The sequence below is a fragment of the Pan troglodytes genome, chromosome 15, assembly GCF_028858775.2.
Source record: "Pan troglodytes isolate AG18354 chromosome 15, NHGRI_mPanTro3-v2.0_pri, whole genome shotgun sequence".
NCBI lineage: Eukaryota > Metazoa > Chordata > Mammalia > Primates > Hominidae > Pan > Pan troglodytes.
Genome location: NC_072413.2, coordinates 39,140,963 through 39,285,141, shown reverse-complemented (window position 1 = coordinate 39,285,141; position 144,179 = coordinate 39,140,963). Strand labels below are relative to the sequence as shown.

Here is a 144,179-nt window from a genome sequence, read left to right as displayed (position 1 = left end):
AATAAATGAGAAATTAGTAATTTAAAAAATACATTCAAAAAATTAAAATTGCTCATCCATGAACCAACAGAGTATTCCTCTATAACTACTGGGAAGATTTTATACTTTACCTATCTTTTGGCATGTATATTTTAAAATGAATTTGCATTCAGCAAAAGCTAGGGATTTTACAGATGACTGATGCCTGTGAAAATGAGATTTCTCCCTTGAACTTGCTTTAATTAAAATGCTGTAAGTAAAGGAACATTTTAATGTGCCAATCTCCATATTTGGTTAGGGTTGGCTTTCTAGAAAAAAGAAACATTGCTTTAGTTTGCATATCAAAGAGCTCTGGTGCACAGGTTCTGCACTGTTTATACATGGTCTGTTTGACACTCCAGGTAGTTTTTTATTGAATAGTGTTGCATAAATGATGGCCAAAGTAAAGAAAAAGACTTTAGTATTACACTCCTTTTCCTGTTTTTGTTTTTGCTTTCTGGATTTTAATAAAGCATTTACTTCCATTGGTAATGATACATTTATTTACAGCAGAGCTTCAAATTGAATGTAATCTAGGTTTGTACACAAGAAAAACTGCACTTGAAATGACAATCCTTTTTTTCAAAGGAATGAGAACTCTGATAAGCAGCATGATCTCTTACATGGTGACATAGAATTTTTTTTCTCCATAGGAAATTTGTCCTATAGTTTCAGGTCACAGGACTGTTCATAGGCAGTTTGATCAAGAATGTCTAATCAAATCATAAATTTCATTGATAAGCTGTATTCATGTTTAATCCTCTTAATATATTATCAGTATATATTTAACAATATGTAAAGTTTTTTGGCTAAAATCTATGTTCACTCTCTCCCCATCACAATTAGATTAGATAGTTCATCCACTAATCCTAACACTATGAGCAACAGTTTCTTTTTTTAATCATTTATGTGATTAGAAAGACATTTCCATGAAATATCCTTTTTGGAAAAGGAAAGTCCTTTTAGTTCTTTGGAAACTAAAGAACCTATGAATTGGATACTTTAATTGTTCTCATTATAAAATTTTAAAAATGAGGCACTTAAAAGTTATATGACTTTGTTAGACATGATTAATCACTAGCTAAACTAAGGTCTGAATCCACACAAGCTGGTGGCTCTATAGCCTATGCTCTTACTTTCTTATTTCTAAGTTTTATTAATTGATTATTTATTTATCTATTTTTTCTCTCCCCCTACCACCAATAAAAATACAAGTCATAGACAGAATGTCATTCAAAACTTCATGCACTTAGTTACCCTTCTCTACCACATTTGACAATGAAATGGGACTATATGAAAAAGGTCACAATTAATATCAGAGTATATTGAATAGAATGAGATATCCTAAATTAGGTAATTTCTCAATTATTTATTGATTTATTTTGTATTTTTAGATTGCCTTGCAATAACACTTTACACTTTTTATTTTAATATTGATTAATCTAAATTTTGATATTTATTAAATATTCTTTGTATATTTTCAACATGTTCTTTTAAAAGTTTGTATGGTTGAAAGCAAAAATATTATAATTAAACAGTGTTTAAAGTGATTTTATGTTACCTTAAAGCAGAATTGTCTAATTTTCATGGAATTTTACTGTTAATATTACCAATGTATTTAACTGAATCACTAAGGTTTTATGAATTTGTGGAATACATTTCAAAAAATTGCAACATAACATTAAAATTATTTTTTCTCAATTTTTAAACAGATTTAGGGAGTACAAATGTAGTCTTGTTACTTGGATATATTGCATAGTGGTGAAGTCTGGACATTTAGAGTACCCATCAATCAAATAGTGAACATTGTACCCAGTAAGGTATTTTTTCAACCCTATCCCTCCTCCAGCCCCCCCAGCTTTTGGCATCTCCAATGTCTACTACTCTACACTGTCCATGGGTACCCATTGTTTAGCTAACACTTATAAGTGAAAACATGCAGTATTTGATGTTGTGTTTCTGAGCTATTTCACTTAGTATAATGGCACCCAGTTCCATTTATGTCTCTGCAAAAGATATAATTTTCTTCTTTGTGGCTGAGTAGTATTGCATCATATGTGTATACACATATGATGTATACCATATATGTATACATATATGTATACCAGAGTTTATTTAATCATCCATTGCAGGAAACATAGGTTGATTTCATGACTGCTATTATGAATAGTGCTCCCATAAACATATGAGTGCAGATTTCTATTTTATATAATTATTTTCTTCTGAACAGATACCCAGTTGTGAGATTGCTAGATACAAAGCTAGTTTTATATTTAGTTCTTTGAGAAATCTTCATATTGTTTTACATAGAGGTTTGCATTTGCATTTCCCCCAAAAGTGTATAAGCTTTCCCTTTTCTCCTCATCCTCAACAACATCTGTTGTTTTTTGACTTTTTAACAGTAGCCATTTTGACTGGTATAATATGGTGTCTCACTGGGGTTTTCATTTTAATTTTTCTGATAATTACTGTTGTCAAGTATTTTTATATGTTTATTGGCTGCAAAGTGAAATATATTCATTTGAATGCTTTATTTTGATATAAAATTACTCTATAACATTTTTACCAAATAATTTTCTTTCCTCTTTCTACTGAAGACTAGAAGGAAACAGGATAACTGATAGTTTCCTACTTGCTTTCTGTATTATCTTACCACCAAAATTACCTCTTTTCAGCATTATTATTTATTTTAAACATATCTGTTAATCTTAGAGAAGAAGCTAACTTTGAAGGCATTTTTAAAATAAGTGAAAAAGGTAAACATTTGTCTTAAAAAACATATCAAATACCACTTAAAATACTCTTCATTCAGCTGACTAATATTAGAGAATATAAATTTTCCCTGTAGGTTAATAATAGGACATCAGGTAGAGTCAGAAATACAACTCAAAACTATGTTTCATAATACAAATTCCAGCACACTTTATTATAACGAAATGCAAAAAAAAAAACCCACTTCATTTTCTTCACAGGATTTAAGTGATACAACAGAAAGATTTACTTTCACTCTGGGCACATTTGGAGAACATGTCACTGAGTCAAAAACCCTATGATATGAAGAATATCTTTTAAGAGATGTATTATTGCTATTGTTATTATTCTTACTATTATATGAATTCCATTTGTCATTAAATAAATTAGCATTCATTTATTGAGCAAGTGTTTTTAATACTAGATATGGGGCTGACCCTAAGCCAGGAGAGGGAGATTTTTTAGAAGTCTATATATTTGGAAAATTAAATTTAATAAAGAAGAATTATTAAAATATATAACGATGACATTTGGGATACTAGTGAAACCATCTTCTCACAAAGAAATATAAAAGCATTGAGAAAGCAAATGCCTCACATGCTTTGCATCTTAACCTTCTACAGAAAGTGAAATATTCATATATAATAGTAATAGATAATAGACATAATTTTCTACAAATTAGCAATGATTATTTTTAAAAATTTATACAGGTCTTATTTTTTAGCATTTCTTTTTTGTTTAATAAAATTTAATGTTTTAATCATTTTTAAAAAACAAAACGTGCTACTTTTATTGTAAACATTTTTGGAAACATGAGTGTAAAGGAGAAAAATGTACATCACACAACATAACTCTAATAGATGACTCCAGTTAATATGCTAGAATGTACACTTCTAGATTATTGTGTTTGAGTGTTTGTAGGTAAAAGAAAGAGAGAGAGAGGGAGGGGATTTTCACTTTATCAATTTATAACTAGGAATATGCAATATTAGTGAGAACATTACACTATTAACTGGAAACTAGGGAAGGAAAGGATTAAATTGTGAGAACATTAACAGGTTTCTTATCCATATAAGCATATGGGATAAGATTAATAAAGCACTTTCAAAAATGATTTAAAATCTCTACTGACCAAGGAAAAACCAAACCTTGACAGACTAAGGGTGTGGATAATCCCATATTGAAATAATTCTGTGTTGAAACGACGAGGGTGAGAAGACCTTCCAATTTGAAGGTATTTTAGTTGCCATTATAAGAAAGAAAAATTCGAAAGCCTTACTAGATATCTTAATTACTAGGTATCTTAATTTCTTGGGTATCTGATTCTACAAGGGCTTTGCACCTTTTATTATATTTGAGATATTTTACAACTCTACATATTGTAGACAACTTGAAATAGTGTAAGTTATTTTCTCCATCAACGTGTAAATTTTGTGTTAGAATGTAATTAATTATTGTCTTGTGGTTATTGAACAGTTTTTTTAGTTTTTACTTCTATTTTAAAATTCACTTGTATTTTTATGAAAGTCATAGCATTACCTTCTTTCAAAATTATTTATTAAAGGTACTATTCAGGCATAAAAAAGAATGAGATCCAGCCATTTACAACAACATGGATGGAACTGGAGGACATTATGTTAAGTGAAATAAGTCAGGCACAGAAAGACAAGCATTGCATGTTCTCACTTATTTGCAGGATCTAAAAAGCAAAACAGTTGAACTCATGGACATAGAGGGTAGAAGGATGGTCACCAGAATGTGGGAAGGGTAGTAGGGGCCTAGGGGGAAGGTGAAAATGGTTAATGGCTACAAAAATAGTAGTTAAAAATAGTGACTAAGACCTACTATTTGACAGCAAAATAGGATGACTATATTCAGTAAAAATTGTACTTTTCTTTATCTTATAAGTGTTCTTTCAGCAGAATCAGATAATTGTATATTTTAAAATAATTTAAATAATGTAATTAGATTGTTTGTAGCTCAAAGCATAGATGCATGAGGGGAAGGGTACTCCATTTTCCATAGTGATTATATCACACTGCATGCCTGTATCAAAACATATCATGCACCCCATAAATATATACACCTACTATGTACTCACAAAAATTAAAAATAAATAAAATAATTATATTTTAATAAATAAAATATTAAATACTCGATTTTATAAATAATATATAAGTAAAATATTACTATTATTTACTAATAATAACTTTTAAAAGATTATGTAACAATTTTGAGTGATATTAACTGAGATGCCCAGTGGATTTGCCTGAAAGGCCGAGGAAACTGGCTTCCTGGAGAAGTATACCACATGGGCAGTTCGTCAGTCCTAATTTTTCTGGGCTTCCACAAATGAGTTCAAGTACCAATAGAACTTCACCTTTGCTGCTTCTTGGTTTCTCTAGTTCTTTTTCCTTCTGCAGATTTTGTTTTTGTTTCTGTTCTGCTCATATATGATAAGCCATTCTCCAGTGCTGACAGCATTGATTATGAATTTGATTTTATGGTCTGACCATTTGGCAATCTATACATGGACTAATGAATTATAGAGTTTTATTCTCTGTTGGGTGAGAGATGACAGAGAATTTGGATTGTTTGTTTTGTCGTTAGTAATTGATTACTTGTATATTTGTCTATTTTGAGCACATATTAAGAAGTGAAACTGCTCTACGATATCAGGACAAATGAGTTTTTATACCTTGCATCTTTTGATCTGTGACTAAAATTGTAGCATTGAAATTGTCTGTGTGTGTGTCTGTAATTCAGAATGGCTTCCCCTAATTATGTGATTATAGAATGTTGTCCTCTGGTCAAAGGATATTCATAAATACAATCATAAAGAAATTATTGTTCTGGTTGGCTTCTACATAATTTTAATAAACCCAAATTGAGATTATTTATGAAAACCTCCAGACAGAAGTTAGTTTTGTGGTCCTGTTAATTGTTTAATACTCTAAGACTAGATCTGAAAAACAGCCTAAAGAGCTGTATAAGATTAATCAATGTTCTTGCGGCACTTATGCAAATAATCAGTCCAAATCACATGAAACTAGCCTGATGTGCAAAACTGCCGTCTCAAATATCCATGGGGTTGTGGGTTTTACAATAGCTGGGATTCTGGAGATACATAGAGAGAGAGTGAATGGGCCATTCTACAGTTATTTCACTCACCCCTGATGATTTTAAAATCTGATGATTTTAAAAATGGGAGTTTTTCTGCAGAAGCTCTCTTTTTGCCTGCTGCCATTCACATAGGATGTGACTTGTTCCTCCTCGACTTCTGCCATGATTGTGAGGCTACACAGCCACGTGGAACTGTAAGTCCAATTAACCATCTTTCTACTGTAAATTATGCAGTCTCAGGTAAATTATCAGCAGTGTGAAAATGGACTAATACAGTAAATTGGTACCAGTAGAGTGGGGTGCTGCTGAAAAGTTACCTGAAAATGTGGAAGCGACTTTGGAACTGGCTAACAGGCAGAGGTTGGAACAGTTTGGAGGGCTCAGAAGAAGAAAAAAAAATGTAGGAAAGTTTGGAACTTCTTAGAGACTTGTTGAATGGCTTTGACCAAAAGCATGATAGCAATATGGACAATAAGGTCCAGGCTGAGGTGGTCTCAGATGGAGATGAAGAACTGTTGGGAACTGGAGCAAAGGTGACTCTTGTTATGTTTTAGCAAAGAGACTGGTGGCATTTTGCCCCTTCCCTAGAGATTTGTGGAACTTTGAACTTGAGAGAGATCATTTAGGGTATCTGGGTGAAGAAATTTGTAAGCAGTAAAGCATTCAAGAAGTGACCTATGTGCTGTTAAAGGCATTCAGTTTTATAAAGGAAGCAGACCATAAAATTTCAGAAAATAAGCAGCCTGACAATGTGATAGAAAAGAAAAACCCATTTTCTGAGGAGAAATTGAAGTCCACTGCAAAAATTTGCAAAATTAACAAGAAGCCAAACATAAATCCCTAAGACAATGGGGAAAATGTCTCCGGGGCATGTCAGAGGTCTTCACGGCAGCCCCTCAAATCACAGGCCCAGAGGCCTAGGAGAAAATTATTTTGTGGGCCAGAGTCAGGGTCCCCATGCTGTGTGCAGTCAAGGGACTTGATGCCCTGCATCCCACCCAGTCTGGCTGTGACTAAAATGGACCAAGGTACAGCTCAGACATTTGCTTCAGAAAGTGAAAGTCCCAAGCCTTGGCAGCCTCCATGTGATGTTGAGCCTGTGGGTGTACAGAAGCCAAGAATTGAGGTTTGGGAACCTCTGCCTAGATTTCAGAGGATTGATGGAAATGCCTGGATGTCCAGGCAAAAATTTGCTGTGAGGGTGGGGCCTTCCCGGAGAACCTCTGTTGTGGCAGTGCAGAAGGGAAATATGAGGTCAAGACCCCTAACAGAGTCCCTACTGGGGCACTGCCTAGTGGAACTGTGAGAAGAGGACCACTGTTCTCTAGTCCCCAGAATGGTAGATCCACCGACAGCTTGCACCGATCACCTGGAAAAACCACAGACACTCAACACCAGCCCATGAAAACATCCAGGAGGGAGGCTGTACCCTGCAAAGTCACTGGGGAAGAGCTGCCCTAGGCCATGGGAACCCACCTCTTTCATCAGCCTAACCTGGATGTGAGACCCGGATTCAAAGGAGATAATTTTGGAGCTTTAATATTTGACTGCCCTGCTGGATTTTGGACTTGCATGGATCCTGTAACCCCTTTCTTTTGGCCGATTTCTCCCATTTGGAACAGCTATATTTATCAAATGCCTGTACCCCCATTGTATCTAGGAAGTAAGTAACTTGCTTTCGATTTTACAGCTCACAGGTGGAAGGGACTTGCCTTGTCTTGGAGGAGACATTGGCCTGTGGACTTTTAAGTTAATGCTGAAATGAGTTAAGACTTTGGGGAACAGTTGGGAAGGCACGATTGGTTTTGAAATGTGAGGACATGAGATTTGGTAGGGGCCAGGGGTGGAATGATGTGGTTTGGCTGTGTCCCCACCCAAATCTCATCTTGAATTGTAACTCTCACAATTACCACATGTTGTGGGAGGAACATGTTGGGAGGTGATTGAATTAAGGGGGTAGGTCTTTCCTGGACTGTTCCTTTTTGCCTCCTGCCATTCACATAAGAAGTAACTTGCTCCTTCTTGCCTTCCACCATGATTGTGAGGCTTCCCCAGCCATGTGGAACTGTAAGTCCAATTAAACCTCTTTCTTTTGTAAACTGTGCAGTCTCAGGTATGTCTTTATCAGTAGCATGAAAATGGACTATTACACATATTTTCATCTTTTAAGCCAAGGTTGGCATCTTCAGTCCCTAAATAGCCAGACAGCAAATGTATTGGCTTGGTGTCCATGCTGCCTATCTCACAGTCACACAACTCTACCAATTTAGTGAAAAATAGCCTTAGCCAATACGTGAAATATGAGAAAGTCTTTATTTCAATACAAATTTATTTTTTGGCATTCATACTGGAATTTTAAATAAATTTCACATCATAAAAAGTTATTTCTGTTTAAAATTTTTTCAACCATTTAGAAATATAAAATGAATTTAGCCTGGTGCTACATAAAATAGGTTGTAGGCCAGATTTGACTCCAGGGGAATGGTTTGCTGACCTCAGCTCTAAGTCATAGTACTCAACCCTTATGTCATATTATAATCAGATAAGAAGTTTTAAAACATATAGCTGCTTGGCTCCAACCAAGTACATCATTAACTTTTTAGGAGTGTGGTCAAGGTACTAACATGATTTTAAAATTTCCCAGGACAGCCATGATGTTGACAGTTGCCCGGGAGGAGTGATGCATAAGCTAAGGTAATCTTATTGCTGTTTTCCAAACAATGACCCTATTACTCCTTTGGAGTCATTGTCTGTTCTTGTCCCTCATCTTTGGATTTCTCTAAATCAAGAAACTTCTGCATGATTTCCATTTGTATGACTTTTCTTGTATTTCATATTCTTTAATTATTTTTCTTTGTAAATTTCATCATAATACTTTCTATTTTTGAATAATTGTTCAAAGTTTTGGGTCCATTGGTGCTTTCTTGTTTTCCTTCATTATTTTTGATTTATTATTTTCTCTCATAAATATCTTGTCTGTTATTTCTTGAGATCTTAGGAGTAGGTGCTATAAACATTTGTGTTCAGTCTTCCTGTTTGAACCCATTTTCATTGCTTTATGTAATATAAAAGGCAATAGTAAAAAAAGTAAATTAAATTGTAAAAGAAATGACTTTTACATTTTTAGTGACCTACTTAGCTACTTATTGTTTTGCCTTTTGAAACTTAGTCAAAAATAATTCTTCTAATAAATATTTCATGTATACAACACAATAGAGATCAGGAAACGTTACAGGGAATATTTTTAGATACATATAATTATTAAAGAATACCCTAGAATTTTGAAAATGAAGTAATTTGAGAAGACAAGAATAGCTGCTCTCTGAAGTTTACTTTGGTCTCCTGTGGTAAATTACTTTGGAAGTGGAATTTTCTTGGACAACTCCCCTATTTTTCTCATGCTGCAACATATTTTTTAAGAGCATATGTAGATGAGAAGACTTTTATCGTGGGATTTGTCAGTGGAGAGTAAAGAGGATTCCCTCTCCTGATTTACAATATACATTTGGGTGCAGTTAGAATCTTGCATCTTAATCAGGCATCACCCCTAGGAAAGTCTTTTAAAAATGTATCTTGTAAATCATTTTTAATGGAGGTGAGGTTTTATTTTTTATTTTTCTTGCATTTCTGGAACTCAATAAGTGGATGGGGATGTTTTCTTAGAAGAAGTGCTCAGTTACATTTTCTTAGAAAAAGTGCTCAGTTTTATTTATAATAAAATGGGTACATGAAAACAAAGCCAAAATCAAACAACAGTAATGACAAAAACAAAAATGTAAAACATTGCCTCATTAGGTCTTCTTTTATCTTCCCTGTGATAGTGTACACAGTATCCTAAAATATTCCTGTGTGTTTGTTTCACTCCCTTTTCTCTTTCCCAAATATACACAATTAGAGCTACACATTTGGTTTGTGCATTAGATATGGCTTTTTGCTTAACAATTTTTCTGGAATATATAAATGCAGGGCATGATATGCAAGGGTAGATGACAGCATGACTATCAACCTATTTTCTACTTTAGCCCTGCTGTTTGGTTTTATGAATCCATTCAATCTTTGATTAGTAGTAATGTCTCCATGGTTTTGGAAATTGTTGATTGATACCTGCTTTATCTTATGTACTCATTTAGTATTACTTTGCATGATTTTATGAGTATTTCAAAGAGGAGATGGAAACAGAGAGGAAGTAAATAGTTGTTAGCTTTTTAGTGTTTCAACATGGCACAAGAATTGTTTTATTTCTTAATGTCAAAGATGAGTCTTTCTAAGATCACCAACCACATAGAAAAAACTGCAGGCTTAATAATAAATGATTTCACAAATAATGCAAAGGGTTAGAAATTGTCCACACTTAAGATATATTGTATTTTAACAAAACAATATGATTCAATGGAACAGCCTATTACAGTAAAATTAGGCATAAACAGAGTTCTAAGTTTTCACCTGCAGTTTCCACAGAATGATCTATCATCATCTAAAACATTTTTTCAAATAAATGCTGTGGAATTCTAATATTGATAAGTTAGGTTGTTTTGAGTCACACTATAAAATCTTCAAAGCAGCTACCGGTCTTATTCTGCGAATGGCAATGACCAATTCACTTAACCTTTCTAACACTTTCCTTATCTAAAAAATGAGGTTATTAACTTCTAGTAATCTTGCGATAAAATAGGCTGGAAGAATGAAAAATAAACATTATGGCATACAATTCTTCTTATATTTAGGGGTTACTGTAATGAACATAAATAATTTATTCTTAGCAGATGTTGACAGAATATATCAAGATGAAGGATATCTGGGGAATTGGCTTCCTATGTTCCTGCAGTTCTCAGTGGAAAATATTTGCTGGTTAGTAACTTTCAGTCTGACATCCTAGCAACAAGGAACTTTCCAGGGCTTTATTTATTTATTTATTTATTTATTCATTTATTTATTTTTTGAGGCTGAGTGCAGTGGCCCCATCATGGGTCACTGAACCTCCACCTCCTGAGCTCAAGAGATCCTCCCACATCAGCCTCCTGAGTAGCTAGGATGACAGGCATACACTACCAGCCCCACTAATTATTTACTTTTTGTAGATGCGGTGTTTTGTCATATTGCCCAAGCTGGTCTCGAACTCCTGAGTTCAAGCTGTCCACCTGCCTCAACCTCCCAAAATGCTGGGACAGGTGTGAGCCATCATGCCCGGACTCAAAGGCTCTTATATTCCAAGGAAATCACTCAAAGTTTCCAGAAAGTCAAAAATTTTTTGAGCATGTGTTTTCTTCTTAATATAAAATCTGACTTACAGCTCCAATGTGCTCCTCTGCCACCAATGCTTTCCATTATTCTACATTGTGCACATTTTATATTGACTATGGATAAAATATTATTCTGTAGTCATGCCAAATCTTAAGACCTTGAAAATTCTAACGCTGGTTTTCCTGCCTATTCATAGCATGTAATAGTACTGATATTAATGGAAAATTTCAATATAATGTGTACAAATAGCTGAGCAAACTTCCTAGTATATCAGGAATACTTAATTATTAGTAGTAATTATTAGTGGTTTGATTTTCTTTTAAGTTCTCTTTTTGAATTTTTTTTCTGACTTTTCCTTCTCATTTGTTTCTACTTTTATCCATTCTTCAAAATAGTCTTTCCCATGGAATTTTTTTTTAAAATTATACAAATAAATAAATTTATATGAATATTTCCTGGCACTATGTTAAAGGTCAAATTTATTTATTGTTATCAGTGTAACCCTAGCTTAATTTACCAATATAAAATTATGGAAGATTGCTTTTAAGTGGGGAATGATTTCGTTTTTCCTGGAGGTATTTCTTCCTTAAATAAAACTAATGTTATTTTATTAAGGAGTACATTGACAATACGTGTTTGAATATACAACTATATTCTCTGCTATAGTCTGCTTCTTCAATTACCCAAACATCTGTACATACCCTTCTTATTATTATTAAAATAATGTACTCAGCCAGCCCTCAAATAATGCAAGCCAAAAATATCATCTAGTTTCTCTATCCAGTTCTATATTTCTGTGTGATGTATAGGCCCCTACATCAGCAACTATTTGGAGTTTTGAGACCTATAAATACTCTGGAAGGAACTGTCATGCTGTTCTCTCTGGACTCTGGCTCTGCTCTTTGAGAGCCTTTTCTTTGTCACCTTCCCTATGAAGTGGACAATATTTCCTCCTCATCACTCTGGGGGTTTTCACAAATTTCTTCTTGTGGTTCAGTTTTAGAGGCATATATTTACTTTATAGGAAAACAATAATGAGCTTTAATCCATATTTTAGTATGAATATATTCATTCCTTTCTTTGAGAAAAATAGGTATAGGTCTTTTCATTATATTGACTGTAATAAACCCTGTTTTTAAAATAGCCTGCCTCAATTGTTTTCTCTCTGAAACTCTTGGTGTTGTTTGCTAGTGTATACTAAACTGGTTATGTGCTCAAGTCTCTTAATGAATTTTGTGTGTGTATTTTATATTTTATATACATGTGTATATCTTATATGAACCTGTATACTGTATGTATATACATGTGTGTGTGTGTATGTGTATATGTTTGTGCATGTGTGTATTCAGTTGGCCCTTCATATCGGTAGAGGATTGGTTCTAGAACCCCTGTGGATACCAAACTATGTAGATGCCCAAGACCCATATGTGAAATGGCATGGTACAGTTGGCCATCTATATCCACAGGTTTCAATCCACGGCTGGTTGAATACATAGGTGTGAAAACTGTGAATACAGAGAGTTGACTGCACAGTTTGTGTGTGTGTGTGTGTGTGTGTGTGTGTGTGTGTGTGTGTGGTATGTATAGACTGGTGCAATTTTTAAATAATATTGATGTCTACCTATGATTAAAATGTCTTATTTTGTTTCTTTGATATTAAATGAATACTAGCACAGTGCTAAAGTATCTATGGAATGAAAAGGTATTAAATTATTCACCAAGAGACTAAAGCTATTAGTCCTTAAGTAACTTTTACAACACAAAAACAAGAGAGAAACATGATAAACTTCCTATAAGTAAAAGTAAGCAAGTGTCACATTACAACATTCTGAGTATATTTCAGAAAAACAGTTGGAAATAATTTTGCATTTTGAATTGTGAAGAGTTTTCCCCATCTAATTAAGGTGCTCAAATAAAGCAGAATAATGGAAAATGGAATTAATGGAGTACTTAAATAATAATTAACACTTTCATTCTAATTTATAGAATAATTAATCATGTTCATATGTCCCATCTTACACAAATTACAGGGTATTTAAAAAATTATAATTTCTTGCTAAAATGTGGAGACAATCAGTGTGAAAATATTTTGAAGAAATTCAGAAGTGAAAGACTATATTACTTCTATACATTATTAAAACAAATAATGTATAACAACACAGACACTAACTAACTTGGTGTAGCTGAGACAACTAGCTACACCCCACTGTGTTCATTCTGCATTGTTCATGTGTTCATCTGGTAAAAGGGAATTTCACAGCATTTCCTGTAACTAAGTGATGGCAAAAAAAATATTGGCCAGAGGTGATATGTGCAATTGTAGCACATATTTTTAAATAAAAGAAGTATGTCTTCTCCCTACTTTGATCCCCTTCTTGTTGAATGGAATATGGATCCAGTGTGAGCCATTCTGACCATGCAGATAAGAAAAGAACAAAAAGCCAAAAGGAAATTTATCCCTTCAATATTCACCTTATTTAATTTCAATTAATGCATATTTAATAAAAATAATAATTAAAATGTTGTATAAAATAAGTTATTTACTTAATTTTCCCAACGAATGTATAGCAGAATTTTGATTAAGCTGGATAAGTTAAAGAACAATAGCCGACATATTTACCCAGTTATAAGAAAGGTAAAGAAAAAAACTTTATATTTACCAGCAATTTACAAAACTTCTTTTTAGAGAATTTATTAATGCAGAAGGATGGCTACCAGAGACTAGGAAGGGTAGTAGAGGAGTGAGGAGGGAATGGAAAATATTTTCAAACATTTTTATTCCACTATTTCCATAATTTGGCTAATGTGACAATATGATCATGCAATAGATTACGGATATGAAAAATAAGAAAAATGGAAATAAATATATACTGCTGGTTATGGACTCAAGAAGAAAAGTAAAATTTCATGAAACAAAAGCACTTTTGATGAGATACTCTTCATACCTATTTTAAAGTGCCATCCTTGAAATTACTGGAATGATTTAATTCAGAGCTTGTTAATTTTGTTTTGGGTACAAGTGGAGTCATCAGACAGAAAATAATAAGACAACTTAGTTTTATTTAAAAAAATAGGTGGGAGGAGCCAAGATGGCCGAATAGGAACAGCTCCGGTCTACAGCTCCCAGCGTGAGCGACGCAGAAGGCAGGTGATTTCTGCGTTTCCATCTGAGGTACCGGGTTCATCTCACTAGGGAGTGCCAGACAGTGGGCGCAGGCCAGTGCGTGCGCGCACCGTGCACGAGCCAAAGCAGGGCGAGGCACTGCCTCACCTGGGAAGCGCAAGGGGTCAGGGAGTTCCCTTTCCGAGTCAAAGAAAGGGGTGACGGACGCAACTGGAAAATCGGGTCACTCCACCCGAATATTGCGCTTTTCAGACCGGCTTAAAAAACGGCGCACCACGAGACTATATCCCACACCTGGCTCGGAGGGTCCTACGCCCACAGAGTCTCGCTGATTGCTAGCACAGCAGTCTGAGATCAAACTGCAAGGCGGCAGCGAGGCTGGGGGAGGGGCGCCCACCATTGCCCAGGCTTGCTTAGGTAAACAAAGCAGCCAGGAAGCTCGAACTGGGGGGAGCCCACCACAGTTCAAGGAGGCCTGCCTGCCTCTGTAGGCTCCACCTCTGGGGGCAGGGCACAGACAAACAAAAAGACAGCAGTAACCTCTGCAGACTTAAATGTCCCTGTCTGACAGCTTTGAAGAGAGCAGTGGTTCTCCCAGCACGCAGCTGGAGATCTGAGAACTGGCAGACTGCCTCCTCAAGTGGGTCCCTGACCCCTGACCCCCGAGCAGCCTAACTGGGAGGCACCCCCCAGCAGGGGCACACTGACACCTCACACGGCAGGGTATTCCAACAGACCTGCAGCTGAGGGTCCTGTCTGTTAGAAGGAAAACTAACAAACAGAAAGGACAACCACACCGAAAACCCATCTGTACATCACCATCATCAAAGACCAAAAGTAGATAAAACCACAAAGATGGGGAAAAAACAGAACAGAAAAACTGGAAACTCTAAAACGCAGAGCACCTCTCCTCCTCCAAAGGAACGCAGTTCCTCACCAGCAACGGAACAAAGCTGGATGGAGAATGACTTTGACGAGCTGAGAGAAGAAGGCTTCAGACGATCAAATTACTCTGAGCTACGGGAGGACATTCAAACCAAAGGCAAAGAAGTTGAAAACTTTGAAAAAAATTTCGACGAATGTATAACTAGAATAACCAATACAGAGAAGTGCTTAAAGGAGCTGATGGAGCTGAAAACCAAGGCTCGAGAACTACGTGAAGAATGCAGAAGCCTCAGGAGCCGATGCGATCAACTGGAAGAAAGGGTATCAGCAATGGAAGATGAAATGAATGAAATGAAGCGAGAAGGGAAGTTTAGAGAAAAAAGAATAAAAAGAAATGGGCAAAACCTCCAAGAAATATGGGACTATGTGAAAAGACCAAATCTACGTCTGATTGGTGTACCTGAAAGTGATGGGGAGAATGGAACCAAGTTGGAAAACACTCTGCAGGATATTATCCAAGAGAACTTCCCCAATCTAGCAAGGCAGGCCAACGTTCAGATTCAGGAAATACAGAGAACGCCACAAAGATACTCCTTGAGAAGAGCAACTCCAAGACACATAATTGTCAGATTCACCAAAGTTGAAATGAAGGAAAAAATGTTAAGGGCAGCCAGAGAGAAAGGTCGGGTTACCCTCAAAGGGAAGCCCATCAGACTAACAGCGGATCTCTCGGCAGAAACCCTACAAGCCAGAAGAGAGTGGGGGCCAATATTCCACATTCTTAAAGAAAAGAATTTTCAACCCAGAATTTCATATCCAGCCAAACTAAGCTTCATAAGTGAAGGAGAAATAAAATACTTTACAGACAAGCAAATGCTGACCGATTTTGTCACCACCAGGCCTGCCCTAAAAGAGCTCCTAAAGGAAGCGCTAAACATGGAAAGGAACAACCGGTACCAGCCGCTGCAAAATCATGCCAAAATGTAAAGACCATCGAGACTAGGAAGAAACTGCATCAACTAACGAGCAAAATCACCAGCTAACATCATAATGACAGGATCAAATTCACACATAACAATATTAACTTTAAATGTAAGTGGACTAAATTCTCCAATTAAAAGACACAGACTGGCAAGTTGGATAAAGAGTCGAGACCCATCAGTGTGCTGTATTCAGGAAACCCATCTCACGTGCAGAGACACACATAGGCTCAAAATAAAAGGATGGAGGAAGATCTACCAAGCAAATGGAAAACAAAAAAAGGCAGGGGTTGCAATCCTAGTCTCTGATAAAACAGACTTTAAACCAACAAAGATCAAAAGAGACAAAGAAGGCCATTACATAATGGTAAAGGGATCAATTCAACAAGAGGAGCTATCCTAAATATATATGCACCCAATACAGGAGCACCCAGATTCATAAAGCAAGTCCTGAGTGACCTACAAAGAGACTTAGACTGCCACACATTAATAATGGGAGACTTTAACACCCCACTCTCAACATTAGACAGATCAACGAGACAGAAAGTCAACAAGGATACCCAGGAATTGAACTCAGCTCTGCACCAAGCGGACCTAATAGACATCTACAGAACTCTCCACCCCAAATCAACAGAATATACATTTTTTTTCAGCACCACACCACACCTATTCCAAAATTGACCACATAGTTGGAAGTAAAGCTCTCCTCAGCAAATGTAAAAGAACAGAAATTATAACAAACTATCTCTCAGACCACAGTGCAATCAAACTAGAACTCAGGATTAAGAATCTCACTCAAAGCCGCTCAACTACATGGAAACTGAACAACCTGCTCCTGAATGACTACTGGGTACATAACGAAATGAAGGCAGAAATAAAGATGTTCTTTGAAACCAACGAGAACAAAGACACAACATACCAGAATCTCTGGGACACATTCAAAGCAGTGTGTAGAGGGAAATTTATAGCACTAAATGCCCACAAAAGAAAGCAGGAAAGATCCAAAATTGACACCCTAACATCACAATTAAAAGAACTAGAAAAGCAAGAGCAAACACATTCAAAAGCTAGCAGAAGGCAAGAAATAACTAAAATCAGAGCAGAACTGAAGGAAATAGAGACACAGAAACCCTTCAAAAAATCAATGAATCCAGGAGCTGGTTTTTTGAAAGGATCAACAAAATTGATAGACCGCTAGCAAGACTAATAAAGAAAAAAAGAGAGAAGAATCAAATAGACGCAATAAAAAAGGATAAAGGGGATATCACCACCGATCCCACAGAAATACAAACTACCATCAGAGAATACTACAAACACCTCTACGCAAATAAACTAGAAAATCTAGAAGAAATGGATACATTCCTCGACACATACACTCTCCCAAGACTAAACCAGGAAGAAGTTGAATCTCTGAATAGACCAACAACAGGAGCTGAAATTGTGGCAATAATCAATAGTTTACCAACCAAAAAGAGTCCAGGACCAGATGGATTCACAGCCGAATTCTACCAGAGGTACAAGGAGGAACTGGTACCATTCCTTCTGAAACTATTCCTATCAATAGAAAAAGAGGGAATCCTCCCTAACTCATTTTATGAGGCCAGCATCATTCTGATACCAAAGCCAGGCAGAGATACAATGAAAAAAGAGAATTTTAGACCAATATCCTTGATGAACATTGATGCAAAAATCCTCAATAAAATTCTGGCAAAACGAATCCAGCAGCACATCAAAAAGCTTATCCACCATGATCAAGTGGGCTTCATCCCTGGGGTGCAATGCTGGTTCAATATACGCAAATCAATCAATGTAATCCAGCATATAAACAGAACCAAAGACAAAAACCACATGATTATCTCAATAGATGCAGAAAAAGCCTTTGACAAAATTCAACAACCCTTCATGCTAAAAACTCTCAATAAATTAGGTATTGATGGGACGTATTTCAAAAGAATAAGAGCTATCTATGACAAACCCACAGCCAATATCATACTGAATGGGCAAAAACTGGAAGCATTCCCTTTGAAAACTGGCACAAGACAGGGATGCCCTCTCTCACCACTCCTATTCAACATAGTGTTGGAAGTTCTGGCCAGGGCAATTAGGCAGGAGAAGGAAATAAAGGGTATTCAATTAGGAAAAGAGGAAGTCAAATTGTCCCTGTTTGCAGATGACATGATTGTATATCTGGAAAACCCCATTGTCTCAGCCCCAAATCTCCTTAAGCTGATAAGCAACTTCAGCAAAGTCTCAGGATACAAAATCAATGTGCAAAAATCACAAGCATTCCTATACACCAACAACAGACAGAGAGCCAAATCATGAGTGAACTCCCATTCACAATTGCTTCAAAGAGCATAAAATACCTAGGAATCCAACTTACAAGGGATGTGAAGGACCTCTTCAAGGAGAACTACAAACCACTGCTCAAGGAAATAAAAGAGGATACAAACAAATGGAAGAACATTCCATGCTCATGGGTAGGAAGAATCAATATCGTGAAAATGGCCATACTGCCCAAGGTAATTTACAGATTCAATGCCATCCCCATCAAGCTACCAATGACTTTCTTCACAGAATTGGAAAAAACGACTTTAAAGTTCATATGGAACCAAAAAAGAGCCCGCATCGCCAAGTCAATCCTAAGCGAAAAGAACAAAGCTGGAGGCATCACACTACCTGACTTCAAACTATACTACAAGGCTACAGTAACCAAAACAGCATGGTACTGGTACCAAAACAGAGATATAGATCAATGGAACAGAACAGAGCCCTCAGAAATAATGCCTCATATCTACAATTATCTGGTCTTTGACAAACCTGAGAAAAACAAGCAATGGGGAAAGGATTCCCTATTTAATAAATGGTGCTGGGAAAACTGGCTAGCCATATGTAGAAAGTTGAAACTGGATCCCTTCCTTACACCTTATACAAAAATCAATTCAAGATGGATTAAAGACTTAAATGTTAGACCTAAAACCATAAAAACTCTAGAAGAAAACCTAGGCATTACCATTCAGGACATAGGCATGGGCAAGGACTTCATGTCCAAAACACCAAAAGCAATGGCAACAAAAGACAAAATTGACAAATGGGATCTAATTAAACTAAAGAACTTCTGCACAGCAAAAGAAACTACCATCAGAGTGAACAGGCAACCTACAGAATGGGAGAAAATTTTCGCAACCTACTCATCTGACAAAGGGCTAATATCCAGAATCTACAATGAACTCAAACAAATTTACAAGAAAAATACAAACAACCCCATCAAAAAGTGGGCAAAGGACATGAACAGACACTTCTCAAAAGAAGACATTTATGCAGCCAAAAAACACATGAAAAAATGCTCATCACCACTGGCCATCAGAGAAATGCAAATCAAAACCACAATGAGATACCATCTCACACCAGTTAGAATGGCGATCATTAAAAAGTCAGGAAACAACAGGTGCTGGAGAGGATGTGGAGAAATAGGAACACTTTTACACTGTTGGTGGGACTGTAAACTAGTTCAACCATTGTGGAAGTCAGTGTGGCGATTCCTCAGGGATCTAGAACTAGAAATACCATTTGACCCAGCCATCCCATTACTGGGTATATACCCAAAGGACTATAAATCATGCTGCTATAAAGACACATGCACACGTATGTTTATTGCAGCATTATTCACAATAGCAAAGACTTGGAACCAACCCAAATGTCCAACAATGATAGACTGGATTAAGAAAATGTGGCACATATACACCATGGAATACTATGCAGCCATAAAAAATGATGAGTTCATGTCCTTTGTAGGGACATGGATGAAATTGGAAATCATCATTCTCAGTAAACTGTCGCAAGAACAAAAAACCAAACACCGCATATTCTCACTCATAGGTGGGAATTGAACAATGAGATCACATGGACACAGGAAGGGGAATATCACACTCTGGGGACTGTGGTGGGATGGGGGGAGGGGGGAGGGATAGCATTGGGAGATATACCTAATGCTAGATGACGAGTTAGTAGGTGCAGCACACCAGCATGGCACATGTATACATATGTAACAAACCTGCACAATGTGCACATGTACCCTAAAACTTAAAGTATAAAAAAAAAAAAAAGAAATACCTGAAACTGGGTAATTTTTTTTTAAAAAAAGAGGTTTTTTAAAATTTTTATTATTATTATACTTTAAGTTTTAGGGTACATGTGCACAACGTGCAGGTTTGTTACATATGTATACATGTGCCATGTTGGTGTGCTGCATCGTTAACTTTAATGGGTAAAAAGGAGGTTTAATTGGCTCATCTTTCTGCAGGTTGTACAGAAAGCATAGTAGCTCTTGCTTCTGGGGAGGCCTTAGAAACTTACAATCATGGCAAAGGTGAAGGGGAAGCACACACATCTTACATGGCCCAACAGGAGCAAAAGATGGGGAGAGAGGTGCTAAGCCCTTTGAAACAACCAGATCTCAGGAGAACTCCCTCACTATCAAAAAACCACGGTACCAAGGGGGATGGTGTTAAATCATTCATGAGTAATACGCCCCCATAATCCAATCACCTCCCACCAGGCCCCACCTCCAACACTGGGGATTACAATTTGACACAAGATTTGGTGGGGACACAGATCCAAAACTTATCATATAGTAAATGGAGTCTAATAATTTCTTCATATCAAAAATTATAGAGGCAAATGGTAAAACTGTATTTAAAAGAAACTTAAATACATGAATATATGACAGAGCTAAAAATAACAGTCAGGCTGGTAATATACTTTAGGTTTGACAGCAGGTAGGATAGACATTATTCACTACTTACCTTCAGAGATAATAAAATACTTAATTAAACTGAGCTGATAATGTCCTTCTTGGTGTCCCTAGTGCGCCATGTTCTCTACAGATAGTAAAAATCCTAAAACATTAAATGGGATTTATTATTTTATCTGACTGAATGGGCTACCCACCAAATTGTAAGTTTCTTGAGAATTGAATTTATGTTTCATTTATTTTTTCTAGTGCTTCCTTTGATGCCTGCAACACAGTAAGTAATGGAAGTTGAGTTAACATGGTTGTTGATTTTACAGTAATGGTCTATTAAGGAAAGCCTGAAGGACTAGTCTGAATCACTGTCTCCCTTCTTAGTCACCCATTCTCTTACTCATTCTAGTTGTCTTTTATCCCTAATGACTTCACTAAATAGGTCACTGAATAATATTTTCATGTCATAATTTAATTGTTTCTATGTTCACATCTAAGTTAGCCTCTCAGTAGTATTTGCCATAATTTATTATCCTCATTTGGGAGGAGTTTTCTAGAATTTTTTAACTGTGTCTCTGCTTTGTTTTTTCATCAACTTTCATATATCTCTTTTACTGTTTGTTGTTGTTGTTTTTGGCTTCTGCTCTTCACTTTCATTCCATGTTTTGGAGCATACCAGGACTTTATCCTTTGATTCGTTCATAGGGGATCTCATTATTTTACAAGCAATAATAAAAAAAAAATCCAAATCAGATCCCTCTCTGATGCTGGTCTAAACCTTGTTTTTTTCCTTTACCTTATTTATTATACTCACTCTCACCACCTTAAGCCATGCTGGCAAAATCATAGCCCATGACATATGTCATGAGAGTGACTACTGATTCTCACCAATATATATATAATGTGTTTCTTTCCTTGATATGGCTAGAGCATAGCTATCAGCTCTACTGGATCTAGATGATGCCATGTAATTAGAGGGAGCCACTGGGATATGTAAGAAGGTGATGCATACTATTTTCAGACATGACTCTTAAAAGCTTTTTTGTAGTCTTCTACTCATGCTCTCTTCCCATGTCCACTGGCCAGATAAACAGATTATAGAGAAAACATTTAATCCATCACAAACTGCTACATTATATATCACTTCTACTTTGCCACTGGTTGGGTGGTATCTGCTGAATTATTGGGATTATCATTTCCTGTTTTTTAAAAAATTTATATATACGTGAAAACAGTCTATATTTTTTTCATTTCCGTGGGTAGACCTGACCTTTTATTTGTTACCAGATTTCTAGTTCAAGAGCAAACTTTTCTTTTAGTAAAGCAAAATATGGTTTCTTTAGTGGATGAATATTTGTTAGTTTTGAGGAAAATTTGGGGATGTTTTGTTTCTTTCCATGTTTAATTTTCTTATGTCCTTTCCCATTCTGAGTTTCTTTTTCTCCTTGTTAACAGTCGCCTTCCTCTTCAGTGCTCATTTCCCTTAGGGTATGTATCAGTTCATTCTCACATTGCTATAAAGAAATAACACACTGGGTCTTTTTTTATATAAAAACCAGAGTTCTAATTGGCTCATAGTTCTGCAGGCTACAGAGGAAGCATGTCAGCATCTGCTTCTGGGGAAGGCTCAGAAAGCTTCCAGTCATGGCAGAAGGCAAACGGGGAACAGACACATCAGATGGCCAGAGCAGGAGCAAGAGAGAGAGTGTGAGTGGGGAGATGCTACACACTTTTAAACAACCAGATGCCACAAGAACTCACTCACTGTCATGAGAACAGCAGCAAATGGATGGTACTAAACCATTCATTAGAAATCCATCGCCATGAGCCAGTCACCTCCCACCAGGCCACCCTCCAACGGTGGGGATTAAAATTCAACATGAGATTTTTCGGGGACACAGTTCCAAACCACACGAGGATACTTCACACTTGCTTTATTTCTATCCTTAGAGCATTATAATTCCAAGACTGCATTCTCATGTACCCTGTACACTTTTAAGTCTCTTCTCTGGAGTAAGTGCTCTGATGTGCCAATGAATTTTTTCATTATTTTACTACATAGGGTAGACTTTCTGGGGATTGTTTTGATCAATCTTTGTCTACTTCTCTTTTCTTTGTAGTTTTTCTCTAGATTTCTACCTCTTTCTTATAAGATGTGCAGACAGCTAACATGGATTTGATGATGCTGTGAATGGAAGTGTTTGACAAGATTCAGTTTTCCAATTTAATCCTTGAAAGCATCCTATAAGCTGCATATATTAATAGCTTTGCAAATATTAATCTTATAATTCTTAAAACAGGTTCATGAGGTAAGAAGCATTATATTCATTTTGCTTTTAAAGATTAGATGATTTCACACCATTGTTGAGAAATAAAAGTAAGCTTGGTCTTCAAAATTTCTAACCATTACTTATTTCTTTGTTCTGTACTCGCTCCCAGATATCAGATTACATGATGACTTGCTTAAATTTTTAACCTTCTCACTTGCCTTCATCTCAGATAACATTCAGTGTTTTATCGTATTCTGCTAAGAACAGAGACTTTGGGCACTTAAGGTGCAAATTGAAAAATTTATTTCTACCAGTGTTATGTTGATTTGGGATCTCAAAATGCACTTAAAATTCTATTTGATATTTGAATAATCTTGGGCAAATGCTATTTAATCTCAGTCTCCAAGTGACTATGAGTTTAAATCAAAGTGACATTCTTATTTACTTTTATAAATAATGGAATCCTGAAAAAGAAAAGTTGTCATAATACTATCTCCTATAATGAGGGATGCAAAAGGTATAGGGTGTATAGGAAGTTTTCATTACACTTTTTATGCAAATTTGGGTGTGTGTATGTGTGTACATGCACTTACATATGATAATCACATAGTCTCATACAGAGGAAAAAATCATATGAATAATTTCTCAGGATGAGATTGAATCTTTCTATTATAAGTTGAGAATTGGATTTAAACATGTCTTGCATTTGTGAATTCCTTGAAATTTTTATTGCCATATTTCAAGTTCTTATTTCCTACTATTTCTTTATTGCAGAATTATGAGTACTTTCTCTGAAAATACCGAATCCTCTAACAATAATTGTTGTCTGCAAACAAAAATTTGTGTATCCCATGATTCCTGACCACTTACAGAAATAAACCAAAATATCCTAGTTTAATATTCACCACAATTTGACACTATGGGAATAACTTACCTTCCGAGTGTCATATTCTCAATACCCTGATATGTCTGTACTGTAACCACAGACTTCTATTTGCCTTTTCCTTTGCATGCCCTCAACTGACTTTCCTATTTATGTTCAAGCTGAGTCTTCATTCTGCTTAAGTACTTTGATAAAGAAGAATTTGTTAATACTGTCAGAATTAAACTCTAGTATTCTTTATAGTACCTAGACACTTAAGGTACAGTGTGATCTGTTCTGTTGTGGTGGTAAGGTTCAAATACTATAGTTGTTCTCACAGTTGGTCTCATATTCAAAATATATGTGTAAGCTTTTTGGTAGTGTCCATGACTAAGCTACATACATGAACAATTACTGAATATCTTATAATACTAGGCATTATGCTAAGCACTTCTCATACAATGCCCTAGTTAACAATCAAAAGACATCAACTCAGAGATGAAGAAAGTGGCATGCAAGGAAGTTACAAAAATTGCTCTTCATTTTCACTTCAATTTAACATATCCTTCAATTATAAATAGAAACCATATGTCTTAGCAATTTAACACTTATAGTGATTTTCTCCCCAATAGAAATTGCATATATTTTATACAATTATTACAATTTTTACAATTTTATACAATTATTACAGAAGTTGTATAGATTTAAACATATTGTTATCTTTATCATCTTGAAAATTGTGTTAGTTAATAGGCTTACTGATATATCTTGTTATTTAACATGTAAACAAAGAAGCACCCATAGTACTCTCTTCCAAATTAAATTTTATAAAATATTTGGTATTTCAATGTTGTTGGTTTCTTTGGTAATTATATTTAATTTTAAAAAATGTAAGACATTATTCTGAAAATGCATCTATTATGATTCACGAGGCTGTAAATATCATGGAAAAAAATAACAACTGTATCTATTCTCTGCTCATGCAATAGCGTACCTAATGCAGCGATAGTTACAAGTTCAGTGACTTACAAAACAAAAAAATGGTTATCACACTGGTTTCCAGATTGACTGCAGTTTAACTGAGTCAGGCTAAGCTTGGCTCTGCAGCAAGATAGGCTTCGCTCAAGGCAGTGGATTAGGATCAGGTCAGCGACAAGTGAACCTCAATACCTGTGGATCAGCAGATACCTTTGGTATACTGTTCTCACAATAAATTAATCACAAGATCTAAGCCAAACTGGGCAATCACATTAAGGCCTGCTTGAAATAAGTCCACTAACATTTCATTGGCCAAATCATCTTACATGTCTAAGCCCAACACCAGGAATGTAGTATACCCAACCCCAGGTAGGTATACTCCACCCAAAGAAGAAGAAAGCATTTTATATTTACTGAAAAGTAATCAAGCTACCCCAATAACCCTTGGTTTAGACCATATGATGTCAGCATTTTTTGTTTTTTTATTTTTAGATGAAGAAATTGAGATTGGGATGTTTATATAGTTGTCCTCATTCATTAAATTTAGGAAGCAGAGGCATATGTCAAGATGTTTCTGTTTGATCCCAAAATGTCTGATTTTTCCAGTATACATTTATCTAGCTAATAATTATCAGGAAAACCTTTGGAATTTTCACAACATATTTCCTGTAATGCAAAAAGTAAATGACATCTTTAAAGAAATAACATTCATTTATGTAGAAAATGATTTAGACTGAATATTTAAGTCTGAAAGTACTAGATAATGATGTTACTGTAATTTAATGCTATATTAAACGCTGAATACCAAATGCATAATAATTATTCAGTTAAAATTGGTCATGACACTAAACATTGGGAGTGTAAATCAAAACCATAAGAAGATACCAATTCACACCCATTAGGATGTCTATTATAAAAAAAATAAAATAAGTGTTGGCAAGAATGTGGAGAAATTGAAATGCTTGTGTATTGCTGGTGAGAATGTAAAATGGCACAGCTACCAAGGAAGACTGTATGGTATTTCTTCAAAAAATGAAGCACATAATTATCATGTGATCTAACAATTCCACTTTTAGGTATATACACACGTAATTGAAAGGAAGAACTTGAAGAGATATTTGTAAGCCAATGTTCATATCAGCATTACTCACAATAGAAAAAGGTGAAAACAAACCAAATGTCCATTAACAGACAGAATAAATATGTGGAATAATGTGGTATATAATGTAATATGATTCAGCCTTAAAAAGAAATGAAATTCTGACATATGCTACAACATGGATGAACCTTATAAACATGCTAAGTAAAATAAGCCAGTCACAAAAGTACAACTACTGCTTCATTCTATTTATATAAATTACCTAGAAAAGTCAACTGTAGAGACAAAAAGAGAAATAGGGCTTCTGAGGGCCTAAAAAGAGAAGGAAATAAGGAATTATTTTTTAATAAGCATAGATTTTTGTTTGGGATGATGAAAAAGTTCTGGAGATGGATGGTGATGATGATTTCACAACAATATGAATGTACTTAATGCCACTGAATTGTACACTTAAAAATGGTTCAAATGGTAAATTTTACATTTATTTTGCCACTGCCTAAAAAACAGAAATAAAAAAGATACTCTATTAAAGAATTCTAAGTGGCTAATTTAAATCTATCAGGATTAAGTAAATAGATACACAATAAAGAAACAGGGGATAAGACAAAATCCTGAATAAGAGAGAACTTGAGTTGAGAGCATACAATGAAATTCTTTTAGTAAAATTGACAAAACAGGAGGGAGTTTGTCTAGATGTTTGTGATGTTAAGTAAGAAGATGGTGGTGAAATCTCCAGAGTAAAAAAAGTAAAAACTCTACTGTGAGAAGTGATCACAGGCTACTAACAAATCTGAAACACAGTATCAGGTAACTGGACTAAACAGCATTGAATTCTTCTTGCCTTGCATAAAGATTTATAGTTTAAGGTGGAGGGAGGCAGAGTTCTGGTTGGCACCAAGTAACCCAGCTGTGGTGAAAATGGGACTAAAGGAAAGTAAACAAGGAAAGACTGACAAATGCACACTGTATTTTATAGAAAGCCTATGTCTGTGACTCTAGTGGTTTTAGTGAATCTGGAATACTTTATAATTCAATAGAATTCTCCTGCAGCAGAGCAGAAGTTGATAAATGTGACTTCAGCTAGCCTATCAACAATTGATGTTTGTCAAGAGGAAAAATGGAAGTATTTTCCCTCTGGTACTTTCCCGCAATAAATCAAAACACTTTGGTCTTTGACCAAATAAGACAATGAATCAGCAAAGGTTATCAATAATTGTCTTACTTTTCTATAGCCCAGGAATTTGCTACGTTAAAACTGTTTTTGCATTCTAAATTTTACAAATCAATAACATATCTTCCTGATAATTCAAAAAAGTCAATCCCATAACTAATATCTGATTATTAAAGCTGTGTTGCAAAGAATCAGCCAGATGTTATGTGGCAGCTTTTTACCCAGGTAATAAATTATGAAATAATGATAACTTGACTTTACAAATTTGTCTTCCACATGAGCATAAAATTTATATTTGTCTTAGTTTTTGTCAGCATTAATAATGTGCATCATTAAAGGACATTAGGAGCAGACCTGATGAAAAGGAAAGGTGAAATAGAATAAATCAAGAGTACTGTCTTTAAATCAATGAAGGCAGTCTACATGAAAAGAGAAAAAAATGATTAAAGAAAAATATTTTAATGTGTTATAAAATAAGGTAAAACATTTAATGGAAGCCATGCTACTAGAAAAATATTTGTTTTATGCTAAAATCAATCAATTTTGTTTACTTTTGGTAAAATACAAATGTTTATACCTATAGTTTATAAATATTGATTGCATAATTAATATTTTGATTGTTATGTATAAATGGCAAGGATAAATGTGCTTCAGTATAATTGTTTAATAATTATTTTATAAATATTAATTTAAAGCAGGTACTACAATTCAATATTCACTCTACTCCAAAATTGAATATCAAATATTTTAGTTTTGCATAATACCAAGTATAATTGACCTTTCTGGAAGGTATGCTATATTAATCTTGCGGCATTTTGAATCTCCTAACTCAACCATCCACTTATCCTGGAATGTTCTAAAATGTTCTAGAATCTACTTTGAAAAAAAAATCTTGCAGAAAGATTGGTATTCTATATTCATTTCTCAGTGTTAATTTTGTGGAAAGTGGGATATCAGAATAAATTTTTTTAAATCTCGCTTTGTAAGGCCTAGACACTCAGCTTTTGTTTCTGCCACTTCCTTGCTTTCAGATACATCAGAGAAGGCTGATCTCCAATTCAGAATGAAGAGCAAAAGCTTGACTTGGTATGGCCTATCTTGGCAGTCATTTGTCAAGTTGATTGATTGATTTGTAGATGAGCACACAATACCTTCTTGCAAATGAAACCCTAGGAAGTCTGCAAGAAATATCACACAAACAAAATTTCAAGTTCCACTAGGAAAGTTATGTTATATGTTCCAGCTGAAAAAAATTAGTTTGCAGCACTGGAGAGTGACTAAAGCAGGCAGAAATTGAAGAGATATAACCTATCAAAGAAAGAAATTACAATATGTAATATTCACATTTATATATCTTTTTACCTGAGGACACTCTCCAATCTATGAAGCCTGGTGTAGTAATAATTCAAAGAAAAAAATTGGTGTGGCTAAAATTCAAACAAACTTTTATTGGATTCAGGAGTTGGAGGATTCATTCTGGGGGTATCATAGCTTGTGGAAATTTAGAGAAAGGAACCTAGGAAGGAAGAAGTACAGGGATTTTTATAATGCTCATATAAACTGTACTGAAATCCTTGAATAACGTGGACTACACATATGCAGGAGGTTTTCCTAAAGTTCTGTCAGAAAACAATAGTTTAAGGCATTAAGAAGGCTGAGTAGGAGGTTTTACCCCACCCCTCAAGAGAGATTGAGTTTGTAACTTAAGTGTCATTAAAGTAAAAACCTTCTAAGAAGATAATCAAAATTCTTATGAGAAAGATAAAATAATTAGGTACCCTACAGTGTATCATCCACAATTTATATTATGCAATTTAAAATGCTATATATATACATATATATATATATATGAAGAAACAAATTCATGAACCCACAGAGAGAAAAATAAGTCAGCAGAAATTGACTGCAATGTAACAGTGTTAAAATTAGCAGAAAGTGACTTTTAAACAATATTATAAATAGGCTCAATGACCTAAAGTAAAATACAGTCCTAATGAGTAACAAATGCAGAAGCATCACAAATTTTTAAAAAACTATAAAAATATTTATCATAAAAACTACATATAAAGAAGAAAAATCACTACATGAGCTTAACTGCATGTTGAAAAAATAAAAGAAAGTGTTGATAACCCAGAAGATAAATTAATAGAAATTATCAGCTATGACAAATAGAAAAAAAACTACAATGAAATGATCAGGTCTTTTATGACCTGTGGAAAAATATCAGGTGCTATAACAAATGGAGCTTCAGTAGAAAAGGAGAGAGAGAATGAGACCAAGGCAATGAAATACGGATGGTGTAAAATTGCTGAGCATTGATGATAAGTCTAAAATTTATAATTTCAAGAAGCTCAACAAACTCATAATAGTTATAAAAACAACTTTTTCAATATACTAGATAGTTGGAGTGGAATTAATAAGTTTGAAATACCTAGTGCTGTCTAGAATATGGAACAATGGGAATTTTTATATACTGTTTGTAAGAGTGTTAAGTATTAAGTCACCTTGGAAAATAGTTTGATACTTCCTTATAAAGGCAAATAATTAGCTATCCCAGGTTAAGCATTTTTTGCTACTAGGTATTTTCCTAGGATAAATTAAAACCTATGCCTCAGGATGATAGGCCCATTTTTTCCCCGTAATAGTCTAACACTAGAAATAAACAAGATGTGTATCAATCAGTGAATGGATAAAAAGTCATATATTGATACAACAGAATATTGCTTAGCAATACAAATGAAATGTGGATACATGCAACCACATGGAAGAATTACCCTGATACCGTGTTGTGCAAAATAAGTGAGACAGAAAAGAATGCATGTTGTATTGTCTCCTTTGTGTAAACTTTCACATTAATCAAAATAATCTATGGTGACATACATCATTTCAGTGATTTACTGAGACAAAAGGGATGTCCCAGTGAAAGAGCTGTTAGGATAATTTTAAAGGTGTTGAAAATCATCAGGATAATAGTTATCCTGATATCCCAATTGTATCCTGGTTTTGCATATTTACATTTACAAAAATTGTCTAATTGTACACTTAAGGTCTGTACATCTTTGTACATTTTACCAAAAAAATAAAATACTAAAATCAAAACGGTATGTGTATTAGTTTCTTATTGCTACTGTAACAAATCATTACAAGCTTAGTGTTTTAAAACAACAAAAAGTTATTTTCTTACAATTCTGGAGGTCAGAAGTATAAAATCAGTCTCACTGGCTAAAGTCATAAAGTGTTCAGGCCTGGTTCATTCTGGAGGATCTTGAGAATAATCTGTTTCCTTGATTTTTAGCTTCAAATTACATATATGCACATGCACAAACCTCTATTTGTGTGCATATACATACATATGTATATAAACATAAACATACACATATGTGTATATATGCCCAAATACATTCATATGAACATATATAGCATATAAACAACTATATATGTGTGTATCTACCTATTTATATGTATGTAATGTTCTTATATTGTCTCCTGAAAATAGTTCCTCAGTAGCAATGAGCACACCCAGCACTCGGATCTCAGCCTTTGGCTTCTAAATATCATTCCTTACAAACACACAAAACGTTAACTCTTTAGAGAAATTATAGATTTCAGATCTACGGCAGGGATGTTAAGAGATAAGCAAGAAAAACCTCGTTAAGCCAGAATAAAAGAAGTGCTAAAAAATGACCGAAATGTGTTGAAAGGGTACAATTACATCTACAGTGCTCTCATTAGCCAATTCAGAGACAACTTTACAATCAAAATTACCAAATATTGTAATGAGTTACATACTATAACCAGCGTGTCCATAAGTAAGTAAATAAATAACACAAAATTAAAATTCTTCTTTTGAACAGAGTATCAACTAATTAATGTGGATGAGTAATATATTTAGAAAATGATTAATATTTACTAAAACTAGTGGGTGAAAACTGTATATGAAACTTATCCAGACAGCTTCGAAATATCCGCTAATATCTATTTAGTTAATACAAAAGTAAAACTAGGAAATTCACAGGAGAGAAATCTGACAGAAACCACATTAACCATTAACTAAGCATTAAACAATTAAGCATTAATGTGCTTAAATGTCAGGAAAAAGAAACATGCCTCTTTATGTGTACTTGTTTACTTTTGCTACTTTTGGAAATTTTTTGAGTTTGAAATTATATCAAAGTAAAATGATTTTAAAAATCAGACATACCACATCATCTTCGCTCTTCCCCTCCCCTCCTTGATTTGTGTAGTTGTAATCCCTATGTATCCGACATTATCATATCAACATGAAAGTCATGGCAAGCATGCTGAAGGTGCAGAGTGAAAGTGGGGGGAAAATTTTAGCCTTAATTACACATTTGAGTCAATGACTTAGCAAATTTTGTAGCCATGAAGCTCTAGAGTTCCTATGTGACATAACACATACCATGTATATTTAAGCCTCTTTTAATTGTGTTTTCATTTATTGCTGCCGAACCCATCAATACAAACAAACAAAAATCCCACATCTTACAGGAGCCAAACCCTGTTACCACCATAACAAACTAATTTAATAATATATATGGAAAAATCATTTGGAAGAAAATTATTTACCAGTGAAACTGTTTCAACACTCTTCTGATTGATGGATTTCAATCTTGTTAAATAATTTACCCTTAACACTTGCCTCAGTGGCATGAGTATGTTATTTAATTCTTATGTGGCAAGTTTTGCATCTAATTAATTATCTGAATAGTCAATATGCAAGCAATGCTATTTCCTTACTCAAAATTAATGTCTGGGCCGCACATAGTGGCTTAGGCCTGTAATTCTTGGAGAGGCCAAGGGGTGCATTGAGACCTGCCTGGCCAACGTGGGGAAACACCGTCTCTACTAAAAATACAAAAAACTTAGCCAGGCTTAGTGGCAGGTGCCTGTAATCACACCTACTTGGCAGGCTGAGGCAGGAGAATCACTTCAACCATGGAGGCGGGGGTTGCAGTGAGCCGAGACTGTGCCACTGCACTCCAGCCTGGGCAACAGAGCGAAACTCTGTCTCAAAATAATAATAATAATAATGATGATGATGATGATGTCTGAGTTTATTAATCTAATATCTTGTGAAGAAAAAGCAAGATTCAGATATTATTACAATACTATTGGATATTGCTGATGACAAAGAGTGACAGAAAGAGAGAGAGAGAGAATGGACGAGGGGGAAGGAGAGAAGGAACAACTTTTAGAGTCTTTGTTGGTAAGTCATGAATTTTTAATTCATGGAAAATCTACATAGATTGTATGTTAAGCTAATAAAATTTTTATAAAACCTGCATCATATCATAATTGTGACATTATTTTGAATTTAATGTTTTAGTCTTTCGTATTAAATATCTCCCTGTTTCTTCATTTTCATTTCAAAATACACATTGAAAAAACATGTATTTTTCATTTTTATTTCAAATACACAAACAAAATATCACTGCAGTCACACGAAATTTGGGGCTGCTAATATAGTAATGTGTTTGTAATTAACTGCCACCAAACAAGGCAAGCAGTCACTGGTAGTTATACTTACTATTCAACATTTCTTTCATTTGAAATTAGAAACGTATACAATATCTGATCAATTCACTTCAAGATTTCCACTATTTCTTTTTTGGATAATGCGTCCCTTGTGTGTGATAATTAAAACCAAGTAATAACTTTGGTGTTTCAAACTTGCAAGTCTGAGCAATGATAATGTAAGCCAAGTGAAAGAAACACTTTATTAAATGACCTGATTTTAGCGTAACTATGTACCAAAGTCAAGGTTTACTTTTTTCTAATATACTTTTTAATGTTAATTTTGTTCTTCTGTAACATTCTCTTCCAAAGTGAGCTATTTAAGTACACTTCTTTTATCATTTAAATCCAACAATTTTTTATTATTTTAAAAAATTATAGATATATATGTACTAGTTGGACCTATAATTTCTTTGCTTTTTTGCTTATAAACTCTCTCAATTATGTCAACATTTCTACAATTATATTTTGGTTTGTTAAAATTTCAAGTTCTATTTTTGCCCATCATCTATACGGCAATTTTGTCACCAATTTTTTTTTTTTACTTTCCATTAAAGAAAATACCTATTTTCTTCCTTTCTATAATCTATATCAGACCGATTGTCTCTCTTTCTTTAAGTCATTTATACTCTGTTGTTCTTTATATTTTCATCTAGGTATTTCTCATACTTTACCTGAGATTAAGTTTCAGATTAATTGAATTGAAATTCTATAGTTAAACCTATTATCCCTAGGCTTGATGATAAGTCACGTGTCAAAAAAGTTAATTTGCTTGCGACATTAGCTGTAGTCTAGAAAATGAAATATTGTTTATCCATGAGTCACTATTCCCTCTTGATATGGACTTTTCTTCTTCAAAGTCTTAACTCTCAAATAAAAAGAAGTAACATTTGTAGCCATGAAAATAAGCATTTTATTTTTCAAATCAGAATTTGCCTTTTGTTTTAAACATGCAAATTATAACGAAGGTTTTGGGAGTAAAGTTGTGGTGGTAGTATGATAACTTCATTGATTTTCAAACAAGACAATTTAGTAGTGGTTTAGAGTTTAAGCTTTTTTTTTTTCTTTTTTTTCTTTTTTAGTTTTGGCACATTTTAGTCATGTTTCAAGCAACCACTTCCCAAAAGAAATAATAACCCTATTCTTTATCACTTTTTCTCAGGAAAGTAGTTTCTAGTCTTAAATTCCATGCCCTACTAAGCAAGAAGCCATCAACTAGGGGGGAAATGATACTTGAATGAGAAACAACTGTGTTCATTCATGATTTCCCATTAAATATAATTTTTCAAGTTCAGCAACCATTCTGACTTGATAGGTGATAATTTTAAATACAGGTGAAATGACTATATTAGAGCAGACGACATTTATTTTACATAAGCTTGAATATTTAAAATCTTAGATATGGTCCATAGAACAATATTGGTATATTGTTCCCAGGAAAACAATTACTCTAGTAAATAATTGCATATTCAACAACATGGTTCTATAAACTACGCTCAAACCTTTAAATATAGAAGATATATTACTTTTTACGAAGTTTTGAAATTAATTGGAAAGTAATAAGTGCATTTAAAACACAGTAAACCTAACATCATTCCTACCTGGTAAAAAGAGAAATAATCCCCATTTAAAGAAGAAGGAGAAAAGAAGAAATTTATTTGTAATTACATTGTAATTTTTAAAATATAAGGTCTGGGCGCGGTGGCTCACGCCTGTAATCCCAGCACTTTGGGAGGCGGAGGCAGGCGGATCACGAGGTCAGGAGATCGAGACCATCCTGGCTAACACGGTGAAACCCCGTCTCTACTAAAAATACACAAAATTAGCAGGGCGTGGTGGCGGGCGCCTGTAGTCCCAGCTACTCGGGAGGCTGAGGCGGGATAATGGCGTGAATCCGGCAGGCGGAGCTTGCAGTGAGCGGAGATCGCACCACTGCACTGTAGCCTGGGCAACAGAGTGAGACTGTATCTCAAAATAAATAAATAAATAAATAAACAAATAAGTAAGTAAATTATAAGGTCTAGAAATATCTACATGACATTAAAATCTTGCTTTTTGTACTATCCTAATAAAGCATGCAAGAAAAATACATTCATGATTTACAACTAATCCATTTAATGTAGACTTCAAATGTTTTCCTCAGATATCGTAAAGTGTTGTCAGCTCAGTTTGCCACAGACTAACGTTAACCAAGTTACATCCTTGGACAGCTGTTATGCACAAAAGAGCTTTGACTAAGGATTTTTAGAGTTTTTAAAATAATTCTTGTTTGTAATTTTTATGTGTATATAAAATGTTCCCATAGACCAATGCAAAATAAAATGATGCCTAAGTTTGAACGTGGTTCATTACCTAATAATATGAATATAATAAACTTAGTTTTTCAATTTTATACAGTAATTATTCAATAAATTTCTTTTCAGTACTTTTTTTTAAAAAAATAAACATCTTATTTGTTATGACTTGCAAAATACACTGTCATTATATTGACTTATTTATTTATTTATTTATTTATTGAGACTCTTGTCAAGTTTCACTAGTCGCCAAGGCTGGAGTTCAATGGTGCTGTCTCGGCTCACTGCCACCTCCGCTTACCGGGTTCAAGAGATTCTCCTGTCTCAGCCTCCTAAGTAGCTGGGATTACAGACACTTGCCACCAAGCCCAGCTAATTTTTGCATTCTTAGTAGAGACAGGGTTTCACAATGTTGGGCAGGCTGGTTTTGAACTCCTGACCTCAGGTGATCTGCCTGCCTTGGCCTCCCAAATTGCTGGGAATACAGGAGTGAACCACCACGGCTGGCCCTATATTGACTCATTGATCTTTGAACGTTAGTCCATATCTTTCCCAACACTTGAATTTAGAATTCACTCACCTAGGCAGACAATGACTTTTATCATTTCAACTACATCTTGATGTTGGAATGCCATTTACTATCTCTCAGCAATATGTCTAGACACAACTGAGCTCAAGGCTTTATTTGAACTTGCTAGTATCATCTCCTGAGAGGTGAAATACTAATGTACTGTTAGTATATTGACAAAATACAGAATACTAGAACATATTCTTTAGATAAGAAAATTCTGAGAATAAACTAAAACAATCTTCATTATTCATTTACAATCCATCATTCCCCATATTGTTTCTGTATATAAAAGTTGCTCTAATATAGATTGATCACATATGTGACATACATTATACTAAAAGTACAGTGAAATAAATACATTTCTGAGAAGATGAAGTAGAGTAAGGAAAATTATAAATATGGAAGAAATCTGCAAGATGATGAGAAATCTGGGATAATGGAATACATATGTACATAATAATGTCATGGCTGTGAAACAGATCAAATGCACATATGATAGAACATATTTCCCCAACACTGACAAGGCCTCATACAAAAAGCACACATATCAGTGAAACAGGACATTTATCTAGCAAAGTGATGATTGAAAGATGAATGACAGTATAGGCAGATAAAAAGCCAAGGAAAGAAACTATTACAGCAAGCCTCTAGCCTGAAGTCTGAGTGACTATAAACAAACAAAGGCATGAAAGCTACCAGGATATGTTTACAAATACAGTGATGACGACAACACAATTAACAATAGTGATTCTACTTCTCTTCCAATACTTGACGAGTTCTGTACTCCTGAGCTGGTTATATAAGGCTAAGTTAAAATGAAAACATTGTCATTTTTTACAGGTAGCTAAAGCATTCAGATAGAGGGGCACAATTAACCAAGAAGCCCTGACTTTAGAAACCCAAATTATTTTTGTTTGTTTGTTTGTTTTAATAAAGGATATATTTATAAGAATCACTTATTTATTTGCTTCTGTCTTCACTTGTCAAGTTTTGACCCATGGGTAATAACTTTCTTGCATTTCAGGACTATGTATGTGTGCATACAAAGCAGATTTTCACAGTATGTGTTCCATACCATGGCATCATGAAGTCCCAGAGCAGAAAGCATGAGAAACAGGGATAATTGTCAGTTTGTCCCCACAGGTTCTACTCTGTGCTTATAGGTTTCAGTTTCCCCTTACTTTCCTTCATTCCTTCACTTTTCCCTTATCCCTTACATCCAGATTTTTTCCAGAATGCCTGCAAGGCTGAACTATATCAACTCTGGGCCCACCACCAGACAAAAGAGTAAAAGCCTTCCATAGACTTCTTCAGCAGCACACTTTTATGTTCCATCGTAAATGATATTGATACTTCAACGATCATCTTTCAGATCTTCATTTCTCATTTTCTCCTACAATTGTAAGGTTTAGTTCTCATAATAAGTCCCATTTCACATCACTCATAACTGTTGAATTGACCTGACCAACCTCCAAATGACATATGACTTATTTATAACACAGAGTAGAACATAAATCTAGATGGTTTCTTAGTCAATCTGTAATACAGAATTTTGGTAAATGCCAGATAGTGAATAGCAGAAAAATCAATGTATATACTTGATTATAAATAAGCAATATGATGTCTGTACCCTCAGGAGCCCATGGAGTGGAGCACAAAGCAAATAAAATCTGTATTGAAGCAGAATATTATTAAGAATGCCATCACCGTATTAGCAATTTAGCCATTCCTGTTACATTTAATCTAGGAATGAATGAAATGAAAAAGGCAAAAGGCCAGGTTGCTATTCTCTCTTCTCTGAAAGATAGTATCCCTGGGTAAGAAGGGAGACCATAAACACACACACACACACACACACACACACACACACACACACACACACACAAACAGAAGCAAATAATCTACTGCTCTACCTTATCTACGTGAAAAAACAAAAACAAAACAACACACAACTGGCTTGTCCAGACATAAAGATCAGAAAGACAACATGAGCACTTACATGAGAACAGGAGAAATTCAATTTAGTGATGGCTTCCATGAGTGGCAGACACTGGTAAGATGAATATATGCATAAAGTCTAATCAAAGTTTTATTCTGGAGGTTCTATATTCTCAGACTTCCATTGGTATATGAATCACCTTGGGGTCTTGTTAAAATACCTATCATAACAAATCTGTGATATGACCTGGTTTTTTGAATTCTTACAAGCTATTGTAGGTCAGGTCACTGCTATTGGTCTTCGGACAATATATTGCTTAACAAAGGTTTCATAGACAATATGTTGCTTAACAAAGATTTCATAGACAATAATTGAAAACAACAAACAAAAGCATACTGTTGGAAAAAAGACATGTAGATAATCAAATATAATCAAATGAGTCAACAAAGTTCATGAAAATAAACATTTCCTGTCTGTAGGTATATTTAATTTCTTTTTAAATTACTTATAATCAGAGAAACATTTTAATAAAATATATTATGAAGAATAAAACATTAAATATATGAACATGCTGAAGATAAAATAAGAAAAGGCCAGGGGTAAACACTCTTTCATCAGAAAATGTTACCTAAAAGAATTCATGATGGAAAAACTGTAAGAAGGTCCTCCTTTTAAATTATTCTCATTTAATTTGTAATATTAATTATAATCAATTTTAATAGACTTGGTCAAGAAGCTCTAAATATCATTTAGAATAAAAAATACTTGAGTTTTTTAAATAAATACTAATAAAGACAGTTTATCATGCATTAAAATCCATATAATATAAAATAAACTATTTTTACAGGCACGTGGTTAGATAGATATATCAAACATAAGAAATAATGCACAAAGAGATTCAAACGTATATTAGAAAATAAAAAAGGACTGGTTGCGGTGGCTTGCACCTGTAATCTCAACAGTTTGGGAGGCAGAAACAGGAGGAACGCTGGAGCCCAAGAATTCAAGACCACCTTGGGCAACAGAGTGAGACCTCATCTATATAAAAAATAAATTTAAAAGATTAGCCAGATGTGGTGACATGCACCTGAAGTCCCAGCTACTCAAGAGTCAGAGGTGGGAAAATTGCATTAGCCAGAGAGATGGAAGCAGCAGTGAGCCATGATTGTGCCACTGCATTCCAGCCTGGGGGACAGAGCGAGACCTTGTCACAAAACAACATCAAAATAAAAATGACATTGAAATCTATAAATAAAAATGTTATTTAACAAATATTACTGTCTAAAATATTTTATCAATATGCTACATATGCCGACCTAAATTATGTTTTAAATATTTTAGGGTAAAAGTAAATTGTAATATTTTAATAATATTATGTTGAAAAAATACAATATAATAAGGGTATAAAATCTTTAAAAACATGACACTTAAGAGCAACTGTAAAACAAATTATTATATCTACCTCTGTTAACAGTAATACTGACAAGAATACATTTTTATGGCATAATATTAACTATAAAAAGGTAAATGAATAATTTGAAAAAATATGTTGCAAAGGAATTATATTCTTAAAGATAAAATGTTTTTTAAATTATAATGAGAAATAAGCACTGAGAGTAAAGGTACATGCAACTGAAAAAACTATGTCCATTGTAGAGAATAGAAATTTGAAAATTTAAAAAAAATTCTTCAAAAAAATAACAATAAAATAACATGTCCCACATTTCTCCTTAATTAATTTCACAGAGTTAAAAATTATTTAAAAGCTCATATTGATGAGTATGCAGATGGGTAGGTAAACTCATAAACTACTTAGAGAGTATAAATTGGCACAACCATTCTGGAAGGAGACCAAATTAACATACTTAGCATTTAAAATGTATATACAGCACTTGACACAGCTAATATACACCCAGAAACTGTCTGCAATATTTGAGGCAAGAATATTTACTTATAAATATTTATAATTGCAGGAACATGTTAAAACATATACCCACTAATAATCCAATGGTAAAAATTACAGAACACATTGTTACAATGAAATTTTTTCAGTGTTAAAAAATTTTCTATAGAGTATATTTGCATGACAAAGAAAAGTTTTCAGACAAATATCTAGATTGTGACTATATACTTGGGTCAGTTTATGTATTGATTCACATTCACTTATTTTGACCAATATTTCTTTCTTTTCTTTTCTTTTTTTTTTTTTTTTCCTGAGACAGAGTCTTGCTCTGCCGCCCAGGCTGGCGTGCAGTGGCTCGGCTCACTGCAACCTCTGGCTCCTGGGTTCAAGCGATTCTCCTGCCTCAGCCTCCCAAGCTTCTGGATTACAGGCACACGCCACCACGCCTGGCAATTTTTTATACTTTTAGTAGAGACAGGGCTTCTCCATTTTGGCCAGGCTGGTCTCGAACTCCTGACCTCAATGTTCTGGGATCACAGGTGTGAGCCACCGCACCCAACCTGGCCAATATTTCTTTCCCCAAGCCCTGAGAACTCCAGAACTCAGCTTGTTTTCCAGCTGGAGCTGCCCTGCAGATAAATCACATTTTTGCTTTGATCACAGAGACCAGATAGCTGCACTGGTTGAAAGGTAACTGGAATGACTGGACATCATACTAGCTAGACAGTCCATGTAGCCCAACCAGGATTTCTGGAGGAGTAACTCTGGTCACTGGAAGATGGGAAAAAGGATGAACACCATGGGTAAATCGCTGCCTTTATCTATATCCCGTCACCCTGAGACTGTTCTGAGAAACTTTAGATTTCACAGAGGCTCTCTGAATACATTACATAAGACAAAGTAATTGACCATAATTTTTTTGTGAAGCATTGGACGGTTTGGCAATACAATCCCATATACTGTACATATATTAAATTTATTGTGCTTCACTTTATTGCACTCTGCAGGTACTGCACTTTTTTTTTTTTATTTTAACAAATGGACAGCTCTGGGCAACCCTGCATCCATCAAGTTTCTTGGCACCATGTGCTCACTTCGTGTCTCTGTGCCACATTTGGTAATTCTTACAATATTTCAAACTTTTTTAACATTAAAACTGTTACGGTGATCTGTGGTTGGTGAGCTTTAAATGTGACTGTTGTAATTGTTTTGAGGTGCCACAAGTCACTCCCATATAAGATGGCAAAGTTAGTCAATAAATGCGTGTGTTCTGACTGCTCCACAAAACAGCCATTCCCTGTCTCTCTCCCCTCCACTGGCCTTCCTATTCCCTGAGACACAACAATATTGAAATTAGATCAGTTAATTACCTTAAAATGGCCTGTAAGTGTTCCAGTGAAAGAAAGAGTTGCACATCTCTCATTTTAAATCAGAAGCTAATCTCAGTGAGAAAGACACATCAAAAACTGAAATACGCTGCAAGTGAGACCTCTTGTGTCAACTAGTTAGCCAACTTGTGAATGCAAAGAAAAAGTTATTGGAGGAAATTAAAAATGCTACTACAGTGAACACAGAAATGATAAGAAAGCAAAACAACCTTAGTGCTTTTATGAAGAAAGTTTCAGTTTTCTGGATAGATAAACAAGCCACTAAATTATATTAAAACAAGGCCTAATTGAGAACAAGGCCCTAACTCTCCCTTTATTCTGTGTGGACTGAAATGGTGAGAAAGCTGCAGAAGAAAAGTTTGGTTTATGAAGAGGTTGTTTATGAAGTTCACAAAAAAGAAACTGTCTAAAAATGCAAGGTGAAGCAGCAGTTGCTGATGTAGAAGCTGCACAGGTTCTCTAGATGTTTTAGCTAAGATAATAGATAAAGCGGGCTACACACACACAAAATATAGATTTTTAATGTAGGCAGACTTAAGCTGGAATACAATGCCATCTAATACTTTTATAGCTTGAGAGAAGTCAATGCCTGGCTTCAGAGCTTCAAAGGACAGGCTGACTTGCTTCTTAGGAGCTAATGTAGCTGGTGACATTATGTTTAAGTTAATGCTCTTTGACCATTTCAAAAGTCCTAGGGCCCATAAGAATTATGATAAATTTACTCTGCTTGTGCTCTCTAAATGGAACTACAAGCCCTGGATGTTTAGTGTACACAATTTAGTGTAACTTTTATATGCACTGGGAAGCAAAATGTCCTGTGACTTGCTTTATTGAGATTTTTTCAATAGAGTAGTTGGGCTAAGATTTTATTTAGACAGACAGACAGACAGATAGATGATAGATAATTTTATGTAGGCATAATGACTATACACATTTCATTTATTGATCAGTTACTACTAGGTCATCTTTCTCCTTCCTTCTTTCCTTCCTTCCTTTTTATTTTTTTTTCAAGATTTCACTCTGTATCCCAGGCTGGAGTGTGGTGGCACAATTACGGCTCCCTTCCCTGTGGCTCTGGCCTCCTGGGCACAGACAATCCTTCTGCCTCAGCCTCCTGAGTAACTGGGACCACAGGCACAAGCCACGGTGCCTGGCTAATCCATTATTATTATTATTATTTGTGGAGACGGGTGTCTCGCTATGTTGCCCAGGCTGGTATCAAACTCCTGGGCTCAAATGATCCTCCTGCTTCTGCCTCCCAAAATGCTGAGATTACAGGCATGAGCCACTGTGCCCAGCCCACTAGGTAAGTGTCTTTTGGGCACATTTAATCCTCTGAACCATTATATGAGTTTAATGGTATTATTACCTCAAATTACAGATGGGAAAACCGAGGCAAAGAGTGATTATATGCTTTAAAGTCAGTTAGGTGGTAAATAGTGGAGTTGTAAAGTTTGTTTTCAAGATGGATTTTTAAACTCTGTGACACATTGTCTAACCATCTGAGGAGAAACACCTACCCTTCCAACTTTTCTACAATACTCATAATTGGGTAACTAAAAAGCAAACAGAATAAGCTAGTTTACTCAACAATAGATTCAGAGGTAGTTTAATAATAAAAAACTCATTGTATGAATGTAGCCCTACTATATTATTTTGCAGAAAGTCATCGAAAATCTGAAAACTCAGAATATTTCTGGCTTTTTAAATCTGGATCCAAGAGGTCTTTTTTAAGCCATAGGTGATGTGCTAACCCAAAAGTAACAGAGGGTAATTGGAAAATTTTCATTGCCTATCACATCTTTGTGGAAATGGAGTTTATGAATAAACTTCTTTTCTACTTTGAATAAATCTAAAATGGTTGCATGTACTTCCAAAGTTTCTAATGGTGATACATAATACAAACAATGTAATCTAGGTAACAAATTCACAAATCTATTTAAATCTGCAAAATGTACTTATCTTTAAAATATGCTATCATCATATCAAATCTGCAAAATCTATTTGTCTTTAAAATATGCTATCATTTGCTGTATGACATATTTCAAATATAGAGTACAGAAACGGCCAGGGATAGTAGCTCATGCCTATAATCTCAGCATTTTGGGAGGCCAAGGTGGGCGGACCATTTGATGGCAGGAGTTCGAGACTAACCTGGCCAACATGGTGAAATCCCATCTCTCCAAAAATACAAAAATTAGCCAGGTGTGGTGGTGTGCTTTTGTAGTTCCAGCTACACGGGAGGCTGAGGAGGGAGAATTGCTGGAACCCAGGAGGCGGAGGTTGCTGTGAGCTGAGAACATGCCACTGCAGTCCAGCTTGAGTGACACAGCGTGACCTTGTCTCAAAAAAAAAAAAAAAAGTACTTGCACATACTCATTTGTACCCAGACTAAGCTACATCATCTTAACATGTTGACACATTAGATCTTTTTGTCCATAAAGTAAAACATTATGGGTACATTGAAATTTCCAGTGAAACCCTCTGCTCTCTACCTGTTTTCCCTAGATTTAGTTTAATTATAATTAGTATTACTACATTCCTACATTCTTGAGTGATAGGAGCATTATGTAAAATGATCTGGATGTCTTGTTAATAGTGGATAAAGTTTTAACAGTTAGATCCATTACTTGAATTTCCATTATACTATTAAGATTTCCAGTTTGTTTCACAGTAAATTTTGGTAAGAACTAATTTTTTTCTAGGAAATTGGATATCCCATTGATGTTTTCAAAGTGCATGGCTTAGAGTTTTATTTAATATATTTAATGTTGTTTTATGATAGGTGTTCAGAGCAATTAATTACCTCAAAGTGAAAACATCTATGCATCTTCTAACCAAGTCAAGAAATATAACATTATTGGACACTTACTATGTTCTGTTCCCTATGACCCACCATTCCTCCTCCTTCTCCAAACCTGATCTGACTTCTATTCCACAAATTAAGTGGAATTTACTTTTTAATGTGAATAACAGAACCACAGAGTACATGTTTTGTGATTGACTTCCTTTATTCAGCATATGCTTGTGAAATGTATCCGTATTGCTTCTCATATAGCAGTTCTCATATTACATTTGGTTAGGTAGGGAAATGATCATTGCCACATAGCATTCAAATGTATTAACATATTATAATATATTCTATTATATAATTATATGAATATGTTATTTAGTACCTTGGTACTCAAATTAGCAGCAATAAAGTTGACAGACTGAAAGTCCTGTGTTAGTGCTCATGTGCACGTGTCATTTGGGAGTGGAATTGTCAAGTAGCAGCACTTAGAAATGCGTTTTGCTTTATCTAATTCCACTGAGTAATTGTCTTAAATGTTTATAGTAATTTATATACATACTTGTACAATATAAAACTTCTTTCTTCACATTCCAGCCAATACTTGGTTTTTCCAGGATTTTTTATTTTAGTTATTCCTGTAGGTGTGTTTTTGTATGTTATTGTGATTTTAATTTACATTTCCCTTATTATTAATGAGGTTGAGCAGTTATCACCTCACCAGAGGGTCACACTTAGCCTTATTAGTAGCAAGAAAAATGGCACTGCACGGCCATGATGATATTCATTACAAAATACAGAGAATTTATCTATTTTTTTTTTGCTCAAACTACTTAACCTGTATCTATTCATGCTTTAAAAGCTGCCAGTTTACATAAAATAGTCATTAGTAGAATAAGGTAAACAACATATAAAGATATAATTAGAAAAATTTATAATGTGAGACATGCTTGCTCTAAAGTTCCATTGGCATACTGTCCTCAAAATCAAGTTACTTGGTAGGAGAGATGAAGATGACAGAATTGTTCTAGATCAACAGAAACTAAAGAGCCATGAAATAACAGGAAAATCCTTGAAACTTGGTATGGTCTTTTAATGAAAAAGTAGTAATTGAAGGTGTTTCCTTGGGGTAGGCTCTGAAGAAATTTAAATATGGAATGGATTTTAAATATTATGCAATTACTTTTAATTTTTAAATTAATGATAAATAACTTTGGGAGATGAATGCTGAATTGAAGGATAGAGGGATTGTTTATTATTTCATCTTCTTATTTTTTTCAATGTGAAGTAGTAAAATTTTTATCATACATATCTATTAGTCTTAATATCTTAAACTCTCAGTGCTCAAGTCCCAGAATATAAAGGGCTTAGAGTTCAAAGTGAAAAAGAGTTAAGTGTATGCATCTTCAGATTATATTATTTTGTACATAGAATTTCCTGAGGAATTAATAAATAAAAATTAATAAATTAATGGAGTAGGGTCACAGGATACAAAATATGACTATATACAAACATAAATTGTCTTCTTATATACCAGCAACAAGCAACTGGAAACAGAGAAAAAACTATTTATAAGATAATAAGGACCTAAAATATCTAAAATATCTAAGACTATATTTATGTATATAGTTATGGTTCACAGGCAATGGTTTGATCAATGATAGATCACATATATGACATGTTCTGCTAAAGAAAGCAATAAAAAAAGACAAGACACAGTAGAGCAAGACAGTGGAAATGGGAATGTGACAATGAGAATGTTATATATCATGATTTGGGTGTTAATTACATGGAATTCATATATTCGTCAAAGTTCATCTATAGCTGGGGGGAGGGATAGCATTAGGAGATATACCTAATGTTAAATGACGAGTTAATGGGTGCAGCACAGCAACATGGCACATGTATACATATGTAACAAACCTGCACGTTGTGCACATGTACCCTAAAACTTAAAGTATAATAATAATAAAATTAAAAAAAAGAAAAAAAGTTCGTCTATAGCTTTTACTGCATACCACACTATACCTAATTTTTTTGACCTGTCACTATTTATTATTTCAGCACTATAACTGAGGAGACTGAACTACTGGCTCTTATTCCCTTTGTATTTGTGTAAGGATCACTGCACTAGCATAAAATGTTTTAAAATACAAAATGTACAAGAAAACACAATCCCAAGGCTATAAACATAACCGAGAACCAGTTCCTTTACTAAACATCCATTTTATAAAATAGGAGGCTTCAACTTGAGCCCATCTGAGCCTTAAAGTGGCTTAATGCAGAAACTATTTATCATTTCTCATGATTCTGTGAGCAGCAGCAGCTACATTATTTGGAGGGCCTTGTGCAAAATGAAATGCCTTTGGGGAAAATTATCATTAAAGGCCCTAAATGCAAAACTTTTTTCCAGTCTTCCCATGGGCTCTCTTTCTCTCTCTCATGAGCTATGATAGTACTATTTTAATTTGTTATTTCACGGACAGTGAACACTCACTGGCAAGTATGAACCTGACAGGCATTGGGAGTCCCATCCATGGCCTGGCACATGCCTGTGGCTCGGTTGCTATTAAATTCCTTCCCCCGCCAGCTGCCAGAAAAATGTGCTATGATCCTACAAAGGGCAAGGAAGTCACTCAGCCCATTCCGTGGTCTCAATACCCCAACCAGTGACAGACAGGTGACCCCCAAAGGATCACAATCTCTATTCACGGATGTGTTTATCCTGGATCAAGGGAGGGCCAGGGGCTTGTTCCAGCTCAAATAACTATAGAAAATGTCTTGGCAATTCACCCTAGGGCAAGGACAGCTGCCACCATTCCCCAGGCTGAGATGCCAAGGAGTGGATACTAAATATGGCCCTGACAAAGCTCGCACTCAGGCGCTTGAGGGCAGTAGGGTAAGGAGGGAAGGCCAAGTAGAGTCCTGGGCACCTGGGGAAAGTGGAGTAACTGCTGAGAATATGTTTCAGGGAGACAGGGAGGATATGGGTTGCAGGATTCCATGTGAACAAAAATTCCAAGTACTTCCTGTATGCTCCATTGCCCCATGAGACTTCATTTGGAAAATATAATTTAAAAAATAAATTTATTAGAAATTTCAAGACAGAGATCACAGTATATTTAACCCCAGGAGCTTTTACAGTATTGATCTCAGAGTCCTGTGTAGTTACAAACTCATGAAGCCACATCTGTCTGTTTACCCTTGGAGGTTCTTCGGCTATGGGCTAACTCAGACAATCTCCAGTGTCAGAGTCCTAGTTTGAACTAAATTTCTAAGATGGTCACATTCACATTTGTGGTGTTTGGTTAGATTTCAGCTGGAGCAAGAGATGGTTTGATCACGTGTTGATCATCATTCAATAGACTTGTTTTGCCTTTTTCAAACAGTTGTGGTTTCAGGGTTTCCAAGAGATGTAAGCAAGCACATCCCATGTGAAAGTATTTTCAAAGGCTCTGCTTTAGTCTCATGTTCCAATATCCCACTGGGCAAATCAAGTCTCAAGGCCAGCACAGAGTCAGCATAGAACTATATTTGCAAAAGGCTTGTTTAGAAGGAGAGGGACAAGTTGCAGCCTTTTATTTTTTTTCAATCTACTAAGCTCATAAAACTGTATACTCCAGATCTATGTTTTTCCTTTATGTAAATTATGCAAGAATAAAATCAGTTAATTTTAAAAATCAATGTACAATCTTGGAGAACACCAAGCCCAGCAACTTCTCCTGGAGCTGTTACTACATTAGCTCAGGTGGGTTGATTTGCTTTCCAATTCATTCTTTATTCTGCTCCAGGAATTTTTATATTTTATTTTGTTGTTCTTGTAAGCACAGTTATGAATTTAAAATTGTTTTCTTAAGCATTTTCTAAGGTTTCTAGCAGATGGATTTTCAAGGTATCTAGTTCATCATTTTGCTCAAATAAGCAGCTTGCAATGTGATTTTAGAATGACTCAAACATTAAAAGAATGAGAGAGCTATTATATTTGTGAAAAAGAAAAATAATGCTATTAAAAGAGAGTTAAAATCATATGAATACATTGTAAATACAGATTGCTATAGAAAGAATATGGCTAAGATGGTGGTTGAAATAAAAAGTCCTGTAAAATCCACCTTTTTGCCATACATCTAGGATATTTCTTTAGCTGCTCTTTTTCTATAATTCGATTATTTAGCAGAAAATGACAAACAGTCTATGTCTCATTCTTACAGTGATGGATCATCTATGGAAAGAATGTATGTCTACAAAAATGAAATGTGAATTTCAATATGAAAAGTTCATATGTGTAATCACAGTATCATTTAATTTTTAATGCATTATAGCATTTTATGAATGACTGAATTTTATTTGCCCCAATGTACAAGGCTGGTATAGAATACATGTCCTACCTTTTTTTGTGTGCGATATATCGTATAGATCATTATTCAATTAAAAAGTGGAATTTTTAAGTCTCCAAATACTGTATTCAATTCCAAGCCATTTCTATTAGTAACATTTTTCTTTGATAGTGAAAGCATCTTTTCATAGATTCAATGGCTTTTCTTCAATGGCATACTTTTTTTCCATTATATTATAGTCCTTTATTTAAAAAGAGTAGTGAAAGCCTTTATAAACGTCAGAAAATTATATCAAGGGCCATCCTATGTGAATTTTGTATCACTATTCCTAAAAGAAATTCAATCTTACTGCAATCCTCCTTTTGTGAATTCCTGCTGACCAAAATGAATTACATTCCTAATATTTAGATCACAATGGCAGATAGTTTTGTGTTCAGTTGCTCTGAAATCTTGACATTTACAACCTGAAAGCTGCTAGAATTTAACCTAGTGCACATTATAGTTGTCTTTCAATGAAATTTTCCTCGTTTTCCTTGTAATTTTGTATTCTTTTTATTTTTACTCTTTAAGCTTTCAAGTTGTAATGCAGAAGCTGTTTATTTATTTCGTCTCAATTTCAGTGTACTTCCAAATATATATATTTTTTCATACGTGTTTTATCTCTTTTTTTTATCATTGCCTTTTGAATTTTCACACAGCCAAATAATTAGCTAGAGGACATAAAAATGCTTCTCTCTCCTAAAATAAACCATGTTTTCATATTATGAATTTTGAAAGTATTTCTTCTCTATTATTTATATCTTTCTTTTTGAAATTTTTGTTAGATTATGCCTATCTATATTTGACTGCATTTCATAAATCCTAAGAGGCATGATTTCCATATCTGAATGCCTCTGAAGTTGAGTTTGTCTTAGAGTGATGTCATCTTACAATTACTTCTGCTTGAATAGCTATCATGACATAGTTACCTTTATTTGTGAGTATGCAAAAAGTGATCATATTTGTCATAATTTTGTCACATCAATTAATCTACATGTAGCGCTGATACTAAATTTTAGGTTTCATTGTCGTATTTAAACATTACTTTAGATTCAGCATTGCAACAGAAATTCATTGTGTACATACACATGCGTAGTATCAAACCATGGAGGTATAAATGTGATCATACCAAAGCCAATAGTCATCATTGGAGGAGTGATGGAAATTATCTATTTTCTCGCAAAACAGCAACCAAGTGCTTCATATCATCTAAGAAAGGAAGGTATCTATGAGTAGTTTATTTATATTTCAAAGCTACAACCAAAATATTATCACACATCAGAATGGAACTGATTTAAGATAATTATATTTTGAAATAATACATTTTAGAATATGTGTGCATGCAAATGGAAAGAACTTAATAGAGAATAAATTGACATACAAAAAAATAATTTTTAAGGAGAGAATTCTTGAGAAAGTTAAAGGGGTTAAAATATGGCTAGAAGTTGAAGCATGGGCCTTAGAATAAAATTCTAGAGAGATTTTCCAAGGCTGGTAAGAAGTAAAAATAAAGCCTTGTCATAGGTTCTGACTCTTATATTCATGTTTTCAACAATGTGTATTGAGGATTTATTATGTGTCAGACCTTGTGCTAGGCATGGGAGATGGAAAGAGAACAGAATAAATATTCCTCCTATTAAAGGAACTGGGTGTTAGAATAATTGTCACTCCTAAAAGTTTTAATTATACACTGAGGTGGGTTAAATTGTGTCCTACACAAAAGATATGCTGAAGTTCTGAATGTTGGCCCTCACAAAAGATATGTTGAAGTTCTCATTCAGTACCTGTAAGTGTGACACTATTTAAAAGTAGGAACATTGAAGATGTAATCGAGATAAGATAAAGTAATACTGAATTTGAGTGGGCTCTAATCCTTATGGCTTGTGCCCATATAAGAGGAGACAAAGACATACACAAAAAGATGGATATATGACAATAGAGGTAAAGATTAGAGTGATTCCTTTGCAAGCCAAGGAATACCAAAGTTTTGAGGAGTGGATCTTCTCCTATTCTTACTGGCAGTTTTTCTGACTATGTTTGTGAGTCAGATTTAGCGTATAAATAGGTATATGTGGGAAGGCGTGTATATGCATGCCAACATAGTAAGCTCCCTAATAACAATGCATTTAGGATTTTTTCTTTTTGTTTCAATATATAAAATGCTATACATGATATAAATAAATTAATTTTTAGGGAAAAAGTACCATTTTCAATAATCTTAGTATACTGCAATTTTACAGTGAGTGTTGCTTTCACCAAATACAATGTAAAATACAGGACATAAATGAGGAGATATGTTAGAATCCTGGGAAATTATTCTGACATTATTCAGTTTTAAAAAGTATTCTTTTTTTAAAGACAGTGGATTCAGTGAAACTGCCATAGTTATTAAAACATAACTGGCAGTAGCAAGGTAAAGTATTTTAATATCCATTTGGGTTGCCCATAGTAGCAAAGAGATATGAAGTAAAAGTAAAAATTGGGAGGCCTAGGCAGGCGGATCACAAGGTCAGGAGTTCAAGACCAGCCTGGCCAGCATGGCGAAACCCCATCTCTACTAAAATACAAAAAAGTTACCCAGGTGCAGTGGTGCATGCCTGTAGTCCCAGCTACTCAGGAGGCTGAGGCAGGTGAAATGCTTGAACCCTGCAGGTGGAGGCTGCAGTGAGCTGAGATCGCACCTTGTTGACAGAACGAGGCTCCGTCTCAAAAAAAAAAAGAAAAGAAAAAAAAATCTAAAATCCTTCATGATTAACCCCCGCCCCCCAACAAACTGGTCATAGGGAGAATATACTCAAAATAGTAAAAGCCACAGCCAACATTATACTGAATAACCAAAAGCTGAAAGTATATTCCTTAAGAACTGGAGCAAGATAAGGATATCCACTCTCACCAATGCTATTAAACAGAGTACTGGAATTCCTAGACAGAGCAATAGGAAAATAATGATAGATGAATTCACGAAAGCATCGGGATACAAAATTAAGGCACAAATCAGTTGCATTTTTGTATACCACCAATGCTCAAGCTAAGAATTAAATCAAGAACTCAATTCCATTTACAACTGCCACACACATGCAAAAAACTAGGAATATATTTGACCAAGGGGATAAAATACTTTTATCAAGAGAACTACAAACCCCTGATGTCAAAAAGGATAAGTGACACAAACAAATCTAAACATTCCATGCTTATGGATAGGGAGAATCAATACCATTAAAATAAGTATATTTTCCCAAGCATCTAGAGATTCAATGCAATTCTTATCAAATTACCAATGTCATTATTTTTGTGGAATTAGAGAAAAATTCTAAAATTTATATAGAACCTAAAAAGAGGCCAAATAATCAAAGCAATCCTAAACAAAAAGAACAAAGCCAGAGGCATTATATTATTTGATATCAAACTATACTATAAAACTTCAGTAATCAAAACAGCATGGAACGGGTACAAAAATGGACACATATATCAATGGAATAGAATAGAGAACTCAGAAATAAATCCATACACTTTCAACCAACTCATCTTCAATGTAGTCAATAAAGGTAAACAAAGGGGAAACAACACTGTTTTCAATAAATGATACTTGGGAAATTGATTAACCATATGCAGAGGAATTAAACTTGACCCCAATCTCTCACTATATACAAAAATTCACTCAAGGTAGATTAAAAACTTAAATGTAAGACCTCAAACTAAAAAATAAAATAAAATAAATAGAAGAAATTTTAAGAAAAACTTTTCTAGATATCGGGCTAACCTAAGAATTTATGACTAGGACCTCAAAAGCAAATGGAACAACAATAAAAAATAGACAAATGGTACTTAAATAAACTAAAGTGATTCTGCAGAGCAAAAGAAACAATCAACAGAGTAAACACACAACTTCCAGAATGGGAGAAAATTTATGCCTCTGACAAAGGAATAACATCTGGAATCTATAAGGAGATTAAACAAATTAACAAGAAACAGTAAATAACCCCAATAAAAGTGGACATGAGACATGAAAAGATACTTTTCAAAAGAAAACTTAACAAGTTGCCAATAACATGAAAAAAATTCTCAACAAAACTAGTCATCAGAGAAATACAAATCAAAACACAATGAGATGCTATCTCACACTAGTCAGAATGGCTACTGTTAAAAAGTCAAAAAATAACAGATGTTGAAGATGAGGAGAAAAGAGAATGCTTATAAACTGTTGATGTATTGAATAGTCCAACTTCTATGGAAAACAGTATGGAGATTTTTCGAAGTACTAAAAATAGAACTACCATTCAACCTAGAAATCCCACTACTGGGTATCTACCCAAAAGAAAAGAAATCATCTTACCAAAAGAATACCTACACTCATTTTCTTTTTGTTGCAGCACTATTCACAATAGCAAAGACATAGAATCAACCTAGGTGCCTATCAATGGTGGATTGAATAAAGATATCATATTATACATACACCTTGGAATACTACACAGACATAAAAAATAATGAAGTCATGTCCTCCACAGCAACATGGATGCAGCTGCAGGTCATTATCTTAAGTTATTTTCTCAGAAAGAGAAAATCAAATATCACATGTTCCTGCTTAAAAGTGGGAGCTAAACAGTGGGTACACAAGGATATAAAGATGAAAACAATAAATACCTGGAACTCCAAAAGAAAAGAGGGTGAGGAGTAGAGGAGGGTTGGAAGCTATGTATTTGGTATTACGCCCAAAATTGGGGTGATGAGTATACTAGAAGCTCAAACTTCACCACTGCAATATACCTATATAACAAACCTGCACAGGTGCCTCCTGAGTCTATAATAAAAACACAGAATAAAATAAAATACAATAGAGATTAGACAGAAGAAAAGGATTATGAATGTTCTCATTTTAGAATTAATGAAAATAACTCAATATTGGAGACCAGGCTTAACAGTAATTAAAGGAAAAATGTTATCAATAAAAAAACAAGAAGTACAAATGACAAATATATCTAATATATATACTTAATAGCAAATAACCACAAATATGCAAGAATTATTTTTGATGATTAAATAAACTAACACTGATGAGTTAATGAGTTGTTTACCCATTCAACACGGAGTAAAATCTTAATGATTTTACCCAGTGTTGGCATTTTCAGTGTTTTAAAAAGCTTTTTTGTGTGTGTGTGTGGCAGAGAACTCACAATTATTTGGACGATAGAGTGAAAAGCTGAATGAGCACTTGAAGAAGATGTATCCTCTGACCTAAACAAATGCCAAACCCAAAAGAGCCACATCTATCTCTGTGCAAAGGGCTGTGAAACTGGATGTTGAGCTGCTGAGGTAAGGAGATGCAAATTTGAATTGTCATTTTTTTGGACAGAGGTGAAGAGGATGTTGATATGTCCTCTGTTAATAAAATGGTCCAGAAGTGGATTGGAGCAAAGCCTTTAGATGTTCCTAAACATCTGTTGTCATTTTCCATTGTTTACAGATATAGGTTGGAAGCAACTCAGGATGAAATATCCAAGTCTCCTTGTAAACATTTGTTTAGTTAATGCCAAAGGAACAAAGCTTTCAAAGCAGTCATTATTTATTTTATCCCTTTTTCCTTTATGTGTCCTGGATGTACGTGCCAAAGAGAAAGACGCCAGGTCGTTAATGATCAGTCAGAAGTCATAAATCCACTTAAAGATTATCCACAAAACAATTGTTTACTCTTTTGCACCATGAACACTTCTAGGTTACATTTTATACACTTTAGCCTATCCTAACTAATACATTTATCTAGGGCTGTATGCAAATTGATATAACTTCTGGTGGCTAGCTTGGCAATATGTTTCAGGATCCTTACAAAGGTGTGTTCATTTTCAATTTTTTTTTTAAAATTTATTATTATGTGTGGAGACAGTGTCTCACCATGTTGCCCAGGCTGGTCTTGAACTCCTGGCCAGAAGTGATCCTCCTGCCTTGGCCTTCCAAAGCGTTGGGATTACAGGTATCAGTTACCATGTCTGACCTTAATAATTTTTAAGTAAGGCAAAATAACACTCTTCTCTCAGGTTTTACATACAAGTTTTTCACAAAAGTGTGGTTTACTTTTAAGAATAAACTTGAAGTAACTATAATAACCCAAAATATAGAAATAATATCAAAATTATAATGTGTCCTCATAAAATGATATTCTGCAGCCATAAAAATTCTGACTTGGAGTACTAAAGATTAACTTTTAAAACATCAAAATATAATAAATAAATAATAGCACTATATGTTATATATTTTATTTTTTTAAAAAAAATTTTATAAAGATCTATGAAAATTTTAATTATTAGTTTTCAGTTGGTGGGACCATAAAAATTTGCATTTTATATATTTATGTGGTAAACATGTTTCCTAGAAATTAATGTAATGCAAAAGCTTTAAAAATGTTTACTATTTTAGTGGATTCTAATTTGAAATCAGTCAGAAGTACATATTGACTTTCAGAGGCCAGATCATAATCATAATTTATAACTAAAACTGTTAGGTAAAAGTAATTTCATTAATAATATAAATATAAAAATTGTGAATTGAATGTAAAGAATTATATACAAGAAATTATTGTCATCAAACGTAATTATGCTGATACTATTCATATACAAAGTAGAATAATAAACAGCATTTTATTAATGCATATTCAAAAACATTACTTAATGTATAAAAAACAAAGTCTTAAAAACTAGAACACAGACAATACCAAATGCTAACCAAGATGTGGAGCAACAAGAACTGTAACTTATTGCTGGTTGGAAAGCAAAAGCATACAGCCATTTTGGAAGCCAATTTTGTAGCATTTTTTAAATAAAACTAAATATGCTCTTATCATATGATCCATCAATGGTGCTCCTTGGTATTTACCTAAAATAATTGAGAATTTATGTCCACACAAAAACCTTCACATAGATTATTATAAAAGGTTTATTCATAATTGCCAAAACTTATAATCGACCAAGATTTCTTCCATACATGAATAGATAAATAAATAGTAGCATATCAAGAAAGTAGAATACAATTTAGCATTACAAAGGAATTCAATTTCAAGCAATGAAAATAAATATAGAAAACTTAATGCAATTACCAAGACTCTCAAAAATCTCAATCTGAACCAGCTGCTTACGGTTTGAATCCAACTATATGATATCTATATGCAAAAGGCAAAACTATGAAGACAGTAAAAATAGCAGTGTTTGCCAGGGTTTGGGTAGGGAGGTATGAATTGATGGAGCAGAGGACTTTTAGAGCAAGGCAATGAAACTACTCTGAATGACGCTATAATTGTTGATACAAGTAATTAAACATTTGTCCAAATCCATGGGATATACAGAATCAAGAGTGAAGCCTAATGTAAACTATGGACTTTGGGCAATAATTATGTGTCAATGTAAGTTCATTGATTGTAACAAATATATCACTCAGGTGGGGAATATTGATAATAAAAAAAATACACATTTGTCATAAGGAGTATACGGAAAAGATCTGCACATTCTGCTCAACTTTACTGTGAGTCTAAAATAGTCTAAAAATAAAGCATGTTTAAAAATATTGAATAACCATGGAGGAAAAAAATGTACCTTTTCTAAAATGCATCATTTCAAAGAGCTTCTAAGATTATTCAAAAAGTATCAAAGAATATATTTAACCCAGAGAGAAAATGTACAATGCACGTGGTTTTACTAAGATAAGACATTCTAGCCCTGTGTGAAATATTTGTATAATGCAATCTGACCCTCCTAGGGCAAGTCATTATCTCTGCACTATTTTATTTCCTGAAGTATGTATTTTCCTATTTGATTAGATTTTAAAGAAAATAATCAACAGTGAATTGACTTGACTGCAGGTAGAACAGCATCTGTCATAAAGTAGCTATTCAATAAATAATTATTGTATAAATGAATATATTAATGCCACCATAAAATATTTAGCAACATTTCCAATATTACTAAAAATTAAAAATTTTTTACCACCTAAATAAGACCATATAATATGCAATCACAATATAAAAATGTGCATGCATAATTTTTTGAAAGATTAATACATTTTACCTCCACTGATCGTTACAAATTTTATAGTGTAGAATTATGTAAGCAGAAAGAGATGGTAGACAATTTAACCACAGGCTAAAGGGCCAGAGGACCGAAGGAACAGAGTCTATAGCAACAGAGCAGCATCTTGATCATTAATGATCATGCACTTGTGAAAGTTCACAGCCTCCCAGCAGTGAAGAATATAAGACTTTGGAAGACAGGGACTAGGTTCTATTTCACTCTGCACTTGTCGCTTCTATGTCAGTGACCAATACAGATTAAATAGGAAATAACGTTTTATTAAAATAAATAAGTGACTTTGAACAATTACCTAGTTTTAGAAAGCAAATGAACCATACAATATGAATCACCCAAGCATAGTCAATCACCCATAGTCATTTTAACTGAATAGCACTTAAACTCAATTTCTTCATAGCTTTCTTTCGAAATTGAATGTAAACATTTCTTACTTTTCCTACCTCTTTAACTTGAAATATATGGATTTAGAGAAGGTTGCTGACAAGATAATAACAGAATAATTTTCAGTTTAAATGACTGTAACCAGAATGTAGTTACATTTATTTTAGCACTAATTTTAAAGAGCAGAAGAAAGTAATGGATCAGTGATTTTGTGATTTTGTATATACTTTTAATAAAAGGAAAATGTAATGTATTTTTTAACATTATTAATTATCAATTCATGAGCTACACTGGTATATCAAACAGACTAAAACATATTTATATAGCAGTGTAAATCCACACTAATATATAAATTTTTTTTAAAATTGTGAATTGGGCCTTGGTCACAGTTACATTATAAAGGATACTTGCTCTTGGACAAAACTACCATATATTTCTACAACTAAGTTAAACAGTCCTTGGAGCTAGATGAACCTCATATGACTGAATTGTCTACAGTATTTATGACTGGCTAATGTGAATATTAAATACTACTAGGTGCATATTATCTTTTATTGGTAGAAACTTTATTTTTACTAGAAGTTAAAGACATGTGAAATTCAACTATAAATGGAATATTCAACTCCTGTCCTTACCTAGACAAAGTGTATTAATCAAGGAAAAGGTTTTATGTAGACAATGGATATATAATATGTTCTTAAGCATGGATTTCTTAATATTTAAAACAATAGTCATATGTAATTTATTGTATCTCCTGTCATCAAAATTTGATTAAATGGTAAACCTACTAAAACCAAATGAAGGAGCAAAGGATACCTAAAGCGTTTTCAGGCGTTTGTTCTTTAATCAGGATCCTTGTTATTTTATTTTATGTTTGTATCAACTACATATTCTTTCCTTTCTGTGTCAGCTCTATCCTCCAGTGGCTTCCCTCAAATAATTGAGTGATTTTAGAAGATTCAGGCTTTAAGTTACAAATTACATCAGGAAGAAAGAAATCTCTGTTTTAATGTTCTAAGTCAATTTTCTGAAATTCAAATGCATTGAACCAAATCTGAACCATTTTCTGTGGTTAAGCCAATGTCACCACACACCACTTGTTTTCTGCCTGGGTTATAAGAAAAAATCAATGGTGGCAGAAAGCATAGGATAATCCCGAATGTTTTAAGTGTTGAAGCTGAGGGACTAGGCATGCCAATTCAACTATGTGCTACACAATCGGTGGATAGTGGAAAGAAGGTTACAGAGAAACCCCAGTATCCGCTACAGCATTCCTAAGTAACAGAGATAATAATGGAGAGTTCAGCGTGGGATGAGTGCATTTGAGTGTGTGTGTCAATGTATATGCAATTACTTAATCAGAAACATTATAAAGCAAGCCTCATTAAGGATCATTGCAGAGTAACTTTTCTTACGGTTGATGAAGTAATAACATTCTTTGTGTTTAGATCTATATTCTTGCCATGACTATAGCCCCAACTAATAAAACCTGAAGATAATAAAGATCTATTAGTTGGTAGCATGGCTACTTTTTTTGCAGAAAGGATTTTTTAAGGTACCAGTAAGGATCATTTTTTCCATGCTTTTTCTAATGCTAACCTTGAGTGTTATTGTAAAGTAAGAATTTCAAAACGGTTTGTGTTTAAGAGTGGTGTTTTAATACCATTATAATGAGATTACTGTCTCTGACTTGCTCTGTGAAAATTCAGATGAAAATCATGAGAGAAAAAACACAACATAAATATTACTTAATCAATTCCAGTGGTTCATGATGTATTTAATTTAATTTATCTTATATGCAATTTGTTCTTTTATTTATCTTCAATATTTCCTTTCATTGAGAAGCTATGCAACACAGGAGTCATATTCTATAATCCTAGTCTCGTTATGTTTTTATAGAAAAGTCACAAAATAGTTTAACCCAAAGAAAAGACTCTTTTTAGTAAATCCTACACAAGGAAAAGCATAATCCTTAGGACTGAAGTTGATATAAATAATGATGAGCAGGCTGAGCATGGTGGCTCACGCCTGTAATCCCAGCACTTTTGGAGGCCAAGGTAGATGGATCACTTGAGCTCAGGAATTGCAGACCAGCATGGGCAACACAAGGAAATACCATTTCTACAGAAACAAACAAACAAAAATTAACTGGGCTTAGTGGTGCATGCCTGTGGTCCCAGCTACTCAGGAGGCTGAGGTGGGAGGTTCCCTTGAGTCCAAGAGGTCAAAGCTGCAGTGAGCCCTGATGGAGCCACAGAACCCCAGCCTGGGTAACAGAGTGAAACTTCGTCTCAAAAAAGAAAAAAAAAAAAAAAAAAAGATAAGCAATTGGCAATTGTATGTTTAGCTACATGCCAAGTTATTTGAGTAAGCTGGTTTTGTAATTCAAACTATTTAACTTATAACTAAAAATATTAAATGATTGTCAGCATATATGAGTTACTCTCTCACTTTTATTGAGAATTACAGCAAATAAACTGACTAGTGGATTACTAAAGAAATTATCAGTTTAGATGAGTGAGTATATTATTTAACATGGTGACAAAATTTATATATTTGAATAATAATACATTAAATAATTTATTGACTCACATTTTGTTCTTCACATGATTTACTAAATTTATATGTTACCCCTTTTAATATCACCTTCAGATTACTCATAATACCTACAACACTGTAAATACTAGGTAAATAGTTGTTATCTTTATTCTTTCATTTGCATTCTATTTTATTCTATTTTTCCTAATTTTTGATGTGCTCTTGGTTGAATTTGTGAATGCAGAAGCCATAAATATAAAATCCTGAAGACCCTATGAAAAAACTCCTAGATTTGATAAGGTAAGTTTAAGGATTCAAAATAAACATACAAAAAGCAGTAGTGTGTCTATACACCAATAACAATCCAGGTGAAAACTAAATCAAGAAGGCAATCCCATTTACAATAGCTACAAAAACAAATACTTAGGAATATACTTAACAAAGGAGGTGAAACAGCTCTACAAGAAAAACTATAAAACTGCTGAAATAAACTCTAGATGACACAAACAAATGGAAAAGCATCCCATACTCTTAGAGGAATTAATAATATTAAAATGACAATTTCAATCTACAGATTCAATGCAATTTCCATGAAAATATGTCATTTTCCACACAATTAGAAAAAAAAATCTATTCTACATTCATATGGAACCATAAAAAAGCCCAAGAGCCAGAACAATCGAAATTAAAAAACAAAGCTGGAGGCATTCCACTACCAAAAAACAAAGCTAGAAACATTCCACTGCCAGATTTACCAAATTAATAGTATCCAAAACAGCATGGTACTCCTATTAGACACACAGATCAATGGAACGGAACAGAGAATTCAAAAATAAAGCCACATATTTACAGCCTTCTGATCTTGAAAAAATTAACAAGAACATTCATCAGGGAAAAGATAACCTTTTCAATAAATGGTACTAGCAAAATTGGCTTGCAATATGCAGAAGAATACAATTGGACCCCTATGTCTCACCATCTATGAAAAATCAACTCAGATGGATTAAGTTCGATGGAAGACCCCATATTATAAAAATACTAGAAGAAAAACCAAAGGAATTTCTTTTGGACATTTGTCTAGGCAAAGAACTTATGATTAGGACCACAATAGTACAGGCAGCAAAAACAAAAATAGACAAATTAGATTTAATTAAACTAAAAAGCTTCTGCACAGCCAAAGAAAGAATCAACAGGGTGAACAGACTGCTTTCAGAATGGAAGAAAATATGTGCAAACTATGCATCTGACAGGGGACTAATATCCAGAATTTGCAAGAACTCGAACAACTCAACAACAACAAAAGCAAAAACAAATAATACTATTTTAAAAATGGGAAAAGGTCATGAATATATATTTTTCAAAAGAAGATATACAAATGATCAACAGGTATATGAAAAGATTCTCAACATCACTAATCATCAGAAAAATGCAAGTTAAAACCACAGTGAGATATAATCTTACACCAGTCAGAATAGCTATTATTAGAAAAACAAAAAATAACATGTTGGCAAGGATTCGAAGAAAAGAGAATGCTTATACACTGTTGGTCTGAATGTAAACTAGTACAACCTCTATAAAAATATGAAGATTTCTCAAAGAATTAAAAATAGAAGTACCATTTCATCTAGCAATCCCATGACTGAGTGACTACACAAAGGAAAAGAAAACATATCAAATAGATACCTATACCGGTGTGTTTATTGCTGTACTATTTACAATAGCAAAGATATGGAATTAACCTAGGTGTTCATCAATGGATAACAGGTTAAAGAAAAGGTGGTATATATACACAATGGAATACTATTCAGCCATAAAAAGAATGAAATCACATATTTTGCAGCAACATGAATAGAACTGTAGGCCATTATCTTAGATGAAACAAGTCAGACAAAGAAAGATGAATACCTCATGTTCTTACTTATAAGTGGGAACTAAATAATGCTTACATGTGGCTGTAGATTGTGCAATGCTAGATAATGGTGACTCAGAGGAATGAGGGTGATGGAGTGGAGCATAAGACATTACTAAGTGGGTTCAATGTACAGTATTCGGGTGATATGGATACCCTAAAAACCCTGACCTCACCACTTTGCAATCTATGCATGTAACAAAACACTTGAACCCCACAAATTTATATAAAAAGGTACGTGAACTAAACACTCCCACTAAAAAACAGAGAGTAGTAAAATGGATTTTAAAATGCAATATAATTCAACTATATGCTATCTATAAGAGGCATATATATTAGATTCAAAATCACAAAGAGCTGCCTTTAAGATTTTCTCTTAAGCATTGACTTTGGACAGTCTGGTGGCTATGTGCCTTGGTTATGAATGTTTCATATAGTATCTCTCAAGTGTTCTCTGGATTTCTTATATCTGTATGTCTACCTCTTTAGCAAGATTAGAAAAATTTTCTTGAATTATTCCCTCAAGTATGTTTTCCAGGTTGTTTGCTTTTTCTCCTTTTCTCTCAGGAATTCCAATAATTCATAGGTCTGGTCACTTTGCATAATCCCATATTTCTTGGAGAGTTTATTTTTAAAAATTCTTCTTAATTTATTTTGTCTGACTGGATTGGTTCAAAACAGTGATCTTCACATAGAGGGAAAAACGCACACTGGGGCCTTTTTGGAGAGTGGAGGGTGAAAGGAGGGAGAGGATCAAGCAAAACCACTAATGAGTACTAGGCTTAATACTTGGGTGATAAAATAATCTGTACAACACACCCTCATAACAGAAGTTTACCTATGTGACAAATGTGTACCTGTGCCTCTGGACTTAAAATAAAAGTTAAAAAAAAGTCTGGTCTTAAAGCTTTGAAATTATTTCTTCTGCTTGGTCCTGTCTATTGATAAAGCTTTTAATTGTAGTTTGAGATTCCTTACATGAGTTTTTCAATTTTAGAAGCTTTGGGTGATTTTGTTTTAAGATGTTTATCTCTTCTTTCATTTTCTGGGTTACTTTAGAAGTTTCCTTGTGTTGATTTTCAACATTGTCTTGGATCTTGCTGAGCTTCCTTGCTGTCCATGCTTTAAATTATTTGTCATTTCTGAGTTTCCATTTTGGCTAGAGGTCATTGCTGGATATCTAGTGTGATCCTTTGGTAGTGTCAGTACAGTTAGATTTTTCATGGTGCCAGAATTTTTGTGCTGGTTCCCTCTCTTGTAGAGACACTGATACTTGTATTTTTTTGTAATTATTTTCATGAAAGTAATTTTTTTTGTTCTTTCTTTCTCTATAATATTATTGCTTTCTTTCTTTCCCTTTTTCCCTTCCCCAGAGAGTGTGACTGTAGGGAATGCCAGGTAGAGTGTTTTGGCAATTCTTCTGGCATGTTTTATACTGGACTGTGCAGTGTGACCTACAAGCCAGAAGATGATACTTATAGGTAATAGCTGGGAGCAGGCAATATAGCCAGGTATAAATTTGATCCTTATTTACAGGCATAAGCTCTGTGCTGGCTCAGCCAATGGGATACATAGTCAGAAAAAAAGAATGAAATCATTCATGCTTTTTGCAGCAACATGGATGCACCTGGAGGCCATTATCCTAAGAGAATAAATGCAAGAACAGAAAACCAAATATGATATGTTCCCACTTACAAGTGGGAACTAAACACTACATATTCATGGACATAAAGGTGGCAACGATAGAAACTTGGGACTACTAGTAGGCAGAGGTAGGGATGGGGGTAGCCATTGAAAAACTATTAGGTGTTATGCACAGTACTTGAGTGATGGGATAATTTGTACCACAGACGTCATCATCATGAAATACACCCAGATAAGAAACCTGCATATGTACCTCTTCAATCTAAAATAAAATTTAAAAAAATCACAAATAGTTTAAAAACAAAAAAAATGGAAAATGATATACCATGTAAGCATGACCAACATAGAGCTACAGTGGCTGTAATAGTTTTCAGTATTCTAAGACAAAAATCGTTAATATAGATTGAAAAATTGTAATGATAAAAGGGTAAATCAAGAGGTGTACCAATTATAAACCTATGTGCATCTAACAACAGAGATCCAATACATAGAGAGCAAAATTGACAGAACTGAAGGGATTAGCATATATTTCAATAACAATAATTGGATATTTGAATGCTCACCTTGAAATAATAGCTATAATAAGACAGAATGTCAATACTCAAATAGAAGATGTAAAAAACATGATAAACTACTTAGACCTAAGAGATATCTATAGAACATGTCAAAAAAACACAGCAGAATATACATCCTTCTCTAATAAATATGAAACATTCTACAGGAAAGAACAAAAAAAAGCCTCCATAAATTTTAAGAATTGATTGCATGAAACTAAAAAGCTTCTTCAAACTAAACAATGAACAAAGTGAACAGACAACCCACAGATTAAGAGAACATAATAGCAAACCATATATCTCTGATAAAGGACAAAAATCTAAAATATATAAAGAACTAAATAATTCAACAGCAAGAAAATAAATATCCTGATTATAAAATTAGCAAAGAACCTGGCCAGACGTATCTCAAGAGAAGACATATGAATGGTCAAAAGATATGTTAAAAAATGCTCAACCTCTCTAATCATCAAATAAATGGAAATAAAAATCACTATGAGATATTTTATCAGGCTCTTTTGAATGACTATTACAAAAAAGACAAAATATAACAAGTGTTGGTGAGTACCTGAAGTAAATGGAGTCCTTGTACACTGTTGGGGATGTTAACTAGTACAAGCATTTTTGAAAATAGTATGGAATTTCCTCAAAAACCTAAAAAGAGAACTACCATATGATCAACAATTCCATTACTGGAATATATACAAAAGAATTGAAATTTTTATATTAAAGATATATCTGTCCACTCATGTTATTTGCAGCATTATTTACAATGGCCAAGGATGGAGCAATCTAAGTGTCTATCAATGAGTGAATAAACTTTTTAAATGCAGTATATATACACAATGGAATACTACACAGCTTTTTTTAAAAAATGACATTTTTCTCATTTGTGACAACATAGAACTGGTAAACTTTATGTCAAGTGAAATAAGCGAGACACAGAGAGATAAAATAATGTATGATCTCACTTACATGTGGAATCTAAAGACATCGATTTCACAGAGGCCGAGTGTAGAAAGTTATTACCAGCGGCTGTGGTGGTTTGACGGGGGGAATGGGAAGAGAAGATATTGGTCAAAGTGTACAAGGTTTCAGTTAGATGGCAAGAATAAGTTTTCATGATCAATTGCACTTCATCATGACCACAGTTCATGATAATGTATTTAATGTTTTAAAATTGCTAAAATAATGGATTTTTAATGTTCTTACCATAAAACTATAATAAGTTCGTGAGATAATGGATATGCTAATTAGCTTCATTAAATTTTTCTATAATGTATACGAAGATCAAAACATAACATTCTATCCCATAAGTATAATTACTGCCAATTAAAAATAAATAAAGAAATATTTTTTGAAATGGTTGAAATTCACTGACCTTGGTTTAATGGCATTAGAAATCAATGGCAGAAGGAAATATGGAAAATTTAAATACGTGTGAAAATAAACCAGACACTTTAAATACTAAACAAGTCAAATAAGAAATCAGAAGAGAAATTATAAACTACGTTGAGATGAAGGAAAATGAAAGCATAACACACTAAAACTTATGGGAGGAAACTAAAACAATGCTTAGAGGAACAATTTATAGCTGAAAATATAGATATTAAAAAAGAAAAAATCAAATCCATAACAGAACTTTCCACCTTAGAAAACTAGAATAAGATGACAAATCAAATCCAAAGCAAGCAGGAAAAAAAGAAAATATTAATAATTTAAGCAGAGTTTAAAGAAATTCTAAATAGAAAAGCAATAAGAAAATCAGTAATATTAGCAGTTAGTTCTTTTAAAAGATCAATTTAATTGATAAACCTTTAGCTAGAATTACCAAGCAAAAGAAAAAAGACAAATTGCAAAAGTCAAAAATAAAGGAATGATCATTATTACTGACTGCAGAAATAACTATACAAGGAAATATCATGAACAACTGGATTCCAACAAATTATATAACCTAGATGAAAGGCCTGATAAGGCCCTAAATTCCCACCTCTGGCTAACCTTGAGGGTTTACCATTATAAAGCTAATATAAGAAAGACTCTGTGGTACTGGCATAAAGATAGACATATAAATCAATAAAATAGAATTTTATTGCCCATAAATTAACCCATTATTTTATGGTCAATTGATTTTCAACAAGGCTGCCAAGTTAATTCAATGGGGATAAAGTAGTCTTTCTAACAAATGGTTCTGGAATAAAACTAGATGCCTACATGCAAAACCATGAAGACAGATCTTTGTTTTCCATTATACACAAAAATTAACTAAAATGGATCATAAAATTAAATATAAAAATTAAAACTAAAAAAAAACTCCTGGAAGAAAATATTTGAGAAAATATTTATGATCTTGGATTAGGCTAAAATTTCTTAGATATAAAAGCAAAAACACCAGTGGAAAAAAACATAAATTGGACTTCATTATCAAGGAAAAGAGAAAAGATAAATTACAAAATCAATATTAAAATTAAAACTGTATTTCAGCAGACACTATAAAGAAAATGAAAAAAGGCATTGACAGAATGGGAAAATATTTGAAATCACATATCTATAAAAGGTACTTTTATCCAGAAGTTAGAAGGAATATCCATAATTCCATATTAAAGAGACAACCAAATTTAATAATTGGCAAAGAATCTGAATAGATATTCCTCTAAAGAAGATATAGTAAATAATATACAAATAGAAAATATTCTGGAATTGTTTAGTGGTAATAGCTGCACATCTTTGTGAATACACTAAAAACACTGATTTTTACTTGAAAGGGTAAATATTATTATATGTAAATTACACATCAATAGAAAGTCACAGTCTGTCAAAATTTGTACAGATATTATTGGTTTTAGGTAGACTAAAATAAGTGCTGAATATTTTTGTTGTTTTTTATTATTGCAGCATGAACTCAGGAATAATCCAATGTAAAATGGATACATACAGGCATTTAAGACTCTGGAAAGAATACATTTCCAAATGAAATAAAAGAAATGATCAGAAGCAGAGTCATTATTAATTCCTCTAAAATAATGAGTGTATATATATATCTAAATTGCTAAGTTTAGAACATAATATGTCTATGATCAATTAAGCTTAATTATAGGAAGACAGATGACTTTTCTTTAAGTTTATATGTACGTTGTTTCACCTGACCAGTGACATTTATATTGATGCAACGTAAAATATGAACTATTCCCTTTCTTGCCTCAGCAAAAATAAATCCAGGGCTGTGATTGGATCCTGGTTAATGTATATAAGCTTGGCCCCTAGAGCAAAATCAATAGTTGTTTTTCAGTTCTGCGAAATTCAATGATAAAATCTGGATCAATTTTTATTGTTGCTTATACACTTGTTGTTGGAATAGCAGCCCAAAAGTGCACATGAAGAAAATCTATTCTCTTTTAGGAAGCAATCCTGAGTTGTCTGTGCTTTCCTTATTTTTCATGTTTCCAGGTATAATTCCCAAGGAAACATGGTCCTCTGGAGTGGTAGGGGTTTTTTATATATTGAAAGTTCTAGTAACTGCATCATAAATACAAGACAGAGTACATAAAGTAGTCGATTGAAAGTCTGCTTTCCACTTAAGAACTAAACTCTGGTGAGGAACATATTGTCTAATTTATCACATCAGGAATAAGCCAATTATCCATCCTTTGAGATTAGTGGAATTCTCTTAATAGAAATGAATAATTCCTGAGAAGCAGGCTGGAGAATGTTTGAAAAGAACAAACAGACTGACTACTGAGGTGAGAATAGCTCCTATATCAATTGTTCACCCTGGTGAACTCAGTTATGCCCACAGGGTGAAATGGTTTCTACAGAAGCATCCTAGTAATTTGTGGTGAGAGCCTGATTTTTAGAAGATTGAAGGTTGGAGTTAATACAGATGAATAATTCTAGTATAAAATGAACCAGTTAAAGGGAATATTTCCTCTGTAATATTTAATGAAATATCAATTAGGTGTTTATTAGGAGCTTAAGTTGTAGCAGATAGATCTAATCACCAAAAAGATTCAGAGAAAAGAGCAGGTAAATGATATATTTAAATGTGAGAAAGGATAGGAGGGTCAAGAATGTGGTAATGATATAAATGGAGTAATATTTTGAAAAATCCTTTTAGGACAGTTGCTAAGGTTCATTTAAATAAAGTAACAAGTAACAAAGTAAGAAGAAAAAAGGATAGTAAGATCTCAAAACAACATTCTTTTTCTGTTATTGTAGATGGAATCTTTCAATTTTGTGCCAACATTGTATTGATTTGAAGGTCTTGGTTTACGGTCTTTAGCCTGAAGAATATTTACTTCTAAGGGTTCTTAAGTTTAAGGTCTCACTGAGAGGAGGGGCCAGCTGGGCTTCCTGGGTCGAGTAGGAGCTCAGAAATCTGTGAAACTCACTCAATTTCCTACATCAGGACTTACTTCATTCCTGGATGAATAATATTGAAGATATATGCTTAAAATATTCTTAACACTAGGATTTGTGCATGTTTTCTTCCCCAAGAAAGCTACAAACAGCAAAAATTTTGCTGTAAGTTTCCCTGAGTCCTCTCTCCCTCTCTCCCTCTCCTTTCCCCCTCCCCCGAAACGAAAAGGAATGTTAACTGCCTGTTTTTCTGTGACCAGGAGACCTTACCTATACTCACAATTCCAATTCCTTGTAAACATACTTTGTAAAGTCCTCTGAGATCCTGTCTCCTTTGCCATGCCACTGCAAGGTCATAAAGTAGATAAAACCTAAGCTGCAATTCCACATCCCCTCGGTATTATCCAGCAAAACAGACATAACAACCATTTCAGATGGTTGATATTTGAATACGATTGGAGTTAATAATAAATCTTTATGGATTAGGAATGGGACAATTTTATTTGAATACAGTGACATTTATCCTGAGAAAGTATTTCACAAGACTTAGAAGAAATACAGAGATTTGGGGGAGATTAAAATTTTATTTATTTATTTTTTTACTAATAGACAACATATGGTTATCTTTTTCTTTTTTATTATTATATTTTAAGTTCTGGGGTACATGTGCAGAGTGTGCAATTTCGCTACATAGATATACACGTGCCATGGTGGTTTGCTGCACTCATCAGCCCGTCACCTATATTAGGTATCTCTCCTAATGCTATCCTTCCCCTAGTCTCCCACCTGCTGGCAGTCCTTGGTGTATGATGTTCCCCTTGCTGTGTCCATGTGTTCTCCTTATTCAACTCTCAATTATGAGTGAGAAAATGCGGTGTTTGGTTTTCTGTTCTTGTGATAGTTTACTGAGAATAATGGTTTCCAGCTTCACCCATGTCCCTTGCAGGGGGACATGTCCCCCTGCAAGGGACATGAACTCACCCTTTTTTATGGCTGCATAGTATTACATGGTGTATATGTGCCACATTTGCTTTATCCAGTCTATCATTGATGGACATTTGGGTTGGTTCCAAGTCTTTGCTATTGTGAATAGTGCCACAGTAAACATATGTGTGCCTGTGTCTTTATAGTATAATGGTTTATAATTCTTTGGGTATATAGCTAGTAATGGGATTGCTGGATCAAATGGCATTTCTAGTTCTAGATCCTTGAGGAATCGCCACACTGTCTTCCACAATGGTTGAACTAATTTACACTCCCACCAACAGTGTAAAAGCATTCCTATTTCTCCACATCCTCTCCAGAATCTGTTGTTTCCTGACTTTTTAATGATCGCCATTCTAACTGGTGTGAGATTGTATTGCATTGTGATTTTGATTTTCCTTTCCCTAATGACCTGTGGGGATGAGCATTTTTTCATATGTTTGTTGGCTGCATAAATGTCTTCTTTTAAGAAATGTCTGTTCATATCCTTTGCCCACCTTGTGATGGGGTTGTTTGTTTTTTTTCTTGTAAATATGTTTATGTACTTTGTAGATTCTGGATATTAGCCCTTCGTCAGATGGATAGATTGCAAAAATTTTCTCCCATTCTGTAGGTTACCTGTTCACTGTGATAATAGTGTATTTTGCTGTGCAGAAATTCTTTAGTTTAATTAGATCCTGTTTGTCAATTTTGGCTTTTGTTGCCATTGCTTTTGGTGTTTTAGACATGAAGTCTTTTCCCATGCCTATGTCCTGAATGGTATTGCCCAGGTTTTCTTCTAGGATTTGTATGGTTTGTCTTAAGTTTAAGTCTTTAGTCCATCTTGAATTGATTTTTGTTTAAGGTGTAAGGAAGGGATCCAGTTTTAGTTTTCTGCATATGGCTAGCCAGTTTTCCCAACACCATTGTTGGATACTATGCTTTTTTATTGATATTTATTTTATTTTTATTATATATTATATAATGAAACTATATATTATAACTATATATTAAACAATACCTATATATTATATTTGTTGCAAATAATTTCCCAGGCAACTTGCTATTTTTATTTTTTTATTTAAGTTTTACATACGATCAATTGTACTCTTTTGATAACCTTTCTATGTGTGTTGGGGAATGTAGAGATCAATTTAACCACCAGACAATCAAGATACAGAATAGTTCCATCACCAAAAGGAATTTCTTCCTATTTTACTTGTCATCAGTCCCACATCTTATACCAATGCCTAGCAGAATCTAATGTATTTTTCTTTGCTATAGTACCCCCTTCAATAACTTTTTTGTTAATTTTTAACCATATCCAGACTAAAGAAAATACATGGAAATAGTACAGAGAGTTTCCATATATCTCTTACCCAGCTTTCACCAAACTTAACATATTGCATAATGATTTACAATTATCAGAAACATTATCTACTTTGAAGACTCTATTGGAATTTCACCAGATTTCCACTACTGTCTTTTTTCAATCTTTCAGGATCCTATTCAGAATTCCACATTGTATGTTTGCTTTCCTTTTCCTAAGCCTTTTGCAAGCTGTGATAGTTTTTGAGTATGTCCTTGTCTTTCATCCTTTGACACTTTTGAAGCACACTGATTATTGTGTTGAATGTCCCTCCAACTAGATTTTTCTAATGTTTCCACACTGTTAGACTAAGGATATGCATTTTTGTGAAGGGTTCCAGAAAAATGAGGTGTCCTTTTTAGTGCATCGTTGTTATTTTCATCGTGTTAATATGTCTCACTACTAATGACATTGATTTAAATTAGTTAAGAAAATGTCTGCCAAGATTGTCCACTCTAAAGTTATTGTCTTTCCTCTGCAAATAAGTATCTTGGGACAGATATTTTGAGGCTATGAAAACTCTATTTTCTTGTTTGCCTTTGACTTATGTTTATTTTGTTTGAAAAACCCTAGTTTAAACCTTTTATGTATGATTTAACTTAAAGTTTATTCTGACATCTGTCTCTGGATATATGCATAGAAAAGACATATCCACATTTCTGTGAGTTAAATTTCGTATTAGTTCACCTTTTAGATTTTATGGCTTGACATTTTTAAAAAGTTTCAAATAGAATTTTGTATTCAGTATATTTCTCTGAGAAATGTAATATAAATTCAGATGAGCTAACCAGTTAACCAAATCAAAAATTTTATGAGATTTTTAAAAGAAATAATACACAGAAAAAAATAAATCTCAATTTAGATTTAATGTTAGTTCAAACTAAAGAACTAACCTCAAGATATGGTCTATAATTTTCTAAAAATCAATTACTATATATGGGTGTTTGTATGTTTTCAGAATAACAAATGAATTTGTTTTTAATTAAAACTATGGGTAAATTTTATACAATGCATTATTTTTAATATTCATAGCGTTAACAATAGAAACATTTAAAAATAGATAGAATTTTTAATAAATAACCCTTATTAGGTTTCCTGTGAAAGGTTTTCAGACCCAGCTTCTAATTGTATTAATGAACCCCTTTCTATTAATTTCTCTCTATTTGTCTTGGGTAAGTTTGGACTTTCTTAATTATTTTACTAGTTCAAAGTGAAGTTATTTTCACCTTCTCTTAGGTTACAACTTTAAAAATTATATTATTTTATATCTTTAAGTATTTTACTTTCTACTGGCCTTGCCCTCCCCAATACTTGAATGAAGCTAGAACTCACTAGCTGTGATAAAACCAGTTAAAATAACACAAGTATGTAATAACACTGTACAGGTAATAGTAGATCATATTCTCCCTATACTCATTTGTCCACTTAATAAAATAATCAGATTCCTCTCAAAGAATTTTTTGAAAATATACATTTTTTGCCTTGTGTAGTTACTCTACATAAATTCTACTGTATGAAATAGAGACAAAACAAAACAGTACATGTGAGTCACTTACTTTATTCACATTATGTTTAAATAGACAGCTTTAATTTTCTATGTCTTCCAGTTTTGATTTTATGTCTTCTAGCTTCAGTTTTGCTTATTTTTTCATCAAAATGTTAGTAATTACCATGCTTTTTCTCAGGAACTCAATGTAGAAATTAGTTTCAAGTTTCATTGGCATTATGATTTTCAATTGTACAGAATTTGAATCTTCAAAGAATCAGTTATAAATTAACTGATTGTTTTTATGCACAAATTTATAAATTTATTTTAGCTTATGTTTTTTCTTTCTAAAGTCATCTCCATTGTGTTATTTTTAATAAAAGTGGAATCTTTTCCAACTACCTCTACTAATTATAAAAATGTCAAACTTGTTTACTTATCTATATAATGATATTCATGCCCATTTCCATATATTTTGTGTGATAATCTCTTTTTGAGTAAAAGTTTATATGCAAATCATATTCATATCTGTCACATTTTTGTAAATCACATTTTTAACTTTGTAATATGACACCTGTAAAATTATTTCTACATATGATTTTATGATTTTTACTTGTCTACTACTGCAAGCATTGTTGAGTGGTGTTCAAGATAGTAAGAAATGCAGTACCAGTACTTATTATTCAGCAGCAAATGAGTAACAAACTAAAAGGAAGATTATTTTTGTGATTTTGTATTTGTGGGCATCTATACATTTAGGATCTGCCTACTTTTCTGAGTCTGAAATAGTCTAAATCTGTGAGAGTGAAATGTTTGCTCTTAGATGTGTGTTTGGTTTTTGTAATAACTGGACATTAAATCCTTTTGATAATGCCATATGAAATAGCCTTTACTACATATGCTCTTCAGTTTTAGGAGAGATCTTCATGATGTATAGCAGATGATCTATGGCCTAGTGTCTTTAGACTTACATATGGTATTAGCACACATGAGTGATTTTCTATTTGTCATGATATAATTGATCACATAAAAATGAATCTTAGAGTGGGAGGGGTGATGAAGGATGACAAATTTGTTAATGGGTACAATGCACACTATCTAGTGATGGTTACATTAAAATCCCACACTTCACTATGACTCAATAGATCCATGTAATAAAACTGCACTTATACACCTTAAATTTTACACAAGTAAAAAAATTAAAATTACTTTCACAAATCTATGTTTGACAAATGATTCATTACTTTAGTTTTAGAAACTCTATTTTCCTCTCATTAGTAATAATTCCAAAATATATTACCTAGGATAGCTATGTTCTCAGAATGAAATTAAAGGAATAATTAAGTTAGAATAGGTCCTAATCTAGATAAAGTGAAAGTGAAAGAAAGGAAAAGAATGACAATATACTCTCTTAGCCATTATGTATCTAATTAAGATACATTTGAATATTTTTTTCTAGTTTTCAAACTGCCTTCTAGATAGTTACCGAAATAAAACACTAACACTTGCCAATTAATGCATTCAAGAAGCATAACATCAATGCTGCAATAAAGTGGTCACAAATTTTATTTGAAAATGAAAAATTTCACAATCTAAAATTATGTTAGTTTTATGTTGAAGAAATGAGTTCACGCTTGTAACATAAAAGAAGGGAAAGCAGCATAGCCTAACAGTTGGTGAAGAGATGCTTTAGATACAAAAGCCCAAGGTAAAACCAATAGGCAGGGATTTATCTGAGATGGTGTTGGACATAGAGAAAGAAAGATGCTGCCATTAACAAAGTGATGTCATGGTAGAAATTTTTTCCTAAAGTAGGAGAGAAGATATGGAATAATTGGATGTTAGATACAGCAGGGTAGGGACAGCAAGGGTTGGGTAGGTGGAGTTTTGAGGTTACAGAAGATCAGGTCTCTATTAAGAGATTAAGTAAAATGAGGTAGATTAGTTGGTTGGGGCTGGGTCATGCTGGACCTACACATCCAGATAGGGATTTCAATATTATTTTTAAGGCAGATGCCATGGACTGAATGTTGTTTTCCCTAACGCATATGTCGAAGCCCTATTCCCCAATGTGATGGTATTTGTTATTGGGGCCTTTGAGAGTTAACTTGGTAATGAAGATGAAAGTGGAGGCTTCAAGATGGGATTAGTGCCCTTCTAAGAAGAGACACTATAGACCTTACTTTTTTTTCCCCCACCATGTGAAGATACAGCAGGTAGTCCCTCTAGAAGACAGGAAGCAGGCTCTCACCAGACATTACATCTGCTGGAGCCTTGAACTTGGACTCCCCAGCCTCCAGAACTGTGAGAAACAAATGTTTGCTGTTTAAGGCACCTAGTCTATAGTATTTGGCATAGCTGCTTATATTGACTAAGACAGAAGTGGAGAGCCATATTAAAGGTATAGTGGCATACAGTGACATTATAAAAACTGCTTTTCAGAAGCTTACTGCAGCCACAGTTCAGAGAATAACTAGAAGAGAAACAGAACTCAAGAATTTCCACTGTGACAAATGAATATTCCAATGTGCACATATGTCCGACTCTTATATTACAAATAAACTCGTTTTAGTAAGATTATATATATTTAAACAAAGACTAGTAAGTGCAAAAGTTGCCCAGAATTTGCATGTGCAGTCTAATTAATAAAAGTAAATTATTAAGAAACTTAAGTTGCTAAAATGCTGCACTCTAGAAACATAAATAGGACTAAATAAAATGCATAAAAACATCTATGTTTTTCTGCAACTTGTGTGTTTTCCCACCAAAATCCATAAAAATATAATACCATTGCATTACTGTGAGACAAAAAAGAAACTGCTGATATGATTGAAACAGAGTAATCTGGCACTAGACAATTCCCCAGAGTAATATACATATAGCACAAGGGTTTTTGTTGTTGTTGTTTTTGATTTTCAGTAAAAATTGGCAGGAAGCAAGCCTACTTATCAAAAAAAGATTGAACATATAATTTTGCCATTAACCCATTATGAAATTTCAAAACATTACTATTGTGAACTCTCAAAAATTCAAGGATAAAACAGACATCACATTTTTATAAAACAAAATTCAAAGGAATAAATCACACGTAGTATCATAATTCTCATAAATTTTTTATAAAGATTTCAATTTTTAAAATCTAAACTTTGATGTTTAGCCAAACTTTCAATCTAACCTATATGTAAGTTAAGTAAAATTTCAGATTAGCAGATCTCACAAAGTTTATTTCACCTGTAGACACTCCTTCTGAAGAAGTTACTTGAGAATAAACTTCAGGAAATCAAGACAGTAACTTAATAAATGTGAAGACTCGACCATAGAGTATTGTTATGTACTTTGCAAGGCTGAATACAGAGTGACAGTTTTAATGTCCTGAAAAGAAGAAACAAAACCCTATCTATTTAAAATGCTATATCTAGTGAAATGTATTCAGTAATTAAATATTAATAAACAAGATAATATTAGTAACTTTATAGTGAGAAAACCTGGCAGGCACCACCTTAATCAAATGATCAAGGTTTACATCACCAAAAATGAGGCATGTGGCTAAAAGATGCAGAGACAGGCACATTTCTCCATGCAGAGATGGGCACGTGACCTTCATGGTAGTCTTCCCTCAAATCTCTAACCTCAGTCAAACTGTGGGCAAACATTTGTCAAATTCAAACTATCTACCTGTTCTCTTTAAAAGTGTCAAAGTCATGAAAAAGAAAAAAAAAGAAAAACAGAGGAACTGCTACATATCAGAAGCAACTAAGGAGGCATGACAACTAAAAGCAATGTGGGAGTATGTATTATATACTAAAAAGAAATGAAACATTTATGGAAAAGCTAGTGAAATCCAAATATATTTTGTACTTTAGTTTGTGATGTTGGAATAATGTTAATTTTAGTTGCAACCATTATAAGATGGTTATATAAGTAATAAGCATTAGTAAAAGCTGTATGAACGATAGATATATGACAACTATTCGTGTTATTTTTCTGACATTTCTTTCAGCCTAAAATTATTTCAAAATTAATCAAATAAGATAAAATTAATCAATCATTGTAATAAATATTTCAAGAAACAGGCAAGATGCTCTGATGGAGAATGAATGGTGAGCGGAAGTGTTCAGGGAAGACCTTTTTGACAAGGCAATATTTAAGGTAAAATTTAGAATATGCAAAGCTCTATCAACTTGGTAGGTGAAAAACATCAGACAGAGTATAGGTACAGAAACGAGTTTGGTACAAATTAGGTTATAAGATCAGTATAAGACCAGTATAGTTGAAATGTATAGAGAAAAAGAGGCTGTAGCAAGAAAATTTGAAAAGGAAGAAAGAGAAAGGTAATGAGGTCAATATCATTTGTATTTGACTCCATGCATTAAGAAGTCACTGAAAGATTTAAAGCAAGGTGAGGATGAAACATTTTTAGTACTTAGCATAGTCACTTCATTTTGAATGTGCTACAGATTATATTAAATAGTGCATTTCAGAAACCTTAATATCTGATTTTCTGGTTTCTAATTTTCTGCCCAAATTTGAATAGAAACATTTAAAAAATAACAAACATGCAAGCTATTACTGATAATCAGTGGAGACTGTATGGTTTGTTTCTCCTTCATGCATAATTAATTGCCAATTATTTATGCCTTAACACATATTTATAGAGAGCCTATTATTTTGAGATACTCACTGTTTAGTAAGTGGACACTTCATAGGTGAGGAATATAGACGGGGTGCTGAAAGTTTTCTAGAATAAAATGGCCAGAATATACCACAATTAGAATGGAAATCCATACTTTCTAACTCCCAACCCACATTTGTAACTACTACATTAAATTTTATCTTAGTATAAGGGGAATAGCTTTAACTACAGTGTAATTTAACTTTTACTAAAACCACTGCATTTGAAAGTTACCAAGAAAAGCTGTTTAGTTTGTATTTTTATGGCAATCCTGTTCTGGATTTGCTTATTTAATTTAAGAAAATTGTTACCACATGTTTACCTTTGTTATCTGTTTCTGCACACTAATTGTAAAAGTAGTCTTTCTAGAATGTTAATAATTTGATATCCTCAGATATGTTTAAACATTCTATTTTGTTTCTTTTTAACATTGAGGAGCATGGAATGCTTGAATAGGAAAAGAGATTATTCTTAAGTATCATATTTAGAAGGCCCTATCATGTATAATTTTGAAACATAAAATTCAATTACACGTTTATTGCAAAAACTACCACACACACACCGTTTGACAAAAAAATGAAGATCAGTCATTATTCCATTCCTCTTAGTTTGCCACTCTTAATACATCATAACAGTTGTTTCCGGACTGTTATACATACAATAGCAATTAATTTCTTAAAATGCGAGGGATGGAAACTGACTCACTCTAAGACCAGAAAAATTAACATACTGGAAGAATGTTGGGTAGCCAAATTATTCTGATGGAAAATCAACTAACAGGACAGGAATATAGGAAATCGATAGATTTTTCTATTTTGACATGTCTTTCAGATAATTAAGCTTTTCTTCTGCTCTTCTATGTGTTTACTGAAAACTCAGATTTCTTAGTGAGAGGATCTCACTAAGGGTTATGGTGTTAATCTGCTGGCCAGGATGTTATAGTTCTAGATTTGCCTGACCAGAACCAAGAGGATCAGTCAGGGGAGACTAATCAGTCAGATGTCCAAGGGAAGAATGAACATAGAAGAAAACAGATTCATACACAATCATACTTATGTTTAGCACGTTATGTGTATGCACATGTACCTCACACATATGCCCTCCACATACATATTTATTGATAGGTCCTTTAGATGAATAAATAAAAATGAAAGTATATTATGGAAACTAAATGTTAAACTTATTTGGCAGTGAGTTTTGTTACTTTATTTATGTATTTTAATTGATTTATTTATGTATTTTTAATTCACTTCTAAAACAACTGATTTAAAAACTTGTAAATTTCCATGTTTAAATTCCAAACATATCTTAATATAAAGTTGATTGTATAATTCCATTTGATAAGTAATTATTGAAATGTTACCATGCACAAAAGAATCAACCCTGAACTTTGGGGGAAAAAACAATTTAAATTCAGAGATTGATTTGTTACTGCTTACAGTTAAATAAGGAGCCAAATAAATATTCAGAATTATAATAAAATGTTTTTTTGATTTTTATAGTAAGTTGTCTTTGTGTATGTCTAGCTATATCAAATTTTGAGAAGGAGAGAATGGTTATTTGGTTACAAAAATTATTATTTTCCAGCTCCTTTTACTTCCCTTTCTCTAATAAAAAAAAAAGTAATGAATACAAAAAAAAAAAAAGGGAAAGCAGGTACATCTGTAGCTTGGAGATATTGCAAGTTCGTTTCCAGACCAATGCAATAAAGCTAATATCAGAATAAAATGAAAATGAATTACACTAACTTTTTGGTGTCTTGGTGCACTAAAAGGTAGGTTTAGACTATACTGTAGTTTAGTGTTCAATAGCATTGTGTCTAAAAAAAGTGCATAACTTAATTTAAAAATACTTCATTAATAAAAAATGTTAATCATCTGATTCTTCAGTAAGTCATAGTCTTTTGGCTGACGGAAGATTTTGCCTTGATATTGATGCCTGCTAACTGATAAGGGTGGTGGTTACTGAAGGTGAGGGTGGCTGTGGAAATTTATTATATTAAGACAAAAATTAAGTTTGCTGCATTGGTTGAATCTTCTATGAACAAAAAGATTTATCTGTAGCCGGCATCATTTTACCCACAATAGAACTTCTTTCAAATCACTGGGGCCTAACTGAGGGTGAAGGGTGGGAGGAGGGAGAGGATCAGTAACTAATAGGTACTTAGGCTTAATACCTGGGTGATGCAGTAATTTCTGTCCCCAAACACCCATGACATGCAGTTTACCTATATAACAAATCTGCACATGTGCCCATAAAGGTAAAAGTTAAAAAAAAAATTGGAGTCAATCCTCTGAAACTCTAACATTGTTTTGTCAAATAATGTTTATGTAACATTCTACATACTTTGTTGTCATTTCAACAATGTTCATAAGATTTTCACCAAGAGTGGATTCCATCTCAAGAAACCACTTTGTTTATTCACAATAAGCAATTCCTCATCTGATGAAGTCTTAGCACAAGGTTGCAGCAATTCACCTGCATCTTCAGGCTCGGTTTCTAATTCTAGTTCTCTTGCTATTTCCAGCATATCTGCAGTGACCTCTTCCACTAAAGTCTTGAACATTTGAAAATATTTTGTGAGAGTTGATTTCAATTTCTCTTAACCTTCTGTTAATATTGATAATTCAGCCTCCTTCTGTGAATCATAAATGTTCTCCTTTCTCCCTTCTTTCCTTCCTTCCTTCCTTCCTTTCTTTTTCTTTTTTCTTTTTTTTTAGACGGAGTCTTGCTCGATCACCAGGCTGGAGTCCAGTGGCATGATCTCGGCTCACTGCAACTTCCCCTTCTCGGGTTCAAGCAATTCTTCTGCCTCAGGCTCCCGAGTAGCTGGGACTACAGGCACGCGCCACCATGCCCAGCTAATTTTTGTATTTTTAGTAGAGACAGGGTTTCACCATGTTGGCCAGGGTGGTCTCGATCTCTTGACCTCGTGATCTGCCCGCCTCAGCCTCCCAAAGTGCTGGGATTACAGGAGTGAGCCACCGTGCCCAGCCAAATGTTTTTAATGGGATCTAGAATGGTGAAACTTTTCCAGAAGATTTTCAATTGACTTTGCCCAGATCCGTAAGAGGAATCAGTATCTATGGCAATCATGGCCTTATAAAATGTATTTCTTAAACAATAAGACATAAAAGTTGAAATTACCTGACCCATGGGCTGAAGAATGGATGTTGTGTTAGTAGGTATAAACACAACATGAATCCCCTTGAATATATTCATCAGAGCTCTTTGATGACTAAGCGCATTTTCATGAGAAGTAGTATTTTGAAAGAAATCTTTTGTTGAGACCTAAACAGTATTTCCCAACAATAAGCTTAATATATTCAGTGAATCATGCTGTAAATAGACGTGCTGTCATCTAGGCTTTGTTGTTTCACTTACAGAGCATACAGAGTAGATTTAGCCTAATTCTTAATGGCCCTAGGATTTTGGGAATGGTAAATGTGCATTGGCTTCAGCTTAAAGTCACCAACTGCATTATCCTGTGACAAGAACGTCAGACGTCCTTTGACACTTTGAAGCCAAACATTTGCTTCCCTCTAGCTATGAAAGTCTTAGATGACATCTTATTTCAATTTTAAGCTGTAACAACCCTCATCAATAATCATAACTATATCTTCTGGGTAACTTGCTGCAGCTTCTACATCAGAATTTGCTGCTTCACCTCGCACTTTTATGTTATGGAGACGGCTTCTTTCCTTAAAGAACATTAACCCACTGCTACCTTCATACTTTTCTGCTGCAGCTTCCTTACCTCTCTCAGCCTTCATAGAGCTGATGAGAGAGACTTGCTCTGGATTAGCCTTTGGTTTAAGGGATTGTTGTCGCTGGTTTAATCTTTTATACAGACCCCTCAGACTTTCTCCTTATTAGCAATATGACTGTTTAGCTTCCTTGTCATTCATGTGTTCACTGGAATAGCAATTTTAATTTCCTTCAAGAAATTTTCCTTTGCATTTGCAACTTGGCTGTCTTTCACAAGAAGCCTAGCTTTTATCCTATCTTGGCTTTCAACATGCCTTCTTCAGTAAGCTTAATCATTTCTAGATTTTGACTTAAAGTAAGAGACATGCAACTTCTATCAGTTGAACACATTGTAAGGTTGTGTATTGGCCTAATTTTAGTATCGTGTGTAATGAGAAATAGGGATGCCTAAGGAGGGAAAGAGATGGAAGAAAAGCTGTTCAGTGGAGTACTCAGAACACACATTAACACTTATCATTTAAGTTCTCTAACTTCTATGGGCTCAGGTAGTAGCACCCCCAAACAATTACAATAGTAACATCAAAGATTACTCATAACAGATATATTAATAATGAAAACTGAAATATTGTGAGAATTACCAAAATGTGACACAGAGACTCAAAGTAAGCATATGCTGTTCCACAGACAGTGCTGACAGACCTGCTCAATGCAGAGTTCAGTTTGTAAAAAAAAAACACAATATCTGAAAAGTGCAATAAAGCAACACACAATAAAATGAGCTATGCCTGTATATTGAAAAGTAACTTTTCGCTGAAAAAAAGTTATCATTAATATTTATTGCTTAGTTTTATACATCCTAGCAGTGAGTGCAAGAGGAATAAGGCAGAGTACCTGCTCTTACATTTCTCAGAATATTCAAAAACGAATGGAGTCTTAATAAAAATCTTTGCCTACAATCTTAACTCTTCACCAGCAAACTGGAACATGCAATATGTGAAAAAGAAGAAATAAGGAATAATTTCCAAACATCTGGCTTGGGTGACTATGTGAGTAGCAAAATTATTAAGCAAAAATTGAAAATCAGTGGAGGCCAATATAGAAAAGATATTGAGGTTATTTTGGAACACGTTGATGGTGACATGTATGAGGCATATCCAAGTGGAGATATCCAGTATATTCTTGCATGTGTGTGTGTGTGTCTGTGTATATACAGTTTGCTCACTTTATGAAAAATTATATATATACACATATGTGTATATAGTATATGTATATATGTATACATAGGTATATGTATGTATATATATGTATAAGTATATGTATATATACATATATGTGTAAAAATATATATTTATATATAGATATACTTTGATAATTTTATGAAAAAAGAAACACTAATAAATGAGTCACAACTATTTAAAACAAAATTCTCCATTGCTATTTTAATTAAAAAATTTGTATTGATTATTTTAAAATTGCTTTAATCAATCAATCATTATGATTAGTTATATTTTACCTGGACATTGACATAAAACATAAAGAAATATTACATATTCAAAAATATTTTGCATTAAAGAGCGTGACAACATTTTGCCTAAAGCCTAAGATTACTTTGAACGATGTGCTGTAATAAACAAAAAGGTATCTCCATCACTGCAATCAATTTGCTTAGGATTATTTAACTTCAAGTCTATAATTATTTATTTATGTACTTCTTTCTTTATGTAATGTTTGTGTACACCCATGGATATCTATGTGTGGATATTATAAAACAGAAAGTCAATGGCATTTACAATATATGATGTATTTTATATATATATATACACACACACACATACACACATATACATAATACATGCACATACATTTAAAAATAATCTAATAAATTAATATTCACAAGTATATTCTTACTTTTTTATGTTTGGTATTTTCAAGGATGTGTCTCATTAGAATTCAATGCTCCTCTATCCATGTCTTTAATTTCAAGCAACCCTGAGGCTGGCAGAGGAAAACAAAATGTAGAAAAGGAGAGCAATAAAAGAAAGGGCATTCATCTTACTGGAAAATTGGGAGGACTCAAGAAATGGTCTTGAAGCTAGGTTTCTAGGAATCATGCCTAAATTTACTTTGAATAATTGGCAGGAGATCTCTTAATGCCTTTTTCACTGCCATGTGAATGCAGTGGCCAGGAAGCTACAGTAGTGTGTATACTGCACCCACGAATATGATCTTCAGCAGCTCCTACTGTCACAAACCACCAAGCCATTTCTGCATTATGGATGCAAACTTGCAAACACCGATGCTTCTAAAATTGGGGTGTTTGTATTTCTATCTTCCTCTTGCACTGTTTCTGCTTCTTCACATCGTTTAAGGTGGTATGACTGTCTTTCACAAAAGGCCTAGTCAATCAACTGCTACTGTGTATGTAGCAAACAAGCCTACAAGTGTAAATGTTTAGCTTCTACATTGGGGAGATAATCTGGAGATTTTCCAGAACTATAGAAATATGTTCAAAAATGACTGGGCAGTGAGACAAAATAATGATACTGATTTACTATGTTAGGCAGTGGGAGAATCAGTATTTACCCCACTGCAGGTTGAAAAGTTGCTCAACCCACTGTTCTGTGATAAAACAACAACAACAACAACAACAAAACACAAACAAACAAAGCAGTCAAAGTCTCTTTCTACATTGGAATGCAGATCACATAGTCAAGGACACCAGAATTTACAGGAAGTGTTATTTTTAAAAACTAAAACAGGCCGGGCACGGTGGCTCACACCTGTAATCCCAGCACTTTGGGAGGCCAAGGAAGGCGGATCAGGAGCTCAGGATATCAAGACCATCCTGGCTAACGTGGTGAAACCCCGTCTCTACTAAAAATACAAAAAAAATTAGCTGGGCACGGTGGCGGGCGCCTGTAGTCCCAGCATCTCAAGAGGCTGAGGCAGGAGAATGGTGTGAACCCGGGAGGCGGAGCTTGCAGTGAGCCGAGATTGTGCCCTTACTCCAGGCTGTGCGACAGAGCGAGACTCTGTCTCAAAAAAAAACAAAAAAACCAAAAAACTAAAACAAAAAAAAGGCGAAAAAATGAAAATGTTAATTTGATTTTGCTGACTTTGTGCAACTGTTGGAAAAGTCTTGGAAGAGATGAATTAAAAGACTAAAAGCAGCTTTGCTGAGGGAGGGCCTCTCTACTTGCAGCCTGAAATCTAAATTGTGTGAAAGTTCTTCTGCTCAGAGCAGACTCAAAAAGCCACATGCTCTGTATGTGCTGATGCTATTAGATGTAGAGAACGTCAAGTGGCAGCTTTTACCTATCTACAACTAGGAGTTCAGAATGTTCTAAGCACCATCCATTAAGCTCGTTCTGCCAAATAAAATGGTGGAGAGAAGCTAGTATATTGTAGTGAAAAAGTAGAATGGTGGGGTCAAAGCAATGGCCATTAACTTGTGAACTAACAAATAGGCATAACTCAGAACACAAACTATTAGTCTTCAGACTAAAAGGCTATGTTGATGTAATCTGTTGGCTGTGTTTAGAAAAAAGTGCACATGATAAGAAGATAATAGGTTATAAACTTTTAAAAGTCTTGAGACAGTTATTTTGTCAACATGAAATCTCAGGTATGGCCTGCTACAGCCTGTAATTGTTCAATCCCTAAAGCTATTTCTAAGACCCCAATTTCCACGAACTCAAAACGGGCTCTAAGTCTGTGCAGCCTGACAGAAGAGTATCCTTCCCAATGATCCATTCAGAAGGGACAATCATTGTAATACCTAAGTCGGATTCTTCTAAAGGCAAAACTAAGGTTTTTATATTGGCCAAAATAGCAGGTTTTCCTCACATACACATTCACTAAAATTGACTTGTGCTAGAGATAAGTGATTACTTCAGGGTTTCCCCTTAACCCCTTATGAATGAAAACCTTGTTTCTTCTTCCTTTGCTACCACTGTACATTGTGTGAGTCATCTGAAGATAAATTGTATTTTTAGATTATAGGCTACCAGATCCTTAGAAACAACATCCAAATTTGTGACAAGACAACATCAAATTTTGGGCCATATAGAGTAACTGGATGATACTTAAGGTCAATCTTATACAGAAAAAGAAGTGAAATGTTCTATTTAAGGGGGCAGTGAATGTAGATAATGGATACTAATAGAAGTCTTTGGCCTGCACCATGGGCTGCTGACAAAACACTTAAGTATGTATTCTGCTAGCTTCATTCAAACAAAGCATCAGCCCATATCACATAGTTTAGGTAGGAAGCAATTGGGAATCCTTGAGAAAAGGGTATATTTTGAATTGATAAAGCATTTCCTGTTTTCATTGCTACCTTTTTCCTGCACAAAACATGGTTATACTTCAAAGACTCGGCTGCCATCTTAAACACATGAAATGGAAAATATGAGCATGAAATAAGGCAGAGGGGAAACAGAGAATTTTACTTTCAATTTTACAGACAAATCTTTATCAATTTCAGCCACTGCACAAAGGCATTTCTATAATAACTAACATTGTCTCCCAGAGTGAAATGTTACTTGTGTTATTTATAGATACAATATGAGAATATTCAAAAGTATTTTAGAAAACAGATATCATCTAAATTATAAAAAATCCCTAAGCAAACAAAATGAAAGTAAATATTATCAAGTAGTTTAAAAATAAAAAAGATTTTATTCCTTTTTATAAGAGTAACCGTTATTTCACTGGTTTTTAAATGTTAGGGTCTTTTAGAATCACATGGACATCTTGTTTAAATGATTATTAAATGGATACAACAGCAGGTGAGCCCAGGAGTAAACATTTTATCAAAGACTATCGGTAATTTTGATGTCGATTTTTTATAAACCTGATGTTCCACTATTCATATTTTTCAGAAAGAAACAACATACTGGTTGGAAGGACAATTTTTGAGCCAGACTACCTGAGACTAAATCCTATGGCTACTACTATGAGCTAGGTGGCCAGGAGCAAATGGTAAAAGTTTTTTGCCTCAAATTCTCATGTATAAAATGCACGTGTTCATACATCTACCTCATAGGACAGTTGCAAAGAATAAATATAAAGAATGTACAAGATTCCCTGGGATGTGGCACATATTACGTAAATATCACACATAATCATAAAGCAGTCAGGTCTATTATTGAGTGAAGACAGAAAATGAAATAGATTGATTTTGTTCATAAAAAGAACTAATAAATGTGAAAAATGTTGTGCATTTGAGACCAAGAACCATTTAGAACACAAGATAAACACAATAATTAGCCTTATTAGCAGTGCTATAGGCTGTTGTCTAACAAACGTAAAATAGGGGAACAATATGCTAAGTCAAGTACATGCTGACTGGTAATTTTGATGTAAAACTTAGATAAAATTTAGAACCTACACTTAATCATATTAACAAGAGGGTTTAATTTTAAATTGAAGTGTTGATGATTTCATGAGGCAGAACATTTTAATTACTAACTGGACAATTTAATATTATCTGAAAGTAAAATAGTACAGATGCTTATTAAGTTTTGGGGATGGTATAATTTAAATAAAATTGTCTAATTACCTATAGATTTGAAGCCAAAGAATATGCAGGTTTATTCAAATCAAAAAGGTAACAGACCCCAAAATTTCTTGTTAAATTTGGCTTTGCTCTTTCTTGACTTCAGAACATCTTAAAGCCTGATCTTTTCCCACGAAGTATTTTCATGGGATTTTCTGAGCTATCCCCTCACCATTTTAAGATTGCCTTTGAGGATTTCACATGTGCAGGGCTTTTAGTTTTTATTTGCTTGCTTTTGTTTTTGTTTCTCGTCTTTTGGAGGGAAACTTTGATGCATCCTTCTCCCTGACAGACTCCAGCATGCAGCTTTTGACAAATTCAAGCCCGACACTCTATTGCCATAGTCCATTCCAGGCATCTTCTGACCTTCTTAGCTGCATTTCAAATGCAAGTACAAATTACAAGAGAGTCTTAATAATCTCTTTGTTTGATCTCCCAAAATCCACATTATTGTCAGTATTAAAGAATACTAAGAAACCTATAAAACTTTCATAAATTGATATGTGAATTTCAGACAGTGGTAGGATACAAGATCAATTTACTAAAACCAAATCTATATTTACTACTACTAATAATTATTGCTTACTACTAGTAATAATAATTTGAAATAATCACATTGAAGTAACGTTACATTACTATGTAACATTAATGTCAAAATTTGTAAATATTTTTAAGCAAATGCCACAAAAACCTGACAGATTCCTACAGTGTAAACAAGGCATAACTGATTGAAATTAAACAAGCTTTAAATTAATGAAGAGAAATGTTACACTCATGTATTGGAAAAGCTAACATTTTAAAGATGTCAACTTCTCAAAATTTGTCTAGAGTCAAAATAATCTTAATTAAAACTCCATATGCCATTTTATAGAGGTTAACAAGTTAATTCTACAATTTATATGAAAATGCAAAGAATCTAAAGTAATAAAAGCAACTATGAAGTAGATGAACAAATTTGGGAAACATATACCATCTGATTTAAAGGAGCATTACAGAGTAACAGCACACAGGAGAGAGTAAAATTGGAAGAAAAATAGAGACAGAAATCAATGAAATGGAATAAAGATTCTGGAAATAAAGTCTCACATATTTGGCCAAGTGATTCTTAGCAGAAGCATAAAGCTAATTTAAGGGAGAAAAAGGAAAGTTTTTTTCAAAAAGTAAATATTTCAAACAAATAGTAAGGTACCACTGGATATCTGTATGAGAAAAATGTACTTCAACCCCTGTGTTACCCCAAACCCCCCAAAGAATTCAAAATTAGTCCCAAGTCACAGTGTAAAAGGAATCCTATAAGTCTTCAAGAATAACAATGAATCTTCACAAACCTAAGGCAAAAATTATTAGAGAGATCACAGGAGCACTAATTACCAAAAAAAAAAAAAAAAAACAAAACCAAAACAAAAAAGGCACATTACACTGCTTTACAAAAGAATTTTAACATTACTCTTTAAAAAGACAATGATTGAAAAACGCAAAACAGAAAAGAAAATATGACCTACACACTCGCAGAAAATATTTACAGTACTTATATCTGACTAAGGACTTGAATATAGAATATATGAAATTATATTTGACTAAGGACTTAAACATAGAATATATGAAAATCTTTTATGACTCAGTAATGTGAGAAAAAATATCTTATTTTTTAAATGGGCAAAAGTTTGAGAGAGACACTTCAAAAATGACAGCTGATAATCATATGAAAAGATGCTCAATTAAAGAAATACAATTTAAAATCACAATGAGGTGCCAACGTACATGTATTAGAATGGCTACAATTAAGAAAGGTTTGATCTGGTGCAGTGGCTCACACCTATAGTCCCAGGTATTTGGGAGGCTGAGGCAGAAGGATCCCTTGAGGCCAGGAGTTTGAGACAACCCTGGGCAGTATTTTGAGACCCCATCTCTTAAAAAACAAATTGGAGCAGTAAGAATTTGCCTGTTTTGTACAAATTTTAATGGGACTTAAATTTCCACAGCTGCTTAAAAAATTAAAAATACAGTTACAAAAACCCCTCAGTTTTACCCAATACAAATAAAATTACATGGCCACCAATAATTTTACATATACATTCATAGTATCTATATTCATAATTATTAAAATGGAAAATAAACCATATGTTTATCAACATTTATACAAATAAAAAGATGTAGTATACTATTCAGCAATATAAAGGAAAAAAGTTATGCATGCAAAAACATGAAAAAATCTCAAAAGCATTAAGCTAACCAAAAGAAAATAAGAATAAAAGAAAACATGCTTTATGATTTCATTAATATGAATTTCTAGGACAGTTAAGCTAATCTATAACAGCATAAATGAAATATATGCTGGGCCCTGGTGAGGGCATAATGGTGGAATGAGTATATTGAAGCATGAGGTAATGAAAGAAAAGGTTTTTAATCTTGATTTGTGTGGCGACTATACATGTATTCTTATTTGCCAAAACTCAGAAAACGACATTTTTAAAACATTTTTATTGTATTGTACATAAAATATACCTTAATAGAGTTGATTTTCTCAAAATGTCATGCATAGAATAATAATTCTCTTTCAAGCATCTCTAAATAAGTATACCATGTATTGAGACACTATTATCTTTCAGCAGTGTCTTAAGAAGGAATACTATGTCCTCAATTTACATTTTAGAGGGACAATCAGTAAATTCACATAAAAATTAGACGAAGTGTGGTGGTGGTTTGATAGAGTTCTATTTCCTGAGACAGCAGAAAGCCTTAAGCTGCATGAGATGAAAAGGTTTTTATGAGATACTGTGTATAATAGAATTATTTGTGACTGCCTTTTCAGAAATCACAGTAAATAAGGGAGAAGACAACTATAGAGACTAAGGAATAATACGAATGTGTACAAAGGAACAGAGTTTTAGATTCATGACATACCTAGGAAACTAAAAGAATTCATTACAGTTTGCAGAAGCAGGGAACTTTGAATGCTGAAAGAGCTGTAGGAAAGCTATACAACTGTTTTCAAAGGAACTAACATCATATATATATATATACACATATATATTTATTTATATATACCATTTTCCTTCTACATCTTCTATGTATGTAATATGGATGTATATATATAAAATATGTAAAAGGAAAGTGGAATATATTATAGAAAATAAAATCTCCAGTTAATAGAGAAAAAAAAGTTGACAAAAATTATTTGATACTCTCACATAATATAAAAACATTGACTCTATAAAACACAGTTCCTAGACAACTCCTGGTGCTAGACTGGGCCTAGAGCCAGTGAACAAGGGTGGCATGTGACCTAGGGATACACCAACTGGCGTGGATAAAAGAGGGCTTGTGTTATCCCTCCCCTAGCCACAGGCAGTGCAGGTTGTAGCAAGAGAAGTGACTCCTTCTTTCTGCTTAAGAAGGAGTGATTGAAGAGTAAAGAGTACTTTGTCTTTCATCTTGAATACCAGCTCATAGTAGGAGAGGGCACCAGGCAGAGTGGTGAGACCCCCAGTCCAGGCTGAGGTGACATTTCTCCCAGGTGACATTTCTAGACAGACCTAAGCCAAAAAAAAAATACCTGCTACCCTGAAGGGAAGGACCCCATCCTGTCCCGATTCATCATGAGCTGAATTAAGAGCCCTTAGTTCCTGATTTACCACCAGCGTTACCCAGGGAGTATGGCATAGGCCTTGGGCTCTGTGACATGCTGATTTCAGGGGAAACTAAGCACATTCCTGGCTGTGGTGGCTATGGTGAAATATTTATTCTGTTTGAGAAAAGCAGAGGGAAAAGTAAAGGGGACTTTGTCTTGCACCCCTCAGCTCAGCCACAGTAAAGTAGAGTAATAAGTAGAATCTTGGGGTCCTTGAGTTTAGGAGTAGGCAGTACCGGACCTTCACTGCGACAGAAAGAATCCCATTTCTCTAAAGGATGAGGCCCAGGCCTGGCAGCATTCGCCACAAGCTGACAGAAGAACCCTTGGGCTTTAAGTAAATATAGTGTTGGACTGGCAGAACACCCCATGGACCAGTGGTAGCAATGGCCACAGGGAGATGACCTTCTCCCTGGGGTAAGGGGAAGGAAGAGTGGGAAGGACTTTCTATTGTGATTTGAGTGTCAGTTTAGCCACAGTAGAATAGAATATCAGGTAAATTGGTAAGGTTTGTGAATTCAATCCATGTCTCTCAAACAGCATATCCAGACATGTGGAGGACCTGGGGGATCTCACCACCCTGAAGGTAAAGGCCTTGGGCATGGCTCAGTGCTATACTGGCTTCAGGTCTGACCTAGTTCAGTTACAGTTGTAGTGGCTACAGAAGTTATGATTTCCCTTCTTTTGCATGTGCTGAGGAGTGTTTCACTTCCAAGCATGTGTTAAATTTTAGAATAAGTGTGATGTAGTGCTGAAAAGAATGTATATTCTGTTGATTTGGGGTGGAGAATTCTGTAAATGTCTATTAGGTCCACTTGGTCCAGAGCTGAGTTCAAGTCTTGAATATACTTGTTAGGCAACACCACTCAGGACGTAGGCATGGGCAAAACCTTTATAACTAAAACATCAAAAGCAATGGCAGCAAAAACCAAAATTGACCACTGGATCTAATTAAACCAAAGCACTTCTACAAAGCAAAAGAAATTATCCTCAAAGTGAGCAGGAAACCTACAGAATGGGAGAAAATTTTCACAATCTATCCATCTGACAAAAGGATAATATCCAGAATCTATAAAAAAAACAAATTTACAAGAAACAAGCAAACAACTCCATCAAAAAGTGGGCAAAGGCTATGAACAGACACTTCTCAAAAGAAGATATTTATGTGGCCAACAAACATGAGAAAAAGCCCATCATCACTGGCCATTAGAGAAATGCAAATCAAAACCACAATGAGATACCATCTCATGCCAGTTAGAACGGCAATCATTAAAAAGTCAGGAAATAACAGATGCTGGAGAGGATGTGGAGAAATAGGAACATTTTTACACTGTTGGTGGGAGTGTAAATTAGTTCAACCATTGTGGAAGACAGTGTGGTGATTCCTCAAGGATCTAGAACCAGAAATATCATTTGACCTACCAATCCCATTACTGGGTATATATGCAAAGGTTTATAAATTATTCTACTATAAAGACACATGCACACATATGTTTATTCTAGCACTGTTCACAATAGCAAAAACTTGGGTCAAACCCAAATGCCTATCAATAATAGACTGGATAAAAAAAATGTGGCACATATACACCATGGAATACTATGTAGCCATAAAAAGGATGAGTTCATGTCCTTTGCAGGGACATGAATGAAGCTGGAAACCATTATTTTCAGCAAACTAACACAGGAACAGAAAAACAAACACTGCATGTTCTCGCTCATAAGTGGAAATTGAACAATGAGAACACATGGGCAGAGGGAGGGGATCATCATACACAGGGGCCTGTTGTGGGGTGTGGCCTAGGGGAGGGATAGCAATAGGAGAAATGCCTAATGCAGATGGCAGGTTGATGGATGCAGCAAACCACCATGGAACGTGTACACCTATGTAACAAACCTGCACCTTCTGTACATGTATCCCAGAGCTTAAAGTATAATAATAAAAAAAGAATCAATGTAATAACCATTCTAATAGTTGGGTCAAAATTTAAATAATTTTATAAGTTTTGTGTAAAAATATAATTAGGATATAATTAAGATCACTTTAGCTCATGTCTATGTTAAAATAAGTTAGCAAAAATGAAAAGAATATTGTAATACAAAATCAGGTTGACATATATTATGTGAAAAATCAAAGAATGTTATGAATTCAAAATTAAGTCTGTACTGAAAAGCCTTCAGATTTCTAAGAAAGATTTAAAAATACATGGAAAAGAAAGAAGAAAGAAAAGAAAGAAAAAGAAAGAAAGAAACAAAGAAAGAAAGAATGAAAAACACAAGAAAGAAACTCCAGTACTCACAGTAGACTTTTCAGTGAAAACCTTATAGGCCAGGAGAGAATGGCATGACATATTTAAAGTGCTGAAAGAGAAAAACTTTTACTATAGACTAATATATTTAGTGAAAATATCCTTTAAGCTTGGAGGAGAAATAAATATCGTCTCAGAAAGACAAAAGCTAAGGGATTTAATCAACTTCAGGCCCTTCCTGCAAGAAATGCTACAGTGAGTTTTACAATCAAAAAGAGCAGGATATTAATGAGCAAGTACAAATCACCTGAAGATATAAAACTCACTGGTAATATAATAGTAAGCACACAAAAAACATATTTATATAACACTGTATTTGTGATGTGTAAACTTGTCTTGACTTAAGTAGAAAGACTAAATGATGAACCAATCCAAATAATAACTTTAACAACTTTTCAAGACATAGTCAATACAGTAAGACATAAGGAGAAATAACAAAAAGTTAAAGAGGGGGATTAAAGTGTAATTGTAGGGATTTTATTAGGTTTTTATTTTCCTGGTTGTTTATGAAATCAGTATTGTTTTCATCACCTTAAAATAATTGATTATAAGATAGTATTTATAGACTTCATAGTAACCTCAAATCAAAAAACATACAATGAATACACAGAAATGCTAAAAACTTAAAGCATACCAACATAGAAAATCTCCTTCACTAAAAGGAAGACAGGAAGGAAGGAAAAAAGGAGGAGTTGGCAAAACAACTAGAAAACAAATGACAAAAAGGGAGAAGTAAGTCCCTACTTATAAATAATAATGCTGAATATAAAGGGACTAAACTCTCTAATCAAAATACACAGAGTAACTTAATGAATGAAAAAACAAGACTCAATGATCTGTTGCCTACACGAAACACACTTGACCTATAAAGATACACATAGACTGCAAATAAATGGAGAGACAAAGGTATTTTATATCATTGGAAACCAAAAAAAAAAAAAGAGAAGAAATGACTATATTTATATCAGATAAAATAGATTTTAAAAGTAAGAAGAAACAAAGACACCTATTACATAATGATAAAAGAATCAATTCAGCAATAGAATATAACAATTGTAATTACCTATGCACCCATCACTAGAGCACTCAGATATATAAAGCAAATATTAGAGCTAAAGAGAGAGATAAACTCCAAGACAGTAATATCAGGAGGCTTCAATACCCCACTTTCAGCACTGGACAGATCTTCCAGAGAGAGAACCAACAAAGAAACCTCAGACTTAATCTGCACTGTAGGCCAGATGGATCTAATACATATTTACAGAATATTTTAGCCAATGGCTGCAGAATACACATTTTTCTCCTCAGCACATGGATCATTCTCAAGAATAGGCTATATATTTGGTCACAAAACAAGTCTTAAAATATTCAAAGATTTGAAATAATATAAAACGTCTTCTTTGACCAAAATAAAGTAAAATTGCAAATCAAAACAAGAGGAATATTGGAAACTATACAAATACATGAAAATTAAATGGTATGCTTCTGAAAAACCAACTGGTTAGTGAAGAAAATAAAGAGGAAATTGAAAAATTTCTTAAAATAAGTGATAAGGAAAACATAACTTACCAAAATCTATGGGATAAAACAAAAGCAGAAATAAGAGGAAAACTTACAGCCATAAGTGCCTACATCAAAAAACGAACTTCCAATAAATAACCTAATTATGCTTCTTAAAGGATTGAAAAAGCAAGAGCAAATTAAACCTAAATTTAGTAGAAGAAAAGAAATAATAAAGATCATCACAGAAATAAATGAATTTGAAATGAAGAGAACAGTAGAAAAGATCAATGAAATGAAAACTTGAATTTTTGAAAGATAAACAGAATTGACAAATCTTTAGCCAGACTAAGAAAAAATAAGAGAAGACCCATATAAAAATAATCAGAGATGAAAAAGGAGACATTACCTTTGACACTGCAGAAATTCAAAGTAACATTAGAGACTACTATGAGCAACTATACGCCAATAAATTGGAAAATCTATAAGAAGTGAATAAATTACTAGACACATAAAACCTGACAAAATTGAACCATAAAGAAATCCAACACCTGTACAGACCAATAACAAGTAATGAGATCAAAGCCATAATAAAAAAAAATAGTGTCCCAGTAAAGAAAGCCCAGAACCTGATGGCTTCACTCTGGATTCTACCAAACTTTCAAAGAAGAACCAATACCAATTTTACTCAAACTATTCTGAAAATTGGAGGAAGAAGGAATACTCCCAAACTTATTCTATGATGCCAGTATTACCTTTATACCAAAACCAAAGACACACACACACAAAAGAAAATTCCACACCATTATCTCTGATGAATATTGACGCAAAAATCCTCAACAAAATACTGGAAAAATGAATTCAACAATACATTAGAACAGAGATCCCCAACCCCTGGGCCATGAACTGGTACCAGTCCATGGCCTATTACGAACCAGGCCATACAGAAGGAGGTGAGCAGCAGGCAAGCAAGTGAAGCTGTTTGTATTTATAGCTGTGCCCTATCACTTTGCATTCCCGCCTGAGTACCACCTCCTGTCAGATCAATGGCATCATTAGATTCTCATAGGAGCATGCACCCTATTGTGAATGGCAAGGGATCTAAGTTGCGAGCTCCTTAGAAGACTCTAATGCCTGATGTTCTCAGGTGGAGCTGAGGCAGTGATGCTAGTGCTGTGGAGCAGCTGCAAATACAAATTAACTTTAGCAGAGAGGTTTGACTGCACGGAGACCATAATAAATTAATTTCTTGCAGACTCAAATCAAAACTCTATCAGTGGGTAGCAAGTAACAATTAAGCTGCATTTAGTAGCAGGCTTTATATTGGTAAGTGAATTGATGTACTTCAATTGTACAGCTGTATCTGGTGGTAGGCTTTAAGTCAGAATCTGACTCATTTTATTTACGTATAGTGCAACCATTATTTTATTTACTACTTCCAGATGTGCCTCTTTCCTGCATTGTACACTTGTCTGAGTCACAGTTTTGGCAAGTTCACAAGGCAACCCTAGCCAAAGTGAGTAAAAAACAGATGCCACTGGAGAGCTTCTTTGGACAGGGCAAAAGACACAATGATGAGATTGCAGAATACTTTAAAACCGCCAACAAAAAGAAAACTGTGTTTAAAAGGAAATACTGAGTCCTACTTAAATTATGGGTTCATAGTAACAGGTGATTCACATTCTATAAGCCCACTTTGTTTAATGTGTGGTGACCTGCTATCAAATGAGGCCTTGAAACCTTCAAAACTGCTTTACCACATGGAGACAAAGCAACTTGTATTGAAAGACAAGGCTTTGATGTTTTTCTTTTATTTATTTATTTTTATTATTATAAGTTTTAGGGTACATGTGCACATTGTGCAGGTTACATATGTATACGTGTGCCATACTGGTGCGCTGCACCCACTAACTCGTCATCTAGCATTAGGTATATCTCCCGATGCTATCCCTCCCCCCACCCCACAACAGTCCCCAGAGTGTGATGTTCCCCTTCCTGTGTCCATGTGATCTCATTGTTCAATTCCCACCTATGAGTGAGAATATGCGGTGCTTGGTTTTTTGTTCTTGCGATAGTTTACTGAGAATGATGATTTCCAATTTCATCCATGTCCCTACAAAGGACATGAACTCATCATTTTTTATGGCTGCATAGTATTCCATGGTGTATATGTGCCACATTTTCTTAATCCAGTCTATCATTGTTGGACATTTGGGTTAGAAAAAAAAAAACATGAGAACAAAAAAACAGAAGGAATTATCGAAGGTTATCACTTCATCAAATTTGTCTGCACTGAGAACATGATTCTTAGTGGCTAACCTAATTTCTAAAGCTAAGAAGCCCACTACTATTGGTGAAGTGTTAATCCTGCCTGTGCTAAGGACATTTGCAGTGAACTGTTGGGGGAGGCTGCAGTTCAAAAGGTGGCTCATGTTTCTCTTTTGGCTGGCACCATAAGTAGATGAATTGACGAAATAGCAGAGGACATTGAAGCACAATTGTTAGAGAGGATTAATGAGTCACTGTGGTATGCAATCTAGGTTGACAAGTCTACTGATGTTGACAACAAGGCAACAATGCTTGTTTTTATGAGGTACATTTTTCAGGATGATGAGCATGCAGATATGTTATGTACACCAGTTACCAACCAATGCCACAGCTGCAGAACTATTCAAATTTTTGCATGATTACATATCAGGAAAACTGCATTGGTAATTTTATGCACATATATGCACAGACCTAGCAGCTGCCAAGATTGGACAGCTTTCTGGTTTCTCTAGTTGGGTCAAAAAGGTTGCTTCTTCATGTGAGTTTACAGACCATGTCATCCATAGAGAAATGCTGGCTAGCCAAAAAATGTCACCTGAACTTAACAACATTTTGCAGGATGTGGTTAAAATTATCAACCAATTAAGGTACATGCCCTTAACTCATCTGTTCATGCATCTCTGTAAGGAGATGGATGCAGATTATACATGTCTTCTCTTATATACAGAAGTGAGATGGATTTCTAAAGGTATTTCACTGGACAGAATTTTTGAGTTGTAAAAGCCACTCTAGAGATTTCTTTTACAAAAACAGTCACCACTGGTAGTACATTTCAGTGACACAGAATGGGTTGCAATACTTGCTTACTTGTGTGACATATTCAATGTGCTAAATGAACTCAATCTGTCACTTTGAGGGAGAACAGTAACTGTGAGTGGAATTATGGGGACAACTAGTGAACACTGGTATTTTTGACATGTTTAAATATTAGCAGAGATTTTGAAAGAGACTGAGCCAGGGCCTTCTTTCTTGCAGCTGGGGCATGATCACCTATCTCAGCTTTCAAAAGAGTTTGAGCAGTACTTTCCAACACAAACGCCCCCAGAACTGGGAAACAATGGATCCACAACCCACTTGTGAATAAGCCAGGTAAATGGGCTTTATCCAGGCTGGAAGAGGATCACCTGCTTGAGATTGCAAATTATGATGACCTTAAAAGTATGTATGAGACAACTTTAAATCTCCATTCATTCTATATTAGAGTCAAGGTAAAATATCCTGAGATTTTCACAAAAGCAATGAAAAGCCACCTCCATTTCCAACATCCCATTTTTGTGAAGCAGGGTTTTATGCAGTGACAGCAACCAAAACAAGTTTGTGGAGTAGATTGGACATAAGCAAACACTTCGGGTGTCACTATCTCCCGTCACCCCTAGATTAGACCCTCTTGTTGCAGGAAAACAAGCTCAGAGCCCCCACTGATTCTACATTTTGGTGTATTGTGTAATTGTTTCATTATATATTAGAATGTAACAATAATAGAAATAGACAATAAAGGTTGTGTGCCTGAATTATCCTGAGCCTCCCCCCGCCAACAGACACACACACACACACACACACACACACACAAAATCGGGGTTCCTGGTGCCAAAAAAGTTGGGGACTGCTGCATTAGAAAGATCATTTAAGATGACCAAATGGGATTGATCCCTGGGATGCAAGGATGTTTCAACATATGCAAATTTATCAATGTAATACATCACATCAACAAAATGAACAACTAAAACCATATGATCATTTCAATTAATGATGAAAAATCATTTGCTGAAATTCAACATCCCTCTATCATAAAAACCTTAGAGAAAATGGGTATAGAAGGAACATAACTCAACATAATAAAAGCCATATATGACAGACCCACAGCTAGTATCATAACGAATGTGGAAAACCTGACAACCTTTTTTTTCAAAGATCTGAAACATGACAAGGATCCCCACTGTCACCACTGTTATTCAACATAGTACTAGAAGTACTAGCTGGAGTAATCAGACAAGGGAAAGAAATAAAGGGAGTCCAAATTAGAAATGAAGAAGTCAAATTATCACTGTTTGCAGATACTATGATATCATATTTGGAAAAAACTAAAGACTCCACCAAAAAACTATTAGAAATGATAAACAAATTCAGTGAAGTTGCAGGATACAAATCAACATGCAAAAATAAGTTGCATTTTCACATGCCAACAATGAATAATCTGAAAAAGAGATTTAAAAGTAATCCCATTTACAGTAGCCATAAATTAAATACAGAACAATTAACCAAAGAATGAAAGATCTCTACAATGAAAACTATAAAACACTGAAGAAAGAAATTGAAGAGGACACAAAAATCTGAAAGTTATCCCATGAGTATGGTTTGGAAAAATCAATATTATTAAAATGTGAATACTACCCAATGCAATCTACAGGTTAAGTTCAATCCCTATCAAAATATCAATGACACTCCTCACTGAAACAGAACAAACAATCCTAAATGTGTATGAAATCATAAAAGATCCAGAATCACCAAAGCCACCCTGAGCAAAAAGAGCAAAACTGGAGGAATCCCAGTATATGACTACAAATTATACGACAGAGTTATAGTAAGCTTAACATCATGGTACTGGCATAAAAACAGACTCAGACCAATGGAACAGAATAGAGAACCCAGAAACAAATCCACAAGACTACAGTGAACTCACTTTCAGCCAACGTGCCAAGAACATACATTGAGGAAAGGAGTCTCTTCAATAAATGGTGCCAGAAAAACTGGATATTTATATGCGGAAAAAATGAAACTTGACACTATCTCTCACCATATAAAAAAATCAAAATATACAAAAGATTTAATCTAAGACCTCAAACTATAAAACTGCTAAAAGATTGGGGAACCTCTCCAGGACATTGGTCTGGGCAAACATTTTATAAATAATACCTCACAAGAACAGGAAACCAAAGGGAGAATGGACAGATGGGATCATAGCAAGTTAAAAAGCTTTTGCATAGCAAAGGAAACAATTAATAAAGTGAAGAGACAACATCCCTGCTAAATGGGAGAAAATAATTGCAAACACTCACTTGACAAGGGATTAATAACCAGAATATATAAGGAGCTTGAATAACTCCCTTAAAAAATCTGATAATTTGATTAAAAGGGGCAAAAGATTTAAATAGAAATTTCTCAAATAAAGACATACAAATGACAAACAGGCATGTGAAAAGTTGCTCAACATCATTGAACATCAGAGAAATTCAAATCAAAACTACAATGAGGTATTATCTCACCCCAGTTACAATGGCTTTTATCCAAAAGTCAGGCAATAACAAATGCTTGTGAGCATGTGGAGGAAAGAGAACTCTCATACACTATTGGTAGGAATGTAAATTAGTATAGCCACTAGAGAGAACAGTTCGGAGTTTCCTCAAGAAACTGAAAATAGAGCTCCCATATGATTCAGCAATTCCACTGCTGGGCATATAACCAAAAGAAATGAAATAAGTATACCGAAGAGATGTTTACACTCTCATGTTTGTAGCAGCACAGTTCACAGTAGCCAAGATTTGGAAGCAATCTAAGTGTCCATCAATAGATGAATGGATAAAGAAAACGTGGTACTTATACACAGTGGAGAATATTCAACCATAAAAAAAGAACGAGAGCCTGTCATTTGTAACAACAAGGATGAAACTGGTGTTAATTATGTTTAAGTGAAATAAGCCAGGCCTAGAAAGGCAAACATTGTATATTCTCACTTATTTGTGGAGTCTAAACATCAAAACAATTGAAATCATGGAGATGGAGAATAGACAGATGTTTACCAGAGGCCTGGAAGGATAGTGGGGAGTTGAGAGTGGGAAGGAGGTGGGAATGGTTAATGGGTATAAAAAAATAGCTAGAAAGAATGAATAAGATCTAGTGTTTGCTAGCACAACAGAGGGGCTATAGTCAGTAATAATATAACTGTAAATTTCAAAATAACTAAAAGAGTATAACTGGATTGTTTGTAACACAAAGGGTAAATGCTTTAAGGGATGGATACCCTATTCTCTATGATGTGATTATTACACGTTGCATACCTATATCAAAACATCTTATGGAGCTTATAAATGTATACACCTACTAAGTACCCACAAAAATTAAAAATAAATAAAAAAACCACCAAGCAAACAAACACAAAACACTTATGAGAGTTTTAATCTTTGCCAAGTCAAGATGGTGTTCAGCAGTGAAGGTAAATTTCAAAAATAAGAAAAAACAAAAATCTATTTGTACAATTAGTCTCATCATACTCAGAAATGGAGAAGCATTGGAGTATTCAATGGAGTATTAAAAAGGAGAGTTTAGGTAAGCATGAACCATATTAAGAAAAGGTTTATATGTAATATGCCAGAAAAATGTCCTTTCTGCTTTCCTTCCTCTTCTCTTTTCCCTATCCATCTCTTCCTCCTACTCTTCCTTTTGCCCTTAGGTTGCAAAGTTTCCTTGTTGAGAGTGATTGGTGTGGACTTCTAAAATAGGGCACTTGGGCCAAGTAGTAAAAGGAAGGCCCCTGATGGAGCATAAGTTCCTTAGAAACACAGAGATGCTAATGGTAAAGTCTGAAAGAAATAGGGGGAAAAAAAACCTCAACATTTGATGAAACTGTACCGTGGGAGTTCAGTGTGTTTTTCCCTTATCTATGCACTTTTTAATTTCTTTTGTTAGTTCTTCTCATACCTGTTTTCCTCTTTTCTGCTGTGTTTCTCCAATGCTGAGCCTCACTGAGATACCTTCTGAACTCTCTTTTCTTTTTTTTTTTTTTTGGCCTTTGTTTGGGTGAGGCATCATTTAATCTGATCTGAAAAGAGACCAGAGGATGGGAAAAACCAAATGGATCATTTCTTTCCTACTCATTGTGTTGGTGCCTCTTATCCTAGTTGATTCTCTCAGGACCTCAGCTTCAGACAGACCCTACCACAGGTTACAGCTCTCACTTTGTATTGGTAACACTCTTTCTTCCCTTGCCCCTCTACCATAGGAGTAATTGTATCCTGCTATTGCTGGTGTCTGGGTGCATTGCCATCTCTTGTTTTTATTTAATGTTGACCTTGCATCTCAGCAGTGTCTTTATTAAAGTCTGCTCATTTGAAATAATGGTGTTGAATTGTGACTCTTGCTAGGACTTGGATTCGTGCATTATTTTGAGTAACTAGTAAGATTTATAACTAACATTAATAAACTTGAATATTAAGAGATCAGATTGAAGCCCTAGTTGGTTGTAATTCATGAATCTGCAGTGATTTCAGGTTGTGCACATTATTTCAGAGTGGCTAATATCACTGATATAAAATGTAAATGCTTCAAACCAAAAATCCATGAAAAAATTAGCTAACTGCTACTCAAGCTCAAATAGTCCTACTATTTTACCTTTACTAAAATAAAATATACAGTAGTTTTTTCTGGTGTTCTAGAATCAGAAAATGCAAATGCAACAAGATCTCAGTAACTGACACTATGTATTGAGAAATTAGAAGCTAGGAAGAAATTTTATTTTAAAATGACAAACATAATTTTATTAACTTATTCAAATTCCACATGCATCCAGGATTAGCTCCAGTGGGAAAAGCCTAAATCCAATGATAAGAAAAATGGAATTTCTCTCTTTGGACCCCATTCTTTCAACAACGTTATGCAGAATAAATCAGTTCAAACAACACCTGAAGGGCAGATTCAGAAGAGCCTGAAATTCATCAGAACTGCTAAGGTAGCAAACCATAACATGACTCAGAGGACACATCATCCCTGTTGCTATAGGAATGGAATTTATGGGATGTATGGTACGTAATCACTGCAGTATAGTTTCAGCAAAACTGGTAATGCTACCTCTTTCTCCACTGCTAACTGGCTCCCTAGATCCCTGTTCTTGCATCACCAGAAGAAATCCCCTGTTCTCACTCTCTCTGCTTCTTCCATATTTTACCCCTCACTCCTCTCCAATAAAATAAAATAATAATAAGAAAGAGGTCTGTAAATTATCAGGTTTTGATGCATATATTTGGAACTATGCCATTTTCAAGTCTATCTTTTATTTCTTCTATATTATGAAAGAATCATTGTGTTCTTTGTTCATAATTTTTAGTTTCATTTGATATTCAGGCAAAATGAGATTTTAAAAATGTGCAGGAAATTACTTACATTGTCAAAATGGAATTAAAGGTTTTATATTTCCTCAGAATGGTCAGGGTGTAAAGAGTATCAAAAAATGTTTAATTCTATTTTAGAAGTGTTAAAAATACAATATAAATTGGGTTCGAATTTCTTGCAAATATTGGTCATTTTATCACATAGTATTCTGAATTAATTGGACTTAATTTTAAAAAATTTATAATTATGTTTTAATAATTATTCATTGGTATTGAAGAAAAATAGTTTGGATAAAGGTCAACCTTTTCAAATACATGTAACTCATAAAAATATTGTTCATATCTCATGCTAAAGCTGATTTACAGTTATATCAACATAAAATATTATTTATTCTAGAATATAGATTTTATTGGAAACATTAAATTTTTTTTGTATAGAATTTTATATCCAAAGTGTTGTATAGCTCTAGTGAGAATTGACATAAACTCAGGAAATTGCATTTTGGCATTCATCTTGTTTATTGTCCCACTATAGCTTGATTCTCCTTGTAATTATGCCTTAGTTGAAATGAATATGTGATGAAACTATCTGAAAATTACTAAATTCTCAAAGACATGCTTTAAAAAAATATATTATAGTGTGAAAGCATCTAAACCACATTTCAAAGCAATTCAATTTATTCCAGTGAACTCTCTCTTTTTTGATGAAAGATGCTTTGAGGCAAAATTATAAAGAAGCTATAAAGGAAAATTTACAGTGAATAGGTTTACAAATATATTTATCTTTGTGGAAGCCATATGTATTTAGTGTAAGAAGCTATGAATTTATTGTAGAGATAACTAGGACTTCTTATAGGCATATAGGTTTAGAATTAATTAGATTATTTCTGAACTAGTGATTATTTTAAATTGAATATCTATTACTGGAAATGTAGGCTAGAATAATAATATTAGTAGTGTTATCTCAAACAATGAGCATTATTTGATTATCATTGTGATTTAAATATTCAGAAGTTAGTTTCATTATGCATGAAATATAAACGTGGTATGCATATATTGCCAAATAATATTTATTTTTCTTTTTTATTATTCTACATAACATCTTAAACCAAAACAATAGCTTAATAATTGCTCACAATGTTTTACTTTTGAAATGCCAAATAAACACCTGTCTGTTATTTAATTCTCTAGGAATAATATATTTTGATTGCATAAATTATGTAAAAACAAATTTAGAAATCACAATATGAAAAGAAGTCATCCTCACTCAAAAAAAATTAAAATCTTCCTTTAAACAAAGGTTAAAAAAATGAATTTATACTATTTCAACAACAAAAAAAGTGGGAAAATAAAACTTCAAAAAAATCTAAATTATTAGTGTTATTTTCTATATTATTTGTATCTAACTTTTTGTCTACTTAATTCTTTATTATTATCAGGAAATAACATAGATTGAGCTTCATAAAGTGAATTATTCTTGAAAACTGTTTGCAAAATCCCTACAGAACCACCATGATACAAAACTATTATGCCTTTTGGGGCATGTTGCTTTAGAATACATGATACATGAGAAAATACAAATAATTTCAATATGACAGATTAGTTAAATTTCACTGGAACTATCACCATTTTTTCCCTTGGAATTTGTTCTTTAATTTATGTATCTAACTTCATTCCCAGAATATTATCCCTAAAAGAAGAGATCCACTCTTGTAAGAGTTTATTACTACCTATTTGCTTTTTTAAAGTATGAAAGGGAGAACAGAAGCATCAATATTATCTGGGCCTTGTTAGAAATGCAAATTTTCAGGCCCCTACCAAACAACTGAATCAGAATTTCCAGGTATGGGCCTTAGAAAATTAAGAAATCTGTGTTTTAGCAACATTTTCAGGTGACTTTGAGAAGTACTGTTCTTAGCTACATTTGAACCACGGTCAAGTGTTTCAATGCAGCACTAATGTCAACAGTAGGCAGTTTATGCACTCATTCTTAAAACCTCTCTTTCTCATGAAAGACTATATACTTTGGATGTCTCGAAAGTGATAATCCAGCTATTGTGATTACTGATTACTGTCATATAAAATATATATACAGGGCCTTGATAGAGTGTGTTACAGCTTATTCACGCCTGTAGCCCCAGCTACTCAGGAGGCTGAGGCAGGAGAATCATTTGAACCCAGGAGCTGGAGGTTGCAGTGAGCTGAGATCACGCCACTGCCCTCCAGCCTGGGCAACAGAGTGAGACTCCATCTCAAAAAAAAAAAAAAAGAACTTTAAAAAGAACAACTTCAACCAAATTTTTTAAACTTGATTTTCTACCTTACATATTATTAATTCATGTGGCAAATGGAATATAATGTTAAGTATATTTCAACTAAATTTTATTACATATTATAAAGGCTCTTATGTTTCACATATCCAGTTAACACATCCAGAGGAGCTGGCTTATATGCACATACTATATTTGATAGACAAGTCCTATGAAATTCCACTCCCAGGAAATAGTTTTACAGAACAGGCAATATAGATAATATATTCAGAACTTACTGAATCAAAATTGAATTTTACTAGTTATGAGAGAAAAATATAGATAGAATTATAAAATTCAAATGAATACTGTTAATAAGCATTTATTAAACTAATTCAATGAGAATCTAGCTTAGGAAATTTATTCTGATTTACAAAATAACATGGAGTCTTTAATATGTACAGTACTGATGGAGATGATAATGTTTATATTACAGTCATCAAGCTGAATATAATTTTCAGGGCTTCTTGTTCTAAAATTTATAAAGGAACTTGGATAGTTAAATCACATAGTTTGATTAATATATCACAAAAGCCTAAAGACTGTATCAAACTAGTCTGTAGGCATTTATCTATACTTCAAGAAGATCAAGCTAATCTCACACACTTGAGTAATAATATACCTGGATTTAAGTCCAAAGGTGCATAGGAACACTATGGAGTTGAACACATAATAGATAGACTAGAGAATTATAATAACATTAATTAGCCAATGATATGGGTGACTTACAAAAAAAAACCACGTTATTCTTTACATCTTTGGTCTTCCTTCCAAGAACACAAACAAGTTTAACCATAAGAAAGTCACCAAACAAATTTTAATAGAAATACCCTCTACATAGTACCTAACTTGTATTTACCAAAACTCCAAAGGTAATCATAAACAAGAAAAATCAAAGTAACTGTCACAGCTAAAAATAGCACATGAAGACATGATTCTGTGAAGAAGGACATCAGTAATTTGATAGGAATAATGTCAAATTCGTCAATTGCTTTGGGCAGTTTGGCCATTTTTACAATATTGATTCTTCCAGTACATGAGCATGGAATGTTTTTCCATTTATTTGTATTATCTCTGATTTTGTTTTGTAGTTTTCCTTGTAGAGATCTTTCATGTCTTTGGTTAGCTATATGCCTAAATATTCTAAATATTTCATTTTCTGTATGGCTATTGTAACTGGGATTGTGTTCTTAATTTCAGTCTCAGCCTGGATGTCGGCATATAGAAATGCTACTGATTTTTGTACATTGATTCTATATCCTTAAACTTTACTAAAGAAATTTATCAGTTCTAGGAGCCTTCTGGCAGAGACTTTAGGAAATCTAGTTATAGAATCTTATCATCAGTGAAGAGAGGTAGTTTGACTTATTTTCCTATTTGAATGCCTTACTAAATGTAACATAGAATCCTGGAACCGGAAGAAGCTATTAAAGTAAATTTTTTTTTAAAAAGTATGTACTTTTGTTAATAATAATATATCAGTATTGGTTTATTAATTGTAACATATTTGTGTAAGACGTTAATAAGAGGGAAAACACAGCGTGAAGTGTATGGAAACTCTTTAAGCCATTTGCTCCATTTCCTTGTAAACATAAAAGTGTTCTAAAATCAAAGTTTATTTTTAAATGGTGCTGCATTATGAGATGTTACGTTTGGTGTGAAATACTAAATGTTACACGCTAAATTCTGACTGGGCATGGTGGCTTACACAGATAATCCCACCACTTTGGGAGGCTGAGACTAGAGGATTACTTAGAATTTAGGAGTTCAAGAGCAGCCTAGGCAACATAGGGAGACCTCGTCTCTACAAAATATAAAAATAAATTAACTGGGTTTGGTGGTGTGCACCTGAGGTCCCAGCTACTTGGGAGGCTGAGGCTGGAAGTTGGCTTGAGCCCAAAAGGTAGAGACTGCAGTGAGCCGTGATCGTGGCATGGCACTCCAGCCTAGATGACAGAACAAGATATACTGTCTCAAAAAAGGAATAAAAAAAGCTAAATTCTGACTATAAACACAAGTTGCTCTTTGTTTTTACAAAGCACTTACTTTTGAAATATGAAGCAGTATGAAGTAGTTCTTTTTGCATCCATCATGGTCATTTTAAAGATATGCTACCACATATTAGTTATTCTGATGAAGCGATAAAGTAAAAAACAAAGCTTAAGACATCCTATTACATAATTTTATTTTGTTTTAGCCTTTTTGGTATTCTCTTGTTTTGTAATATTATTGTAAAGGACAAAAAGTCGAGAACAGATGAACTGCTAAAGAATCACAAAATGTTGTGTCATATGTCAATACACTAAGTTCAATAGTTGGTGACCTGCTATTCTCTCTGCATTATTTCTTCCACCCACAAATGAACTTTCATTTTACACTTGATTTACAACTCCTGAAGTGATTCAACCCTTAGGCATGCTGCTTTTATTAATAACACAAATAATCTGGTTGGAGAAGAGAAAAGCCATTCTTTATTTGAAAGGGAATGAAATATATTTCCAAACCTACATGTGTGAAGTTGACATTAAAGGCTGAAGGAAACATATATGTGTATATTTTTAGGTTGAATGATTCTATAGTCTTTACTTGTTATTTATTCAGTAAAGAATATCAAATAACACAGGAATTATACTGTTGAATTTTTCTAAAATTTTATTTTGTTTTCAGGACTTTGATATCAACACGTGTAAGATTACAATTTTCCCAGAAATTTTCACTGTTTTTGTTTTCTCTTTGGGGTAAGTTCCATTTCATTGCCTTAGGTGTTTGAAATGCTGAGCTGAAACTTCAGCATAATGAAAAGAAGGAAATCATACAGAGAAAAGCTTGTAGCTGCTGGCATTGTGAAGTGTTCCATTATAAGAAGCCTACAAATCTTTAATGCTAAATTTATGAATGTGTTCTTATAGAGGTATGCAATTATTAAAAACTATCCACCTACCAGCAAGTTGTAAAGGAAATACTAAAGATTAAGATTCAGAAAACCTAAATTTTATTACAAATTTTGCATCCTTAGCCACTTGACCTCTCTGGATACTAGTACCCTTGTATGTAAAATAAAATGGCAGAGAAAAGTCATCTCTAAACAACAAATATATTTAACTTCAAAAACATTGCCTGAAAACATGCTAACATCAGAGACAAAAGACAAGCAATGATTTTTCAAAAGAAATATGGGCTTTTCACAATTTAAATCACATAAGAAATAAGGGAATTACAACAGGCATTAGTTCTGAACGGCTTGCCTGAGGGTTTCAGGTGAACTTACCTAATGACAAACAAGATAGCATCTGTTATACAGATTTGAAAACGTGCTGAGTCTGATAACCAATCATTCCAAGTAAAACAGATTATAAATAAAAAAAGACTTCAAATAAATCATAAATAAAATAATTCTTGTTGTGTTAGACAGCTTCCAAGATGGTCTCCAATGATTTTCACCTCATGATATCTACCTTTTTATGTATTCCTCTCCCACATTAAATAGGGTCCACCTGTGTAGCCAATAATATATTGCAGAAGTAATGATGTGTGGCTCTGAGGCTTGGTTATAAAAGATTTGGCAGTCCTTCCTTGCTCTCTCCTGAATCATTCATCCTTAAGGAAGATAGTAGCCAAATCATGAGGACAGTCAGGCAGCCCTCTGGAGAAGTCTATGTGGAAAGGAACTCTGGCCTTGCAGTAAGAACTCCTTGGAAGCAGATCTTCCAGCCCCAGTCAAGCCTTCAGATGACTGAAACCTTAGTAGCCATCTCCACTTTAATTTCATGAGAGACAGAACTGCTCAGCCAAACTGTTTCTGAACTTATACCTATAGAAACTCTAAAATAGGCCAGGCATGGTGGCTCATGCCTGTAATCCCAGCACTTTGGGAGGCTGAGTCAGGAAGATCACGAGGTCAGGAGATTGAGATCATCCTGGCTAACACAGTGAAACCCCATCTCTACTAAAAATACAAAAAAATTTAGCTGGGCGTGGTGGCAGGCACCCATAGTCCCAGCTGCTCAGGAGGCTGAGGCAGGAGAATGGCATGAACCCGTGAGGTGGAACTTGCAGTGAGCCGTGATTGTAACACTGCACTCCAGCCTGGGCAACAGAGTAAGACTCTGTCTCAAAAAAAAAAAAAAAAAAAGAAAGAAACTGTAAAATAATGAAAGCTTATTGTTGCTTATGGTATTAAGTTTGTGATTAATTTGTTTCACAGCTGCTATGATCTGAATATTTATGTTCTACAAAAATTCATACATTGACCCCTTATCCCCAGTATGATGGTACAGTGAGGTAGGGCTTTTGAGAGTTTATTAGGTCATGAGAATGGAGCTCTTGTGAATGGGATTAGTGCCCTTATAAGGGACTGAGGAGACCAGAGTTTTTCCTTTTCACCATGTGAAGACACAGTCAAAAAGACAACCTACTACATACCAGGAAATGAGCCCTTACCAGACACTGAATCCTCAGGCACCATGATCTTGGACTTTCCAGTCTCCAGAACTGTGAGAGATAAATTTGTATTGTTTTTAAATCACCTGGTTTATATTTTGTTACAGCACTTGAACCACCAATAATGCAACAATAAATGGTCCATGCTTTGGTTATAGGAGTTACTGAGATTGCATTTCTTCACAGAACTTAAAAAGCGTGAGAAGACTCTAGTAAAAAATGCAATTACTGTTGCCTCCTTGATTAAATCTGCGGGGTGGAAAAACTGAGACAATTGTCAGGGTAATGTAACTTTGAGTTATTTGATTTTTTTCACAATAAAATTTATGGACATAAATATTTATCATTTTGTTTCAATTTTTCACACATTTCACACTCCCCACCAACAACTGAATAATTACTCTATTTTCTATAAATGCTACCTGATAGTAACAAACAATGTCACTAACTTAGCCTTAATACTTCAGCTAATACAGTTCCTCACCAGAATTTAATCTCTGTGGGAGATGAAATGTATTCTCTCTGGTTAATTGTAACTTGAGAAACAAGTATGCTGTACTTGTTTTTCAAGTTTTATGTGTGTGTGTATATATATATAATTATTTATTTATATATCATATATTATATATATCATTCATTTAGTGAATTTATTTAATGAATATATCTCATTAAATATATAAAATACATATTTTAATGAATATATAGTCATATCTATTCATTAAATAAATAAATGATTTAATATATAAATGAATGAAAGCATCCCTTTTTTATTAAGTAGAAGAAAAATGGTTTCAAAATGAAACTGTAGATTTTTTTAAAAATACTTCTTACCCTGGAGAGAGAGACAGAGAGAAAGAGAGAGAAGGAGAAACAAGAAAAATACACAGAAAGAGAGAAAGAGAGAAAGAAAATGATTTCAGGAATAAATAGTTTTACATATAGAGGTATTTTATTTGCAGAGAAATTATTAGCTGCTGAACTTTAACTTGCCTCTACTACAAATAAGAAAAAAGAATAATATTCTGGTTTGCTAACACTTGCATATAAATTATAGTTGTAATTGCTCTATAAATAAAGGTGGCCAGTTGAGCAAGAAAATTGGTAGTGATTTGGGATATATAAGAAAATATTCAGTTATATTTATAACTTAATTACTTACGTTGGTTCAAGGAAAGTCAAAAGCATATAGATTAGAAGAAAGTTGCTCTAGTTTCCTCTAGTTGTTTCTTTCTTTTAAACTGACCTCCTGTTGTATACAGATTCTTTATTCTTTCTTTATTTGTAATTTATAACTGAGTGATATTTTGGTAATTTTAATAATGTTTTAAATAAAATTGTTTAATCCAATTTTTAGACCCATTTTTCCTAAAGATCTTTATAACTTTGATATCACAAGGGTCTACGTAAACACAATTATGACAATTTCAGATAGCAGTGCTAAGGTATGGGACGAGCTATGGAAATTACAAACCTGTAGCTTTAATGTTGGTAAGAAAACCATAAAAAAAAACTCTTGGAAAAAATAAAATACATTAACATCTAATTTTCCCAGTAAAATCAAAAGATAAGATTTTTTTTGTATTCATGAACATATCCGGAAAAGTTATCTAAATAACTTTTCAATTAAAATATCTTAAAATTTGAGTCTAAATTTCTTGCTATGTTAGAACAACTCTTAAGTACATATAGTAGTAAATCTAAAAATAATATAATATTCAGTTAATGACAATACACTTGATTCTTGTAATTTATTTCTTTTATTTTAGTTAGTTGTGGATTATCTTCTTGAATAGTCATCTTGTTTGATGTTGAGGCCTAATAACTATCAAGTTTTCCATTCTCTATCCCGTGAAACTCAGACTGCTGGGAATTTATTTGCTTTTTCCATTACGGGGTGGTTACCTCTCTTCTCCATCATCATTTATCCTGTAATGAGCCTATTTTCATTGCTCTCATTTTTCTTCTTTCTGAATGTGGTATAAAATTTCTACTATTAGTTCCTATAGTCTATAAATGTTACCGATTGGAACAAGATAAGTACTAAAAGCAAAGTGTACTTTGTGTCTGAAAGATCTTATAAGCACATTCACTAGTTTCACTGGGCTTAATGATTTTCTTGTTTCAACCTAGAAATAAGCCTATAAGCCCAGAAAGTTATGACTATTTAAATCCTTGGAATTATATAAGTAAGAAACAGCAAATCTGAAATAGCCCAACAGTATTTTATCAATCCATTCAGCAATGCATGTTGAGAATCTATTATGTGCCAAGCACCGGTCTAGCCCCTTGAAATACATCAGGAACCAACAAAGGGAAAGCATCTGCATTAATGGAGCTATATATTGTGTAGGACAATAGGAAATGAACAAATTATTTGGAGAAATATAGATAATATAAACAGGATGAACAGTTTGGAAAGTGTGTATGTTCTGTATGGTGGTCAGGGGAGACCCAAATAAAGTGAAATTTGAATAGAGACTTGAAAGAATAATAGAACGGAATGTACATTACATGAGGGAAAATGGTTGAAGTAGAAAGAATAATAACTGTAAAAGGCATAAAACGGGAGCATGATTGGCTTTTTCTAGAAACAGTAAGGCTGTCAGAGCATCTGGAGCAGAATGAGCAAAAAGAGTAGGGTGGCAGACACAGTCAGGGAGGAATGGAGGAGCCAGACTAAGTCATAAGAAGCCTTAGTCTTGTATTATGAGCTGGAGAGAAAGCAATGGGAGGCTTTGAGAGAAGAGGAATGGCATCTTGACATTGTATTAAATGATTCCTCTGACTATTGCTTTGGTAATAAATTTTAAGGAGCAAAACTAGAAGCAGATAAACCTGTTAGAAGCCAAATACAATAAATCAGCTAAGAAAAGATGGTGGTGCCACTGTACATGTTATCAGATAAAGTAGTAAAAATGGTTACATTCTGAGTATTTTAAAATACACAATTATATTTTCTGAGCATCTAGAGCAAAAAGATGGAGAAGGCTGCAAGAATTTACATTTCTAAAAAGGCAATAGGATTTAGGTTTTGAACATGTCAAGTTTAAAATGCACACTCATGTAGAAGACTAAGCTATTAAGTACATGCATTTTGAACTTTGGGGAGAGGTTCTAGGAAGAGATGTAAATTGTTAAGATGAGAAAAACTACAGCACGTTAGTAAGCTTGAGGGTACTATCCAATAAAGAGGTAAGAATTCATAATGTAGATGGAAAAAATTACTGAGACTTATGTCTTTGAGTGGGAAAGAAGGGATGGGATCTAGTGAGCAAGAGGAAAAGTTGACTTAAGATCTAAACACATGTTAAATCCTTAGTAACAGGACAAATAAAAGCAGAACATATGGGCACAAAAGCCAGAAGCAGTGACAGGATGTACACGGTAGGGGGGAATTTATACAGGTTCCCTTTGATTGCCTCTAATATTTGCAGTGGTACAAGAAGCAAGGTCTTCATTCATGGTTAATGATGGGGAAAGAATTATTCCAGGTTTGAAGATAGAGAAAAAGAGGTGATGAATTCAGGAGAAAAAATTGTGAAATATATTAGACTTTTAAAGAAGCACTTAGAGGTAACTTGAAGTTAATGGTACAGAATTCTTAGATTAGGAGAGGAAAAAAATACTTCTCTATTTTACTCTCCTAGTAGAGTAAAAACATACAACGTCAGGTGAAGTATGCCAATGCAATTTTGGTGAGTGAATACATTGAGTAGTTTCAAGGATAAATTGTCATATATACACATATATATATCATATATATATACACACACACATACATATATATTCCACACAGACTATAATAAATAAATGTCTTCTCCCAAAGGATCACTAGGACCTTTGTAAGTTTTGGGACCTTGATAGATAAAATCTAGGACACAGAAACAAAAGGCCTCTTCTAAGAGAGAAGGATGCTTTTGAAACTCAAAGAAACTAAATGTATATTATCTTTGGAAATAGGGATAAATAAAGGTGTGGTTCAAAATTTTCTGGTAACCTACAGAAACTTTTGGTAGTATAATGTATGTTATATCTTTTATAAATAAACAATTTTTATGAGAAGAATTAGGCTACAGTTCCTTTAACTATAATCTATTTCATAGGAACTTTTGTGGTATGGCCAAAAGACAGAAGACAATACTTTCTTGCTTAAATTTGGCCCTTCTAAAGACCATGGTTCATTGACTTCCTGACGCCTCACATCCTTTAAAGGAATGAAAGTCCCTTGGTAGTTAACACGATAGACAAAGTTATTGCAAATATTTGATTTTGTTTCAACTTTACATATCTACTGTATAAAGTGAAATAGATTTACACAGAGTGAGCAGTTCTCCTGAAGTGCAAACTTGCAGTGAAATTCATACTGATAAATCAGTATTTATTAAAATATTGTAAAAGAAATCTTAGTAAGGAATGTAAAATTAATAATTGCATGATGTTTCAAGACTATCAGATTTGAATTTTCTCTGTCATCCATCATTGAATATCAAGATAGTTTTAATAAGTAAGATGAGATGATAAATAATTTCTTTTGTCTGGAATCTGAATTTTTCCTAAGTATAAGTAACAATAATCAGGTGGTCTCAACCTAATGTTTAATTTTACAGTTCTGTGATATGGCCTGGTAGTAAGATAAATATATTTTTCTTATTTAAATTTATTTCTGTGCTTAAACATACCCTTTGGACTAGTGAACATAACTACAATAATATGTAGGACAGATTATTTAAATTTGTATTAATTTGTTTCAAAAATTTTATTATGATTTATATGCATTATATCATAGCAGTTTCTTTCCATTGAAAGTCATGTATTCGCAAGGTGACTGACGAAGTTTACCAGTTAAATATATTATGATAAGATAAAGAAAAACTAACAGTTTTGAAAGGTACATTAATCTTTTATGTTGACCTGTTAACAGATTATTACCCAACTTGGTCAAATAGTTTCAGAGTAGCTCATTCTCTAAGTATTGCTAAATTTATCAAATCAGCATACTTCAAAATCAATTTTACTGATGTTTCTTTTAACAGTAAACTCTTGATTGTAATTTCTTAAATTTTCTCCTCTTGATTATGGCATAGCTAATCTTTGGAGTTTTTTATTCATATTATCATTTTATTAGGTAGGACAACAAATTGAAATTTAGAAATTGAAACATTATAATATAGCTTTTATTAAGTTATCTATAATATTCACATTGTAAAAATTATATAATGCTTACTTTCTGCATTCTTTCTGACTTGTTTGAAATTACTTGTTTTATTTATTCATTTTATATACTTTATAGTATAACTGTCATAAAAAAACTTTGCCTAAGTAATGAGTCTTATAACAGATACTGTAACACAATATTATCTATCACAACAGGTTGTATATATGTAAAATATGTATTAGAGTCATATATATATATAGAGAGAGAGATGTGGGTATGTGTATGTGTGAATAAAACACTGTTCAAAAAAATACTCGAATTCTGGAAAAAAATGAAAATAATTTAGAGTAAATAGAATTTGATGGAGCACTGTAGTTGTCTCAATTATATTCAGATTGAAAAATAGTATAGCCTGGTATAACACTATGGGCTTTGGAATCATAAGTATGACTGTGACATGTGCTACATGTGTGACCTTGGACATGAACTCAGATTTCTCAAGTATAATGCAAGGTTTTAAATATAATAATACAGTTACCATGATCCACTGGTACTAGGCAGTTGATTTTCTCACACAACTCCTCTAAACCTACAGCACTGAATCCAGATTATCTGGGTCCCAGAAGCCTACTTACCCCTCCTCAGACAGTATGCTTTATCACGCTTATCCTACAGGAAGACAGAACAAGAGGAAGAGACAGAGTACGTCTAGGGAATGAATAAACACACCACATATCAATTAGGGGGCCTGAGCTCCAGCCCACCTCTATGTGGGGACAAAGCCCAGACTGGGAATCTGAAAGCCCTCTTCTCTTGATCCTGTGAAGCCTATTGTTTCTTTTAAGAGGAATAAGTTCAAGAGATCTATTGTACAACAGAGACTATAGTTAATAACAATATATTATATTCTTGAAAAATGCTGAGAGCAGATTTTAAGAGTTCTTAGCACAAAAAAAAGTTTATGAAGCTCACTCTTTTAATCCACAGTATGTGATATTGTAGAATTTGTCTGGAGCACTGTTATATGAGATGTGGCGACCCTGAAAGGAACCACTTTGAATACTAATTACCTAACACAGTGGCTGGCACATAATAAATGCTTCATACATGCTAGCTTTCTCACTGTCATTTCCTTCTCTACCCTTTGAATAAATGAAGACAGCTCATGGGAGATAATTTACAGCTAAGTTTGTTTTCGTTCTTGTTTCTTTGAAGAAAATATGTAAAACAATTTTCTGCTAATTTGAGATGAGCAAGTCGTTTTGCTATCTTCTAAAAATAGAAAGAGATTATGGCTAATAAAAGACAAATAGGTTATTATTTTTGCATAAGGAACATAAAGTGTACATTAAGAAACTGACAGTGTAACTGTTCCATATAACTCTGCCATGGTCAGGACTACATACTTGGGCTCTGTTGCTAGAACATAGTCAAAGTCTTAGTGGAAGTATAGCACTATTTTTGGTAGCAGAGAAAAAAAAAAAAAAGGAAGTTTCACATTTCTCACATTGAAATTGAAACATTAATTGGGAACATTTTTTCATGTGTTTCATTTTGTTTTTAGTTCTTTCCACTTAAACTTTCATTTTAGGTTCAGGGGCACATGTGCAGGTTTGTTGTATTGGTAAACTTGTGCTAAACCTCATGCTAAAAATGAGCATCCATGTACCTAGCACCAAGCTTAAGATATGTAATAATACCAATGGATTTGTAAAACCGTATGTATTCCAAATACAAAGCATCCCTTTTCCCAGTCTCCAAAGATCCTCTATTTTTCTATTAACTTTCCTCTTGCATGCCCTTGTCATTTTGCTGTATGAGGAGAAGATGGCTGCTTACCTCATATACTTCCCTTCACTCTTTACCCCTAGCAGAGAGCCCTGATTTTATTTGAGGTAGCAGTATACCCAGCTAAAATACTGATCTAGCTTCATCTGAAGACAGTGGTGGTTTCTTTGTGTTTTTTTGTTTGTTTGTTTGTTTGTTTTCTTGGAGACAGAGTCTCACTCTGTCACCCAGGCTGGAGTGCAGTGGTACGATTCTGGCTCACTGTAACCTCTGCCTCCCAGGTTCAAGCGATTATCCTGCCTCAGCCTCCCAAGTAGCTGAAATTACAGGCACGCACCACCATGCCCAGCTAATTTTGTATTTTTAGTAGAGACAGGGTTTCACCATGTTAGCCAGGCTGATCGCCAGCTTCCGACCACAGGTGATCCACCGGCTTTGGCCTCCCAAAGCGCTGGGATTACAGGCATGAGCCACTAGGCCCAGCTGACAATGGTGGTTTCTGAGATGAAAGATCTAAGAGAAAGCCACTGAGTAGGATTCTTAGGAGAACCCCTTTTCTATTTTTTTAACTTCTTCTCCTTATTACTGTCTGGAATGTGTTCTTAATTCCTGATCTTCAATATTCACTTTTTGAACTTGAATATAAATGACAATGCTAAGTATGAACCAGCATAAAAAATAATTTTAGTGAAACCTCTCTGCTATGCCTGGATTAACAATCTCCAGGCTATAGTTAAAAAGTAAGATTCTAAATTATTTGAGTTAATATAAAATTTCTATTAGTTTAACACAAATCCTAGCTGATGTTCTTCATTACATTTATCCACACATAGATACAGAGAATGGAATGACAGAAAATGGAGATTTCAAAAGGGTGAGAAAGTGAGAGGGCATGAATCATAAAAATTACTTTATGGGCACAAAGTACATTATTTGGGAGATGGAAACCCTAAAGGACCTGACTTGACCACTATCTGCGATATTTGCATGTAAGAAAATTGCACTTGTACCCTATACATTTATGCAAAATAAAAAATAATTTTCATGAGTTTTCATGCATATGTAAACGAAATCATATTGTAAAGAGACTTTTTGTGATTCACTTAATTACTCCATATTAATATTTTGAGATGTATGTAGTTCCCTAATTTCCACTACTATGTGAGATTATCTTTAGTTTTTGAACAATTTACTTACCTATTTTATTGTTGATGAAGATTTGGGTTGTGTTAACATTTATTATTGTTACAATGTTGCTAGGAACAATCATGTAAATATCTCCTGGATCAGATAAGAAAGATTTTCTATATTAATATTCTATGACTGGAATTCCCAGATTACTGGATGTGTGCATTTTCAAATACATTTAGTAAGAAAAAAATTGTATTCCTACATATGCTTACCAATTGAAAGTGTGGCTACGTGTGAAAGAAAATCATATTTCACTAACACTTTGAATTATCTTTTTTTTTCATTTTTTCCAGTTGAGTGGGGATAAAAATTTATCTCGTGTTATTTTATCTCAATTTCTAGTTAAGTTATTTTTATCATATATTTTTATAACATTGTGCTTTTTGTATGAAATAACAGATCATGTTTTTGTCCATTATCCTATTGAATCTGTTATTTTTATTACTTTAAAATAATTACATTAAAATACCCATCTTAGGAGAGTTGGGAATTGTAAATATATCTTTGTAATGTTCATATTTATTATTTTCCATATTAATGTAGTTGAACAAAGAAATCTTCTACTTTATGGTTTTTGGGTTTATTTTATGTCTTGTTTAGAAATTACCTTCCAACCACAATTAAGTGGTTTAAGTCTTTAATCAATGTGGAATTGAATTTATGTAAGATGTCAGGAAGGGATCAAATTTCTTTTGTAAACGTATAAGTAATCAATTTTCCCAGCGCTATATCTTTGTACTCTTCAGTTCTCCTCACTGGTCTGAAATGCTACTTATTTCCTTAATTAACTTTAAAATAAGTTGCATCTAATTTCCAATGTGCTAGGTGCTTTCTTTTTTGTGCAAACACTTTGTATCAGAATTTTAAATCTATGCTCATTGCTGAGATTGACCTATGATTTTCTTTTCTTTCTTTTTTTTTTTTTTTAAAGCAACTCTGCCATTTTCTGTTCAAGGTTTCACTACCCTGACAAAATGAATTGTGAAGTTGCTTTTCTTTTTTAATTCTAATGGAGAAAATGAAAACGTTTTGCTTGATTGAACATGCCTGTTCTTTGAATACTTGCTAAATGTTATATTAAAATTTCTGTATTATTATTGATGATGCAAGTGGTATTTATATTTCTGAAATTCATTAGAATGACCCCATGAAGATCATTCCTAAACAAAATTGGAATATAAATACGGTTTATTATTATGCCCATTTCTCTTCTCAAGTTAGCTTAATCTTCACCTCTGGTATTACTCCCTGCTCTGAAATATGTGGCTCCAATCAGTTTCTTCCTGCTGTTTCTTCATCTGCCATGGAGCTGCCTACTGTGGTATTTATTCTGAGTCTGCCTTTCTTACAGGTGCTTCAGCTATTTTTACATGCCTTTCTTACATGCTTCCGATATATTCTGGCTTTATTGTAAGTGACTTACTCTATATAAGTTCTGCAAAAGCAACTATTTATTATTGTTTTGTGGGCATCTATATTGGTAGATGTGAAAGATAAAAGACACATCATGATAAAAGGAAGAGTAAGTTCTATCTATTATATTGTAAAGATCCTATTTCCTTTTATAAATAATATAATACCTGTATTAATAATTTAATCGATAAGTGGCTGAAAATAGCTTATAGTGTTATCATTTCCAGAAAGCATACATGAATTTTAACTGTCAACATTAAGGCATTAAACCTGTCATTTAGGCATTGAGTTAAGTCAATGAGAATGTATTTGGGGACTCAAAAGTCCTGTCAGTCCTCAAATGGCAACATGTAGTAAGTTGTCTGATACATGCATTAGGAATTTCCTACATAGTCAGCAAGTTAGCTAGTAAAGGAAAGTTTAGTTTCTAATTTAAAACTATTTTAAAGGTGTATAGCATTTAAAATACTAAAGTTATTTTGTTTTTTGGTTAAGGATTTTAGATGGCATTTTTACCTATGATAGCTATTTTGATTAATAAAGGAATTGTGAATGTCATTTGAGGAAGCCTGTTGTTTCCCATTTTGGCTTAAAGATAAACAACCGATGTGTAAAACACAGGCAGATTTTTATCTACTGCACAAAATAGAATTCTCTTTCAAAAAGTTTTGTTTGCATAATTGTCATTTTAGTCACAATTGTGTTTCCTACTTGATGATGAGAAACACTGAATTAACCAGGGAAGAGAGAATATTGTAGAGACTATGGAGTCACACCAACTGGATTCCATAGTGACTAAGGAGTCACACCAACTGGATCTGCACTTATTGTGCCAACAAGTTACCACATCTCATCCTGCCTCTATTAATTGATCTGTAAATGTGTAATTATTTATAGTGGTACTGTGCTAATGTTAACCTTGAAAACACTTAAAAGCTGTGCATATGATATTCAAGTATTTTCTTATGTTAATTATGTGATTTTTTACTACCATAGGCTATTACTAATTTTATTGATACTAGAAAATGTGTATGGCTGTATCTATTTAGAAGACTGTAAGATGATCATATACATACTTGAATTATAAAAGAATGAAATGTTTAAAGCTAGTTTCATGTACGCATTTATGTCCCTTCTGGTTTTCCTAGTAATTAAGAGCTCATGCTTTCAAATCAGACTACCTGTGCTTGAGTCTCAGCCATTCCACTGACTAGAAATATAGTCTAATATTAGTATGGAAGTTCCTCATTTATAAAATGATGTTAAGAACAGCACCAACCTCACTGGATTGCTGATGGGATTATACAAATTAATGCATATAAAGTATATAGGACAACATCTAGCACATAACTAGTGCTCAACACTCCAAAATAAATCTTGAATGTGTATGTGTATTTATATAATATTTGACAACATTAATATCATTTTAAAGGTTCTAAAGAGGAATTGTAAACTTATTAGCCAGAAATACGGTCATATGCAGGCATTTCCAATATAATATTTTATTATAAGTTGAAGTTAATAATATGTTAGAATTCTGCAGACAAGGTAATAGAAAATCTGCCTTGTCAATCTCAATGGCTTAACATAATACATTTTACTACTAATCATTACATAGTCTAATGAGATTGGAAGTTATGGTAGAGGGTCTTTATGAAATCACTAAGGGGTACAGTTTCTTTCAATCTGGAATTACGACCATCTTTTACATTCTACTCCAAGACTATACCAGAAGGAAAAGGCATAGGGCAGGATTCTTTATGGAATATATTTATAAATGAGACCTAGAGCTGGTTTACATTACTTTTTTCTCGCAATTTTTTGGCCAGAACTAGATGCAGCTGGACTTAGGAAATATGTTCTTTCTATGTATTCAGGAGGAAAATAAAGTAAATGCTAGGTGTTCATCATATTTCACACTATTATAAAAATTACAATTATATTACCAACTTCATATAATTTTTCTACAAGTCATACTTACCATCTAATGTTGCTGAAGCATGTGAGGGCAGCTCTATAAAAACAATACAAAACCTGGAACAACAAAAAGTGATCATGAATATGTTGGTGCAAATGATGAATCATTAAATTATTTTAACAGTATGATGTTTCTTACAGCTGATTGTAACATAAACCAGTAATAACTATTTCTGAAGCTTGGTTCCTGAAAATAACATTATATATTATAACCCTGTAAAAATGCTAACAGAGAATGTGCTAGCAGCCATCATTCATTCTCTATATTTTTAAAAGTTCTGGCAAGTGATCACTCCATAAGTAATTATGTCAGCAAAAGTATTGCCAAATACAACATTTTTCTTCTTTTAGGCATATCATATTCAAAATATAATGACTGAAAAATTCATGGCTGAGTCTTTAAAGTGTTTCTATTCACAGAAATGATCAGTACTTGCCCATATAAAGCTAAGTATTGCAACATTTATTTCTCTATCTGATAATAATTTTATCAGATTACAATATTTGCTACAATATTATAATTTATTTGCATAGAGAGTGAGCCATATTGTAATTGCATTATATCATAAAGTGTTTTAGAAAAAACTTTGAGTCGCTTTCTTGCCCAATTTTCTTTAACATTTATTTTCAGGTATTTTAACAGCTTTATTGAGGTATGATTTAAACAAAACATTCACACATAGTTATTTACAATTCAATAAATTTTAGTTATGTACAATTTAATAAGTTTATAGAGTTGCACAACCAACATGGTCTAATTTAAATTTTCCATTGAACCTGCTGAAAGCCAATCCTCACGTCCATCCCCATCCCCAGGTTACTATAGATATGATTTCTATTTACGTAAATTTGTTCTGAACATTTTATGTAAATGAGGACGTATAATACATAGTATTTTGTGTCTTGCTTCCTTCATAAAGACTTTGAAGTCAATTCATCTTCCAGATGTATAATTTATTCCTTATTATTTATTTATAGTATTCCATTACGTGGATATATCACATTTGTTTATCCATTCACCAGTTGGGTTTCTACTTTTTAGCTATTATGAACAATGCTTCTATGAACATTGGCATATTAAGCTTTGAGTGGAGAGTGTATCTAGCATTTCAATTCTCTTGGATAGATTTTTAGGACAAAAATTGCTGGTCATATGATAAGCTTATGTTTAGCTTTTTAAGAAACAGATGGACTTTTGCAAAGAGGTTGTACTATTTTTATTTGCACCAGCAATTTAGGAGGGCTCCAGTTTCTTGAAATCCTTATAATACTTGGCATTGACTATCTTTTATATCATGGTCCTTCTGGTTATTTTATAATAAGATATCATTGTGATTTTAATTTTAATTTCCTATTGACTAATGATGTTGCAAACAGTCTATAATGCTTAATAACAATTTGTATGTCTTTCTTGATGAAAAGCTTATTTAAATGTCTTGTCTATTTTTTGAATTGGATTGTTTCCTCATTATTTTTGAGTTGCAAGATTTCTTTATGTATTCTGGATAAAAATTGTCCATTAGATATATGATTTGCAAAAATATTCTATTTTAGCTTATTCTTTAATGTTTCTGAAGGCAATTTTAATATATGCATCTTTATACCTCTCTGAATAACATAGGTATTTTGCTTTTCAAGAAAGAGTTCAATGTCTATTTTGTCAGACATTTTCCTCTGTATATATGTACAAGGATAAAACCTGTGATCTAGTTAGATACATATATCTTTATTTTCCTTGTGTGTATTTGAGTTTTACATTAAAACCTAGCTTTCTATGACTTTTCATGGTTTCTAAACTTCCTTAAGATTTTATTACATACAGAAGTGATGATGGTAGAGAGACAAGAAGTTGGAGTCCTATGGTCAGGCCCATCTCAGAGATCTTGTTTCTAATAAATCCAACTTATGACTCTTGTGCTATTCCATATGTACTATTTGTATTTTCTGCCATGTCAATCTAGAAAATAATTTCATACCTTTTATAATTTCCACAAAACAAATAGATTAAACACTAAATAATATGGCTTGGCTGTGTCCCCACCAAAATCTCATTTTGAATTGTAGCTCCCATAATTCCCATGTGTTATGGGAGGGACCTGGTGGGGAATCACTGAATCATGTGGATGATATTCCCCATACTGTTTTCATGATAGTGAATAAGTTTCACAAAATCTGATGGTTTTATAAGGGGTTTCTCCTTTCACTTGGTTCTCATTCTCTCTTGCCTGCAACCATGTAAGATGTGCCTTTCACCTTCAGCCATGATTGAGCCACATGGAAATGTGAGTCCATTAAACCTATTTTTCTTTACAAAGTACCCATTTTTGGGTATGTCTTTATCAGCAGCATGAAAACAGACTAATACAATAAATTGGAACCAGGAGTGGAGTGCTACTGTAAAGATACCTGAAAATGTGGAAGCAACTTTGGAACTGTGTAAAAGGCAGAGTTTGGAACAGTTTGGAGGGCTCAGGAGAAGACACGAAAATGTGGGAGAGTTTGGAACTTCCTAGAGACTTGTTGAATGGCTTTGACCTAAGTGCTGATAATGATATGGACAATGAAATCCAAACTGAGGTGGTCTCAGATGGAGATGAGGAATTTCAGTGGAACTGGAATAAAGGTGACTCTTGCTATGTTTTAGCAAAGAGACTGGCAGCATTTTGCTCCTGTCCTAGAGATTTGTGGAACTTTGAACTTGATGGAGATGATTTAGGGTATCTGGCAGAAGAAACTTCTAAGCAGCAAAGCATTCAAGATGTGACTTGGGTGCTGTTAAAAACCATTCTGTTTTAAAAGGAAAACAGTATAAAATTTCAGAAAATTTGCAGCTTGATGATGTGATAGATAAAAAACATTTTATGAGGAGAAATTCAAGTTGGCTGCAGTAATTTGCTTAAGTAATGAGGAGACAAATGTTAATTGCCAAGACAATGGGGAAAATGTTTCCAGGGCATGTCAGAGACTTTCAGGGCAGCCCCTCCCATCACAAGCCCAGGGGTCAAAGAGGACAAAATATTTTTGTGGGCTGGGCCCAGGGCCCTCCTGCTGTATGCAGCCTAGGGACTTGGTGCCCTATGTCCCAGCTGCTTCAGCTGTGGCTAAAGGGGCCAGTGTACAGCTCAGGTCATGGCTCCAGAGGGTGCAAGCCCCAAGCCTTGGCAGCTTCCACGTGGTGTTGAGCCTGCAAGTGTACAGAAGTCAAGAACTAAGGTTTCAGAATCTCTGCCTAGATTTCAGAGGATGTATAAAAAACCTGGATGCCCAGGCAGAAGTTTGCTGTACGTGCGGGGCCCTCATGGAGAGCCTCTGCTAGGGAAGTATAGAATGGAAATGTGGAGTTGATGCCCTTACACAGTGTCCCCACTGGGGCACTGATTAGTGGAGCTGTGAGAAGAGGGCCACCATTCTCCAGACCCCAGAATGATAGATCCACTGTCAGCTTGCATCCTGTGCCTGGAAAAGCCGCAGACACTCAATGTCAGCCCATGAGAGCAGCCAGGTGGGAGGCTGTACCTGCAGCCTGCAGCAAAGTCACAGGGCCAGAGCTGCCCAAGAACATGGGAACCCACCTCTTGCATCAGTGTGACCTGGATGTGAGACATGGACTCAAAGAAGATCATTTTGGAGCTTTATGATTTGACTGCCTTTCTGGATTTTGGAATTACATGGAATCTGTAGCCCCTTTGTTTTGTCCAATTTCCCCTATTTGGAATGGGCATATTTAATCAATGCATGTAGCCCCATCGTATCTAGGAAGTAACAAACTTGCTTTTGATTTTACCGGCTCATTGGCAGAAGGAACTTGCCTTGTCTCAGATGAGACTCTGACCTATAGACTTTTGAGTTAATGCTGAAATGAGTTAAGACTTTGTGGGACTTTTGGGAAGGCATGACTGGTTTTGAAATGTGAGGACATGAGATTTTGGAGTGGCCAGGGGTGGAATGATAAGTTGTGACTGTGTACCAACCCAAATCTCATCTCAAGTTGTACTCCCATAATTCTCACATGTTGTGGGAGGAAACTGGTGGGAGATAATTGAATCATGGGGGTGGTTTCCCCCATACTGTTCTCATGGTAGTGAATAAGCCTCACAAGATCTGATGGTTTTATAAGTGGTTTGCCTTATTGCTTGGCTCTCATTCTCTTTGTCTGCCACCATGTAAGATGTGACTTTGCTCCTCCTTGCCTTCCTCCATGATTGTAAGGCCTCCCCAGCCATGTGGAACTGTGAGTCCATCGAATCTTTTTTTCTTGACAAATTAGCTAGTTTTGGGTATGTCTTTATCAGCAGTGTGAAAATGCACTAATACACTGCATAAGACACCTTTGCATTTTAAAGTTATTAATTTGTTTTGCCCTCACATCCATGACATTAAATTCAAATTTAACATTGTCCATCTGTGTTCTTTAAAGTCCATAGAATATTCATCTGCTTGGGAATTTTCCTAGGATATCTGTACCACATACTCTTCCATTTATATTAATATCTTCTGTTATTTCTTATCTCCTTCAAAGAATACTTTTTTAACTTTTTAAGAAGAAGAGTATCGTAACTGTCCTTTATTTTTCAGATTTATACACAGTCATATTTTTGCTAAGGGCCTTTCTTTCTATTGTAACAATCTTAACATATTTCCCAAGTAAACTCTCTAAGAAGAACTCTGCAGCTAACTATTAAAAGAACAAAGCTCAGACTTCCAATTCTGGACAAGATGGAGTATCCCATGCCTTCCAGGTTCTTCCTCTTACAAACAAGTACTCTAGACACAGCAAAACAAACAAGCTTATGAAGAGTGTGTATAGTGAAATGAAGTAAATGGATGGGCTGGTAAATTTAGAACCTGAGGAACAATGTGGTAGTGAGTCTCCTGTATATCTTTATTATATGCCGTATTAGTCAGAGTGCTGCAGAAACCTCCGACTGGGAACTGCCATCGGGTGCAGCTAAAGTAGATCCAAGAAAGCAGTGTTCTCCCTAGCTAAAAGTCCCAAAAGTGTGTCCTAACAACTCAAAAATCTTTCTTAGCAATGCTTACTCTAACTCCAGCCAAACACGAATGGAAAAATAAAATGGATACACATTTATACACCTCATCTTCTCTCTCTCACCTTCAACCGCAATAGTTTCAGGCAGAAATACTCTGATTCCTCTACCTAGTGAGTGTTGATAAGGCCATGCAAAGACCTATATTTTAGCCAGTTCCTCTCCCACACACACAGAAGGTAATGACACTACAAATTATCCACTGCGTGTTGTTGGTATAGAGCTGATCTTCAGTTGTCTGCTAGAAAGAGGCAGTCAATTCTCTGATTCTCTAGCTAGTGGAGTCCAGGAGCAAACTGAGCCTCCTTCCTTAAACAGAAGCAACAAGACTTATGAAGGTGGCACTGGGTAGGACAAATAAAAACGCTATGAATCAGTAATTTAAAAACCTACCAATGGGAAAACAGCCCTGGACCAGACAGAGTCACAGCTGAATTCTACCAGAGGCAAAAAGAAAAGCCAGTCACAATCCTACTGATACTATTCCAAAAATTCAAGGAGGAGGAACTCCTCCCTAGCTCATTCTATAAGGCCAGCATCATCTTGATACCAAAATCTGGCAAAGACAAAATGAAAAGATAAAACTTCTAGTATCCCTGATGAACACAAATGCAAAAATCCTCAGTAAAACACTAGCCAACCAAATCTAGAAGCACATCAAAAAGCTAATCCAACCATGACCAAGTAGGTTTTATTCCTGCCATGCAAAGTTGGTTTAACCTGTGCAAATCTAACTGTGATACATCACATAAACAGAACTAAAAACAATAACCACATGATCATTTTAATAGGCACAGATAAGGCTTTTGATAAAATTCAACATTCCTTCATGTTAAAAACCCTCAATAAATTCACGTTAAAAAACCCTCAACAACAACTTCATGTTAAAAAAACTTCAACATCAGGCATTAAAGAAACTTACTTCAAAATAATTAGGGCCATCTATGACAAACACGCAGCCAAAATTATACTGAATGAGCAAAAGCTAAAAGTATTCCTTTTGAGAACTGGAAGAAGAAAAGGAAAACGACTATCACCACTCCTGTTCAACATACTACTGAAAGTCCTAGCCAGAGCAATCAGTCAAGAGAAAGAAATAAAAGGCACCCAAATAAGAAGACAGAAAATCAAACTATCTCTCTTCACAGAAGATATAATAGTGTACCTAAAAACCCCTTAGTCTCTGCTCAAAGACTACTAGATGCAAAACAATTTTAGCAAAGTCTCAGGATACAAAATCAATATATAAAAATCAGTAGCATTTCTACATCCCAAAAACATCTAAGCTGACAGTCAAATCAAGAATGCAAACCCATTAGCAATTGCCACAAAAAGAAAAAAAAAAAAACTAAAAATACAGCTAACCAGGGAAGTAAAAGATCGCTATAATGAGAATTATAAAACACTGCTGAAAGAAATCAAATGATGCAAACAAATTGGAAAACATTCCATGCTCATGGAAAGAAAGAATCAATATTGTTAAAATGGACATACTGCCCAAAGCTACGTACAGATTCAGTGCTGTTCCCATCAAACTATCAAGCACAGGAATTAGAGACCAACCTGGGCAACATGGCAAAACCCTATCTCTACAAAATATACAGAAATTAGCTGGGCATCCTTGGGAGCCTGAGGCAAAAGGATCACTTGAGCCCAGTAGTTCAAGCTGCAGTGAACCATATTCATGCCACTCCACTCCAGCATGGGTGGCAGAGTGAGACCCTGTCTCAACAACAACAACAACAACAATCAATCAATCAATAACACTTTTCACAGAAATAGAAAAAAAAATCTAAAATTCATTTGGAACCAAAAAAGAGCCTGAACAGCCAAAGCAATCCTAGATAAAGGCAACAAAGTTGAGACATCACACTACCTGACTTCACACTATACTACAAAGGTACAATATGTGTGCAAAAACAGACACATAGGCCAATAAAACAGGTTAAAAAACCCAGAAATAAAGCTGCATACCTACGACCATCTGGTCTTCGACAAAGCTGACAAAAACAAGTAATGAAGAAAGGACTCCTTATTCACTAAAGGCTGCTGTAATAACAGGCTAGCCATATATAGAAGATTAAAATTGAACTCTTACATTTCACCATATATAAAAATCCACTCTAGATGGATTAAAGACTTAAATGTAAAACCTAAAACTGTAATGATCCCAGAAGGTAATCTGGAAAACACTTTTCTGGACATCAGCCTATACAAAGACTCCATAAAAAAGACTCCAAAAGCAATTGCAACAAAACTAAAAATTGACTATTAGGACCTAATTAAAATAAAGAATTTCCGCACAGCAAAATAAACTATCAACAAAGTAAATGAAAAATCTAAAGAATAGGAGAAAACATTTGCAAATGTTTCTTTGTTGGCTTATCCATCTGACAAAGTCTTAATATCAAGAATCTGTAAGGAACTCACGTAAGTCAACAAACAAAACACAAACAACCCCGTTAAAATGGCAAATGGCCAAGGAACTGAACAGACCCTTTTTGGAAGAAGACATACAGGAGTCCAACAAGCATTTGAAAAAATACTCTATCACGAATCATTAGGGAATGCAAATCAAAATCACAATGAGAAACAATCTCATGCCAGTCAGAATGGCTATTAATAAAAAGTCAAAAAATAACAGAGGTTATTTTTTGGTGGTTTGCTTGTGAGGTTACAGAGAAAAGGGAATGCTTATACACTGCTGGTGGGATTGCAAGTTAGTTCAGGCATTGTGGAAAGCAGTCTGGAGATTTCTCAAAGAACTTAAAACAGAACTACCATTAGACCCAGCAATCCCATTACTGGGTATATAACCAAGGGAATATGAATCTTACCGCCATAAAGACAAATGCGGAGGAGCCAAGATGGCTGAATAGGAACAGCTCCGGTCTACAGCTCCCACCGTGAGCGACGCAGAAGACGGGTGATTTCTGCATTTCCATCTGAGGTACCGGGTTCATCTCACTAGGGAGTGCCAGACAGTGGGCGCAGGCCAGTGGGTGTGCGCACCGTGTGCGAGCTGAAGCAGGGCGAGGCATTGCCTCACTCGGGAAGCGCAAGGGGTCAGGGAGTTCCCTTTCCGAGTCAAAGAAAGGGGTGACGGACAGCACCGGGAAAATCGGGTCACTCCCACCCGAATACTGCGCTTTTCCGGCGGGCTTAAAAAAAACGGCGCACCACGAGATTATATCCGGCACCTGGCTCGGAGGGTCCTACGCCCACGGAGTCTTGCTGATTGCTAGCACAGCAGTCTGAGATCAAACTGCAAGGCGGCAGTGAGTCTGGGGGAGGGGCGCCTGCCATTGCCCAGGCTTGATTAGGTAAACAAAGCAGCCGGGAAGCTCGAACTGGGTGGAGCACACCACAGCTCAAGGAGGCCTGCCTGCCTCTGTAGGCTCCACCTCTGGGGGCAGGGCACAGACAAACAAAAAGAAAGCAGTAACTTCTGCAGACTTAAATGTCCCTATCTGACAGCTTTGAAGAGAGCAGTGCTTCTCCCAGCATGCAGCTGGAGATCTGAGAACAGGCAGACTGCCTCCTCAAGTGGGTCCCTGACCCCTGACCCCCGAGCAGCCTAACTGGGAGGCACCCCCCAGCAGGGGCACACTGACACCTCACACGGCAGGGTATTCCAACAGACCTGCAGCTGAGGGTCCTCTCTGTTAGAAGGAAAACGAACAAACAGAAAGGACATCCACACCAAAAACCCATCTGTACATCACCATCATCAAAGACCAAAAGTAGATAAAACCACAAAGATGGGGAAAAAACAGCACAGAAAAACTGGAAACTCTAAAAAACAGAGCGCCTCTCCTCCTCCAAAGGAACGCAGTTCCTCACCAGCAACGGAACAAAGCTGGATGGAGAATGACTTTGACGAGCTGAGAGAAGAAGGCTTCAGACGATCAAATTACTCTGAGCTATGGGAGGACATTCAAACCAAAGGCAAAGAAGTTGAAAACTTTGAAAAAAATTTAGAAGAATGTATAACAAGAATAACCAATACAGAGAAGTGCTTAAAGGAGCTGATGGAGCTGAAAACCAAAGCTCAAGAACTACGTGAAGAATGCAGAAGCCTCAGGAGCCAATGCGATCAACTGGAAGAAAGGGTATCAGCAATGGAAGATGAAATGAATGAAATGAAGCGAGAAGGGAAGTTTAGAGAAAAAAGAATAAAAATAAATGAGCAAAGCCTCCAAGAAATATGGGACTATGTGAAAAGACCAAATCTATGTTTGATTGGTGTACCTGAAAGTGATGGGGAGAATGGAACCAAGTTGGAAAACGCTCTGTAGGATATTATCCAGGAGAACTTCCCCAATCTAGCAAGGCAGGCCAACGTTCAGATTCAGGAAATACAGAAAACGCCACAAAGATACTCCTTGAGAAGAGCAACTCCAAGACACATAATTGTCAGATTCACCAAAGTTGAAATGAAGGAAAAAATGTTAAGGTCAGCCAGAGAGAAAGGTTGGGTTACCCTCAAAGGGAAGCCCATCAGACTAACAGCGGATCTCTCGGCAGAAACCGTACAAGCCAGAAGAGAGTGGGGGCCAATATTCAACATTCTTAAAGAAAAGAATTTTCAACTCAGAATTTCATATCCAGCCAAACTAAGCTTCATAAGTGAAGGAGAAATAAAATACTTTACAGACAAGCAAATGCTGACCGATTTTGTCACCACCAGGCCTGCCCTAAAAGAGCTCCTGAAGGAAGTGCTAAATATGGAAAGGAAAAACCGGTACCAGCCACTGCAAAATCATGCCAAAATGTAAAGACCATTGAGACTAGGAAGAAACTGCATCAACTAACGAGCAAAATCACCAGCTAACATCATAATGACAGGATCAAATTCACACATAACAATATTAACTTTAAATGTAAATGGACTAAATGCTCCAATTAAAAGACACAGACTGGCAAATTGGATAAAGAGTCAAGACCCATCAGTGTGCTGTATTCAGGAAACCCATCTCACGTGCAGAGACACACATAGGCTCAAAATAAAAGGATGGAGGAAGATCTACCAAGCAAATGGAAAACAAAAAAAGGCAGGGGTTGCAATCCTAGTCTCTGATAAAACAGACTTTAAACCAACAAAGATCAAAAGAGACAAAGAAGGCCATTACATAATGGTAAAGGGATCAATTCAACAAGAAGAGCTAACTATACTAAATATATATGCACCCAATACAGGAGCACCCAGATTCATAAAGCAAGTCCTGAGTGACCTACAAAGAGACTTAGACTCCCACACATTAATAATGGGAGACTTTAACACCCCACTGTCAACATTAGACAGATCAACGAGACAGAAAGTCAACAAGGATACCCAGGAATTGAACTCAGCTCTGCACCAAGCGGACCTAATAGACATCTACAGAACTCTCCACCCCAAATCAACAGAATATACATTTTTTTCAGCACCACACCACACATATTCCAAAATTGACCACATGCTTGGAAGTAAAGCTCTCCTCAGCAAATGTAAAAGAACAGAAATTATAACAAACTGTCTCTCAGACCACAGTGCAATCAAACTAGAACTCAGGATTAAGAATCTCACTCAAAACCACTCAACTACATGGAAACTGAACAACCTGCTCCTGAATGACTACTGGGTACATAACGAAATGAAGGCAGAAATAAAGATGTTCTTTGAAACCAATGAGAACAAAGACACAACATACCAGAATCTCTGGGACGCATTCAAAGCAGTGTGTAGAGGGAAATTTATAGCACTAAATGCCCACAAGAGAAAGCAGGAACGATCCAAAATTGACACCCTAACATCACAATTAAAAGAACTAGAAAAGCAAGAGCAAACACATTCAAAAGCTAGCAGAAGGCAAGAAATAACTAAAATCAGAGCAGAACTCAAGGAAATAGAGACCAAAAAACCCTTCAAAAAATTAATGAATCCAGGAGCTGGTTTTTTGAAAGGATCAACAAAATTGATAGACCGCTAGCAAGACTAATAAAGAAAAAAAGAGAGAAGAATCAAATAGACGCAATAAAAAAGAATAAAGGGGATATCACCACCGATCCCACAGAAATACAAACTACCATCAGAGAATACTACAAACACCTCTACGCAAATAAACTAGAAAATCTAGAAGAAATGGATAAATTCCTCAACACATACACTCTCCCAAGACTAAAGCAGGAAGAAGTTGAATCTCTGAATAGACCAATAACAGGATCTGAAATTGTGGCAATAATCAGTAGCTTACCAGCCAAAAAGAGTCCAGGACCAGATGGATTCACAGCTGAATTCTACCAGAGGTACAAAGAGGAACTGGTACCATTCCTTCGGAAACTATTCCAATCAATAGAAAAAGAGGGAATCCTCCCTAACTCATTTTATGAGGCCAGCATCATTCTGACACCAAAGCCAGGCAGAGACACAACAAAAAAAGAGAATTTTAGACCAATATCCTTGATGAACATTGATGCAAAAATCCTCAATAAAATACTGGCAAACCGAATCCAGCAGCACATCAAAAAGCTTATCCACCATGATCAAGTGGGCTTCATCCCTGGGATGCAAGGCTGGTTCAATATACACAAACCAATAAATGTAATCCAGCATATAAACAGAGCCAAAGACAAAAACCACATGATTATCTCAATAGATGCAGAAAAAGCCTTTGACAAAATTCAACAACCCTTCATGCTAAAAACTCTCTATAAATTAGGTATTTGTGGGACGTAATTCAAAATAATAAGAGCTATCTATGACAAACCCACAGCCAATATCATACTGAATGGGCAAAAACTGGAAGCATTCCCTTTGAAAACTGGCACAAGACAGGGATGCCCTCTCTCACCACTCCTATTCAACATAGTGTTGGAAGCTCTGGCCAGGGCAATTAGGCAGGAGAAGGAAATAAAGGGTATTCAATTAGGAAAAGAGGAAATCAAATTGTCCCTGTTTGCAGACGACATGATTGTATATCTAGAAAACCCCATTGTCTCAGCCCAAAATCTCCTTAAGCTGATAAGCAACTTCAGAAAGTCTCAGGACACAAAATCAATGTACAAAAATCACAAGCATTCTTATACACCAACAACAGACAAACAGAGGGCCAAATCATGAGTGAACTCCCATTCACAATTGCTTCAAAGAGAATAAAATACCTAGGAATCCAACTTACGAGGGATGTGAAGGAACTCTTCAAGGAGAACTACAAACCACTGCTCAAGGAAATAAAAGAGGATACAAACAAATGGAAGAACATTCCATGCTCATGGGTAGGAAGAATCAATATCGTGAAAATGGCCATACTGCCCATGATAACTTATAGATTCAATGCCATCCCCATCAAGCTACCAATGACTTTCTTCACAGAATTGGAAAGAACTACTTTAAAGTTCATATGGAACCAAAAAGGAGCCCACATTGCCAAGTCAATCCTAAGCCAAAAGAACAAAGCTGGAGGCATCACACTACCTGACTTCAAACTATACTACAAGGCTACAGTAACCAAAACAGCATGGTACTGGTACCAAAACAGAGATATAGATCAATGGAACAGAACAGAGCCCTCAGAAATAACGCCGCATATCTACAGCTATCTGATCTTTGACAAACCTGAGAAAAACAAGCAATGGGGAAAGGATTCCCTATTTAATAAATGGTGCTGGGAAAATTGGCTAGCCATATGTAGAAAGCTGAAACTGGATCCCTTCCTTACACCTTACACAAAAATCAATTCAAGATGGATTAAAGAGTTAAATGTTAGACCTAAAACCATAAAAACCCTAAAAGAAAACCTAGGCATTACCATTCAGGACATAGGCATGGGCAAGGACTTCATGTCTAAAACACCAAAAGCAATGGCAACCAAAGCCAAAATTGACAAATGGGATCTAATTAAACTAAAGAGCTTCTGCACAGCAAAAGAAACTACCATCAGAGTGAACAGGCAATCTACAAAATGGGAGAAAATTTTTGCAACCTACTCATCTGACAAAGGGTTAATATCCAGAATCTACAATGAACTCAAACAAATTTACAAGAAAAAAACAACCCCATCAAAAAGTGGGCAAAAGACATGAACAGACACTTCTCAAAAGAAGACATTTATGCAGCCAAAAAACACATGAAAAAATGCTCATCATCACTGGCCATCAGAGAAATGCAAATCAAAACCACAATGAGATACCATCTCACACCAGTTAGAATGGCAATCATTAAAAAGTCAGGAAACAACAGGTGCTAGAGAGGATGTGGAGAAATAGGAACACTTTTACACTGTTGGTGGGACTGCAAACTAGTTCAACCATTGTGGAAGTCAGTGTGGCGATTCCTCAGGGATCTAGAACTGGAAATACCATTTGACCCAGCCATCCCATTTCTGGGTATATACCCAAAGGACTATAAATCATGCTGCTATAAAGACACATGCACACGTATGTTTATTGCGGCATTATTCACAATAGCAAAGACTTGGAACCAACCCAAATGTCCAACAATGATAGACTGGATTAAGAAAATGTGGCACATATACACCATAGAATACTATGCAGCCATAAAAAATGATGAGTTCATGTCTTTCGTTGGGACATGGATGAAATTGGAAATCATCATTCTCAGTAAACTATCGCAAGAACAAAAAACCAAACACTGCATATTCTCACTCATAGGTGAGAATTGAACAATGAGATCACATGGACACAGGAAGGGGAATATCACACTCTGGGGACTGTTGTGGGGTGGGGGGAGGGCAGAGGGATAGCACTGGGAGATATACCTAATGCTAGATGATGAGTTAGTGGGTGCAGCACACCAGCATGGCACATGTATACATATGTAACTAACCTGCACAATGTGCACATGTACCCTAAAACTTAAAGTATAATAATAAAAAAAAAGACAAATGCATATGTTTATTGCAGCACTATTCACAATAGCAATAAGATGGAATCAACCTTAATGTCCATGAATGGTGGGCTGGATAAAGAAAATGTGGTACCTACACCATGGAATACTACACAGCTATTTAAAAATAAAGTTGATCATGGCCTTTGCAGCAACATGGATGGAGCTAGAGGCCATAATCCTAAACAAACTGAAGCATGAACAGAAAATCAAATACTGCACGTTCTCACAGGCGAGAGCTAAATATTGAGGACGTATGGACACAAAGAAGGGAATAAGACACTGGGGCCTAACTGAGAGTGGAGAATGAGACGAGAGTGAGGATTGAAAAACTACATATCAGGTATTATGATGATTATCTAGGTGTCAGTTTTATCTGTATACCAAAGCCCCATGATATGCAATTTACCCATGTAACAAACTTACACATGTATCCCTTGAGTAAAAAATAAAAGTTGGAAAAAAAGAAGAAAAATTTAAAAATACAAAAATAAAGCTGCTATTATGAAAATGATCTAACAAGCAATTACAAATGCTTTGTAAACAAATTAAGAAATGAAAAATCTTAACAGTTAATTGGAAGTTTAAAAAAATTCACCTGAAAATTACAGAGCTGAAATATATGATAATAATAACAAAACTCACTTGATAAACTCAATAGTAGAGTGAGAATGATAGAAGATAAATTAAGTGAACTCAAGTCCTGAACAAAAAAACTTACCTATTCTGAACAGCAAAGAGGAAATAAAAAATAAACAAAGGCCCTTGAATGAATGGGACAGTAACAAATGAATTAACATTAATATCATTGGAATCCCAACGAACAGTGAAGCAAGATCAAAATAGTCCTTAAAGAAATAATAGATGAAAACATGTCAAATTTGTCAAATGAGAATAGCCTTCAGAATCAAGAAGCGGAACACACCTAATATATAACAAACAGGACACATCATAATTAAAACTCTGAAAAATAAGCCCCTAAAAAACAAAAATAAAAATAAAAATAAAAATACCTTGAAAGCAGCCAAATAGAAATGGTACATTACTTATATGACATCCAATACCTCATCAAAAACAATGAGGCAAAAATATAAGTTCAATTACACAAAGACTTTATTTATTTGTTAGTTTTCCTTTTAATGGTCAGGACCCTCAGCTGCAGGTCTGTTCTTTGTAGGGACGTGGATGAAGCTGGAAACCATCATTCTCAGCAAACTATCACAAGGACAATAAACCAAACACCGCATGTTCTCACTCATAGGTGGGAATTGAACAATGAGAACACCTGGACACAGGCAGGGGAACATCACACACCGGGGCCTGTTGTGGGGTGGGGGGAGTGGGGAGGGATAGCATTAGGAGAAATACCTAATGTAAATGACGAGTCAATGGGTGCAGCACACCAACATGGCACATGTATACATATGTAACAAACCTGAACATTGTGCACATGAACCCTAGAACATATATATATATATATACACACACACATATATATACACACACACACACACACACATATATATAAACAAAAACAGTTGGAAGCGCCAACAACAACAGCAACAAAAATACTTTATTTATTTATTTATTTGTCTTTAATGCATCCAGTGTCCATTCAGTGCCTGGCAACATTTGATCCTTAGTAGAAAAAAACTCACTGAATCAACAATCTATTGAAAGTAGATTAACCCCAGAAGAGCTGAAGATATTTCATCAGAGTTTAAAGAAGATTACCTGTGCATTTTCGCTCACGTGAAATCCAAACTCTTCCCTAAGATTTTCATATTTACCTCTAAATAGGGAACTTTCGTATACAATAATAAATTCGGTTTATGGATTATCACACTTTAAATGAAAAACCATTTTTATTCATTCTATATTAATCCAGATTTGAAAATATAATCTTGCTACAAAAAATAATAAAAAAAGAACACCAAGACCTGACTAAATATAATACTAATTAACAAAATTAACTAAAAATAACAGAGGATGCGTGAGTTTGGTTTATTTTACTGTAGATTTGACTGGTACAGGAGGAATTTTAACCACTGAAATGCAAAATAACGTCAACATAAACGCTAGACTTTTCCTAAATACCTTAATCAGCACAACCTATATTCAGTGATATAAATCAACATACCTGCCCATCTCATGCCAAGCTTAGAGTTCTCATTTTAGTCATGATTTTTCAAGTAAAAATTTTTTCCCTTTCTCAATGTGAACAACATAGCTACTACCACTTCCATTCTTTTGCCATGCCTCCAAGAGAAACATATTTTGAGATTTTTCACCTTCTACCCTCAATATTAATCAATTTATCCCTGAAAAATAATAGTGCCTTCTTAAGAAAATTTCTGTCCCAAGGTGCTAAGGTAATACACATTAATTCTATTTATCTATCTATCTATCTATCTATCTATCTATCTATCTATCTATCATCTAGCTTTATTCCTGTGTTTATCAATCTAAACATATATATGCCATTCTGTTTGCCTGTTGTCCTTCTATTTCTCTCTCTCTCTGGCTAACTGATTCTCTGCAGCTATGTTATCTGTATATCTCTGTCTGTCTGTCCATATGTCGGTCTATCTTTCTGTTAGTTTACTTTTTCTGTCTATCTTTGCCTGTTTATGCCTTCACATCTGTGTAAAGACAGAGTGCTATATATATAAACACACACTTGTCAGTTGTACGTGTATGTGTCTAAGTCTGCCTTTCTATCATCTAATCTGTCTCTCTTTGTCTATTGTACATTTTCCTGTTTATTTGTCTGTGTGTCTCTGTCTGCCTATCCTTCTATCAGATTATTTAGCCGTACATCTATCAGTGGAATCACTGAACCAAAATAGGTGTAAATATGTCATGTTTAAAACTAGCTATATAATATTCCTTTTCATTAACTTTACAAAATGTAGTTAACTGTCCTATTGTTTATGGACATTTAAGTAGTTTTTCAAATATCTGAAATAATCTGGCTTTAGAAATCATAGAATTCCACTCCGAGGACTTAATGCTATGAAAGTTTAGAAATTCACAAAAATAGTTTTTATACAATGGACTGTTCTTGATGTTAAAATATACAAAAGATTCCAATTTAAAGCATAGATCAACTCTTTCAGTTATTTCATTCTTAACAAATAACATATTCAAAGGTTTTTTCACATTTTTAAACTGATTCAAAAAACTGATTCAAAAAAACATTATTTTTAGACAAGTTTCATTGAAGATTAAATGATATCAAGTTACTTGAGAGAAGCAAGTATATTTTACATACTGAAATATTATTAATGGATATATGTGAATTAATTATCTGCTAAAGATCTACAAGGATAACATTAAAACTTCAGTTTTCATGTAGAGGAGAATAGGCATAGGTCAAGTAAAATACTGCAGTGAACAAAATGTTATTTGCAAAATGTTAACTCTAATTATTTGCCAGCATTTTTAGTTCATTCAAAGCTACTGCTTAAACATCTAAATCATAGATCTGTGAAAAATCATCCAAAAAATGTAATTTGAAGCATTTCCTCAGATTTTCAGTGTTAAGATGAAGAAATATGAGTTTGATGGCAATTCAATTAGGCAAATTAGTAACACATCAAATGACCTTCATAGAAAGTGATAATTAAAGAATGAATGCCATCTTCTAGGAAGGATTTTAGTTATGTGCAAAGGGTTTCCTCTTTTCTCTGACCTATTCTACAATTTTAGATTAATGACCTGAATAAAGACATATCATTGTACTTTTAAAAGGTGCTAATGATAAAAATTTATGACAAAATTAGGATAAAATTTAGATTTACACTATGGAATAAATTTTACAAAATTTTATTTAATGCCAATGCATGTAAAAAATCTGAATATTTATTTACAAATATAAATTCAAAATTGTCAAAGAAGATGACTGAAAAAAATCAGCTCTGAAAATCATATATTCAACACTTTATTAATTTATTCTCTATTTATTATGTATTTATGATGTACCAAATATTGATAGAACAATAAATTAATATGTTTACTAGAATTATTAATGGGAATTGTGGATTAATTAGTAGTCTAATTACAAATAATTAATAGTATACCGATGAGATAACATACTCTAAGTAGATCTTCAAAATTCTATGATATGTTGATATCATCTCAAGTGTTACGTAAATTCAGGAATGCAAACAAAAAAGGTAACCTTCTTAAATTCCAGGAATGTATAAGGGGATTAGTTAAGAGGACCCAGGGCTTTTAACCTTGTTCCTTGGGGACCATTAAAAAAAAAAACTGGAGTGTTTAGCTCAGAGAAATTGACGTCTCTAACATAGGAAAACTCTCTCCAAAAATGTAATTTATAAAAATTTGAAAAGTAGAAAAGGTGGATAGATTTGTTTTTAAGAAAATAATGGTCAATATGAAGAATTCATCAAATGGTGCTACTGTTTCCATAAAAAGAACTAAAAGTCATTTTTTCCTTTGAAACGAAATTGGCTTCCATTGCAAAATATAAAAAGAAATGATTTTTTTTGTTTTTATACTACAAATGACATGTAACCTCAATTGGCTTCTTTGACAATTAAGGAATAAAATCTCAGATTCTAGTTTGTTCAAGCTCCCAATCAGGACATAGTAAGTATGTTAAGTACTGATGGCGATTGAATTTTTAAAAACCAGCATGTTGTTTCTAAAAAAAAAATTTTTTTAAATGAGTTAAAGCCAAAGTTGGTCTTTTTCCAGAAACATATGCTCAATTAGAATATCTTGAAAGACTATTTCCCTAAGAGCAACAAAACTATTGAATTAATATATATTTAAAATTTTAATATTATAAGATGCATAGATCAGACATATCCTCATGAAACTTTTGGTAATCCACCAATGGGTTTTTCCTTGCTAGTATAAAAAGCAATGTCTATCACAGTAATTGTCAAACTGAATTATACCCTGTGTTTACAATTGTCCCTCTAATGTGAACTTATTCAATGCAGAGACCAAAATCCATTATTAATTCCACAGTGTTTACAACAGCTGCATATTGTAAATGCGTAATAAATGATTTTGAATGAGAAAGAAACTGCTGTCCTTTTATTATTTTTATGGCATCTTGGAACATTGTTTCCAACATTAAAACAATGAAAATACTTTTAACTTTTGTCAATTTATGCATAAAGTTATATAAAATATAAATTATTTAGAGATCTTTCAATCTATCACATTGTTACACTTTTACATTTTTAGATTAATACTGTGGATGATAAAATTAGGCATAAAGATGATTTAACAATTGCTGTGTAAGTTTTACCAGATATCAAATTTGATATTATTCCATAAGCTATTTTGATGCTCAGTCCAATTGGCTTTGCATTATACTTGCTTATTCTTTTCTATTAGAATACAGGGGTAATACAGATTCTGTTAGAGTGCACATGGTAAACTGATTATGTAAAGCAATGGGTCATTTACCATTCTAAGATGAAAAAAAGGTAGCTCAACTTAAATAGCTAACATTATTATTATATTGCATGTCATCAAAAAATAAATAAAGCACTAAAAGTTTTCTCATTACTCTTACTCATCAGAGTAAACATTTTGGTGTCCACTATTACTATAGTGTCCTGCAATTACTATTAAATAAATGCTTTTATTTCAATCTATTTGATTAGCAGCCCTAGTGGAAAGGCTAGCTATTTAATGATGACAGAATCTTGGATAAAAGTAGATATTTAGGGAAGTGAAGTGAAGTGAAGGTCTATAATAACTAATTTATATTAAATATAATTACATGCACATGAAATAGGAAAAACTGGATTTTAAATTTAGCAAAACTAAATTCACATATATAAAAATATATAAATGAAATTAAATCATAAGCCATAATTTATAGATAGGTAGATAGATAGATAAATAATAGTTCTTTTTGAAACAACAAAAACATTATGGGGAAGAAATTGTTAACTTTATGATGTTATGATTTAAATTATAATATACTGCAATTAAAATTATTGCTATTTTTTTCAGAAATGTTAAATTAAGACAAATGAATTTCTTGAGGCCTGGCTCACTGTCATTCCATTGTAGTCACATATTTTAACTTATTTGCATATAAACAAGAAAATTAGAATAATTTATGATACATGAACTTAAAAATGATGTTTAAATTAATGACTATAAAAAATAACACAATATAGAAAGTTGATTAAGGGAAAAGAAATGTGTGTGCATATTTTAAAGGTAATTTCTACCATGATGTAATTTTCCTTTTCAATTGTCTCCCAGTGGTGCATATAAGAAATATCTACATATCATATTTTCATCCATTACAAAATATAGTCACAATATTATTATAAAAAGTACATATAGATATAGTTCACATCTGAGTAAGGTATTGTGTATCATGGGTCTCAACATTAAAGTTTACTTCATTGTAAATAGGACTTCCAATATGCATGGAGAAAGCAAATCATAAAACAAAGCTGTACTTGCTATGAATCAGGTAGTTTTTGCAAGTTTTGAGTTCAATACTGTGAAAAGTTATCCATCTTTAAAGATTTATTATGTCTTAAAATCCCTATATAATTTAATAAACAAATTATTTTTATTGCTGAATAATGATTAAAACTAAAAAATATTTTGAACTAAACCTAGCAAAGAAAAAATGTGGTAAGTAAAATGAGAAAATAGGTAACATTTTGAAGGAAAGTATATGTAAATAGAGTCATGACACAGAGTGATGGTAAAATTAGTTTTGTGTCCTTATTTTAGAAATAGCCAAGGTTCATTTAAAATGCATAGAACAACGTGCAGCTATGTCCAGTTAGGATTCTCCTTGTAGAAAAAGAATCAATGTTAGAATTTTCCTAGCAGAAGAAGAATCCAAGAATCAAAGGAGTTTTTTCTTTGTAGAAAAATAATCAAAGTAATAGAGTGGATAGAGATATACACAAGAAGATTGTGAGGAGAGCTGGTTCCCAAGATTATGGAGGGTGAGAAGGTTTATGATAGGTTGCTTGCAAATTGTAGATAAACCTAGCAGGCCAATAACATGGCTCAATCCAAGGGTGAAGCCTTCAGACCCAAGGTGATGGTGTAACATCTGGGTACAGTACAGTCTTTGAGCCTGACTGTAACATTCATTTAAGCAGAATAAAAATAGTGAGGAGCATGTTGTGTGTGTGTTTGTGTGTGTGTGCATATGTGCATAAACATTCAGATAGCAATTCCATGTTTTCATCAGGGTTGTACATATATCTAACCATCAGGAGTGACTTGTGCAAAGTATTCCATAGGTCCCATGCAGACCATTGTCAAAAGTCAGTCTTCACAGCAATCAGAGGGCATCAGACAGGATTACATGGAAACAAGCTGTGGATCAGCAGTTTGAGACCCATAGGGTTTGTTTCCACTATGAGCATCGAGAGCTTTTTTCAAGATAAAGCTGAGAATTAAACACATGTTTCTTTCTGTATTTTGTTCTAATAATAATATTTCTCCTATAGACTTTTTTTTTTCTGTCACCCAGGCTGGAGTACAATGGTGCAATCTTGGCTCACTGCAACCTCCCTTTCTGGAATGAAGTGATTCTCCTGCCTCAGCCTCCCAAGTAGCTGGAACTACAGGCATGTGCCATCACGTCTGGTTAATTTTTGTATTTTTTTTTATAGTAGAGGCGGGGTTTCACCATATTGGCCAGGCTGGTCTCAAACTCCTAACCTCAAGTGATCCACCCACCTTAGCCTCTCAAAGTGCTGGGATTACAGGCGTAAGCCACCACACCTGGCCTTCTACAATTTCAGTGCCTCTGAGTAATTTACAGAAAGTGCCAATAAGTAAGCAAACAATTACTATTTCAAGATACTATATTGCTACCTATTTAGAGTTTGAGAGGTATGTACCAGAAGGAATAAATTTTGAAAAGTCATATTTTATTGTGGAAATCAACTGTAGACTACTTCTGTTTCTCTGTGTTGATTTGATATTCAAAAGGATGATAAACAAATAATATAATGTCAATTGAGTAAGTCAGCCCTGGAGTCTTATGTATTTATGTGTTCATGAAATCTGTATCAGGGATGGGGAAGCCGCATGCATCTCATGGTTTGGTGAAGAATCTCTAAGATCCTCTACTCAGTATAAAAATTCTATAACATGTTAAGAAGAAAATATTCAATTATTAGAATCCTTAAATGGACAAATATATGCTGTACATGATTAATCTTGATGAGACTATAATACACTCTTAAAATGCACATAAATTAAATGCAAAACTTATACTAAAGATATTTTTTAAAGAATTTAATCCTTGAGTTTGGAGAGGAAGTGCTAAAGAAGCACAATGCTTTATCACAAAATATAGTTTCTTCCTTTAAGGCCAAATTTGATAGAACAGAATAATTTTATGAATTGCCTTGTGATTTCATTATGATTTGAATGAGCTTCATTATAGTGTGGTCACTTGAAGTATTAACTTCTAAAAATAAAAAAATTATATACCAAAAATAGAATATAAATTATCCATGTTTGCTTTTATATTGCTTTTTACTTGCAGTAACAGACATAATCAAGAAGCTTCAGTTATACAAACTGAGCTAGTTCTAAAGATTTGCTGTAAAACTTTGTACCTGTAATTAACAATATGGTATTGTACACTTTTAAATATGTTAAAAGGATAGGTCTCACCTTGAGTGTTTTTACCACAAATACACATGCACACGCACACACAAGAAGATAACATTTTTGGAGGTAATGGATATGTTTAATACTTTGATTATGGTGTTAGTATCATGGGTGTATACATATGTCCAAGCTCATCAAAATATGTATTAAATACATGCAATTTTATACATCAATTTACCTCAATAAAGCTTAAAAAGGCTAAATTAAAAAATGTTTTTGTATTAGGATTCTTCAGAGAAACAAAACCAATAGGATAGATGGATGGATAGATAGATCGATAGATAGATAGATGGAAACATATGAGACAAGATTTGTTAGAGGATGTGGTTCACACGATTATGGAGACTGAGTAGTCCTATGATAGATTGTTTGCAAATTGTAGAACCAGGAAGCCAATAACATGTCTCAGTCCAAGTGAAGGCCTCAAAACCCAAGTTGATGGTGTAACTCTCTGTCTAAGGCTGAATGTCTAAGCATCTGGCAAGCCACTGATGCAAGTTCTGGAGTTCAAACACTGGACAACCTGGAGTTCTGAAGTCCAAGGGCAGAAGAAGAAGAGTGTCTTAGATCCGGATGAGGGGAGGGGGAGGGATGGGCAGAAGTAAATCCCTCTGACTTTTTGTTTTATCTGGGCCCTCAGTGAATTAGATGGTGCTCACCCACAATGGGTGAGAGCAAGTCATCCTTATTCAATTCAGTGATTCAAATGCCAATCTCTTCCAGACACGCCCTCACAGACATGCCCAGAAATAATACTTTACCAGCTCTCTGAGATCCCTTAGTCCAGTCAAGCTGACACCTAAAATAACCATCACAGTTATAAAACAAGGATATTCTTGAAGTTAATTTGGATGTAACAAAACTCATACATTGCATTTTCTAAAACTTTAAAAAATGTGAAATTCTATTTAACTTTATTCTGTCAACTCTAACGGGTATATGAGTCGATTTTCAGATTTAACAGCTAAAATTCAGTTAACTACTAAGTTCCTGAATTACGAATGAAAGCTTAGGCTTGTAAAATGTGTTACTTTTCCCATGTCTAGATTTATTAATTTCTACAATGGGTTTGAACTTTTTAATCAGATCTGCTAAATCTTCCATATACATTCATAAGATATTACCACATTAAAAACAATATATAATAAAACATCCACTCAGTCACATTTGAAAAACTGATACTTTTATTACTGCTTGTAGCCTAATTATAACAAATCAATATAGTCCTTTAGCTTAATTATTTTATTAAATTGTCTCTCCATTTTACATCTGCTGCATGAGAGTCAGACTAGAACTTGGACTGACATAAGATGCTAGAGCTTGTGACTCCTAAATTAGTGTTGGACCTATTGCACCATGCTGTCTCTCATTAGCAATAAGTAGGTTATTTGTGGTATTACAATTATTCTACCATTTCAGGTTTCAAACTAATATTATTAGAAGCATATATAGTATTTATTTGTGAGATATACATGATTTAAAAATTCTGTGGCTTAAACATGCAGAACTGGGGATAATATGCAAAGAATCAAAAATATCTGTGTTCCTCCTGAATCTTTCTTAGCTTGTGGCATTTTTTTTCATTGTCTCAAGATGGCTGTTTCAATTCTCTTCCTTGCAACCAAGTCTCAGTTTGGAAAAAGAGATAAACAGAGAAAGGTAAAGAGCAAAATGTATTAGACAATCTCTCATAGGATGAATAGATAGGTAGATAGAAATATACATAAATGCATACGTGCATGTATGTATGCATAAAATATATGGATATATGTATGTATATACTCATATTGCACCAAGAACTTCTGTAAATATCTAATAGCCAGAAACATATCATGTGTTACACCAATAGCTGCTAGGAATAAAATACATCAATTTTATGTGGGAACAAAATCTTGTTTCTATTAGTAAGGGAAAAATGAGGAAATAAACATGGGTAAGAAATATGTAGTAACTACAAAATATGTATGTGCTTATATATATATTTTTTCAAGCAGCCTACTAATATATATATTTTTAAGCTTCCTACTAATATATATTTATATAAATTATATATATTATATATTATGATTAATTATATAAATATATATTATATAATGTATATAAAATATATAATATATAAATATATAATATTAATTATATATTTATATATTATATATAAATATATATTAATTATATATTTATATATTATATATAAATAT

The 144,179-nt window shown here is 34.1% G+C and overlaps 1 long non-coding RNA gene across 1 annotated transcript; it reads right to left on the bottom strand.

The window, feature by feature from the left end:
• Positions 1–58,339: 58,339 nt before the first annotated feature.
• On the bottom strand, positions 58,340–127,515 carry LOC104002019 (uncharacterized). Its single transcript, XR_674042.5, has 4 exons — positions 127,274–127,515; positions 119,393–119,445; positions 107,865–107,915; positions 58,340–58,611 (listed from the first exon to the last, which is right to left on the bottom strand). It is a non-coding gene; the product is annotated as an uncharacterized LOC104002019 (long non-coding RNA).
• Positions 127,516–144,179: the final 16,664 nt, after the last annotated feature.